At 54.9% G+C, this 139,986-nt stretch overlaps 2 protein-coding genes across 4 annotated transcripts in view; one reads left to right on the top strand and one right to left on the bottom strand.

Moving 5' to 3' along the window:
* Window positions 1-23,044: 23,044 nt before the first annotated feature.
* Window positions 23,045-129,903, top strand: HPCAL1 (hippocalcin like 1). Of its 3 annotated transcripts, XM_044262081.1 has the most exons (5): window positions 23,045-23,287; window positions 67,061-67,138; window positions 123,986-124,381; window positions 126,147-126,252; window positions 129,008-129,903. In XM_044262081.1, exons 3-5 carry the CDS (start codon window positions 124,004-124,006, stop codon window positions 129,103-129,105), a joined length of 582 nt encoding a protein of 193 aa, XP_044118016.1. In that variant the 5' UTR covers window positions 23,045-23,287; window positions 67,061-67,138; window positions 123,986-124,003; the 3' UTR covers window positions 129,106-129,903. The 3 variants fall into 3 exon arrangements, with proteins under 3 accessions (XP_044118016.1, XP_044118017.1, XP_044118018.1); XM_044262082.1 differs by lacking the exon at window positions 67,061-67,138; XM_044262083.1 differs by lacking the exons at window positions 23,045-23,287; window positions 67,061-67,138 and adding an exon at window positions 31,310-31,357.
* A 9,992-nt stretch (window positions 129,904-139,895) lies between these two features.
* Window positions 139,896-139,986, bottom strand: part of ODC1 (ornithine decarboxylase 1) — a 7,709-nt gene continuing 7,618 nt past the window's right edge. The window contains exon 12 of the mRNA XM_044262079.1: window positions 139,896-139,986. This exon is cut by the window's right edge and continues 386 nt beyond it. The gene's annotated coding sequence lies outside the window, so the exon portion shown is untranslated.

The following is a 139,986-nucleotide window of genomic DNA, read 5'->3' as shown; positions in this document are numbered from 1 at the left end:
GAGACCATGACCTGAGCCAAAAGTAGAGGCTTAACCCGCCGAGCCACGTAGGCACCCCCCCTCTTTTTTTTTCATTTCAAATGTTATTATGCTAGCATGGAATGGACCTATTTTAAAGCGAATCAATAAGAAGTATTGCTGAAATTGTTGTTTTAATTCCTAACCCAGTAACTATCAGTAAATATAACTCTGCTCCACAAAGCAGCTTTTGGGTCCTCGGTCATTTTTCAGAGCGCAGAGGGGGTCCTGAGACTGCTGGTCTAGAGCCGGCCCTAAAATGAGATCTATTAAGATGTAACATGGGGGCAGGAGAGATGACTCTGAACTTGAAGCAGGAGACAAGGGCTTGTGGGCTCTGCACACTTCATCTCTCTGCCCGTCCTTCTCCTCCTGTGCCCGGGATGGTAATTCCACTCCACACCCAGTGTGTGTGTGTGTGTGTGTGTGTGTGTGTGTCCCCCCATGGAGGGACTTGGCTTCAAGCTGAAATTCTGTGCAAATAATGACTTTACCACCTTTCCCGTTGTTCCTTGTGCTTCTCTGGGTATTGGGAGGGCATGTGGCCAACAAGAAGTCCAACTATGGAAGCCATGTAAGTGGCAGACAGGGAGTGGTTTCTTTCTTTCTGTTTTTTTCTCTCTCTCTCTCTCTCACTCTCTCACACACACACACGCGCGTGCGTGTGCGCACACCTGCTATGGGAGGTTGCTTAGGAACTGGCCTGTTTTGGGCAGGTGAGCCAGATCTTCTGGCTTTAAGAGCTGGGGAGAGCAGGCACGTTACCAGGAACAGCGCTGGCCACTAGGGTCACCTTGGGCATCTTTTTCTTCTGCCATAGCCTCAGTTGGCCAGCCGTGAAGTGAGAGGGTCAGAGTCTCCTCTGGGAGAGGGACTTCTCCAAGGGGAAGGTGCCCAGGGACCAAGCCCATAAGGGCTGCCTGGCTGCACCTGGCAGACGGGTCAAGGGCGTCAGCAGGGCCCTGGAGCCATGCCGGCTGGACTGCCTGGTGCCAATTCCCTTTCCTGGGCCAACACAGGAGCCTTATCAGGTGGCCCTGCCCAAGACACCCCATCTAGAGCTTGCAGACCTGGCGTCTCGAGCTGAATGGGCAGCGTGTGTGTTTGTGTGCGTGTGTGTGTATGAGAGAGTGTGTGCGTGTGTGTGTGTGTGTGTACGCACACGCACATGCTCATGTGCATGCTCTGCCTATTTACACCAGAAGGACATTTCTAATCGGCTCCTCCTTGATCTCAGGAAAACGCAGAGCCAGAGGTCTCCCCCCACATCAGCTCCTGCCCCAGAGGGATGGCTTGCCCCAGAGCCACTGCCTAGGGTGGAGGTAGGGAGGTGCTGTCTTAGACCCCTGTGTGCCAGGCAGGGGGTGCGGGCTACAGGGGTTGGGACCATGCTCCCCTACAAGAAAGAGGTTCTAAGGGACACCTGGGTGGCTCTGCCCATTAAGCCTCCAACTCGGGTCAGGTCATGATCTCAGGTTTGTCTGAGGGAGTCTGCTTGAAGATTTCTCCCTTGGACCCTCTCCTAACCTGTGCTCTCTCTCTCCCTCTCTCTCTCTCAAATACATAAATTTTTAAAGAAAAAAAAAAGGTTTTGAACCCAAAGAATACAAAAAACCCTAATTCAGAAGTGCCTGGGTGGCTCAGTTAGTTAAATGTTAGTTAAATGTCTGCCTTCAGCTCAGATCATGATCCCAGGGTCTTGGAATCAAGCCCCACATCAGGGTCCCTGGACAGTGGGGAGCCTGCTTCTTCCTCTCCCCCTGCCCACCCCCCACTCATGCACTCTCGCTCACTATCTCTCTCTCTCTCTCTCTCAAATAAATAAATAAACAAATAACCACACGAACTCAAAGGGACCCTGCAGCCCATGTTTATAGCAGTATTACCTACAATAGCCAAGACAGAGAAGCCGCCCCAGTGTCCCTCAACCGACGAGTGGATAAAGAAGACACGGTGTAGGCACACAATGGAATATTATTCAGCCGTTAAAAAGAGAACAGAAACTTGCTGTTCGCAACAACATGGACGGAGCTAGAAAATGCAAGGCCAAGTGAACCATCTGAGAAAGAGAAACAGCACCTGATTTCACTCGTGTGGGGTTTAAGAAACAAAAGGATAAGCAAAGGGAAAAACTGAGGGAGTCAAAGCAAGAAACAGACTTTTAATTATAGAGAACAATCTGAGGGTTACAGGAGGGGAGGGGCGTTGGGGCGAGGGGCGGGGGAGAGGGCGGGGAGGAAGGGAGGCCCTGGTCCCCATGAGTGCTGGGGGAAGTACAAAGGGTAGAATTACTATATTGTACGCCTGAAACTAATACCACATTCTATGTTAACTAAGTGGAATCAACATAAGAACTTGGGAAAAAAGAGGTTTCGAGCACACACCCTGCTGTGCACACCTTCGTTCAGCTTTGTATTATACACAAGTGTTCTGTACTGTGTTGCATAAATTACGAAACATTCCCCAAAGAGAAATTTTCAAGGGCGAATCCAATCCCATGGCGAGGCTTTATTTTGTCACTTGGGTTGTTCCGTACCCGCACCCCAGGTGGGTCTACCCCCCGACTTGGGGGACCTTTGGAGGGCTCCAGCCTTGGGGGACCCGAGCCTGTTCTACTCTGGCTGTGCCTCCCCCTGGCAGCATAACCCTTCCCAGGCCCAGATCCGGGCTGTCCCCCGAGGCTGGCATCGCGTCAGGAAGGCCCGGCCCCTGCAGGTGCACCCCGCCCGCCGTGCGTTCCCACCTGCTGCCTGAAGCCCGCCGTCGTGCCCACGGTCAGCCTCTGCCCGGCCCCACGTCAGAAGCACAGTGAGACCCTAAATGAGCAGAGGCGGAGCCAATCTGTAGGACTCTGAACCCATTCTCGGCATGTGTGTGCACTCTGTGCGTGTGTGTGCATGTGTGCGTGTGTGCGTGTGTGTGTGTGTGTGTGTGTGAGCTGTACCCTCCCTCTGCTTCCTGCCAGGGCTTCCGTTGCGAGGTGTAGCTTCTGAGACCGATCGCTTATAGCCCGCCTTTTCCTTCCCAGAGACTGGAGTCCAACTCCCGCAGCCAAGCTGGCAAGAGGAGAAAAACCGAAGTTTCTTTGGAAGGGTGACAGACACCGTCACGGGGCCGCACTCCCTACGCGCGGCCAGGCAGACCGCCTCCGGGGAGAGAGAGAGAGAGAGAGAGAGACACACACACACACACACACACACACACACACACACACACCCCTCCCTGCTTTACTCATTTTCCTTCAGACTATCTGGCCAATTCATATTTTCCTCAAGTCCTGGTGACCTCACCACGTCTTTATTGCTCCTGTGGTCGTGGCTGGGTTAAAATGTTTTTCCAACTTCCTTTTACTCTTTCCAGCTGATTTAACTTTCCACGCTCGAGGCCAAACTACGCACCGGCTACCCCCGTGAGCAGCGGCGGTACTGGTTCACGCCGTGGTACAAGGTGCCGGGTTCCGAGCGGGGAGCCCCCTCCCCACACGCTCTCCACACAGGTGGGAGGCAAAGTTCTGAGAAGGGAGAGGCAGGGCTGGGTGGAAGGGACCCAGGACCTGTTCTAAAACAAGGAGGGCTTCTCCTGCTTCAGCCCACGTTCCATGCTGATGGCTGAGACCCACCTCCCCCGCTGGTCACACAGACCACGTCTCCCCACCCCCACCCTCTGTCTGCTGGGAAAACTCCTACCCATCCGTCAGGACCCGGCTGGGGCAGTGCCGGCTTTGAAGCCCACTCAGATCTCCCGGGATGGACTTGATGCTCTTCCCTGCTGTGAGGGCTGAATTCTGTTCCCTCCAAATTCATACAGCGAAGCCCTAACCCCCCTCAGAACTCCGGTGCACCGGATACAGCCTTGAAAGAGGTAATTAGGGTAAAATGAGGTCACACGAGTGGGCTCTGATCCTAGGAGACTAGTGTCCTTATAAGAGGAGATTAGGACACAGAGAACACAGAGGGAGGGCCGTGTGCGGAACAGGGAGAGAAGGGCAGGCTGTGAGCCCAGGAGAGAGGCCTCAGGGAAACTAGCCCTGCAGACACCTTGACCTTGGACTTCCTGCCTCCAAGACTGTGAGAAAATAAATGTCTGTTGTTAAAGCAGCCCACCTCCCTCACCCCTGCTGTGGTATTTTGTTATGGAGGCCCCAGGCAAACTAACAGCCTCCCTTGGCTTCCCCTGGCTTCCCTCCGGGCTTCCCTCTGCCCCACCCCCGGGAGCACCTGCTGGAGACACTCTATGTGCCTCTGATCCCCTCACTGGCCGGCCACTTCGATGGAGAATTCGGTTCCTTCCGGGCCTGGATCTTCAACGGTTCAGGAAACGCCTTTTGGAGTGAACTAACCTTTTTTTTGGCCCCAGGATACCATACTTTGTACAGCTCCTAGGTTCACCGAAGACATCAAGCATGGACCCGGGTTCAGGTCTTTTCAGCCCTCTCAAGGGCTCCAGGGGCACCAGATGGCCCATCAGCCTCTGTTTCTCCATTTCTGACCCGGCACAGAGGATCTTCCGCTGTCCCTGGGGCGTCTGCGTCCCTGGGCAGCCGCAGCAAGAGGGACCTGATCACCTGTCAGTCCATTACGCTCCCAAATCCATTTATGTTCCTTACGCTTATTATTATAACGACATGGCGTAATTCAATACACATAAAATGATAAAGTAGGAATTCAAAGAGAGGGTTTCTCTACGAACGCTAAATTAAATGCTTTGAAAAAGATTCATTAAGGGTGAGCTGCTTTAAAACCATCGCTGTCGAATTAAGCTTGGTGGGACAGCCTGTGTCCACACTGGCCCCCCCAGGGCCGGTTGCCTCTTGGCGTTCACAGCTTCTCAGAGGCTCCCCCACATGGGGTCAACACTGCCCTGTGAGACCCCGAGAAAATGGTGTCCGTGACACCGTGTCTTCCGAGGAAAAAGTAAAAGGTGTTTCAGCCTCTGCCGGACCCCCCCCAGGTCGTGAGTTCTGGATGAAGCTGTCCACACCGTGAGGACACTCCAGCCTCTTTGGAGAGACCCACGTGGGGAGGAGCTGGGGCCTCCCACGGGAGGGCCCGCACCTGCCTACACTGTGGGGGTGAGCGGATCTGGAGGGCGACCCGATGGCCCCAAGCAATCCTTCTCTGGAGGGCAGGCCCGGGTGCCAGCTGGCCACAGCCTCAGAGGAAACCCTGGGACAACCTGTATGATTCACCACATACTGGAGTCACTTGTTATGTGGCCAGAGGTAACTCGCTCCCACAGGCAAGGCCTCTGTGACAGAATCACAGAAAAACAATAAAAATCTCAGTGGAGCCCGCACCTGGCCTGTCTCTCAAGTGTTTTTAAGCTCGATTTGGATTTCAAAGAAGTACTAAGCAGGGGTCAGGAGGTTGACTGGACAGAGGGACAAAGGATTTCAGTTAAAAATGAAAATTATAGAGGCACCTGGGTGGCTCAGTCAGTCAAGCATCCGACTCCCCGTTTCAGCTCAGGTCATGATCCCAGGGTCGTGAGGTCGAGCCCCGGGCCAGGCTCCACACTCAGCGAGGCGTCTGCTTGAGATTCTCTCTCCCTCCCCCTGCCCCTCCCAGGCTCACCTTCTTTCTCTCTCAAATAAGTATGTCTTTTAAAACAACGTAAAAAATAAAAATTTTAAGGTAGGTTTGAGTTTTAACAAATAATTTTCCACCTTGACCAACTTTTTGTTGAACTGAAGCGATACCAGCCCTGAGAGGTCGCAAGAGGGTTTCTGTGGGCTTCTTTCTGTTGATACACAGGGATGCCCCCTTGTGTGGTGACCTGAAAGGTTATGTGTCTATCAGACTGAGAATAATCGAGTTATACTTCAAACATCCAACTGGAGGCTTTACACAGAAAGGCGCGTAACAAATCCTTAAGCCTAATTTGAGTTCGGGCTGCAGGTCCTGGGGGGGAGGACCCCCACAGAGAGCTGTTTTCGGTGGGTGGGTGGGTGGCCCCTCCCGCCCTGAGCCACCGCCTGACTGAGTTCTTTCTTCCTCTGTGTTTTCACGAACCGAAAGAGGGTTGACAAAGGGCCTGGCAGCTCAGCCGGCCACTGGCTTTCTGCGTTGTGCTAGGTCTGCCCCACACGGCTCCTCCCCGTGCTTGGCCACTTCCTCCCACTGCCACCCCCCCCCTCCCATCATCCCTGCCCCAGGCTGTGGGCCGGCATCCTGCCCATGTCCCATGTCTTGCCGTGATCTTCTCTCCCTCACCCAAACCCTCACCCTCCTAGAGCCCTCTTCCAGCCCACGGTGCTGCCGTCCACCCCGCTCCTGAGCCAAGAGCCTGGGCCCTTCTCTCCCCTGCTCCCCTCCAGTCACCTCCCTTTCTGTTCTCACGGCCTGAAGACCCAAGAGTGGCTGTCTTGGGGCCAGGAGACCTGGGTCCCCAACCATGATATGCCAACCAAGAAGAGGGTCTCCTGCAAGGACAATCTACCGACACCGTGACCTCGGACTTCCCCGCCTCGGACTTCCCCTGTAAGAAATAGTAGCTTAAACCCCTCCCCACCCCCCAACCCCGTGACCCCAAGCTGACCGCCTCAGAGACCAACCCCAGGGAATCAAGCTCTTAAGAGGCTGTTCCAACAGGGAAGAAGTTTGGAGGTTGGCCATCCAGCGTGGGAATGATGGTGACTCTCTAGTGTCTGCCCTCCTGTGTGTCTCTCTCGCACACAGCACGGTGCTCCCTCCGGGCGCTGGGTCTGCAGGCCGGGGTCAGCGCATGCCTCAGCACCAGCCCTGCAGAAACGGCAGAAACGAGGCAAAGGTGAAAGAGCTGCTTCTTTCTTTGGAAAGCGAAAGCCCAGGGCTCAGGGGACGAGGACACACCAGAAGCAGGCTGGGAGAGGGGAGTGCCATGCCGTTAGGCAGAGCAGTGACCGTGCCTGTGCCCACGGCTGTTTCCCCAGGGTGGGCAGCCGGGAGACATAGCAGGTACTCAGGTTGAAGAGAGGGAAACACATCTGCACAGGCACACTCTCCCAGTTCCTCCGATCCCGGTCCCCCCACAGGGCGCTCCTGGGGCCCAGGGTGCATCCTCCGGGAAACAGGTGCAGGGTGCTTCGGCTAATTCCCAAGGTGAGGGTGCACCCTGCACGGATAGCTGCCAGGAAAGAAAGGGAAGCAGCAGGAGGCCCGGGAGCCTCGAGGGCCCAGGTGTTCTGGACTGAGTGTCCTCTGCTCAACTCCTATGTGACTCCAAGGGGAGTTTCTCCCAGGAGAAAGGGCCTTTACGGGGTAATCAGGGTTAAGTGAGATTATGAGGATGGAGCTCTCATTGGATAGGACTGGTGTCCTTAAAAGAAGAGCACCAGAGAACCCTTTCTCTCTTCTCCCTCCCTTAGCCTCAAGGACGCAGAGGGAAGGCTGACTTTCAAGCCCTGGAGAGCTTCCTCACCCAACAAATCTGCAACCAACTTGATCTTGGTCTTCTAGCCCCCAAATTGTGAGAAATAAGTGTCTGCTGTTTAAATTACCCAGTTTGTGGTATTTTGTTGTGGCAGCCTGTGATACTGTTTTTTTTTTTTAAGGATTTTATTTATTTATTTGAGAGAGCCAGCGAGCGAGTGATCCCAAGCAAGGAGGAGGGGTAGAGGGAGAAGCAGACCCCCTCTGAGCACGGAGCCTGATGCAGGCCTTGATCCCAGCACCCTGGGTTCATGACTTCAGTCGAAGGCAGACGCTTAACCAACTGAGCCACACGGGCATCCTGATATTGTGCTTTATAATAAGAAATACATATTTGGTCTTCATTTCTCCTGCCCCACCCCCACCCCCTACTTCCTGGCACAGGGCTCCCAAGCCCTTGGAATTTCCTAAGTGATAAGAGAGACTATGCTTCTTTGCAACCACACCTGAGTTCACCTTATTGAGGTGACTTTTGGTAAGCCCCTGAGGGTTGGGGCTGGTTACCAGGGAAACCAACCTGTGATTAGAGGCTTAGAACTTTCAGTCTCAACTCCTGACTCCTGCGCGGAGAGTGGGACTGGAGACCGAGCTCAGGAATGGCCTGTAACCTAACCAGTCTGGCCTCGCTAATGAAGCTTCCGTAAGAACCCCGAAGGCAGGGTTCAGAGTTCCAGATTGGGGAAGGTGTGGAGGCCCTGGGAGGGTGGTGTCCCTGGAGAGGGGGAGCTCCACCCCTTACCACATCCCTGGCCCCGGGGAAAACCCACATGTCTGGGACCCAGAGAATTCTGTGAGTGGACGGAACCGAGGAGTTTTTCCTAGACACAGTGGGTTTGGGACCAATGCTGTGAGCAAGGAGTCCAAGTCACCTCCGCTTTCTACACTGTCCCGGGCGGGGTGCCAGGCCCAAATCTGTCCCATGGAGGGGAGGGATGACCTGCGTCCCTGGTCACCTCTGACCGGGGTGGAGCGGTGGCGAGGAGCCCACCTGCGTGCAGGGAGGGCTCCATGGCCTTCTCCCTGTACCTTCTTACCCGGCTTGTCCCAGGGAGAGGGGGTCCTCGGGCCCTGAAACGGGTTTCGCAGAAGAGCTAGGAAAGGTAGGGAAAAGCAGGGGAATGTCCCAGCTGTGGCCTTGAAGCCAATGGAGCCTTGGGCTGTCCTCCGACGGCCACCACGTTACCTCTCTGCATCACACCCCTCCCCCACTACCTCAACGGTCATGAGGGGTCACCAAGCACCACCCAGCTCGGAGGCCTGTCCCCAGCCTGAGCCCGGTGGCCACGCAGCCCCGCTGGCCGGCTGGTGTTCCGGGCACTTCAGTTCCAGGCACGTAAGCGCCGGCCTGTGGGGAGAGGTTCGTCCTTCACACCCAGCCCCGGACCCCTACCTCAAGGCCACTCGCAGCCCAGCCCTCCCCCGACAAGAGCCCCTCATCCCCACTCACCCCTCCAGAATGGAGGGGCCCCTTCGGCCGGAGCAGCTCCCCGCCTGGGCGGCTACCCTCTGGCCCTCCCCCTTGTCTTCTTGATCTCTCCACCCTGAGGTCCTTCACATCAGATCCTGGGGGGCCTTGGTCCCCTCTCTGCTAAGGCCAGGATGGCTTAACTTCCAGACACTTTCTGGATATAAGGGGAAATATTTGCATTTTCTCCTGGGAGGTGAATTCAGCCCCGAAATGGGTTGGATCCTTCTTATGCAACAAAGAAAATGAATAGGGGAAAAAAAATCATAGTTTCCATATCAGACTAGGTTGTACCTTTATTTCCTGTTCCGTGTCTTTCAGCTTTCGTTGTTAGGGCCCTAAAAATAAGCTGGGGGCACGGAGGGGAGTAAGACCAGCTCCTGCCCCGGCTGCACTTGGCCAGAGCCCGGCGTCACAGCGTAGAGGTGATGCGGACTGAAAGGTGGCCCTGGGCCCCTGGGACTCTGGGGCAGAGGCTTCCGGCTCACCCAGCAGGGAAGGCAGGGAGGGCTCCCCTGGCCTGGCTTCAGGACCCAGGCCTCAAAGCACGGAAGCAGGAGGCACTCCAGCATTCCGGGGAGAAGGGCGAGCTTGAAGAGAGAAGATACCACCCCTGCTTTCCCCCTGGGAGGTCCTGGGACTCCCATGCCTCAGGAACTCTTGGAACCAGGGTGGGAGCTGGGCTGCACGGGGCGGGGGAGGGGGCGGCGCTCAGGGGTGCCCTGCCATGCTCCAGGCCTCTCTGCCATTAGGGTGCAGGGAGCTGAGGCCTGTGATGGGCTTGCCTTGTCGGGGCCTGGCACGGATGCCAGCTGGAGTACAAAGCCGCATTGTGCCCTCTGGCAGGCACTCACGGACCCCGCGCAGGGCCTGGCACCAGAATGTGGCTGCTCCCGCAGGCTCCATGTGCGGCCCAGCAGAAGCCCCTTCCCCCGGAGATCTGAGCATATCGCCCCACACAGCAGCCTCAGCACCCGGAATCTCCAGGACGAGCACCTCTCCCCACTGCCAGTCTGGGTGTCCCAATGCGGGGCTTGGAAACCACAACCACAGACGCTATGCCCACTCGTGGCCCCAAGACTTGGCCCCGAGACCCTGACCTTGGTGAACTATTCCGTCCCAGCGGCACTCACCTTTGCAGGCCTGCCCGTGACATAGAGCACTTCCCGAAGGGGAACTCGTTCGAGCCCAGCACACCCACAAGAGGGAAGGCCACGCGCCGTCAGAGCCGCCTCCTAAAGCTGGGCATGGGCAGGAGTGAGGGCTCTGCCTCGGGGCCCGTGGCAGAAGCAGAAATTTGTATTTGGGCTTGAATTCAGTCCGTGACCCACAGTCCATGCTTTTCCTTTGCCTCCAGTGGGCCACCCCTTGTGGAGAGAAACTTGGGGAGCACCTTCCCAGAGCAGGGAGGGAACAGACCTGCAGAGAGGCACCACGGGGTACCTAAGGGCTGTAAGGAGGGGCTGTGAGGTGCTGGGAGCCACATACCCTCCTGCAGGGACCCAGGTGCCGGGGGGAGGGTTCTTAGGGACCGAGGCAGGAGGGACTGCCTGGAGCGGCCACAGCAGGAGCTGCCGGGCAGAGGTAGGAGAGACCAAGGCACCTGTCCCTGAGTGCTTGGGGGCAAAGGTCACGGTTACTTAATTCCTGAATCACCTCTGGGAGGAACTCTGAGCCGCAATCCCTACTTCCCAGAAATAAGCAAACCCAGACTCAGAGAGGTTGTGCAACACGCCTAAGGCTACCCAGCTGTAAATGGTTTATAGAAAGCCCAAGTGTGACCCCTGGTCCAGGGCTGGCATCTCAGAAACACAGGCCCCAGGTCCTAGAAGGGACGCGAGCTCCCCGCTGGCTGGCTGGAGGAAGTGGCTGGGCTTTCAGCAGGAAGCCGGCCTCCCGGCCTCCGTGCTGAGTCACGCTGGCCCCTGGCTGGTATGGGGCACGAGGAAGGTGTGGGCCCAGCAGCCCCGTGGGTCCTGTCCAGCTGTGAACAAGCCAACCCACTCACCACTGGGGGCTGCTGCACGGGTCCGGGACGAGGGCTGCTGCGTGCGGCCCTCGGCATGGGGGGCCGGGGTACAGGCAGGGAACCAGGAAGCAGAGCTCAGCCGCAGTGCTCTGAGGACCACCCAGGAACTGCAAGCAAAGGCTGGAGCATCTGGGGGCCACTAGCGCTAGCAGCTGGAAAGGTGCTTAGGGACGTGACATTGAGCCTTGAGACAAGTTCTGAAGGGTGAAAGGTGCTTGATAAGTAGGTAATGTGGGGGCTGCTCTCTGGCCCGGAGCTGCAGGTAAGGCTGGTGAGTGCCAGGAGGAAAGAATTCCAGGGTGGGCCTGTGCAGACTGGCCTTCAGGGGAGCAAGAGAGAGAGGAGGCCCAGTTTCTGGCTCTGCAGGCCTTCCCGCCTGTGGTGGGTCCTGTGTTCTCAGCCGACTCCACTCTAACCAGCTTCTGGTGGGCTCTGAGCAGGGAAGACCGGTGTGGCTCCGGGAGGGATCCAGAGCTGGAAAAGTCTGCAATGCCCTCCTGTCTTTACTGAGCTTAGAAGACAGGTCTTGGGTGCCAATCCATTGGGAGGTTTCCTACCCATGTACAGGCTTCCCTGGATGTAGAGCTCTGACGGGGAGTCCTATCTGGAGAGCAGGCCTGCCGGGGCAGGGAGACGCTAGGCCTCTCCTGCCTCTGGTGTAGACAGCTGCTGGCCTTCCCTTGCCTGTGCTCTGGGCCAGGGCACTCGGGCCCCGGGGCCGCTCCCTCTGAGCTGGGGCATCCTCTGACAAACCAGGACGGCTGGGGTCTCCTGAGAAGGTGGTAGGAGAACCAGAACAGCCCCTGAATCTGAGCTAGCAGATCCCCCCCTCCCCCATCCACCCCGAGCAGACCCTGGCACCCTTCCAGCTGACCCAGCACACTGGTAGTCCGAAGCCCTGAAAAGAGAAACAACACAAGGGGCTTTACTGCCTGCAAATCTTTCGAGTTCCTTTTCTTGCTGGTGTCTTGCCTACCCCTCCTTGGAGACAGTGATGGGGAGAAAGCTTCTGCCCTGGGCTTTGGGGCAAAGGAAAAGAAGGAGGGGATAGCACAGAGTGAGGAGGACCCACTGTGGCTTGGGTGGGGCCAGAGCCCTGGTGTCTGAGCGGGAACTGTCGCTGGCTCCGAGAGGGACCTGGTTCCTCTCGCCCTCCTCCACCTGTAAGTGATGTGGGTAGAATATTCCAGGCCCAGACTCCCCGGAGCCACCTCCTGAGAGCCTCTAGACCATCTACCCAGGACTCAGCTGAGACATTCCTGATAGTATGTCAAAGCCGGGGGTTCTATCGGCACCCGGTCTGAATGCAGGGACTGTGGACCTAGAAGGGGCCGTCTTTTCCCCAAGCCCCAAACACAGTGCTGCTCAGCCAGCCCGGGTTAGGCCTGAAGATAAAAAGCCTGGCCCACCAAGCCTCTGAGGCTCCAAGCAGCTTTCCCAGGGAGATAAAAAGAACTTGGGTTACTTCTTTGTTTTGCTTTCCAGGAGGTGGGGCGGGCAGACACGGAGACCCATACTGCGCCCCTAGTTCATGAATTCAGCCACTTGGTGACAGCCTGCTTCCGTCCAGGCTGTCCAGGAATATATAAGAAAAGTCCTGCCCCCAGGGAACTCACAGTTTGGTGGCAGAGAGAGGCCGACAGGCCGATACTGAGTTTGTGACAGCTGTGGGACAGACTTCCAGAGAAGCAGGACAAGCAGACAGAAGGCTTCTGCGAAGCAATGATCAGGGCGAGGAGAGTGAGGCCCTCACCTTACCCATAAGATGTAAATGGGCACCAAAAACTCAGTCCTCAAGACAATTCAATTTTAATGTCATGTTTTTAGAACTCAAAATTGATGTAAAAAAATCCCTGATGAACAAAATATCGAAAACTAAACAGAGAGAGGCTGTTGTTTCTTGTACGAACCTGCATTATGGAGCAATGGGAACAAGTGTGTCCAATCTACCCAAGGTCACGGCCGATGGGGTCTTCTTGTGCCCTGGACAGATGTGACCGGGCCAAGGCCTGAGAACACACTGGGCGACTTGGGGTTTCCACGTAGAGTGGAGTGTAGAGCTCGCTTCCCACTTGGGTTCAGAAATGGGACGAATTGTGGTAAGTGTACAGAGGGCGCACACTTCCCTTCAGCCTGGGGCTGTGCTGTGGTTCAGGACTCCTGAGGCGCTTTTCAAGGCTAAATGTGTTTCTAGGTGGAGGAGGGGTGGGGAGAGCCTTGGGCAGAGAGCGTGGCATGTGCAAAGGCCTGGAGGCAGGAATGCTCTTCAGGTGACCACCAAGAAGATTCAGGAAAATGAAATCTTTTGTTGTTTTTGAAACAGCTTTATTGAGATATAATCCACATAGTATGCAGTTTACCCATTTAAGTGCACAACTCAATGGTTTCTGTATGTTCACAGAGCTGTGCAACCAACATCATGACCAATTTCAGAATTTGTTCGTCACCCCAAGAAGAAACCCATCCCCTTTAGCGGATAATCCTGCATTGTACTCATCTCTGACTCCAGCCCTAGGAAACCATGAGTTTACTAAGAAAATAAAGTGATTTACTAAGAAAAGTGATTTTTCCTTTGGATGTTTGATCTTTGCAGATCCTAAACCTGTCTCCGTGGTACAGATACAGATCTGTGAAGACATTTGGATCGTGCACCTTTGCCGGGACAGCCCCAAGACTTCCACATGGTCAGTTTTCTAGCTTGATCCTTTCCCTTTTAAGCATGGAAAAAAAAAAAGAAAAGAAAAGAAAAAAAGGGAAAAAAAATATCAATTAATAACTTCATCATAGAAAGCTAAGATATTTGAAAATCGGCCCCACAGTGGTTCTCTTCCTGTCCCTTAACAGCAGGATCCGCAATTTATTTGGAACTGCAAAGGCCCTTTAAGACCCCATTTATCTGGAGTGCAAAGGCCCCATTTCCAGCTTCCTTATTGAAAGGTGTGGCCATATGACTAAGTTCTGGCCAACGGAGATGTGAGCAGAAGCCCTGTGTGGCACTTGTCTTCTCTTTAGGAGGAGGGCATGGCCCTTTTCCCTTTCCTTCTTCCTTCTGCCTGGACAGGGATATAAATGCTGGAACTTCTGCAGTCATTCTGAGCCATGAGGTGCCCTTGAGACCAAAGATCATGGAAGGAGGAGAAACACAATAAAAGAAGACTATGTTCCTGTTATCTGGGACCATTTTTTTAAAAAATTTTATTTATTTGACAGAGAGAGAGATCACAAGTAGGCAGTGAGGCAGGCTGAGTGTGGAGGGGGGAAGCAGACTCCCTGTGGAGCAGAGAGGACAATGAGGGGCTCGATCCCAGGACCCTGAGGTCATGACCTGATCTGAAGACAGAAGGCCCAACCCACTGAGCCACCCAGGTACCCCTATCTGGGACCATTTTAATCCCAGGCTTCCTGTCTCTGGACTACTTAAAAAAATTTTTTTAAATCAACTTTATTGAGTTATAATTTACTTAAAATACACCCCTTTTAAGTATATCGTTCGTTGGGGCTTGACAAATGTATGCCTGTGCACCATCCCAATTAAGATGTAGGCTATTTCCATCACTCTCCACAGCATTCTGAAGCCCTCTGCTTTCCATCCCTGCTCCCACGACCCTCTGCGCAGCTACCTCAGGTACCGCCTTCCTGCGTTTTGTCCTGTAGAATAGTTCTGCTCTGGGCTGCTCTTCAATGAGAAAGAACTAAATACTTATCTCACTGAAGCCAATATTTTGGGGGCCTTTACGATTTGCAGCTGATTCTAATGCAGAAGTGACTATAGATATATTACACGCAGCCTCAAAGAGAGGTTCCTAAACACACTGTAATATTGTCTTGACTGCCGGTAGCCATCCCATATCTTCGATTGTTCCCTAGGAAACAGATCTGGAGATGAGATTTTCAAACCGGAGGTTTATTAGGAAGTGCCAGTGGACACGCACCTCTGCAGGAGGGAAGGGCCACAGGGCGAGGGCAGCTTCACCAGAACCTCAGCTGTCCCCACGGGGAGCTCTGAGGCCAAGGTGACCTTCAGAGATATCCTGGGCTATGTGCCCAAGTTACCAGTTATCTCATGGGGGCTGAACCTGGGGAACAGGGAAGGCAGCTCTTTTCACTCAAAGGCAATTTCCAGGGAGGAATCAGTCAAGAGTCAAGAGCAGCCACTCCCGGGAGTGGTGGGATGCGTGTCCCAGCTCCGACGGGGAACCTAGGAAGTATGCACAGCAGTGGTGACACCGTGTCCTCAGGGGTTCCATGGCTGTGTGGGAGCAGCCTGCACCTGCTTGGAAGATCTTGGAAGACCACTGATGGGGCAGATGCCCGGCTCTGTGGGTCCTGCCTTCCCCTCTGCACAGGGTCCCCTCCTGCCCAGGAAGCTGTGGCATCAGATGCTTTCTCTACCGGTCTCTCGAGCTAACGCTTGGTGGGCTATCTTTACACACGCTGACTTTGGCAATGCCTCCCTGTGTCCTGGCCCTTCCTTATTTTGAGCTTCACAGTGACGCCACCAGTGCTTCTCCAAAGATGCGAAATTTAACATCCTTCTGAGCTACGGGCATTTCTCTGCTCTGAGGATGGCTCGCTGGTTCCCATGTGTCTGCCTCATTTGACCAGCGAAGGCTGAATTCAGGACCTGGTCTGCCTAGCAACCTTCTCCGTGGCAAGAGCCGTTTCCTCCACTTGGTCTGAGTGCTGCGTTCCCAAAGGTTGGGGTTCCCGGCCTTCTGCCGTTTTACGAGCACTGGGCATGGCCATAAATGAGAATCCAAACTTCGTAACAGATGAAATGAGGAACGAGGGATACTGTTCATGTTACTTTTTTTTTTTTTTACGAGAAATATTGTAAAACACAGATAAATTTAGAGACACATATATATCAGACACATACATTTCTGCAAAAGAGTTGCTATCAGAACAGATTGGCTTCATATTTTTAGAAATAATGCCCGTCAGGTACAGCCGATTAGCACTGTACTCTCTTCCCCAACTCGCACTGTCCCAGAAGCAATCACTCAATCACTTACAGCAATCCCGGCGCTGTCTTTCAGCCCACGTTGATGCTTTTGCTATGTTTGCATACATTTACACAAATGTACATTGTATTGTTATAGCTGAACTTAACAGTAACATACCATTCTGTTTCCATTCTTTTTTTAAAAAATTCAATGATTTTTTTTAAAGATCTTCCCATGTTGATTTGGAACTATCTAGTTGATGGATTTTACTACCATTTATAGTAAACCGGCGTGTGAATATAAGGGGCTTTTTTCACTCAGTCCCGCGCTCAACGCCCCATGCAGGACACTGAGGCAGATTTTCTCTCCTGTATTGGGACGTGTTGTCTCCACATGGCTTTTCGGCTTATGTATGCACAGAGGTTTTCTCGGGGTGGGTAACTGGAGGGACAATCGCTGGGGTGGGGGTATCTGTCTCTCCAACTTTGCCAGATATCGGCAAACCGTTCTCCCGAGAGAGTGTTGCCATCTACACTCTCAGCTCAATGCCTGGGAATGTCTCCTTCCCCATGTCCCCTTCATTACTTTGTAGCAATTAGGAAGAGTGCTGCCATCAACATCCCGCCCAAGTTTTGGGGTGGATGTATATTGGAACAACTGCCAGACTGGCCTCCACAGCTAGCACACCATTTTGTACTACCACCGGCAAAGAACGTGGGTGGGTTCCAGCTTCTCCGGTCCCCACCCACACTTACTGTTCCTCTTTTTGATTATAAAAATGCTCGTGTGTGTCAAGGAATCTCATAGAGGTTTTTTTTGTATTTCCCTGATAACTAATAATGTTTTGGCCCTGTACACATATTGTCCTTAGACAGATGTCCACCCAGAACAAATCCCTTCCCATTTTTAAGTTGGGTCGTTCGTCTTTTTATTGTTGAGCTGTGAGAATTCAACTTATATGCCATAGAGACTCCTTATTAGATATACAGTTTGCAAATATTTTCTCCCTTTCTGGAGGTTGTCTTTTCATTTTCCTGATGGTGCCCTTTGAAGCCCCAGAGTTTTAAGCTTTGTCAACTTTTCCTTTGATTGCTTGTACGTTTGCTGTCATACCTATGGAGCCATCGTCCGATCCAAGGTCCCAAAGATTTACACTTGTGTTTTCTTCTAAGGCTTTATTGCTTTAGCTCTGACATTCAGGTCTTTGATCCATTTGGAGTTAAACTTTTGTATATGGTGTGAGATAGGGGCCCAACTTCATTCTTTTACAGGTGACTGTCTGTGCCCATCCTGTGGTTCCAACATCACTTGTTGGAAAGACTGTTCTTTCTCCCACTGAATTGTTTTGGCACCCTTGTCAAAAAGCAATCGGTTACAAATGGAAGGGCTTATTTCTGGATTTCGATTTTGCTCCGTTCATCTGTGTACACGTCCTTCTGCCAGAACCACACTCTCTTGATTACTGCAGCTTTGTTGTAACGATACAGCTTTGTCAGCTGTATATTCTAAAGCGCACTTCTGCTGTTTCAGAAGACTGCCTAGGCCAGTGGTTCTCCAAGTGTGGACTCCGGACCCGCAGCGTCATCATCACCTGGTAATTTGTTAGAAATGCAAATTCTCAGGCGAGACCCTAGACTTTGTGGATCATTAACTCTGGGGGTGGAGCTTAGCGATGTGTGTCCTTGCAAGCTCTTCAGGGGATTCCAACTTACTTGAAAGTGGGGATCCCTTGCATCTAAATGACAGCCGCCGGTCGCCTATGGCTATTAAGCTCTTGAATGGTGCTAGCCCGAACTGAGATGTGTGATAAATATAGAACACACACTGAATGTCAAAGACTTAATATGAAAAAAAAGAATGCAAAATATCTGATTCATAGGTTTTGGAGTGATTGCATGTTGAAGTAATAATATTTCCTCTATGTTGAATTAAAAAAATGTATCATTCAAATTAATTTTGCCTGTGTCTTTTTACACTTAAAAATGTGTCTGCGTATGTGGGTCACATTTCCTTTCTGCTGGGATGTGGACAGTTGGCTAGAAGGTGAAACGAGAGACAGGCAGCGCTGTGGGGGTGTTATTTCCATTCCACGTTAGCCGCCGAACTGTTCTGGGCAGAGAGTCACCTGCTATCCTGCTCAGAACATGTACCAAGTTCTCAGGCTGCAGGAGCTCCATTTCTCCAGAAGAGAACCCCTCCGGAGCTGAGCTGGAAAGGCAAGGGGCCTTTTCTGGTTCAGACTGGTTGGGAACAGCGGTCAGAGCCGCTGTTTGTGTTTGGCTTTGGGTTTCGTGCTTGAGCCGGAGTATGGTGCCGCCAAACAGACTCTTGGCTGCTTCCGTCATGGTTCACCAGCATGCAAAGGATGTCGGGCTGAGTGTGCGGCTTGCCGGGCTGGAGGCTTGGCTGGATATATGGGGGGCCTGGCAGGCTACTGCTGGGTGCGCCCTGCCTACCCCAGGTCATCGTGCGGGACACGGACACAGGCCCCCTTGAATCCAGCTGTGCCAACCAGCAAGGTACACCTGTCCCGGGGCTCCAGTCCTATGCACTGTGAGCACGCCTTGTGCAGCCGCGACTTCAAGATCGCCGCTCCAAGTCCTCAGCAGGTGCTTCGACAGGGTCTTGGGTCACTTTCCAAATCCTTGCTGCATCTGACCCTCTCCCCTGCCCTGGTCACCTGTGGGGAGCGCTGTCCTGAGGAAGAAAGCTCCCAGAGGTTAGGGGGTCTTGTTCAGGTGACACAGCTAGAATGTATCAGAACTGGGGCTAGAACCCGGGCCTCCCGAGATTCCCTGGGATGCTCTCCTATACATTTGTACTGAGTCGGTCAGCCTTTGATGAGCTGCTGATGATGCTGAAGGTAATGTCTTCTCAAGTATCTACCATGCCGCAGGCCCTTTTCATGCATTGCCTTTTTAAGTCCAAGGGAGACATGAATATCCACGTTTTATAAATTAGGAAATCGTAACCCTGGATTAGGGTTCAACTGGGATGGCTGAAGAGAATGTTCTGGACCTACTAAGGGGGAAGGAGGGAAGAGGGGGGAGGGAAGGAAGAAAGGAGTTATTACCAAGGTCCCCATGCCGGTGACAGCGGGATCCAGACCTGCCTGTAGGTCTGCCTGCCCCAGAACCCTGCTCACTCTCTCCTGCACCTCAGTGGGCATGCCTTAGGGGACTCCGAGAGACGGCCCAGCCCCTGAGCCCTCACCGGAGAGCCAGGCTCCCCTTCACACCCTTCCCCTGTTCCTCGGGAAGCAGGGGCAAGTGGGTGATGTACTGCTCAAAAAATAAAACAAGGTCCTGAGAGCCCCAGGTCCTGACGACCGGGTCCCAGGGCCCAGCTTTGAGACTCAAGGGGGACAGCTGGGCAGGTGGAGTGGGAAACAGAAAATGAGAAGATATGTTGGTCTGTCTTAGCTTGTGTGGCCATAACAATATCCTGAGACTGAGAGGCCTGACATTTCTCTCTCACAGCTCTGGAGGCTGGAAGTCCAAGACCAAGTTGTTAGCGGATTCAGAATCTGTTGAGGGCTCCTTCCCTGGCTTGCACTTGGCAGCCTTCTTGCCGTGTCCTCACATGGCCTCTACGGAGAGCCAGAGAGATCTCATTCCCTCTTCTTCTTCTTATAAGGCACCAATCCTCTTGGATGAGGAGCCCATCCTTATGACCTCATTAATCTTAATTACTTCCTAAAAGCCCCCTCTCCAAATACAGGCAGGTGTGCTGGGGCTTCAGTGTACGACTTCCACAGGGGCACAGCTCAGTCCATAGCAGGGGAGTCTCTCCGGATGAAGGGAGACTCTAGCTTATCTTGATACCTGGGCACTTGCAAGGGGGAAGGGAGACCCATGTGAATGTGCCTCTGAGCCACGCACCTTAGGTAAGCCACGGGTCACAGCATCTGCCTCAGGGTCCTTCATGAGCAGTGGTGGACCTCAGGGAGAGGCAAGGTGGCCTCGCCCTCCCATTTCCCCACCTGTGATCCATGCTGACCCCGGGCAGGATCCAGCCGTCCCAGCAAGGCTTGCTATTGGCACCGCCAGCAAGTTCTCCGACTGTGTCCTCCGGGTCGCACTTCTGGGGTCGGGCAGGGTGGGCAGTCAGAGGGCTGTATCTAGCCCAAGGGAGGGTCCACTCCATTCCCAGCAGCCACACTTCTCCCCTCTGCAGTAACAATGACACAGAGGACCAGAGTCAAAAGAGGACCTGGAGACGAGTGGGCCTTCACTTCTTCAAGCTTTCAGAAGCAGGGGTCTGTGGGCTAGAAGCCTGATTATTGGAAAGGACCTCCTTAGATAGGATTATCATTATTATTTTTAAATATTTTGTTTATTTATTTTGAGAGAGAGAGAGAGAGAGTGAGAGTGCATAAGCACGGGGAGCAGCAGGCAGAGGGAGAGGAGAAGCAGGATCCCCCATGGAGCAGGGAGCCCAATGAGGAACTTGATCCCAGGACCCTGGGATCATGACCTTCGAGGAAGGCAGATGCTTGACCGACTAAGCCACCCAGGTGCCCTAAGTCAGTTATTATTACGACTAATGAGGCTCATTCCTGACGTAAATTGTTTATAGCCATGGTATGGAAGACAAATTGTATATAGAGCAGGCCATCTCTTACATGTTGAATTGTTCCCCCATAAAGATGTTGAAGTCCTAATCTCTGGTACCTGTGAACATGACCCTGCTTGGAAACAGCGTCTTTGCCCATGGTCAAGCTCATTAGAACAGGCTCTAATTCAGTATGACTGGTGTTCTTCCACAAGGGGGGGAATTTGGACCCGGAGGCAGACACACACAGAGGAACGATGACAGGAAGACATAGGGAGAAGACGGCCATCTTAAGCCAAGAAGCCCCTGACGGAAATCAGGGGAGAAGCCTGGAACAGATTCCCCCTCAGGTCCCTCCGAAGGAACGAACCTTGCTGACACACGGATCTTGGACCTCCCAGCCTCCGGAACTCTGAGACAATAAACGTCTTGGTTTGAGCCAGCCAGCCTGGGGTACTTCCTTACGGCGGCCCAGGACACTCACAGGGCACCATATCCCGAGTTTGCTTGTTGCTTTGCTCTAGTTTATTAAGTTCAGAAGTACCTACTGAGTCACTACCGCGTGGCCCGCAAGAATGAAAGGGAGAGGTCAGCTTGTCTTTCACCTGAGGGAGACACTCCTCCTTTAGATTTTCTGAAACAGAGGTAGAGGCATGGCGACATGCTCACCCACTCCATGGTTTTCTCCCGGACCCGTGGCAGCCAGATAGCCCAGTGTGACTAATTATGGTCCCTGAATGTGGACCCATGTTATGTGTGCCTCCTCTAGGCCTAGCTCCCGATGACCCTGAAACCCCCCCTTTCCCCCAATACCACCCCCCACCCTGGCCACCAGCACCATCTCTTCCCTTGTTGCTGGCCGGAAGTCAAGGGGCAGCAGTTCCTTGGAAGCCCTGAAAGAAGAATCTCGAAATGGAAGAGATGTTGGCGGAATCTCGAGACAGAAGGGGCTGGAGTCCCTGATCGCCCGTGAGGAGCCTTCCCCGTGTCCCCCGACCTGGTGCCAAAGCACAGCCCGAGTGAGAAGTGGGTCTTACGTGTGACCACAGCAGAATATGACCTATGCCACTGAACCCAGTATCTGTGGTCACCCTGCTGACAGGCCTGGGCTTGACTTGGGGGTGGGGGCGTGGTGGTTCTCACCTACAGCCCTGCCCTCTGTGCCGACAGACAGAGGAAGGCTGCTCAGTGCCCCTGGCCCCTGGTCTGCGGAGGAGAGATGCTGCCCCTGGGTACCAGAGCCATTCCGTGTGACCTCACCACAGACCCACACAGCTGACTCTCATGTCTTATTGCATTTAATCCCCACAGCGGGGCTGCCTAGGAGACTAACTCCCGGTAGGGCTGGTTTTGCCATTTGCTTGCAGACCACCTGGCCTGCGGGCCCCTCTCTTCCCGCCCAGCCACCCACCAACATTCCTCTCTGCAGCCTCCCGTGGAGTGGGGCTTCACTCCCGGTGTTTTTGTGGAGGCGGCTTTGCAGGAGGATTTGAGTTTTCCCCTGGAGACGCCAGAAAGACAGTCTGTCTCAGCCTAACACTAATGCCCAGCTCCACACTCAGGGCTGTTTCTGTGGTTACCTTTCTTGGGGATGTTTGGGGTGGGCGGTGGTGGTAGTGGTGGGTGTGGGTATGTGTTTGCTTTTCCCAGGGCCCAGATTTTCCAGAGCTACTGGGGTGAGAGGCTCTGGGAAGCACAGTCCCTTATTCCTTCCCTCTGTGCAGGTGCCTTAGAAGGGGGACAGAGGAAGTCCGCAGGAAACACAGGTCTGTCTCTCTCCCTGACTCCCAGGCCGCCTGTCCCTGGGACCCAGATGTCCACCAAACCCCTTCCTCAGCAGAGACGGAAGACCCACAGCATGTCGGGGAGGGAAGGAACAGAAGAAGCCTGCTCCTCCTCCCGTCCATTTTAGTCCATTTTAGAGACGGGGAAACCAAGCCCTCCGGAGACTCGGGGACCCGCCCAAATCACCCAGAACCGACAAAGGCGACCAGAACTGGAACTCAGGTGTCCCCTCTCCGGGTCCTCAGCTCCTTCCCAGAAAGAGGCGCGGGAAGGCTGGTGGTAACAGCTCAGGGGCCTGGCGGCGAGGGTGCCAGAGGGCGCCGGGAGGCGGCCTGGGCCGAATCCGGCCTCTTCCCTTTCTGGGCCACACTTCCTGCAGAGGACCGAGGAGGCGGGGGAGTGGGCGCCGAGCTGGTCCCTCCCGGTGCCGCCTCCCCGCCTCTCCCACACCCGCAGGCCAGAGGCCAAGGGTTAGGGAGGCGGATCCGGTGCTCAGCTCCGCTCCTGCCCCGAAATCCACCAGGCCTGGGGCCGGGTCAGGGCCTAGCCTGGGCGGAGAGCGCGCTAAAGCGCAGGGACCGACCCGGCCGGGACCGCTCCGAGGCCCGGCACCCAGCAAGAGGCGTGGCTAGGGACAGGGGCGCGACCTGAGAGGGCTTGGTGGGCGGGGCCAAGTCTGGGGGGCGTGGCCGGGCGGGGGCGGGTCCGCAGGAAACTTGAGCGCCAGCCCCGGCCGCACGCCCCGCCCCCGGCCTCCGCCTCCGGGTCCCGCCTTCAAGTCCCTTCCTTCCCGGCGCTGGCGGGCGGGCCGCGGCGACTGCAGGCGGCGGACGGGCGGACCGGCGGACGGGCGGGCGTCTCCACCTCGCTCCCTCCCTCGCTGCCGGCTTCCTTTTGTTTTTCTGGGAGGAGATGAGCGCAGGGCCGGCGCGGAGGCTGCGGGCGCACGGAGGCCCGCGCTCCTAGCCACCCTCCCGGCCTCGGCGCGCTCGTCCCGGGCAGCGGCCCGCGCCCGCCCCAGCACCAGCTGCGCCGAACTTGGGCTCGGGAAGCCGGCGGACCGCGTCCTGCGCCGGAGCAGGTAGGGCAGCGGGGAGCTGCCGGCTGCGGGCAGTGCGGGCGTGTGCACCGGCGTGAGCTGCGATCGGGCTCTCTGCGTGTGTGTGTGTGTGTGTGTGTGTGTCCGCGCGTGTGTGTTGGGGGTGCCTATTTGCGTCGTGGAGTTGTGGGTGACCGCGGACGGTGGTGTATCCCTGGAATGGCGTGTCCTCGTGGGGATCCGTGTGTACAGTGGGTGTGCACATCTTGGGTTGCGTTTGTGGAATTGTGTGTCCGGGCGCAGTTGCTGGTGGGGACGGGTGCGGGGCGGGTGGCCGGTGTGAGCGGCTGCGCGTGGGGCGCGGGCAGCCGGGTGGGCGTGGGCAGTCCATCCCTGCGTGCGGAGCCCTCTGTCCCCCGCCGGCCGGCGCAGTGCGGAGCTCCAGGGGCCCCGGGGACAGCTGGCATCCGAAGGAGCTAGCGCGGGCCTTTGGGGCAGCGTGGGCTAGTCCCCTGGGGGGCCGGTCCGTGCGGCCCACGTGGGTGGCAGGTGCGCTCCGGCCAGGGGAGGGGACCGGCTCGGCGGCCGTCTGCTCCCTGCCCACTAGGCCGAGGGGCGACGGACAGAGCCGTGCTCGGGAGTTAGGAGCCCCGGCCTCGCCGTGACTCGCACTGCGACCTGGGCCAGACACCCCACCTTCTCCGGTAGAGGTTTGCTTCTCTAGCAAACGGGGACAGTTCCTCCCTCGGGGTCTGCCGTGACATTTCAGAGGAGAACGCACCAAAGATGGCTCTTGGCCCAGTGCTTGGCACATAGTAGGTGCTAAGTTAATTGAATTAGTGTCAATTAGTGCCTCTCTCTTTTTTTTTTTTAACCCTTTTTTTAATTCTTTATCGTGGGTGGGGCTATTGCATCCCCCACCCCCACCCATCACGCCCCTAACTTAACTGCGAAGCACCGAGGTTCGAGAAAGTTTAGGCTGCCGGCTGCGCTGCCTGCTCGCCGCACCTCCCTGGCGCCGCCGCCTCGGGCGTGCAGCAGGGAAGGCTCCCGCGCCCGAGCTGGGGGTCCCTCTCCTGGCCAACTGCGGCGGCTGCTGAATGAGTCGGGAGCCTTTTTGTTCAACAAGTGCCTAGTCCCCGGGGCTTGCGGCTCACAGAGTCAGGGCGTGAAAGTGGCGCTCCCTGCAGAGACGGACCTCGGGCTCCCAGGGCATCCTGGCCGGGCCTGGTCAAGCTGAACGCCATCCCCTTGACTCCCGGCCGATACCGAGTCCCCCTAGAGGAGGGTGTTTGCCAGGACCGTAAGTCCTGCCTGGGGCCTCCGCGTCGGACCCTCCTACCCTCCCCCCTTCCACCCAAGGGTCGTTCTGTTGATCAGCCTTAGGCAGGAGCCCAGGGATCTGGGGGATCCTTCCTCCTAGTCCTACACCTTAATTTTTAAAATATTTAGTTCGAAGCCTACTACTACGTAACACTGAACTGCAGTGAACGCGCACACCCTGGAACCGCGATTTGCTCTCAGGGAGAGTCCTGCCGACTGCAGCATCGCGCTTGCTAGACCCAGCGGGGCCAGGTGGCCCGGGCTGGCCTGCTGCCTTCTGCCAGAGCTGGTGATTCCTTCCCTCCATCGCTGTGGTTTCTTTTTTTCTCTCAGGACCCTTCCCAGTCGGAAAAACAAATAAGCTTTTGAGAAGGGAGTTGCGGAGGGCATGGTGCATGGTTTTCTCAAAATGGAGCATGGGCCTGGAAGGGGCATGGGGGCTTGGCGTGGGGCTGAGCAGCAGGCCTGTGTCTAGGGATGGGATCTGTCTCCCAGGGTCACCTGCGGGCCCCCCCCCCCCCCCCCCCCGTGGGTGTGCTCAGGAAAGCTGGAATCCTTTGCAGGATTTTATGACACAGGAACAGAAAGCTCTTGCTTGGTCTGTCTTCTGCCGGCCCCAAAAGCTGAGGTCTTGGCGGTGACGGCAGGCCGGGGGACCTGGAGGAGCCAAGTGTTCATCTGATTGGGTGTGAGGGGCACAGTTAGAATGCAACCTGCATTTTTTCTGTTGCAGAAAATGATTTTATAACCTAGAGGAGAAAAGGGCTTTTCATCTGAATCCTACTGTCTTCCCCATAATCAGATTGAGTAATAATGGGGAAAAAAAAATCAGGCTGGCTTTCTTAGCTCAGAAGACAGACCAAAAGCTGGGCTGTTTGTTGTTGGGGTTGTTGTTTTTGTATTTTCCTGCTTAAAACCAGCCCTTTGTCTCAAGCAAACCATTGCTTTGGCCCTAGATCTATTTCTGTTTCACTTTTGAGAGCGCCTCTAATTACTGAGCTCTTGAGGTTTTGTTGGATAATGTGCTGGAGGGAAGGCCCGGGGGCTCTGCCTCCTGCCTGCCTGCCTTGGGATGTGCTGACTTTTAGCCTTGCCTGCTCCCTTCGGGTCCCACTTGGATGCTTTCCGCAAGGTGAAAAATAAATGTCAACGTGTGATAATAATTTGGGACACCTGGCATTGGCCATCAGATGCCTGGAAGCTCAGACTTGTGGAGAAACAACAGGTCGGACCCCCAGAAGAACAGAGATTTGCCCAAACCTGAGCTGGTGATCCGTTCATTTCCAATAAGCCCTCTAGAGGGAAACTCTAAGAGATAGAAAGGAGCTCAGACTAATGCCTTCAGAATTTTATCTTAATGCCTTTTTCTGGCCTCTGGGCTGTGCAGAATTAGAAATACAAGCTGTTGAGGGACAAGGAGTGGCTTTGCCTTAGTGCATAGTCCCCAAGGGGGGGGGGCTCCTTCCTGAGCTCGGTCTCTACCTGGAGCTGCTCTGGAGTTTCATCCTGGTAAAGCAGTAGTGCTGTCTTTTGGGGAGGGGGGTCCTGGGGGGTGGGGGGCTTGGACCCACTGCCTTATTTGGCTCCATGTGCACACTTACTTGTAAGACTTGCTTTTTCCCGTAGAATACCCTACTGAGCGTTTGTGTATCAGGCAGTCTGTCTCCCCCTTAGGCCTGTGGTCCTTCCCCCTGTCCCAACTTACCCTGGGACCTTGTATGGCCACTTGTAAGTGACAAAGAGCCTAGGTCACTTGGGGACTGGTGTTAATCCGGGATACTATTAAGGAGCCCCACAGTTATTTGGCACTACGCGGGTAAGCTGTTCGGCAGCTGACATTTCATCTAGATGAGGATCAGGTTTGTGTTAGAACTGAGTGTGCCAGCAAGCCCTAAACCAAGCTTGTTTGTGAGGGGACAGTCTTTCCAGTTTGTGATTCGGCCAGCCTGGGATCAGTGGGGGATTAGGTGTGTTTTGCTAGTGTGTCAGTCCCGGATGTCATTGTGTTTGTGGAAGGAGGGCGCTTACCAACCTTAATTGTGCTCTGTCTACCTTGGGATTCACCATTCTCCTACAGTCTCATTGGATTTCTTTGGTGTTTTCCCCGCCCACACGTAAGGCTGTGCATCTCACTTGGCTCTTGTCCTCTTCCCTTTGGATGGAGTTCCTAATCAGGGGATGGCAGGTAGTGGTATATGGAGATAGCAGAACAGGCTTAGGGGCTGTCCGGTAACTCTTGCTCCATGAGGGTTGGGGGGAAATGTTTCTTTCAAATCACTTTCCACCCCCCCCCCCAAAAAAAAGGTTGGAATCTAGTGGCACGGGTTTTAATGTAACTTCAGGTAATCAGTATGGTTTGACAGTGAACGTTTCTTAGGCACTGATGAGCAAGGTGCAAGTCTAAAGAATTATTATTATTTTTTTTATCATCAGGAAAGCACAGTAAATCCTTTAAGAGAGCCCTGCCTCGGCCATGTCCTTTCAAGTATAATTGAATTTCAGAGGCAGAGCTTCATATCTCTGCATTTATGAGGCATGACTAACTAAAGACACTTACGGAGAGATCCCAGGCTCTTCCTGTCGCCCTCCTGGCATCAGGTGGGCAAAGATGTTTTCTTGGGGCTCTTTTCATCTACCTTTTTTTTTTTTTTTTTTAAAGATTTTATTTATTTATTTGAGAGTGAGAGCAAGTGAGTGAGAGGGAGCGCATGAGCAGGGGCGGAGAGCAGAGAGAGAGGAAGAGATAGACGCCCCCGCTGAAGCAGGGAGCCCGCTTCGGGGCTCCATCTCAGGACCCTGAGATCACGACCCCTGAGCTGAAGGCAGACGCTTCACTGACTGAGCTGCCTGGGCACCCTTTCATTTACCTTCATAAGCCAAAGGGCACCCCGCCCTCCCCTGCTAATCCAGCAGCCGTGTTTTCCAGATACCTGTTGCTTTGAGCTCTTGAGGTATCCCTCAGGTTGGCAGGAAGCCAGGAGATGGGTCGGGTGCTGGCATCAGTCCCACCTGCCTCACTCGACCAGAAGTTTCTGAGGAGCAAGGGATGGGTCGGTGACCTTTGCCTAAGAAGCACTCAGGCTAGTTAAGTTTGTATTCCCCGGGTAAGGCTGCTGTGATCTGCAGACAGGAGGAAGGCTTTGGGGGGTGTGCGGTTCCCTTGGGATGCTCCCTCGATTGCCTCAGGACCCTGATGCCCCAGCTGGAAGCTTCCTTTGCTCTGTGCCTCTTTCGGCCACGGAGGGGTCCCTTCGGCACCGTTCTACGTGCTCTCCTGTCACCTGGGCTCACGTCTGTGCGCTGGCAGGTGAGCAGACCTGAGCTCTCCCCACGCTCAGACCCAGCCCTGTGGTACATGCTCTGTGCTGCTCCACATCAAAGCAGAGCCCAGAACTTTCCTCCAAGTGGGTCCCTCTGCCTGTTGTAGTGATTGCCTCTTGCCTACTCGTTCATTACAGCTAGAAATCTCAGGAGTGTTTCTGGGCTCTTTCCCCTTTTCTTCGTCCAGGAATCCTGAGATGGTCAGTCCTCTGAGGCCCGAGCCCTCCTCTCTGACCCACGACTCCTGTCCCTACAGGGCTGAGCTTTCTCATCCCTTATCCTGGGGCCCTGCTTCCACCTGGGTCATTGCTGTCATCAGATCACTGTGGGAAACAGATTTTCTCATCTCACTCTACACTGTGGTCCCCGCCCCTCCAGTCCCCCACCCCCAGTTCATGCTCTTGCTCTGTAAGACACCTGCTGGGTGCCTTGCTTCAAGCCTAGACTCTGAAACCCAGACCCAGGCTTCCTCCCTGCCAGAGCCCAGCTTGGGCTGCGGGTGGGGGAGCCGGCCTGAGGAGCTCTCAGACCTTGACAAGAGCTCCAAGGAAGCACCTCCCCCTGGGCTGGGGGGCGGGAGGGGGTGAGGGGGGGTGCTGGCTCCCAGCTGTGCTGGAAGGGGTGCAGGTGTCTGGGGGGAGGTGGGACCAGGAGGGTGAGCCTGGCGGGGTTGCCACAGCACCTGCCTTTCTTCTCTCCCACCCAAACTTCTTTATTGGCTAAACTCCTGCTCATCCTTGGGGGAAAAAAAATCTTTTTAACTAACAGCTTTATTGAGATACAGTTTATATACCGTGAAGTGTACCCATTTCAAATGTACAATCCAGTACTTTTCAGTAAATTTACAGAATTGTGCAGCCGTCACCACAATCCAGTTTTAGAACCTTTGCATCACCCCAGAAAGCTCCCTCCTGCCCGTTTTTCTGTCACTCTCTGTCCCCGCCCCCATCCCCAGGCAACCGCCAATGGGCTTTCTGTCTCTACATCTGCCTTTTCTTCCTCCCTCTCAGTTATAGATTTGGCTGCAGAGCCTTCTCCTTGAGGCTTTCCTGGAGTTTTCCATTGAGAATTGGTTGCTCCCTCAGGCGGATCAAAGAGGCTCGGTGCTCGCCCGCAGGTGGGCCGGCCAGCTCTTTGACGCCCTGACTTGGTCCTTCTGGCCCCTATCCCTCCCCTAGCACAGCGCTGGGCCCCTGGTCTGCTCCCAGGGCCTGTTGTCTGCTCTGCGCTCAGGTGAAGTTGCTCCCCCCCATTTCTTTTGTGGGCTCCTGAGTATCCAGCAGGGGGGTTCGGATTTAAAGTACAGAGTGAGGCAAAAGGGGTCAAACCCATTATTTATTTATCTATCTATCTATAAGATTTTATTTTTTTATTTGACAGAGATCACAAGTAGGCATAGAGGCAGGCAGAGAGAGAGGGGGAAGCAGGCTCCCTGCTGAGCAGAAAGCCCGATGCGGGCCTCGATCCCAGGACCCTGAGATCATGACCTGAGCCGAAGGCAGAGGCTTAACCCACTGAGCCACCCAGGCACTCTAAACCCATTTTTTAAATGAGAAAATCTAGGATGCCTGGAGCACACCAACTCACCCAAAACCTTGGGCAAGGAGAAGAACCAAGAATGAAGTCAGGTCAAGTTCTCTCCCACCCCTGTTTGGTAGCCAGGATCTGCCCTTCTGGGGCTTTTTCCAGAGTGATGTTCAGTTTCTCTTGTCAGGGTCTCCAAGCCATGGAAGTTCCTTATAGGGCATGAGCGGTGCCTGGCGCTTCTCCATTTGCCCCAGTACTTGGCTCACAGCTGACGGGGTAGCAGTGATGTAAGCGTGCGTGGGCGCAGGGAGGTCTCCCGGGAGGTAGACAGACAGGGGCCCTAGTAGACAGACAGGGGCCCTGGGACGGGAGGGCACTTGCCTGGGTTGTGCATTTCAGAAGAACTTCCCTTCTTGGGTTATTTTTGTTCTTCAAGGAAAAGCAGAGGAGAAGACCCATTTTGCAGATTGCGAATTGAGTCACAGAAATGTACAGACAGGCAGATCTGGGTCGGGTGTGTAGGCCACTGGGTCCCAAATGGTCTCTCTTCACTGTTAACTAACAAAATTAAAAACAAAAACAAAAACAAAAGGAAAGCACTCCAGTAGGGATAACAAACAAAACTAAACAGAAAGCACAAATGGTGTCTCTCTCCCGCTGAGGCAGAGAACTTTCTCGGTAGACAGCAAGAGTGTCTTGTGTCTTTCGGAAGATGGCGGATGTTGGGGTCCGGCAGGCCTGGGTTTGAGTCAGGCTCTGTTCCGTCATTTATCTTCTGGGTGATGCTTTCTGAGCCTGTTCATGAAGGGATTCCGGGGCCATGTTAGACTGCACGTGGGACGTGGATGTAGAGTTGTTGTGGAGGAGTCATCAACTGGTCACGTACGTGTCTGTGGTTAAGTGGCGGCCATTATTGCTATTTAACGTTCCCGGAAGGCGTTCCTCCTCTGCCACTAAGGTTTTCTTCTCATATTTGGTTTATTGGGCACCTTTTGACCCAGGCTGTAGGAGCAAAGCATTTGTTGTGAGAGCCTGTGCGTGTGTGTGAAGGCCTCCAGAAGGGAGCTGGTGCGGGCCATGATTTGGAGGTCAGGGAGCTGCCATCTTGGATTGCCCGGCTCATGTCTTCTCAGAAGGCTTTCTGAGGGTCTCTGACACAGCCGTGGTGCACTCGGGGGGAGGGGGGAGCTGCCCAAAGCGATCTGGGCGAGGTCATTCTGCAGATCTAGGTAGGTTGTTCCTCAGACCCAGGGAGGCCCTGATCTCTTGATCCCCTGCCTCCAAGAGTGGTTGGAACCATTTTTTGGGTTGGCTTGCGAGCGTGCTAATGTGCTTGGAGACTCTTGGGAACACCGGCAGCGTTTCGATTCTCTGTGGCTGTGTGTCTGGATCACAGCACGTTTATTCCCCCTCCAGCAGCAAAATGCTCAAGTCCCTGCTTCCTTCCTGTGCATTTAACAGACGTTTCCAGAAAATAGAATTGACGACAGCTCCCCACCCTTCCCTGTCACTCCCATCCTTTCCCTTTGCCGTGCTGCAATCCATTTTTGGAGGGAAGCGAGAACCTCTCAAAATCAATCATCTGGGTTTAAAAACAGATCATTTCCAACATCGTACGGTTTTCTGTATTTACATGTGGGGCTGGGGAGTCACTCCTGCCAGAGTGAGTGTGGGATGTCTAGAAAAGCCTGTGCCCCAACCGTGGGCCCAAGGCAGGGCTGTGGGTGGGCAGGACTGGTGGCTCTCTCGCTCTCTCGCTCGCTCTCTCTCAGCCCTCTCAAAGCGTGGGGCGGCAGTCGCAGGAATAAGCCTTTATTAAAAATCCTCAGTCATGCAGTGCCAATCCCATGCTTGGTGACGCAGCCTGGACAGTCTGGCTCGGCTTCCAAGGGTGGGAGACGAAATCTGTTGGCTGCTTTGCCTTCTTTGGGTGTCTTTCTTGTAAGTACGGGAAGGTAGGAAGAGGCCTGGGACAGGTGTTGAGGCTCGGCTTTCGGCTTGGCTTTCGGCTTGGCTTTCGTTCACGCTGCACCTTTGGCCCTTAGGGCCTATTCTTATTTTCTGGGGTGTGTTTGTCCCTCCTCTTTATCTCTGAAGGTGGGATAAAGAATTGCCGCTTTTATTAGCTTATGTTCTTGGTGATACGCTATTATCTGCCCTCAAAACAAATGGCCTGGCTGATTGTTTTCAGAGCTGGCTGTGAGGAGAAAGCTCATGCATTTGGGAGTGATTTTTGCTGTCGTTGGAGGAAGTAGGGGGAGGGGGTTTGTAGCACAGGTGAGGAATTCCAGGTCCTCTCGGCCAGGGCCCCCCAAGCAGTGTGAAGATCTCACTGTGGCCCATTTCCCCTTCCCCTGTGCTTTGTCCCGGGCCACATGCTGGCTTCCCAGCATACCCGTGTTATCAGTCTCACCATCACTATCCCCCACTGCCATCACTGTCATCACTGTCATCACCATCCTCCTCCCCTTCTCCTCACCGTCATTACCACCATCACCGTCATCTTCCTCATCACCACCATCGCCCTCTCTACCACCATCACTATCCTCTTCCTTCTCACCATCACTACCACCATCGCCGCCATCATCCTCTTCTCATCACCATCATCACCATCATTACCATCACCTTCCTCCTCCTTCCCTCCTCCTCACCATCATCATCCTATCGTCATCACCACCATCACCTTCACCATCATCATTCTCTTCTTCCTCCTCATCACTGTCATCACCATTAGCACCACCATCACCATCATCATCACTGCCATCACCATCGTCACCATCATCACCACCATCACCATCATCATTCTTTTCCTCCTCATCGCTGCCATCACCACCATCACTATCATTACCATCACCTTCCTCCTCCTCATCACTACCATCATTACCACCATTACCGTCACCACCGTCGTCATTGCCATAACCATCATCCTCCTCCTCACCATAATCATCACTGTCACCGTTACCACCATCACTGTCATCATCAACATCGCTGTCGTCATCATCACCTTCGCCGCCGCCATCAACACCCCATCCAGTCTCCACATTCCTTCCTCATGTTTGGGTCACTGCTTCATAGAGCCCGTTTCTGTTGAGTGAGCTGTTCTTTGTCGACAGGTTGTGTGGGGACACCTACTGTTAGGAGGGTCATGAGGAGAGTTAGTACAAGATGGTGGTAGGCATAGAGAACCCAAATGGGTGGGTGATGGAATGTTACTCTAACAAAGGCTTCACAAGACTCATTGATCTGGAATATTCTTGGAAAAATCCCACCTGTGATGGTTAATTTTATGTGTCAGTTTGACTTGGCTAAGGGATGCCCAGATAACTGGTAAAACTGTATTTCTGGGTGTGTCTGTGAGGATGTTTCTGGTAGAGATAAGCATTTGTGGGACACCTGGGTGGCTCAGTGGGTTAAAGCCTCTGCCTTCGGCTCAGGTCATGATCCCAGCATCCCAGCAGGGAGCCTGCTTCTCCCTCTGCCGCCACTCTGTCTGCCTGTGCTCGCTTGCTCGCTCTCCCTCTCTCTCTGATTAAAAAAAAAAGAGATAATCATTTGAATTGGTAGATTGAATAAGGGAGACCCCCTTCCACAGTATGTGCAGGCATCATTCAATCCCCAAGGGCCTGAATACAACAAAAATGAGGGGGAAGGTGGAATTCGCTTTACTTGAGCTGGAGTGTCCGTCTTCCCTTGCCCTCGGAGATCAGAGCTCCTGGTTCTCTGGCCTTTGGACTCGGACTGACACTTAGACCATCAGCTCCTTTGATTTTCGGGCCTTTGGAGTTGGACTGAATAACACCAGCTTTCCTGGGTTTCTAGCTTGCAGTTGGGAGGTTGTGGGACTCTTAAGCCTCCAAAGTCTCATGAGCCAATTCCAGTTAAGTCTCCTTGACTGAGAAATCACCTGCCTGCAGGCCCAGGAGAGACCCAGTGGTTCCTAGTCTGTTGAGCTCCACATGGCCCTTCCAGGGAGGATAAATTTGGCCCCTGTTGTATTGTGTAGGCCCTTTGCTGGCCCTCTTCACCAGTGCTGGTTGGAATCTCACCTCCCTGGTTGTGCACTGTGCTTGTCTGCCTCTCCTAGGGCAGTGGGCCTCTTTGCATGTAGGACCTTGTGGATTTCTCTCCTCCCTGGCCCCCCATTCCTGGCACAGAACCTGGAACACAGTGGATGCCCAGATGTGTGCCTAAACCACGGCTCCCTTCCGTCAGCGGGAGGATGGTGGGGGAGTTGAAGTATTTAACCTCAATGCCTTTGCCAAAAGGGCCTGCTTTGCAGGCTGGATGTGTGATCGGCGGGGCAGCACTATTTTCTGTGCTCATCACTGATGGCAAGTGTTTTTCCCATTCGCTAAAATTGCAGCACCGCGGTGTAGAAGCCATCAGGGTTTTCTGGGCTGGCGGAACGAGCCCCATCTGATTGTCAATGTCTGGCTTTAACTTGGCATGAGTGGTTTTTCCTCTCTAGATCGCAGTTTCTTGGTTTGTCGAATGGAGCTTGGGACTAGGTAATCTCTGCATTCTCTATCAGCTCTACAGTTCAGGAAAAATGTTCAAAAATGTAAATTTGGGGGGCACCTGGCTGGCTCAGTCCACGGAACATGCAACTCTTGATCTCAGGGTTGTGAGTTCGAGCCCCACGTTGGGTGTGGAGATTACGTAAAAATAAAATCCTTTTTCTATCAAGGCTTTATTCACTTGAGGGGGAGAAAGATAGTACGAGCAGGGGGCAGTGGGAGAGGGAGAAGAAGACTCCCCACTGAGCAGGGAGCCCAGTGCTGGGCTCGATCTCAAGACCTAGAGATCATGGCCTGAGCTGAAGGTAGACGCTTAACCAACTGAGCCACTCAGGTGCCACTTAAAAATAAAATCTTAAAAAAAAATGTAAACTTGAGTTATGGGGCACACCCAACATAAGCATGGAGAGAATTTTCCTAGCTCAACTGACTGCAAAAAAAATGAACGTTCTAGAAAGCACAAACACCTTAGTAAGTGCTATTTCATGGGCTGGCACCTTGATTCAGAAGAAGCTGGTTCTGTAGAGGGACAAGCCTGTGGCACACAGATGAGAAGGAAGGGGAAGGGTCAGAGGATACTGAACTTGGGGAGGTGACCTCTGTATGTTTCATCTACCCCTCCGTCATTCAGCACGTTCCTGTAACTTCCTGTCCCAGGACCGGTGCTGTATATGAACGAAGAGGATGGGCTCATGGTACAAAGGTGGTGAGCGACGTTGGTGGGAGCACAGAAGTCTGGCGGTGGAGCCGCCAAGTTCTCAGGCCCTGGATCCGGTGCGTGATTCAGGAGCTCTTGACTATCCCTTTAAGAGGACACACCCAGGGAAAACCAGTGTCGAAGACAGAGCCCTCCTTTTTGTAATGGTGCAGCTCTCTTCTTGCTGGGAGGCCCTTACTGCTGATACCACCAAACTGGTAGACTCAACTTTCTGTTTTGATTAACCATGACTCAGGGAGAATTAGGGAGTATTGTAGAAGACAAGGAATTGTGTTATTCTTGGACAAAAGCGTACGATAACACAAACTCCTGAATTAACTGAGCTAATTTAATTATTGAGAATTCTTTGAGGGGCACCTGGGCGGCTCAGTGGGCTAAACAGCCAACTGTGGGTTTTGGCTCAGGTCCGTCAGGGTCATGAGATCGAGTTCTGTGTTGGGCTCTGTGTTCAGGCCAGAGTCTGTTCAAGAGTCTATTCTCTCTCTCCGCCCTTCTCCCTGTGCTCTTCCCAACCCCATAAATAAACAAACAAACAAATAAATAAAATTCAAAAAATAATTCTTTGAAATGAGCACATTTATGGTTATAGGCTGCTAGGTTTTTGCTAAAGGGGTTAAAAACAAGCAATTTAGGCATTTCAATATATACAGGGCTGGGGAGCAAGGTATAGAACTATATGGACGGTTTCATTCCAGTTATGTTTATGAGGGGGAAAAAAAAGAAAACACGAGAAGGGCATACACCGAACTTTCAGCAGTGGTTGAGGCTGATGGGATCATGAGTGGTTTCCCTTCCCTGCCTTTTCATATTCCTCTACACTCTGAATTTTCACCAATAGCTGTGTATTACTCTTGCAACTAGAAGGAAAAAAAGGTTTTAAAAGGAACCCCAAGGACACATTCCTCTGATAACCTTGTTTACCCTGTTATTTGCTTAGCAAACTTTCTTTTTATAGTCAGACTGTCTGGAACCCATGAATTCCATAGTTGTGATGATTTGAATTAATGGAAATTTATCGTGATGCATCATTAGAATTTGCTGATCTCATCTAAATTCGATGCGGAGTAACTTGATTAACTGGGTATGAAGAAGAATGTTGTGAGCCTTCTTAGAAACTCACCATTTCAACATGGCAACGGGTAGAGTTTGTTTAAGGTCGAGAATATGCTGCTGCTTTTTTACTTGTTCGAATTCGGGGGTTCCCTTTGTTTCTTGATCTGGAAGAGCCTCTGTGGCTCCCACAGGGTCTGTCCAGAGTGTTTGAATGAGGTGGTGGGTGTCCTCACCCCGCCCATGGCTGGGCTCGGCTCTTACTGGTTTGCCTTTGGTTTTCTCACCACCAGGTGTTCAGCACCGTGGCCGTCCTCCAGGGGGGATCTCCTTGCTGTTTGTCGGTTAGGCTGCTGTTCAGCTCCCTTTTTGAAAATAACTTCTTCTGTTCCCCATCCGTGACCTCCCTGGCTTCATGCCCGCCCGAGAGCAGAGCCGCTGGTCTTCATCCTCTTCCAGTTGGAGGCGAGTCTTCCCCACTGTCTGTGCTGCTCGGGCCTCGGACCTTGTGTTGACTGGGGTTGGTATTGGGTTGATGTTGGGTTGACCGTGTTTCCTTACTGGCTGGGGAGCAGGACCCCCGCAGCCCTTGTTAGGGCCTTGCCTGACTTTTGGTGGCATTGCTCCAGACGCTTCTTAGGCTGCTTTTTTTTTTTTTTCAGAGGTTCGATCTTCCCGAGTCCAGGATACTGAGTCAGCAGTGGGAGGTTATGAAGTTGAGGCCAGTCATCAGAGGACTTGGCCAACATGAGGGATAAATTTCAGGGTGAATGAGGGAGAGATCCTGGTGGCTGGCCATATAATGTGAAATACCAGATGTTGCCTCTGCTCCTAGCTCAGAGTCTGCCTATAGTTTAGTTCCCTGGATTTGAAATTTAAAAAAAAAAAAAAAAATCACAGCTTTATGGTCTGAGGTCCGTATTTCTGATCCTGAGCTAGAAAATAGTTGTCAGCAAAATTCCGTACACATCGGGTGGACTATGTCAGGATCTTAACCATAAGGAACCCATATTTTAAAAAAAAATTAGTCTGGCTACAGTGTTCAGAAATTATTATTTTTGAAAGCTGGGTCCTCAGTTTATTGTAGGATTCCACATGGAGGCAGGAAGGAAGCCCTCCAAATCACTGAAAACAGGTAGGTTACCATGGAGACTGGGCGTGTCCCTGTGGTTTCCCAGTTGTCCTGGAAAAGGAGCAAGCCTGACTTCTCTTTCTGAAATTATGTGAAGGGTCATACGTTTTGTGGACTTCGACTAGTGATTTCTGACATGATTTTGCCCTCTTTTCTGTTTGTCTAATTGTTAATGCTGTGTGCCCCTGCCTTACCTGCCAGAAACACTAAAAAACAAAAAACAAAAAACAAGGGAACGCCTACTGGAAACATCAACCAGAACAAAATCTTTATTAAAGCTAGGGATGCTCTCTTTAGCGCCAACGATGATTACTCTACAGTTCGGCAAATTAGTTCTACTCCTTTGTCTTGTACGCCGGGCTGGGCTCTGGGCCCTGGGGACCAACAGTGAGCACGATGTTGGGGGCCCGGCCCTTGCCAGGCTGGTGTTCTGGTTGTGACCCATAAGGAGACAGCGTGAAGCCAGGAGGGCCTCTGGGCCAATGGGCAGCAGCTTCCACCAGCAGCCACGGAGCCACAGACAGCCTTCCACAGCAGCAGCGGCTGCAGGCTTGTGGAGGGCCTCCCTGCCTCCCTCTCCCTCTCTCTCTCTCTCCTGCCGAATGCTTCCTTCCGCAGAGAAAGCATGTCCTCTTTGTCCTGCCTGCTGCACGTTTGTAGTAAGCAAGGACCTGTGCCGCCTCACCACTGGGTGGCCTGTTTTGCACAAGCTTGTTGACTGGCGGGGACCTCGAGTGGGCTTGTCACAGCCTACAGAGGCTGCCGGTAGGCACGGGGCAGAGCTGGTGGCCACACTGGGTGTCGGGGACGTCGAGGAAGCGGCAGACTCCAGCCTCTGCGCACCTTGTGCTTAGACCAGCGGTCATGCTGCAGAGGATGCTGTCGTCTGAATGAGAAAACCACCCTCAGGGTCCCGGGGCCCCGAGGAGGCTTCCTGCCTCATCAAGCTGCAGAGGGTGACCCTAGAGTAGAGCTGTCTCTTCTTGTTTTTTTTTTTTTTTTTTAAAGTAGGCTCTGCGCCCACCATGGATCCCAATCTGGGGCTTGAACTCATAACCCTGAGATCCAGACCTGAGCTGAAATCAAGAGTCGGGTGCTTAATGGACCGAGCCACCAGCGGTGGGGAGTGGCGCTAAAGATGTCTCTTCTTGACACTGGACTGACTTCTGTTCTAAGGGACAGTGAAGAGACTGTTCTTTTCCAAAGGAGAAAAGGCACCTGCGTGGACTAGGTCCCTATCTTGCTCCCCTTCCCAAGGTGTAAACAGCGCCTACTGTTGCTTCCCCAGGCAGGTCCCTTGGGTCTGCTGGAACACAGCCCCAGGAATCCCTTTCTTCATCTGATGTGGGAATTCTAAAACCCTCCCTCCCTGGATTGTTGTAAGAAATCGCCGTTAGAACTCTTGTAAACTGTAAAGTGCTATATTCGTGGAAAGGCTGTTCCCATCTTTGTCATCATTAATCTTTTTATATTCACATCCTGTAGCCCCTGACCCATGGTGGTCTCACTCGGCAGGTCTACCTTGCTGGGTCTTTATGCCCGCTCCCCTCCCCCGAAACCAAATTCTGAGTCTTCTGCCCTTTTTCTTCTCCCACTTGGGGTTCCCATTTCCCTCCTGCAAGGTGTCAGCCCGCAGCAGAGGCCCGGAGAACCTTATTGTCCGAGACTCACAAAACAAATGGAAATTTGTATCTGCTCACCGGTCCTCTGGGACTCTTGGATCTTCTCCATCTTTCTGAGTCTGCCAGGAGGGGGTCACTGGCTGAGTGTATGTCAGGCAGCCGGGAAACTTACTGGTCCGATTAAAAACACTTGTTCAAATACAGATAGTCAGGCTGGGCTCAGATCAGTGATGTGTTCAGCAAGCAGGGCGTTCCCCATCTGGGTTCTTGGTTCTTGGGTTATGGGGAAGGAGAACACTCACCTTGACTTTCATCCTTTGAAGAGAGGACGCCTCCCCCCACAACCTGGTGAGCCCCCACACGTCCTTCAAGAAGCTTCGAGAAGCTTTATGCCTTTTCACCTGCCTGCGCCCTGCGCGCCTGTATTTTACTGTCATTATCAGAGCATCTTTTAGAGGGAATGGCATGAAAAAGTAAGTCTTTCTTCCCAGCACGCAGAGTCCCCTGGGGAGTGGAGACCAAACGTGTTCCCGTCCATCTCTCTGTTCCCTGTTAGGCGGCGCGCTGGGGCTGTTAACTCCCCTCGCCACGGAGGTGGATGTTCAGTGACATTGGCGGGATGGGACTGGGGCAGCTCCAGATGAAGGCTCCCAGGTGAGCCCCTCACAGTTTCCCCCTTAATACTTATAGCCCTAGAAAGGCACCCCTGTCTCCAGACTCGAACCACACCTCGCTCAGGATGAAAATAGTAAAATCTCGAGTAACCAGCACCATCCCGAATGGCCCTTGATCGCGGGCCATGAGAATTAGCCCTCATTCATTCATTCGACACACAGTCACCCCCAGTGCCTGCTCTCTGGCTGGAGGGAAGTGTCCGTGGGGAGGAAGATACCTCTTGGAGCTCCTCTTGGAACTCACCTGTGCTTCCATTGTCACTGGTCCACACGCCTTGAACGGACACAGAAAGCATTCGAATCAGATTACCCTCTCAGTGTGATGCCAGGATAGTCTAAAGGATGAACTCCAACCTGGGGAAGGTCCTACTGTCTTCTCAGGAAAAAAATGGAGACTGAAGCAAAAACCTACTTCCAGAAAGTCAGCGAAGAATTTTTCCAAACATGAAAACGCTAAATTATTAGCTTTCTTCCGTGCTTTCTTCGGTCCGCCTAGGAAAAACTCCCTCGCTCTTGTTGTTATTAACAGGGCGAAGCCCAGAGGTTTAGTTATGTAAAAGCCAATTAAAATAAATTAAATGCAAATACTGTTTCATTGTAATGTAAATTTTGGGAACTGGATCAATCAAAGGTTGTGGAAATGCCAAAGTTGTTAAGACTTTGGTTGCCCTGACAACGGCTCTCTGTCGTGAGTGGTCGGTTCCTGGGGAATTCTTGGGGGGGGGCCTGGCTCTTGGGTGACTGCGTCTCAAGGGGCAGGGGTGGAACTCTCTGGAGGGAGGTCCCAGTCCAGCCAGGCCACCTGTGTCATGACCTTTTGGGGAAGCCAGAATAAAGAGTGCCCAGGGCAGGTGAAGGAGCTGCCCCTGGTCCCGCTTTGTCTGTCTGCCCTGCCCTTTGGTGAAGGTGCTGTTCTTTGTCATCTTGGACCTTACCTGCCCTGTCACTCCATTCTGGGTGGGGGTAGGGAGTGTCGGCGGGGGCGGGGGGTTTGTTCGGATGGAACCCACCCGCTGCCATCATTACACCTTCTCAGGGCTTTCAGTTCACAGACCAGGCTCTCCAGGCTTCATTTCATTTTGCTCTGGAGCCCCAGCCTCTGGGGCCATAGTTATTTTACAGGAGAGGGACTTAACAGATGTTGGGATTCAGAGCGCGACTTGCCCAAGGTCTCAGGGCCCTAAGATAGGCGTGCCAGGATTGCCGTGGGCTCCTGAGTGCTGGGCAGAGATGGCGCTGTGTCCCACAGAGGCCCTGGGGACCCACGCTTCGAGTCTTTCCCTGCACCTGCTTCCGCAGAAGCCTCCTCAGAGCTGGTCCCCTCTTCCTCCAGACTCCAGCTGACCCGGCCTCTTGGTTCCTAACGCTGGGCCCAGAGTCGCCATGATGTCTCTTTGGGGTGTCCCTGCAAAGAAGCTTCCTAACACGTACATGCTTTGAGGATGTCAAAGTCCCACAGCCGGTGCATATGAAGCCTCTGCTCTCTTAGCGGGAGGAGGGCCCGGAAGCATCTGCCATGCGGTCCGGGGCCTTGTGGATGAGACCCCACGGGCCTCTTTCCGCTCCATGGAGGGGCTGGCGATGGCTGGGAGATGCCGCTGCAGTTGGGGATCCTTAAACTCTGTAGGAACGAGGTTGTTGCCCTGGCGTTGTCACCTTCCACACACCAGGCCGTTCATACCCCAGAGAGAGCGACTGCCTGATCGGTCCGCTGAGGAGGAGGCCTGTGAGACCGAGGGCTGCAGGCGGGCTGTGGGCTGCCCCGTGTCCCCTCTCTGCTGTGGCCACGCTCCGTCTTGGCGTGCCCGCCCGCTGGTGCCCAATGAGCACATAGGGGTGGTCTAATTCCAGAAGGGAGCGGTTTGCGCTGGAGGACAGGTGCGCTCTCCCAGTCTGGCCTGGGGGGTGTAGAGTTTAATGAACTTAGCCACGTTTTCTTGGAGTTGCTTCTCAGAGTAAGCACAGGGGGTGTCCCTGCCTCATGGGGCCACGAGCAGATGCTGTGCAGGAGTCGCGGGGGGTGTGGGAGGTTGCCTTGAGTGTGTGTTGAAGGAGGCTGGTGTGTCAACTTCTCATCCTCAGACTCTTAAAGTGGGTGGTGGGAACCCTGTGGTTGGTCCTGCTTTGGACACCTTGACCTTTGACACTCTTATGCTTGACCTCCAAAACCTTGGCAGGCCACTCTTTGGGGGTGTGGGAGTTGGGGTCTGGTCGTGTTGGCTGGACCCCTGGGCCAGGAGTGAGTCGACCTGGGGCCTGCCTTCGCCTCCGCCCCCAGCCTCGGTGCCCTCGCCGGTGTGTTAGGCTCCGCCGGCTTTCTGTGACTCGAGGGGAGAGTGTGCAGGGCTGGCCTGAAGTCTGGGGTGTCCTGCGTGAGGGATTCTCCCGTCTCAGCGGCAGTGCTGACAAATACATGAGACGGGGCGTTTCTCCCTTTGGGGAGAACTGGGGCACTGTCACTTGACACATATTCTGTCTTTTAGAGAACGCTGCCCTCCCTTCCCCCTCCCATGCGCTTTGAAGTTGGCCGGTGCTTGCTAACAGATGCTCCGGGCTCTCAGCCTGGGCCGCGGGCCACCGTGTCCTCCCCCGGATCCACCCCGCGTTCCAGCTGGGCTGGACCGTCGCCACTCCGCAAACACATCAGCGTGTCCTTCTGGCCTCCAGCTCGTGGTCTTTGCTGTCCCTCCCTCACCCAGCTAGAGTGAGCTTTGTGTCCGGGTGGCCAGAGCACGTGGGGCTGCTCCCTGCTTTGACCTGTGGACCCCACATCTTAGAGGGACACAGCCCAGAGCCTCTCTGCTGCGGCGTCCCCAAGGAGGGGAGCCTGTGTGAGGCGCGCCCTGGGGCTCCTCTTCCCCGGGACCCCAGCCCCGAGGCAGCGTGTGCAAGGACTCCGGTCTCATGTCTACCCAGAGTCCAGCCTTGCCTTCCCATTACTCTGTGACTTGAGCCGTGGCTGAGAGTCGGAGAAATCCTTGCAAGTGTTCTAGATTGTGTTAGAATCTCAAAATGTGCATTTCGTGGCTGTTGGTTCTAGAACCCCAGAATGTATCAAGTTGCTCCCTGGGCGGCGGTGGCAGGCCTGCTGCTGGGGGGACCATGCCCGTTGCTTCTCCGGATCTCCCACGGCTCCGTTTCAAGGCCCTGTGAGCCCCACGCAAGTCACTCCGAGCCTCAGTGTCCACCGCGTTAACTGTCCTGGTCTGGTAAGGCTGGCGTGAGGATTCTCTGGGCTCGTTTGTATTAGAGCGCTGTGTTCGTGTTAGTTGATGAGTGTACTTTAAAGACGGAACAGGAACGCATTTGCCGGTCATCTGTGGGCGTGAGTACTCTTACCTTCAGCCACTCAGAACAAGCGCCTTGGCTTGTTCTGCCGGAGGATGGTGTTATTCAGAGCCCGGTTATATGGGACTGAATTCTCCGGGTGCCATTCTTTGCAGCTGGCGTTCGCGCTGATGACTTACTATATATGTACTCGCAAGTGGGTAATTTATGGTTCACACTCAACCCGTAACTTTTCATTTCCTGGCTGATGTATCAGAAGCTGCGTTTGTAGCGGCCTGTAAGTGTAGTAAGCAGAAAAGGACGTAAGCTGAGGCCATTTCTGTCCAAGCTGTGTGTGTGCTTCTAGAATCCTGGCCCCGTGAGGCTCGGAGGGGGTGGTACCTGGCTGTGTGTGGGCTCAGGTGTGTCCCCCAGCAGGCCGGTGGTAGCAAGGATCCCACTGCACAGTGGGCACGCTCGGGCCCAGAGAGGTTAAGCGACTTCTCCGAGGGTTTACAGCTCAGAGGTGACGATGTGCCTGGAGGTCCGGTGTGTCCCACTCCGGCCTGGGACAGTGCCTCGCTTGGAGCAGGTGCTCAGTCAGGTTTTGTCCAAGATCTGGTCGACTTGCCCACCTGAATATTCTGTACCCTAGATACTCAGGCCCCTTGGGGTGTGGAGGTTGTTGAGGAAGATGATTAAAATGCAGCTTCCTGGCCCCAGACCACCTCGTCGGCATTGGGGAAAATAGGGGTGAGCCTCAATGCCTTTGAGCCATTGCGGGGGTCTCTGAACCCACAAGTTAGAAACCACTGCTCCAGCTTTGTGGAATCCATCTCCTTCACAGTCACATGGCACGCAGGATGGTGGCCTCCCCCACTTCCCCCACCTCCCTGGACGGGGGTCCACATCCCTGATCCTAGTAAGGTAGCCAAGTCAACCTTCCATGGCAAAGGGCTTGGCAGTGCAATTAAAATTGGGGATCTTGGCTCAGGGACCATGTCCCAAACTCTCCAGGTGGATCCACGGCCTCGAGAGGGAGGGGCCTCCCGCAGCTGCAGTCCGTCTGACGCGATGTGACTGAGAACGGGCTGGGAGATGCCGGCCAGCGCTGCAGCTGGCTTGGCGGAGGAGGACGGGGCCACCAGCCAAGAGATGTGGGCGTCCGTTCGAGGCTGGGAAGGGCAGGGAAGCAGAGTCCCCCTGGGAGCCTCCATGCAGCCCTGCGGCCCCTCTGTCCCAGCGAGGCCAGTCTCTTCCTCGTCACTTCCTGCTCTCCCTCCAGAGCGTCCCCCCTTCCCACCCCTCTGCCCCCTCGGCCCCACCCCTGCCCGTGCCCAGAGTCCAGGACTTGGGGGGGGGGCCTTGGGCCAGTGTGGTTCCCAGCCGCGGGAACTCAGAGTTCAGGATCCCGTGGTTTGTGCACATTTAAGTGGTGCTGGGCCTGTCTTGTTGCATTTTTCCTGCATGACGTGGGCTAACCGTCAGAGGGCTTGTAGGCCGTGACCGTGACCGGTGGTGCCGGGCTCCAGGACCCCGGCTGCTTCTCGGCTGCTTCTCTGTAGCTTGCTCCCTTCTTCCACCTGCACCCTTGGCCTGCAGGGTCTGCAGCCCTCAGAACACTTCCTGTTATTTAAATGTTGGTCCTTTTGATTTTTTTTTTTTTCCTTTCAAACTAGAGACTTGACTTTGTACAGTTTTGTGGTGAGCCAGACGCATTTTCTTTTTCCGAGCGGCCTGGTGATCTCTGAGTGTGTGAGGAGGGCCTTGTAACGGGGTCTGTGAGGCCCCCTTGGTGCCCCCCCTGTAGACACCTCTGATGAGGAGGAGAGATGATCTCTTGAACTTTCGGGGGGACCTTTACCAGGCATAGAATGTTCTCATAGGAAATGGTTTTAGTCCTTTAAGGAGAGTGGTTTTTTAGTCCTTTAAGGAGAGTGGTTTTTAGGAACATTTTCTTTGGAGAGGCCTAGGGGACTTGGGTCCTATGCCTCCCTGCCCCTTACTGCTAAGTTCCTTAACTGGGCTTCTCTCCTTGGCTTGTGGACAACTGCCTCCTGACTGTGTCCTCACAGGGTCGTCTCTGTGTGTGTGTCTGTGTCCTGATTTCCTCTTCAGATAAGAGCACGCGCCAGATGGGACTCGGTCATTCCAGTCACTTCTGTAAAGAACCTGTCTCCAAGTCTGGTCACATTCTGAGGTCCTAGGGTTGGGGCGTCAACGTATAAATGTGGGGGAAACGTCTACCTCAGCCCACAGCTGAGTTCCCATTCATATGGGAACTACAGTGCTTGCCAGAATCAGGTTGGTGAGGGATTAATTTGAATGCTGATGTATTTAAGTGCTTGGCACACTCAAGAGGTGGCAGCCAGCACTAGCTGTGGAAAATTTGGAGGGATTTTTCTCGAGTGCCTCTTGCATGCCAGGTCTAGGTTCTTCTTGCTAGACATTAACTTGCTTCACGCGCCGGCGGTTGCTGTCCGTGTTGTGTTTCTGGAAATGTGGATCCTATCCACATCTATCCAAGACCGTAGGTACCTGGACCCCACACCAGGTTGAGAGTCAGACACACACGGCTGGGCAAGGGCCTGGGAATTGCATTTTAAGTAAGTATTCCCAAGCACACGAACCGCAATGCGAGACCCAAGCTCCCGTCCACGGCCCTCATCGTTATCTTGGTCCATGCTTGCCCCTCTCCTGTGGACTGGGCTGTCCCCCCTTCCCTGGGTGGCTGGTTCCCTTTTCACCTCATGTGTCCGTCTGTCCTACCGCCTGCAAGAGTGACTTCTTTGAGCCACATGGCCTCCTCCTGCTCTATGCTCCGAGGCCTTGCCAGCAATCTGCAGAAGGCAGCTAGCTCAGGGGACTGCCTGGCGTCCAAGTGGGTCCTGCCTGGCCTCCTGCCCACTTCTCTGCCACACTCCCGGTGTCCCTGGTCCCAGGCTTAGAGAGCCGTGTGCCATCTGCTGAGCAAGGCACCCCTCCTGCCTCCTCAGCTTTGCACGTGTTCCACCCGCTACTGGAGGACCCTCCCTGGCACCCCTTCTCCTGTATTTCCTCCCGCCTGTGTTCTCAAGCACAGGCTCCTTCGTGTCCTCTGTGGCTCTGAGCACCGTTTCCGAACCCGGAGACACTCAGGAAACGTCTGTCGGCCGAGTGGATGTAAGAAGTGATTTTCCAAGGTAAGAAATGAGCTCCCAGTAGCTTTCTTGAGGCCACGTGATGGCCAGCGGCCAAGCCGAGCTGGTCATCCTGTCTACTGGGCGTGCTCCTCGGGCGAGGCCATGCTTGTCTTTCGCCGAACACCCCCACGCTATGGTGAGTTCTCGGGTTTTCTACGGTTTCGGTCTCCTTTGTTCATGGCTCTTCTGGTGTCTCCAGCCGCTTCTTCCTCCCCGTCTGTTCCTCTGGGGACCTGGAAAGGATCCTGGCGTCACCTGTTGTCATTTCACCAGGGAGCTCAATGTCACCTGTTGTCAGCTCACTGGGGAGGTCTGTGTCACCTGTGTCATCTCAGGAGGCAGCCCTGTGACACCTGTCCTCATTTCACGCCCTTGGCTCCTGGCTGTGTGGTAACCTGCCGCATACCTGGGCTGCCGGCCCTGAGCCTCAGTGTGAGTCCGCCCTGGGCGGGCGTGGGGTCTGGTTGAACTGGAGAGCAAGGGGCCAGCAGCCCTACCTGCCTTCCTATCTCAGTCCCCCACCCCACTCCCCATGGGTGCATTTTAGTGAGGTTCTGGGAGAAGTTCCTTCTTTAAATCCTTAGCCAAAGTGTCTGAAAACACGAACCCAGGCAATCTCTAAGACCATTCCCCTGCCAACCTTCTTTGGCTTCTAGAACAAATCCTTCATAACCATCAGGGGATTTGCTGGAGGTCAGTGAGGTCAGGTTGGCCTGTCCCGGCTGTCGTGGTCATCCAGAAATGGCAGGTGAGCCTGGCTGAGAGGGAAGGCAGCGTGGGGTGTGGTGGTGGGGGGCTGGCATCTGCCTGACTTTGGGTGTCTGTGGCATCCCCCCGCCGGTCGCCGGGTAGAGCGAGGTGTCAGGCAGGGAGCTTGCTCCGGGGGTACAGCAGAGCCTGGGGCCGTGGCCTGGAGGAACCACAGCTTTGGGGAGCAGGGTGATGGGGGGGTCCACGCCCCAGCTAACGGGTGGAGGCTGAGCACCCTGGGCTGTTGTGGTTGGTCAGCAAGGGCACCTGGTCATCCTGACGGCCAAGCCCGAGAGAGAGATCACAGCCTGCCGGTGAGCTTTGATGCGTTCCCTAGAAGTATTTCAGGTCTCAGCCCGTTGAACTCCAAAGTTTATTTCTGAGTGTTGATTTGCCCGGTGGTGTGTGGAGGCAGGCTGCTGTATGTGGACTTCCCATGTCACGCCGTGAGTATCCTGAGTGTGTCCCTTCTCCCAGGGCAGACGTGTGTCCCTCTTACCAAACAGACAGACCTACGGACAGGAGAGAAGAATGGCTCGTTTTGCTGGGACAGTGGTTCCTTATCTCACATCCTCTTCCTTCCTACTTCCATGGAAGATGCCAGAGAGCGATTCTGGGGGAAGTGACTTGCCTGAGGTCACACAGAGTTGAGGTCACACTGGGACCCGAGCCCTGTCCTGTCACCACTTTCCCCCACGCCTCCCCCAGCCAACCGCCTTTTTCCTTCTCTCTCCTTTCCCGGGTCTCCTCCGAGTTCCCGTTCACTCCATACGAGGCCTCACAGCGGCACGACAGTCACCATGTTCTCTGACCTTTTCCCAGCTGTGTGTTTAAGGCCCATCGGCCTGGCCCGCCCGCCCAGTGTCTTGGGAACTGTCTCTCTGACTCCCATTCCTTTCTGGGCAGGTGGCGGGGTGGGGGTCGTGTGCAGGGAGGGGCCCGGAGCTCCCCGGCCAGGCTGCTGGCTGTCAAGGAAGGAACCATCCCACGCATGGTAAGCGGCGAGGGATCTAGACTCAGGAGCAGGCAGGGGGTGGGCCTCTGTGGCCACAGAAGGGAGAGCACGGGCGGGTGAGCGGGGATGGAGCCAGTAGGGCTGGGGGAGGGCAGTCAGCAGACAGTCCGTCGCTCATCGGGACCTCCAGGGTTGGAGGAATCTTTTGGGCCTCGTTGCTCAAGACAGGCCAAGGGTTAATAACACATCCAAGGTCAGGGATGAGGAACGGGGTTAGGGCTGCTGGTGGTCAGATGTGGAGGGTGGGGGACTCTGACTGACCTGGCCGAGCGGGGCGGGTGGCAGCAGCCAGGAGGGACTCTGGGGGGCGGGGCGGCCCGAGCTCGGTCTTTCATCAGCCTCTTGGGGATTGTGGACCTGTGCAAGTAGAGATATTTTCCTTTAAAGTCACTTGTTGGGGCGCTTGGGAGGCTTGGTAGGTTGGAGCCTCTGCCTTTGGCTCAGGTCATGATCCCTGGGGTTCTGGGATCAAGTCCCACATCAGGCTCTTTGCTCAGCAGGGAGCCTGCTTCCTGCTTCCCTTCCTCTTTCTCTGCCTGCCGCTCTGCCTACTTGGGATTTCTGTCTGTCAAATAAACAAATACAATCTTAAAATAAAATAAAATAAAGTCACTTGTTCCCCTGTGATGAAAGTAATGTGTTCTCACTGTAGACTTAGGAAGCAGAGAAGGCATCAGTCAGGTGGTCATAACTTTTGTACCCGTGGAACCTGTTGGAGTTGGCTTGATCCCCGCTAATCTGTGAGCCCTCGGGGGCCCGGAGTGGGGTGCCCGGGAGCTTGCACGCTGCTATCCCCAGCTTCTTCCCTTCAACACCGGCAGCAGAAAGCCCTTCCCTGCAGGGATGGGAGCCAGGCTGCTGCCTCCCACACAGCTCCCCGGGGTCCTGACGACAGGTGCCACTTGCCCGGGCCATCCCTGGGGCAGGCTGCTGCCTAGGATGAGCTTCCAGGGGCCCCGTGTCTTCCGAAGATGCAGGTGTTTCCCCCCAAACTTTACCCTGTAAACTGAAATTCCTTTATGCTCTCAAAACTCATGTGCTCCAGTATCAACTGTGGCCATTTTACTGTTGTGTTGACTTAATCTTTGGAGAAATTTTTCATTTTCCTGCACAAAATTCTGCATCACTTTGTAAGATAGGCAAACACAGAAAAACAAAGGGAAAAAAATCCTTTATAAAATTGTAAGCACTCACCCCCCCTCATGTAACCCTTGTTAGGTTTCCATTGTGTACCCCTTGAGTTTCATTTCTGTCTACAAAACGGTATCCATGATGTCTGGAAATGTAGGCAGATAGATACGAGGTCATCTTTAAATCTGTAAAAGAATTAAAGAGTGTCCTCTGTGTCCAGACTTTGTAGATCATAGTTTCATTTCATTTTGGCTTACTGTTCTATAAAGACCCATAAACGTGACAGGCCCGCCAATGCCAAACCTCTCCTCTCTGTCCGCCCCTTCCCCAGGGCGCCCCTCTGCTGAGGGACTGGAGCTGTGTCCATCCATGTTTTGGGTTCTTGCCACAGGCGTGGTAAGAGCTTTTTTTTTTTTTTTTAAAGATTTTATTTATTTATTTGAGAGAGAGAGACAGTGAGAGAGAGCATGAGCGAGGAGAAGGTCAGAGAGCGAAGCAGACTCCCCATGGAGCTGGGAGCCTGATGTGGGACTCGATCCTGGGACTCCAGGATCACGCCCTGAGCCGAAGGCAGTCGTCCAACCAACTGAGCCACCCAGGCGTCCTGTGGTAAGAGCTTTAAACAAACATTAGTTTCTATGTGTTAGAAATACTCCTAAATCTACTTATTATTCACATCTTTTTAAAAAAGATTTTATTTATTTATTTGTCAGAGGACCGAGCACAAGCAGGGGGAGGGGCAGAGGGAGAGGGAGAAACAGGCTGCCGGCTGAGCAAGAAGCCCCATGCGGGGCTCCATCCCAGGACCCCAGGATCATGACCTGAGTCAAAGGCAGATGCTTAACCCACTGAGCTACCCAGGTGCCCTCTTCATGTTGTTTTGTAGTTTGGCCTTTGACGATATATCTAACACTGTCTTTGAGGTCAGTCGCAGTGATATGGAGATATGGTCCATGGTCATCTTTTCCCTCTTTTTGTTAACTGCTGGAGAGCGTTCCCTTGTCTCAATAAACCACATTTCCCAAGTTGTGTCCAGTTTTTTCTTCCCGTTACAGAGAGTGCTGTAGCAAGCGCTGTGCTTTTCTTGAGTGCCCCAGAAGGCAGCGTTGGACACGGTGCCCGCTGATCCCGGCATCCTGTGTGATTCCCTGCCCTTGGGTGTGGACCGGACTTACTGATTTGATTCCAAGATGGAAAACAGCAGAGTGTTGTGATGTCCCCTTATTAGGTTATAAAAGGACTGCGGTAGCCAACTCAGGCGCTCTCTCTTGCCCTCTCTTGGGTCCCTTGCGCTGCATCAAGCCAGGTGCCACATGGTGAGGGCACCCTGTGGGGCGGCTGTCAACACTCATGGGAGTGAGCCCAGAGCAGTGCTCCACCCCCACCCTCCACCACTGCCTAGCAGCCCTGGACGGAAACCGAGCTGGAACCCCATGACTGACCTTGAACCAGAGCCCTCCCACCCTCACCACCTCAGCTAAGGTGCAGCCAGATTCCTACCTGAAGGACCTGTGATATAGGAGTGTTTATTTTATGCTGCAAAGTTGGGGGGATCCTGTGTTACACAGCAGTGACTAGCATGGGCATACCATGAGAGTTCCTGGAGCCGTACAGAGTATTTACCAGGGGAGCTGCTTGGTCCTCTGCTCACATTCTCGTTACTGCTTCTTAAACCATCTTCATGGCATTTGCGGTGGCTTATTGTCCCCACTATGAGGGTAAGAGGTTCCTTTCCCCACACCTCTCCAGCACTGGTCTTCTCCAACGTTAGCGTGTTAACCCGTGGATCTCATGCATTAAAACAGTATCTCACGGGCTTTTAATTTGCACGTTCCTGAGTTCTAGTGAGGTTGAACACCTTTTCAGCATATTTGCTGTCTCCTCCACTGTGGCTGGCATGTTCCTTTCCTTCGTCCAGTTTCTTTTTGGGGGTATGTTGTTTTTTCCTATTGATTTATAGATATTTTTATATTTTGGACAATAATCCTTGGTCAGTAATACTATTTCATACTCTGTTTTTTTAAGTTAATATCATATTGAGAACGTATTTGTATGCAGACAAACAGTTTTTTAGCTCTGAACTAACTGCACATTTGATTGACCTCATATTGTAGAGATACATATAGATACACACACATATCTAGTTACACGTACTTATGTATAAATATAAGTTGTATACAACACACATGTAACACATAGAAACATTGTATATATCTTATAACATATAGTGTGTTATTTGTTAGTACGTATTCTGTTATTTAGCTGGTTGTTGATGTTGCTTGCCGTTCTGCGTTAGTAGGACTGTGGCTGCGTATCAGTCAGCTAGGTTATGCTCTGGTAACAGATGACCCCTTAAATCTTCTGGTTTGCAGCAATGTACGTTTTCTCTCACTCAAGTTACATGACTGTTGGCTATGGCTCCGCTTTCCACCCTTGTCCCCCTGGGGCCCAGGCTGACAGAGCAGCCCTGGTGAGACATTGCTGGTTTCGTGCTGGAGAGAGAAAAGTTGGTGGAACAACAGGAAGGTTAAGCTTTCTCTCAGAAGTGGAAATTGCCTGTCCCCCTCTTTTCTTCCTTCCTCCCACCCTCCCTCTCCTCTCCCTCCTCCTTCCTATCTACCTACCTCTTTTTCTTTCTCTCTTCTTTCTTCTTTCAGGTAAATTTTAGGTAGTTAACATACAGTGCCCTACTGGTTTCTGGCTTGTCTCTCTCTCTCCTTTTTTCTTTTCCCCCTTCCCATATGTTCATCTGTTTTCTTTCTTAAATTCTGCATACGAGGGAGATTGTATGGATTTGTCTTTCTCTGACTAACTTGTTTTGCTCAGCATAATACCCTCTAGTTCCATCCATGTTGTTGCAGATGGCAAGATTGCATTTTTTTTTTTTTTTTTGGATGGCTGAGTAGTATGTACACCTTTATCATTCAGCAGGTGATGGACATCTGGGCTCTCCACAGTTTGGCTATTGTAGATAATGCTGCTCTACACCGGTATCCCTTCGAATCTATATTTTTGTATCCTTTACGTAAATCCCTAGTAGTGCAGTTGCTGGATCGTAAGGCCGTTCTCTTCCCCCTCACGTTGCAGGGGCTAAAGCAAACCATATGGTGAGGCCTGATGTTAGTGGGGTGAGAAGTATCGTTCCCCCCATGGGAAAGGTCAATGACGATTTTTTTTTTTTAAGATTTTATTTCTTTATTTGCCAGAGAGAGAGAGAGAGAGAGCAAGCGCACAGGTAGGCAGAGTGGCAGCAGAGGCAGAGGGAGTGGCAGGCTCCCTGCCTGAGCAAGGAGCCTGATGTGGGACTCGATCCCAGGATGCCGGGATCATGACCTGAGCTGAAGGCAGCTGCTTAACCAACTGAGCCACCCAGGCGTCCCCGTCAATGATGATTTTGAGCAATAAAATTTTCCATGTGCTGTGATGAACGTTTCTAAACCCCTTGCCCTCACCACTTCGTGTCATTAGGCCTCAGGATTCTTAGAAGTAGAATTGCTAGGTTAGGAACATGCACGTTTGTAAAGCTTTTGCTCTTTATTATGTTAGGTTTTAACTGTTACTGAATTCCTGCTGTGAAATTATAAATAATTATTAGTCCCGATGACTCATTTTCAAAGGAAAAAAATACTATTGCGTGGAAATACTCCCCTGCAAACCCCTCCCCCCACCATGACTATAACAACTTTATTTACTTCTTGTAGCTGCTTTGTGAGGTTTGGTGGTGCGGATGTTCTCGCTCTTTCCTAAGCGAGAAGCCCGAGGCTCAGAGAGGTTGAGAAATTTGCCCGGGATTGCACAGCAAGTAATGAGGAGAGACCCTGACTCCTTCTCTGCCCCTCTGGCTTTTGGAGTCTGTGACGAAAAGTCCCCCAACCCCTTTGGTCCCCCCTGCCCAGCCCCTGCTCCGTTTGCTGACGTGCCCTGTGGCTGGCCGTATGGCCCTCCGAGAGGTGCCTGGCCCAGGCCCTGCGCTGAGGAAGCCCATCAGAGCCTGCCCTCCGAGGATGAGCCGGCCTTGGCGACACTGGCTTAATCGGCATTAAGGTATCGCTGACCATCTTTGGACCCGGGGAGGGGATTTACTATTTTTAGAAAACATAAGGGAACGTTATAAATCCTGTTAGCCCCCAGAACTGAAGACAGATGCTTGTTTATCGAGGAGGAAGCCTCTTTCCCGGAGGTGGCACATTTTGGACCCGGGGACTGGGGCGTGTGATGGGTACATGTTGCAATTGAAGTAAACCTCACAGGGGGGCCCAATGAAATGCCACATTCCTTCCTCTGCCCCTCGTTGAACCTCATGCCTCTGCTTGGGCTCCAGACCAGGGGAGGGAGCTGAGCTAGGAATGGATTGCTTTGAGATTGAGGTGACGTTTGTGTCACGTTATTCATGGTGTTTGGGCCTGCCGTTGACTCATCTGTCAAATGTAAAATTTGGGGCACCTGGGTGGCTTGGAGGGTTAAGCGTCTGCCTTTGGCTCAGCGTGATCTCTGGGTTCTGGGATTGAGCCCAGTGGGTTCCCGGCCCAGCAGGGAGTCTGCTTCTCCCTTTGTCTCCCCCTCCATCTCTGCTCATTCTTTCTCTCTCTTTCTCTCTCACTCAAATGAGTAAATAAAATCTTAAAAAAAAAAAAAAAATTCTTTCCTGCCTCCTTTCCATGTTGACTGTGGGAGCCCGTGAGATCTCCCAGAGGTGCGGAGTGAGCTGTGGAGGCCTAGACCATAAAGGGGTCACCTGCTAGGAGGGCCAGAACCCAAAAGACGGACAGTAACAAGTGTTGGTGACGAAGGGGAAAAATTAGAACTCTCACGGGCAGTGGGGATGTACACTGGGGCAGCCACGTTGGAAAACAATCGAGCAGTGTTCCTCAAACAATTAGTATATAGAGTTACTGTGTGACCCGTAGCTCTGTTTGCAGGTTTGTGCCCAAGAAAACACACGTCCGCACAGACCTGCACACGAATGTTCACAGCAGTGGTGTTCTGAAGGACCAGGAGTGGAGACAACCCACGTGTCCCTGAGCTGGTGCACGGATAAACTGAGTGTGGTCTATCCATGCGATGGAATGTTAGTGAGCTGGAAACAGGGCAAGGTGCTGACTCTCGCTTTGGCGTGAATGAGGCTAGAAGACGGGGAGCTTGCGCAGAAGACACCAGACGCAAAGGGCCCTATATCTTGTAAGATTTCACTGATACGAAACAGCCAGGATGGGCGAGTCTGAAGAGACAGTGGATCAGTGGTTGCCCGGGCCGGAGGTGAGGGGGGATGGGGGTGTCTTTGGGGGAGGCGAGAACGCTCTGAATTAGGCAGTGGTGATGCCCGCACAACCTTGTGGATATGCCAGGAACCACAGAAGTGTGTCTTCTCAAACAAAGCAGAGGGAATGATAATGAACAATATTTTGATAAGTGATTAGGGGCAACACAAGGGGACAGGGTGCGAACTTCGAAATCGGACAGGTCTAGTTGTCATGTGATTTTCATCCTTTTGAGCCTCAGGCTCCCTGTTGGTAAAGCGGGGGAGTTGCCACTCTGAGGGCAGGACGGACTCGGCAAGGTGATATCACGTTTGCATCGGCCGGCATGAGCAGGCGCTCGCGGAGCTGTAGCGCTGAGGGTTAGGCCACCTTCTCTGGGCCCCGCCCTGTGTGGGCAGCGGGCTATGGAGATGGTAAGGCCCAGTCATGACCTGTGACTCGGCAAGACCCCGTGACACCGTGTTTTTGGAGGGCACTGTCCAGAGAGCCCACCCCGTGCCGATCATCCTCTGCTGATGGTGAGGAGATGTCCCCGATCAACCCAGTGCAAGTCGCCAGTGCAGTTAACACACCGGACCTGTCCGACGGTGTCGCTTCTTGCCGGGCTGCCTTCAACACGCTCCAAACGCTTCCGTCAGCTGACAGCTGGCAAAGTCTTCTCACCGAAGCCCGTGTTGAAACCGAGGGTGGAGCATCTCCTGTAGTTCATTGAACACTGTCCTGAACGTGAGAAACAGAACGGCTCTGGGGACGCAGCGTGGCTGTCCGTGTCTCAGCTGCTCGCCCCTGTGATTGCGGCGGCCCGGGAGCCGCGGCTGCCGCCGAGCACCGTGTTGCCAGCCCCGGAAAGACCCAAATTCAGACTCAGAGTCCAGATTCTGCGGAATGCTGGCTTCTGCACACCGTCAGGTCAGAAAGTGTTGGTGGCGCCATCATCCGTCTGGGACTGGCTGTGTCTTAGAGCTCTGAAGTGTCCCTGCGAGGTGGACCAGGCAGGTGACAGTGGCCCCGTCCATAGACAGAACAGCCATGCGTGGTGGTGGTGGCGGAGGCCGCCTGGAGTGTGGCTGTGGTGGCGTCATGCTGGCTCACTTAATCAGAGCAAGGAAGGGGGGATGGGGGGTGACGGGGTGGAGAGATGGGGGCTGTGGGGGAGGGCATGGGGGGCTGGGCAGGGAATGTGCCCGAGAGAGGACAAGAGGCACCGTGTGCTGGCCTCTGACGCTAGGTCACGGGTACCTGGCACTCACGGTACTAGTCCTCTCTCTTTTCTGTATATTGGCAGTTTTTTTATGAGAAAAAGTTTTAAACACCGACATGGTGAGGCAGGACGCTGTTCTCTTCGTTGTGCAGAAGGGGAGGTCGAAGTACAGAGCATGCGAGGTTAGGGAGCTTGCCGCCCTCTTCTGATGGTGAGGCTTAGGCACCAGGCTGGCGGGGCGGGTCCCCTGGGTCAGGGGTCCTCTTGGGGTACTTGCGACCAGTACTTCCTCCTGCCAGAACCCTTGAGGAGTCGGGGTTCCTGTGTCCCCAGCCATGGCTGATACGCTCCCCTCTTTGCCTATCGCAAGAGCTCTGGCCTTGAGAGATGAGGGGGTGGGTGGGGCGGGGAGTCAAAAGGCCACAACTTGGGGATTCTTGGTGCTTCTGGCCTTTGTGATGCCAAGGGTTCATTCACCAGATTCTGTCAGTCTCGTAGAGTCTGTGGGCGCGCATGGCGTCACTTGGTTTCTCATCCTGTGACTTTTCAAAAATGTGAGAATCAAGTAGGGGGTGGGTGCCTGCCTTGCTTTCTGGCCCACCCTCCCCTTCCCTGCGGAGCAAAAGTCCCACATACCTCACTCTGACGTTTCGTCCCTCCCTGGCTGCATGGCTTTGCAGGTGTTGTCTAACCTCTCTGAGCCCAGTTTCCTCCCTTGAACGGAAAGGATATTAACGCCTCCTTTCCTTATTCCCGGAGCTCCTCAGTGTGGGCGTCCAGAGTGTTCTGACCATGTAAAGAAATGGTGTTACATGGTAGGGCCTGTTGCTAGAAACTGCACGATCTCGGTAAAGGGTGATGTTTTCCGGAGGCTGGTGGAGAGATGTTCTGGTTATTAGTGTGTCTTTCCGATTGGATAACTCAGAATAACCGCTTATGGTAGAACGGGGGTAAATTTGAGAGACCAGCTGTAGGGGGGTGTGGCACACCCCCTGCGGGTGTGGCACCCCATTTGTAACCCCCTGTTGCAGGCTCAGAGGGGGCTGAGCTTGCTAGGCCCATGCTGTTACTGCCCAAAGCTTTGCTTTTAGGCTGTCACTCCGGATGTCAGGGGATGCTCCTCTGGGGCTTGGTTGTCCTGCAAAGCCCTGTAAATTTCCTCCTGGCCCTGTCCCCCAGCCAGCCCAAGTGCCTGTAGCCCCTTTCCTCTGCGGTATCTGGCTATCTGCATGCCTGTCCTGTTTATTGTCTTCTGGGTAAGAAAGCGTTTCTAGAATCATGATGATTTTACTTAATTAACCCTCAGACTTCTGTTCTCAGGGCTAAATCATTCCTCCCCACCCCCAAACACACCCCAAACATCTGTTACAAATTCTAGATGCTATATTGGATCTGTCTTAAGCTCCAAATGAATTCCATGTGATGGCCCGCTACACTAATGCATCTCGAGACAGGATCTCAGGAAGGTTATGCTTTCAATGGGCTGTCCTGGGCAGTTTTTCTGACAGCCTGGGTTGTCGACTACCCAGGGATCTGGATTCGTAATGGAAATCCTGGCAGAGACCGAACTGTATTCACGCCATCAGTCCCTCTCTGTCAGGTTTGGTGGCGACCCTAGGGTGAGGGCTTGTGGGGTCTGGGGTCTTTTTTTTAAAAAAAAAAAGATTTTATTTATTTATTTGAAAGAGAGAGATCACAAATAGGCAGAGACGCAGGTAGAGAGAGAGGAGGAAGCAGGCTCCCTGCGAAGCAGAGAGCCCGATGTGGGGCTCGATCCCAGGACTCTGGGATCATGACCTGAGCTGAAGGCACTGAGCCACCCAGGCGCCCGGGGTCTGGGGTCTTTAAACAGGAACTCTTCCTGATAGGCTGGCAGCCGCCCAGAGACCCAGAAACCTGAATGAGAGACCTTGGCTTTGTTAAAATCGGAAGTGATTCTGGGGCTGCTCTGTCTGTTATAACCTCCGAGGGAGGGTGGGGCCAGCAGCCAGAGCAGGGGCTGGCGGGTGGGGGGCGCAGGGGGAGTCCTTGCGGACGGTGCCACTGTCTTAGGGGCAGCTCCCTCCGATTACCCTGGAGAAAATGCAAATATTTTGCAGAGATCCCCAAATCTGAACTTAAAGGAAGGGGTCCTTCCTTTCACAGCAGTGCTGTCAGTGTCATTTAGGTGGGATTCGGTGTGAATTAGGATGGAATTTCATGGCTGGTGAGGACTCTGTGACTCCACACTGAGCAAGTGTGGGCTGTGTTCCTTCTCCCCCGGGGTGGAAGTACAGCGGGGGGCTCACCGTATTCTCTCCAAGGCCACAGCCCAGCATCCCCTGTGCCAGGCCAGATAGTTCTGGGTCCTGGCCTCGGGTGATAAAGACTCCAGCCCAATCAGGGAGAAGGTACACAAATAATACCGCTCACGGGGACAAGTGCCCAGAGAGCTCCAGGAGGAATGAATTAGCCCAGCCTGGGCAGGGTTAGGGAGGCCTCCCAGGGAGGTGCGCTCGCCTGGGCTTCTAAGGATGCTAGATGTTTGGCATGGGAAGAAGTTGGGGTGGGCGCATTCCAGGCATAAGGAACAGCATATGCTAAGGTGTCTGGGCTGTGAGGAGCCAGATATGTTGAAGCCTCTTGATAAGCTTCCTTCTGTGGTTCTTTCTTTCTTTCTCTAGCTGAGTTTTGTTTTGTCACTGGTCAAGGACCAGTTTGTTCCCAGGCTGGGCTGTCTGCCTTCCCGGGGCTGGGCCAGAACGTTCTGGCCTGGCCTCTGAGGATTCTCTGTGTCTGTCCTGTGGCCTGAATCCAAGGCTGTGGCTTGTAGTGGCCATTTTGTTTCTCCTGTCAACGGCCTCCATCCCCCCTTATGGGCAGGTAGACCCTTAAGCCGGGGCGTGGCCTAGCCACGCAGCAGAAACACCACGGGCTGTGGTGATGGTCCGCTCTGGTCAGGGTCCCATGTGGGACGGGAGGGAGAAGGGAAGGAGGAGCTATTTCCTTCCCCCTACCTAAGGTCAGGGTTGAGAATTACGGAGTTTTAGGACAAGAGAAATATTTGTTCCTTTTTATTCCTCTTTGCACTGCTTCCCCTAGTGTGTCCCTCTTGCTAGAGACTGTTCCTTCGTAAGGTGCACATTCCAGCAGCCTGTGGAGGCCTGTCCCACTTCCTAAAACACAGCACACTTGTTACTTACCCACCCCCCTTTCCCTCCACTAAGGCCCATCCTCAGAGAGTGGCGTTCTGGAGCAAGAGGAGTGAAACCCGCTGGTAATTCTCACTAGGGTGGGAAGGACTGACTACACCTGATCGCCCCCAGGACTCTTGGCAGAGGGTGGTGGGCCACCAGGCAGGGGAGTAAGCCCAGTGTCTGCCCCCTGACTTCGCGTAAGCCAGTCCTGCTGTTCCCAGGGTTCTTTCTTCTGGTTCTGGATTTGGAGGTTTCTGGAAGGCTAGCATTTTCAGGGTGAGGAGTGGCTTTGGGTAAAGGATCTGAGGGACAGGTTGGCAAGCTGCAGGTACCTTTGGCTGTAGACCCTGGACTGAGCGAGGCCCCTGCTGTCTCAGCGTGATCCAGCTGGAAGTGACTAAAGCCAAAGGCCAGAAACAAACGCATCCTCACGGAGGGACGTTCAGATCAGCCGCAGTGGTATATGAAGTCTTTCTGCTGTTCTCCTGTTAGGAGGTGGGTCAGGGGTGAGGGGCGTGGGAGGACCAGAGAAGAGAGAGAAAGAGTCCGTCTTGGGTCTCTCTGGTGCAGGCTGGACAAATGGCCTGGGGCTGTACTCTTCCTAGGCAAGTAATTTGAGAGCCAACCTGCGGCTCAGGAAGACCCGCGCGGCTCTCTGGGTTATTGAGAACATCAGGGCACCCGTTCTTTGAAGTCACAGGCAGCCCAGCCTGAGCCCGGCTCACGCCTCCGTGGAAAGCCCTGGCCTGTTGTGTTTTTAACTAGGTTATTAAGCTGTCGAAGGAGCAGGGATGAAGGGTCTCTTATTAAAAACTAAAACAAGAAACAAAAAAGGCAGGACAAGCCGAGCAGAAGAGGGAGTGCTACGGTGAACTCATCAACCCCGCGGCTTTGATCTTGGAGGCCAAGGAAGATGTGGTCTTTGATGTCCGCTCCCCCCACGGCCGTCCCCGCGCCAGCCGGCCGAGTGCTGCGCCTCTGAGCCGGGATTAATTATGTAAGAGAGCTCCGATCTCCGATCTCCGGGGCCGGCTGCGCGGGAAGGGGCCCCGGCAGGCTCTGCCCGAGTGCCCCCGGCGTCTTGGGATTAGCCTAAGGCCCGCTGATCTGGGAAGCGTGAACAGTCTGGGAAGCGGGGGCACCGCACGGCGTTTCTTCAGTTTTCCCTTTATTGTCTTCATGGAACTCCAGAACAGCTGCTTGGATATCAGTCTTCAGGTCCCTGAAATGGAGCCCTGTGCGGAGAAATGAAGAAAAGTATCTGGGCATCCGCAGCCGCTGTTAGACCATCTGGTGGCTCAGAAATATTTTATAATCAAATGAGTAAGACGGGCAGGCGTCTGGCTCGCTGCGTAAGAGGCTCCCCTTCTTCCCTCTCCTCCTGTTTGTGCTCCCTGCTGCCTTCGGGAAACACCAGAGAAGACTTTTCCCAGGTGTGAGGACACCCCTTGGCCAGCTTTGACCTTGGGCTGGCCGGGCGACCTTGGGCTGCTCTGTGGGCCCGCTCGTCCTTGCTCCGTTCCCGTGTAACACAGAGGCCCTTGTGCTCAGTGCTGCGAAGGGAATCGAGGCGAGGTTAATAGTGGGTCCTGTGCACCAAGGGGCGCCTGGGTGGCTCAGTCGGTTAAGCTTCTGCCTTTGGCTCGGGTCATGATTCTGGGGTCCTTGGATCGAGCCCTGCATGGGGCTCTCTGTTCATTGGGAGTCTGACTCTCCCTCTGTGCTCTTCTTCTCTCAAATCAATAAATAAAATCTTTAAGAAGATTGTGCACTTGAACTTTTTCTGAACAGAAATGTGATATATGCATATTCACAGTAGAATATTTAAAAAATTAAAGTAGGAAATGAATTCATATTGTACAATACCCCCTCCCTCCAAAGGGGTGACCACTGAGAATTTGGCGATGTTTGGGAAGGTTTCTGCCATGGCTTGCGCACACACACGCACACATAGAGGTGATCTGTCTGCGTAAAGCCCGAGGAGTAATTGTGGACACAGATGGAAGTGTGAGTCTGAGTGTGTCTGATGTGTGCACAGGTGGGGCCCTCAGAGCTCTCCAGGTCAGGGCGAGGCCCTGGCACATTTCTGTTTGTGCCTTTCTTTCAGAGGAAGTGAGGGTGCAGGTGCTGCCGGGGTACGTGGTTGGGGGGCAAGGTTGGCCTCCCCTGCTGTCCTGTAGGAACGTGCGTCCCGGGATGGCCAGGAGGTAGGAGGAGACAGACGTACAAATGCCCGTGTGTCTCGTTCAGGACCAGCGTTTGGAGGTGCTCCCTCCGTCCCCAGCACTAACTCAGTCTGCCTGCCCCCCTTCCCCACCGGGCACCGCCCCTTGTGACTTCTTGTTTTTTGTCGGGAGGCTGATCTGTCTTCTTGAGACTGTTAACACAAAACAAACCTCCTTACACCCTTTGAGGGAGCCTAAGTCCTGAGCCAGTTGGAGTAAATGAGCCCTGCAGAGTGTCCCCCGCACTGGGGTAACGGGCAGCCGAGCTGAGAACCAGAGACCCCAGATGGCTGATGATTTGCGCTGATGAGGTATGGGGAGGGCTTCATCTGGTGTGGAGCGAAGCAGAAATACTGTGTTTCTGCAAAAACACTCTGAATTCTGGTCTTCTCCCAGGAAACTGAGATTTGCCTGGTGTGGGGTTACTTGAACCTTCTTCTGAAAGCAAGCCTGCCTTTCAGCAGGTGAACTGAAGAACTCCGAGGAGGGGCCTTTCTCAGCCCCAGCCAAACCAAGGGAGTCGATTGCAGTGTTAATTAACTGCAAAGAAAAGAGCAATGCGCTTGAGCCAGAGAATCCTGATTAGTTTGGTGTTCTGTATTGTTCCTTTTCTGTATTTCTTATTGACCTTCGTAACGTTGGGGTGCTTCACTGGCTCCAGAAGCAGTGCTGGCCAGGACAGGGTGGCACTTCTGGATTCCTTCCCATTGTTAGCAGGAAGTAATAGAATCTGGGTCTTAAAAAAAAAAAAAAGTATTTTATTACACATTTTCTCTGCTGTAAAAGCAATGCATACTCACTGGAATGTTTTGAAAAAGCCAAATGGTAAAAGGGACATAGAAAAAAAGTGACATCTTGTCACACCTGCCCAGGTAACCGCCATTATATTTGTGTCCCAGAAGAAGCCCTCTTCCAGGGCCATCGGCCCTGGCAGTGAGTTGCTTGATTGAAAAAGATCAGTAAAGAGGGGATCAAAAAATGATGCAGACATACCTGAACGTCTTATTTTAACATAAAACATGCACTTGTTCCACTTGTCCCCTGATTTAAGACCAATGCCTCTCTTGTATTATGGGTCTACTGGACCTTTTTTGTAGTACCTTTTAATGCCCCGTCTACTTTCTTTGATTCTCAGTTTCTGTTTCTATCAAGTGAAATAGGGAACACCCTCCCAATATCAAACAGTGATTTTTGTCCATGCCTAATTTAGCAGTGATCGTCCCCAAATATCCAACATTTGTTTCATAAAAACAATTCCCTTTTAATTCCTATCCCAATGGTTTACATAAAATTTTAATTGTTATGTAATTACTTAAGTGCAACCTGTGTAGACAGGTTTGAGGACAAGCACGGCTGAGTCGTGGTGAATTTGGAGACCAGCACCCACCCCAAGCACCCGGCAGGCCCTGTTACTCACAGGGAATGCTGAACATCCCATAGTCCAAGGGCAGTTCAGGGAGGCATCTGTGCTCATCTTACATATAGAACATTTTACATGATTCCTTAAGAATCTCTTAACTACTCAAGAGAAGTCTTACAAAGTTATCAATTCCAGGCTGAAATTTATAAATTAAATTAAACACATAACAGCTAATGTCATACTTAATGATGAAATACTAAAAGCTTTCTCTCTAAGATCAGGAATTGAGACAAGGATGGCCGCAATTGCCACTTATTGTACTGAAGTTCTAGTCAAAGAGAGCAAGCAGTTAGGCAGACAAACAGACAAAAAAACCACAGGCAACCAAACAAAAAACATAAAACCCCATAAATGAATGAAAGACATCTAGGTTGGGAAGTAAGAATTAAAACTATTTGTAGGCAAGATGATTTTGCATATAGAAGAGCCTAAGGAATCCACTAAAAACACTCAGAGCTTAGAAACAATTTTGGTAAGCTTGTTGGATACAAGACCAATATAAAAAATGAATTGCATTTCTGTGCACTGCAGTGAAGAACCTGAAAATTAAATGAAAAAAATAAATCCATTTGGAGTAGTATCAAAAAGAATAGAATATTTGGGCATAAATTTAACAAAATAAGTGCAAGACTTACTCTGAAACTGACAATGTACTTTGAAAGAAATTAACAACCTCAATAAATGGAAAGACATCCCATGTTCATGGATCAGAAGGCTTAATATTATGAAGAGTGCACCATTCCCAAATTATAGATTCTGCACAACTCCCTATGAAAATTCCAGCAGAATTCTTTGTAGAAATTGACAAGTTGATCCTAAAATTCATACGGAAATTCAAGGAACCCAGAATAGCCAAAACAGTCTTGAAAAAGAAAAACCCAGTAGGAGGGCTTATACTTCCTGATTTCAAAGCTTATTACAAAGCAATAGTAATCTATACAGTGTGGTACTGGCACAAAGGGAGACGTAGATTAGTGGAATAGAGTTCAAACTCCAGAAATAAGCTCTCATATTTACAGTCAATTGATTTTCAAAGGTAGCAAATAATTATCTATAGAGAATAGGCTTTTCTTTCTTTTTTTTTTTATTTTTAAGATTTTTTTATTTTATTTTATTTATTTGAGAGAGAGAGACAGTGAGAGAGAGCACGAGCGAGGAGAAGGTCAGAGAGCAAAGCAGACTCCCCATGGAGCTGGGAACCTGATGTGGGACTCGATCCCGGGACTCTAGGATCACGCCCTGAGCCGAAGGCAGTCGTCCAACCAACTGCGCCACCCAGGCGTTCCAGCATTTAAAATTCTTGATGAGAATAGGCTTTTCAACAAATGGTACTGGTACAAATCAATAGTCCCATGTAAAAGAATGAGGCTGGACCCATACCTCACACCATTTATAAATATTAATGGATCAAAGACCTAAATGTAAGAGCTAAAACCATAAAACTCTTAGGAGAAAAATAGGTGTAAATCTTCTGGACCTTGAATTAGGCAGTTGTTTCTTGAATATAATAACAAAAGGATAAATGACCAAAGGATGAAATAGGCAAATAGAACTTCATCAAAATTAAAAACTTCTGTGCTACTTAGGACACTATCAAAAAAGTGAAAAGACAGCCCACAAAATGGAACACAGTATTTGCAAGTCACATGTATTCTATACTTGTACCTAGAATAAAGAACTTAGAACTTAGTATTAAAAAAATAATAATCCATTGAAAGTAGGGCAAAGATCTTGAACAGGCATTTTCCATGGTACAAGCCCATGGAAAGACGCTCGACATCATTAGTCATCAGGGAGATGCACATCAAAACCACAAGATACCACTTCACACCCACTGAGATTTCTAGAGTCGACAAGCCTGATAAATGCAAGTGGTGGCGAGGACTCAGAGAAGTTGGAACACTTCAGCACTGCTGGTAGGAATGTAACTGGTGCAGCTATTTTGGAAAATAACCTGGCAGTTCTTCACAAGTTTAGACAGAGAGTTCCCACATGACACAGCAGTTCCCCTCCCAGGTGTACACCCCAAGGAGAGGAAAACTCACATCCCCGTGAAACATGCTCGTACGTGTGGAGACAAGCCAGGTGTCCATCCGCTGATGAATGTGTAAACAAAATGTGTTAGATCCACAGAGTGGAATATTATTTGGCAATGAAAAGGAAATCCCATTCACATGCTATACAACAGAAGAAGCTGGAAAACAATATGCTGAGTGAATGGAGTAAGTCATGAAAGACCACAGATTATGTGATTTCACCTATGTGCAACGTCCAGAATGGCAAATCTGTAGAGACAGGAAGTAGATTAGGGTTGCCCAGAGCTGGGACCGGGGGAGTGACTCTTAATAGGTGTGGGTGTCTTTTGAGGGAGACGAAAATGTCCTGAAGTTGGTTGTGGTGATGGTTGCACAACTCTGTGCGATTACTGAGTTGCATACCTGAGATCTGTGAGTTGTGTGCTTTGTGAATCGTATCTCAAGAAAGCTACTATTTTTCTTAAAGGTTTTATTTATCTATTTTACAGAGATCACAAGTAGGCAGAGAGGCAGGCAGAGAGAGAGGGGGTGAAGCAGACTCCCCGAACAGAGAGCCTGATGCAGGGCTCGATCCTCGGACCTGGGATCATGACCTGAGCCGAAGGCAGAGGCTTTAACCCACCGAGCCACCCAGGTGCCCCAAGAAAGCTACTATTTTAAAAACAAAACCCCAGGAGCCCTGCTGCCTATCCACTACACTACACCCTCCACCTCTCCTCTCCGACCCCTTCCCTTTTCCCCATCTCCGATTTCCAGTAGAGGGAGGTTCTGCATGGAGGTCCCCTTGCAGTGTTTGGGACTTTGTTCCTTCCCTAATCCCCTAAGCCCCTCAGGATATAGAATATACCTTGATTCCTGCCCACATATTGCTGAAACTTCCCCATTCTGGTCTTGAGTCTCTTTGTTAATGGACTGATTTCCCAGTAGGTTTGTGTCTGATTCTAAATTAATTATCCTGGAAACAATTGACTTCATCCCCTGTCGGCAGCTGGTTCCACTGGCACAGGTCATGCGTGCTGGGGCAAGACCCAGGCATGTCCCTTCCTCTCTGTCTTCTGGGGAACTGGTTTCAATATTGAGGGGTCCTGAGAGCTCAGGCCTCCACAGAGAGGTGTGGAAGGAGCTTAAGGCCTGGCGCTCCCAGTAGGAGCACTGTTGGAGTCTCCCTGATCTGCCAGACCTTCTGGAATGTTCCAGATGTGGAAGGTTCCAGCTCTCTGCACTCTCTGGAGCAGAAAGAAAAAGAATCTTCTAGTCTTTCTGACCAGCCAGTAAGTTCTTTAAAGACGGGTACCATTCTTGACATTAAAAAAAAAAAAAATTGTGGGACGCCTGGGTGGCTCAGTTGGTTAAGCAGCTGCCTTCGGCTCAGGTCATGATCCCAGCGTCCTGGGATCCAGTCCCACATCAGGCTCCTTGCTCGGCGGGGAGCCTGCTTCTCCCTCTGCCTCTGCCTGCCATTCTGTCCACCTGTGCTCGCTCTCTCCCTCTCTCTCTGACAAATAAATAAAATCTTAAAAAAAAAAAAATTGGGACCAGGTTAGACACTTAATTTTTTATTTGAACCGGTCACTGAAAATGCAGACTAAGCGAAGATGATGCTCTATCAGTCCTGCTGTCAGAGGGTGGTTAGAGGTGTGGTGGGCCAGGTTAACATGAAGGCAGAGAGATTCCGCACTGCCTGGGGCTGGTAGCTGTCAGTGGAGACACCCTTCTCGCCTGCGGTTGGTTTGCTGGAGGAACGTGGACGGGTCATTTGGCCTTTCTGTACCTCAGTTTTCTGTCTTGCTAGCCTCGAAGGTTCGTTTGAGAACCAACAAAGGCCTGTGCACATGCCTTGAGCATGGGACCATGAGGTCAGGGTGGCATCCCATGGCAAGGCAGGTCCCCTGCACCCCTTTGCCTCTGCTGGGGGCACCCTGGGGCTGCAGCCATCCTCGGGGGTAGCAGAGGACCTGGGGGCATCACACAGGTGCTTCATGTGGGAGATTGGGTCTTGGAGGGGTGAGGCTGGGGCGTGAAGAGAAGCCTGAGGGAAAGTTCATTTTTAGGACCCAAAGAGGGGGTAGGAGCTCCCAGACTTTAGGATTTGAACTGGCAAAAACAAACAAACAAAAAAATTAATTAATAAATCAGGGCCCATATAGGGTTACTACCTTTAACTTTTGTCACATCAGGGCATAAAACATTGTCATCTAAATTATTCTTTGTGATAGAAGGGACATTTTTGTAGCAACAATTGTTAAGGGAAAGTGTGATTGCAGAAGAAAAGAGCGTCCTCTGAAAAGGCACCTCAGCTTGTAGAGAAACCTCTGACATGGTCATCTTTCCTCTCTCTGCTGTGTCTGGTCAGTGCTGGCAGTGGGGGGCCCTGGTGGGGGCCACTGGTTCAGGGCCCCGTGGCTTGTGGTGGTTTAGAGACGGCAGGACTGGGTCAGCTTTCTATGTGGGTCTGGATTCTGGGAAGCCTTCTTTTTCTTTTCTTTCTTCTCTTTAAATTTTTTTATGACAGAAAATTTCAAACATAGGCAAATGCAGCAAGAATAGTAAAATAAATGGTAAAAGGTCAAAGAAATTGAGGCGTGGGGTGCCTAGGATGATTTAAATTGGGCCTGAGGGCAAAGCAGTATGTATTATCTGCTGGACCCTGGGGGGTTGGGGAGCCAACATTACCAGTTGCCCACAGCTTCACTTGACGAGATCATCCCTCTAGAACTAGGGGCCCAGGGCCTAATCTGGCCCCCTGCTTGTTTTTGCAAATAAAGTTTTATTGGCACAGCCACGTTCATTTGTCATTTATGTCATTATCTTCGGCAACTGTTGCTCAGTAGGCAAAGTTGAAGAGTTGGGGCAGAGACCCATAACGTGTAAAGCAGAAAATATTTACTCTGGCCATTTACAGAGGTTTGCTGACCCCTGGCCTAGCATGTAGAATGCCGGAAGTCAGGTGGAAAGGGACTGAGAGAGTTTTTATTCTAAGCACCCACGCAATGCTTGGGTTTTTTAGCTGTACTATAGTTCTGTGAAGTGATCTTTCATCTGCTCTGGGCTTGTATTCTTCCAGCGACGGGGAGCTCACCCACCAGCTGCAGTGCGTTCCAACATCATGCGGTTCTTTCCTAATTGTCTCTCAACTCACTCTCCCAGGTCTCCCAGGTCTTTGTTTGCAGCCTCACAGGCCCAGCAGGGTTTTGTTTCCCCCTCCCTACGCACAGTCCTTCAGCTGTGGGCTCATTCTCATTGTCGTCCATTCCCTCCTTCATCCCACAGGTGTTTTCTGAGTGCCTTCTACTGCCAGGCGGTTACAGACCTCTTGGGAGCCTCAGTGTCTTCCTTCTCCCCTGCACTGTAAGTGGTCCCTCCCCTCCACAGCTCCCGCAAACAGATCTCAGAAATTCGGGGTGCAAACCGAGGCTGACTTTGCCAAGTTAATGCTGGGTCAGATAACAGTTAATGCTCTTACCTCCTCCTGGCACCTTACAGGTTCCCTTGCCAAGGGGGCTTGGAGGCATCAGTGTCATCCTTGCACGGAGGAGTAAACTGAGGCTGCTGGCTCGCCAGGCGACACCAGCCTCACACTCTGAGGCCCCGCACTGTCAAGGCGGGGATGGGCTTCTGACTACTCAGACCTTCTTTCTGCCTCTCTCTGGGTGCTTGCATAGCTCTGGGGTGGGGAGCAGGGATGGGGGCTTATCGTACAAGTGACCTAGACTTCCGAGGGCTTCTGATCCTAAATGTGCAGCCCTGTGCAAGGGCCTAGTGTGAAACTTGTGACGTGACCTTAGTTTTGCAAACTGCTCTTCTCTCCTCCAGCTCCTTCACCTGTCAAGCCCTCTGAACCTCCTCCATGAACCAGGCCTATCTGGAGAGGTGCTCTGGAGCTCACGGTGGGGAAGGCGGTGTCGTTGTGCCCCTGTAGCTCACTGGCTCGTGGGAGGTCAGAAGATAGATGGGCCCTGCACTGGCCTTCTGAAAGCCGGGGGGGAGCAGTGGTGGGACACCTTCTTGAGGCGGGCGGTAGCAGCCAAGAGGGAGGGCATTTTGATTGGGCATTGAAGGGTGCATAGGAGTTTGCGGGAGAGTCACAGCATTAACTGGTCACTGAAAAGGAAGTGGAGAGCAACACTGAGTGTTTTGTCCTGACAGCTCTTCCTGGAGACTGTCTGCAACTGTGTAAATTTGTGGAGAAACACCCGACGGCTGGCTGGGAAAATCGATAAGGGCTTGACCTCCTTTGTTATCTGCTTCCCGCCCAGGGAGATGGAGAAGCTAGTCTTGCAAAGGCCTGGGAGCATTAAACTCCGCATTACATGTACGCATTTTTTCTAAGTAGATAAATAATGACCTTACGCAAATTTCCTTTGGCTCCATGTGTGTGGCGGGGAGGGGGGGCGGCCACAGGGCCTTGCTCTGAGGGTCCAGGAAATCGGTACCTGTTTTCTCTTATTTGGCAAGAGGAGCTCCTGGCTGAGGTGCGGCACTGTCTCGGAGAGTGCGCTCTCTTCCCCAGGAACATTAGTCACAAACCAGTAATTTACCTCAGCAACTGCACGGAGTGGGATGATGGCGATTTGTTGGCCTTTCGGCAAAACATGCTTGTTTATAACTGGCGAGAGAAGCAGCCCAAAGGCGTTCTGCGTGACCCCCAACTGCACGGTCACAGCGGAGGACCTGCGCTGCTCTCCACTGAACGGGGGGAGAGAGGGGGAGGAAGGGATGCGGGGCTGGGGTGCGGGAGATGCAGAGACAGACAGCGAGAAAGCAGGTGAGGGGCGAACAGGAGGAGGGAGAGGGAGGCTGGGCCCTGCCCTGAGTCCACCCGCACCTGGCCTTTCTCTCCCCTCCGGAAGCACCCTTCGGGGTCAGGCCCCCTGGCTTGGGATCCTCAGAGCCCCTGCCTCACATCTGGGAAGGCACAGCGTCTCCCAGGTGCAGGGCTGGGCTCTCCTCTCTGAGGAGCCGGGTCACCCTCCACCGCCCTCCCTCCTGCGGGGGCCTCCCCCGGCCAGATGGAGACACCAGCTCCAACGTTCCCGCCTTCCTCGGGCTTGGGAAATCCGCTTTCCACTCCCCGGCAGGGGCAGTGACAACACGCGTGCATGGAGATCCGCCTGCCCCCCCACCGCCATCTGCGTCACAGAGCGTCCATCCTGCCCCAAATGCTGTGAAAGGAGAACATGCCTTGTGCCTGTCCTTGACATGGGCCCAGGTCTGTGTTCCCCAGCCCTCGAGGGGCTCAGTCCTGATGTCGCTGACGCCTGCCACATGCTCGCTCTGCGCCAGGCCCTTTCCTCTCCTTATTTGCTTATTCCTTCCTTCATTTGCTCTTCTGATTCCAGCAGTGACCTTCTGAGGCAGGTCTTACTGTCTTTGTTTCATTATACATAAATTGACGCCCAGCAAGGTTAGGTAACTTTCCTAAAGACACACAGCGCCTAAGTTCATCGTGGGATACCCCTTCTAGCTTGGGAGGACCTGATGGGGGGGCTTGAATTAGGCCTCAAAGGACAGCCGAGAAGTTTGAGGCAGGGAGGGGCAGGCCAGGACAGTGGGGGGCAGCAGCAGCGCTGCTCTGTGCCAGGTGCCCGATGTGGCATCACCCTCACAGTCCCCTTCCTCCTGCAGGCAGCCGGAAAGGCTAAGTGGCTGGGCCGAGCTGTAAAGGTAGGACCGGGACCCCAGCTCTGTCTGGTGCCATAGTCGGTCTGTGCCCTCTATCCACACCACCCTGGGGCATGGTCATCAGGAAAGGGCACCCCAGGGTTGTTGGTACAAAGTGAGCGGTGGGTATATGGTAAAACCCTCACCTTTGTTCAGGGCTCTCCCATGGGGTCCTGGGCCCCGTGGCCCCGGCTTTCCCCCAGGTCTCAGCCGCCCACCTCCCCTAGGTCCAGCTCCTGCCCTGCTCTGCCCTGCCCCTGTGCAGGCCTCTCCCTGAGCACTCCTCCGGCCTGACCACGTTCAGGGGTTTGCACCGGCCCTGCTCCCATCCCACAAACCCTCACATAACCTCCTTTGAAAGCTGTTTAAAATAGTGATCTCTCGACTCTTGGGTGAGCACCTGCTCTGGTGTTCCCAGGCCGTCTGTTCAGGGACCTGCGTCCAGAGGACCAGGGAGGGGGCCAGAGGTGGTGTGTTGGGAGCACAGGAGTCCGGGCAGCCGGGGGTGGGGGGTGGAGGAGGAGACGAGGGAGAGCTTTGGCAGGTGAGGGTCAGGGGATGGAATTCATGACTCCTGGTCTCGCCCAGGCTCCTACTCGGACGTGCATTTTCCTTACTATGTGGCAGCGCTAGCTTGTCTTACTTCTTCCTTGGGGGCGTGAGCTGTGCCAGGAGGCCGAGTCTCGCACCTTCTGCGGGGCTGCCGTGGCCAGGAAGCTGCCACAGGTGCAGCGGACGCCCGCGGGTATCCGGATGCGGGAAGGAGGCTCCGCGCTGCGCAGTTCTGCCCTGATCGGTTTCACGCCGTCGCTGGCGATGCGTTTCCTCCAAGGAGTGTGCTAGGAAGAGCGCAGGTGCCTCTTGCCTCTTTATTGGATCACTCTAGATGGGGACCCGCCTCCGAACCAGCAGGTTCTTTTAAACGTCGTGACCTTCCCTCCCCGAGTGGTGTCTGCAGAACAGTGATATTTCCTCCTGTCATTTGCCCGCCTGCAGTGGAGAGAAGAAAACCAAGAAACGGTGTTTTTCTCCTCCACGCAGTCCCATCCCCACCGGTGATAACGACAGAGCTGTCTTCCTGCAGGAAACGGTGCCCTCGTCTTTAGGCAGAGAAAGCGTGGGGTTGTGTTTGCCGGGAGCGAGACAGCGGAAGGTGGCGGAAGGGGGCATGGCTATGCCTCCCCAGGTCTGCACCCCCCAGAGCTTCTGCCCCTCGGGGGGAAACATGGCTGTGATTTGGGGCCATAGCTCCTGCCCGTTCTCTTCCCCTGAGCCTGCTTCCTTTCACGTTTCAAACGCGGCTTTGCTGTGGGCAGCTCTGATGAGCACAGCCTTTCTCTGGGGCCCCGGGGATTTGCTGTAAGAAAGAAGAGGGTTTGGCTCCAGTTTCTGGCTACATGTGTCCCTGATCGCAATGCTTCTGGTCCCACTTTATAAATGGGGGACAGATGTGATGTCTGGGTGTCGGGATTGCTGGGTTGAGCACCCCCCCCTTTTAAAGATTTTATCCATTTATCTGTCAGAGAAAGAGAGAGGCAGGCAGAGGGAGAAGCAGGCTCCCCGCTGAGCAAGGAGCCCGATGTGGGACTCGATCCCAGGACTCTGATATCATGACCTGAGCTGAAGGCAGATGCCCAACCGACTGAGCCACCCAGGCGTCCCGAGCCCCATTTTATTAAGTAGAAAGTATGAAGAGAAAAGCAGGGGTGAAGCGTGGCCATAACCATCTAGAGAGCCTTTGGAAATACGGTCTCTGGAAATGCCAGGTGACCCAGATGACGACCGGTTAGCAGCAGGGTTGCGGACGGGCCAGCGAGGGACTCCAGGCAGCCCTCAGGATGGAAGCAAGGTGTTGTAGAGCCGTGGCTGAGAGAAACGGAAACCAGGAGGCTTGGTTGCCGTCTCTCCTTTCTGCCATCCTGATGGCCTGCGTGGCAGCAGCAAGTCCTCGAGTGGGCACGGGGGACTTTTCTGCTCTCTGCTTCTTGGGGAGCCACCAAGCCACGGGGCCTTGTCTCTCAGGCCCTCTGCCCAGGTAGATAGAGCCTCCCACCTATAGCCCTGCGGCCGTGGAAGGAAGGTTCTAGACCATGAGCCCCAACCCCCACCTTCCAGGCCCTTTTGGGTGGCTGGGGCCTCACCCTCCAACCCCAGAGAAACCACAGCCCTTGATTCCCCGCCTCCCGTGATCCTGACCCTGACCCTCACGCCACTGCCTGGTGGGCGGATGGTCAAGCCAGCTCCTCTCCACTCTGAGTAAGGTGCCCCCTTTCCTGGAGGCCAGTACCCCCAGCAGTGGTGGGCAGTTTTAGCTCCATATGTACTGATGCATTAATGGACACTTCAGAGAAGGCTGGGTTAACTCTGCCATCTTCACCAGGCCCGGGAGCCCCTAAGCTTGCCTCTTACCCACTTCCTTATCACCTGTGAGTTTGCCTCCTGGGCCGATCAGTGCCTCCTTCAATTTCTCCATCTGTCCGTTCATCCGTCACCTGACAGTCCACAGGTCTCGTGCTGCGGAGTGTGGGATACTGGCAAGGGCCCCCAGTCTTGAGAGAGCGGTCATACCCCTAAAAGACACGTTGATGGGGGAGAAGCCCTGACTCCCTGTGGTGGGTTAGAGGGTATGGGGGGGCATGTCCCTGGAAGGGGCTGCAGGGAGCTGCTGCCCTAGGAGCCCCTGGGGTGAGGGTGCCAAACAGGGAGGGCATTCGGGCTTAGGAAGCCTCCCCCAGGAGACTGAGTTCCCCAGACACCCAGCATGTGTGAGCCGGACCCGTGAGCCAAGGGCTTTGGCGTCCCATTACACGAGAGACTTTCACATAGTCTCAGCTATGAACAACGGACAGTGGAGAGCAAAACCCAAAATACAACAATCCTTTCACTAGACTTCCTTTGGAAAACAAATCCTATGTGACGGGAGACCAGCCATCTTCGCAGTACGAGAGTGGAGGCCTGTGCACATTCCAGAAGAATTCTTGGGGTTCTTGCCTTCCTCTCTCCATTGTCCCTCTCCTGCCTTCTCCCTCTCCTCTTCCCTCCTTCCTTCCTCCCTTCTCTCTCTCTCTCTCTGTCCTTTTGAACTTTCTTTGTTGTTGTTGTTGTTAAGATTTTTCTTTCTTTATTCAACAGACAGGGATCACAAGTAGGCAGAGAGGCAGGCAGAGAGAGGGGGAAGCCGGCTCCCCGCTGAGCAGAGAGCCCGACGCGGGACTCGATCCCAGGACCCTGGGATCACGACCCGAGCTGAAGGCAGAGACTTTAACCCACTGAGCCACCCAGGTGCCCCCCCTTTTGAACTTTCTTAATTGCATTTTCATCCCTTGTCCCTCAGCCTCCCTCAGTAGAGATGTCAGGGCTCCTGGCATGTGCCCCGCATTTGCGGAGCTCTGACGACACACGGGAGCGAGGTGGCTGGATGTGGGCCCCGCTCTCATGGAGCTCCCCGTCCAGCCTGTTGGTCAGGGGGCCCTATTTCTAGAACACTACCTGAGGATGGGTGAGCCCGCTGTGTAGGGTCACCCCAGGACACTGTCATGGCTCTCTGAAATTTGAATCAGTTACCCTACTTGGCTTCAAATTATCAGAAGACAGAATCTCTAACCAAAGTCCTTGACCAGTCCCGGCTCCCTGGACGTTTGTCGTGCCTCCTCGTCGGTGCTGTGAAACCATCGTGTTTGGGAACCTGAGATGAATGATTTGCTGGTTATTTTAAACTGATTTCCTAAGCTGTGCACACCGTGCTTACCATTGTGTTTAAAGCTCTCAATTTTGCAGCGATTACTTTGGTACATGGGAAGGTTAGAGTCTCTTATGGTAATGATGTCTTTTCATAATAACATTGGTAACATTTCTGTAGCCCTTGAAAGCTTGCCAATTGCTTTCCTATACTTTAGGTAATTTGAGTCTCGTGGTATCAGCTGGAGTTACCCTCTCAACCGTAACAGGGACACAGAAGCTCAGAGAGGGTAAGGAAGGTACTCAGGGTCACACAGCTAGCGAGTGCTGGAGAAGGGGCCTAGGGCTGCTTCCACTTGACTCTGCCCAACTGAATCTGAGTTGCTCAACCAATGAGTCTTTTTTGAGCGCCTACTGTATGCTAGCATTATGGAGGTGAGCAGGTACACATGCGGGATTGGCGGGAGCAGGTGGTGCTCTAGTGGCAGTGGGGACAGAGAGGGTGGCAGCTGTGGGCTGGGACCCAGGCAGGTGGGAGGAGCCCTTGGCTGGTGTGTGGCGGGCAGGTCGGCCGTCAAGTGAGGAAGCGAGGGGGGCATCCTAGGGAGGGTGGCATGTCAGCAGGCCGAGCTCCGGATGGCTCTGGGTCCTGCTTCCCAGAGAGGTCAGGCTGGAGTTCTCAGGGGTTAACGTCTGTGGAGGGGCATTCCGGGGCGTGTGAGGGACGGAGCATCCAGCAGTGGGGAGAACTGGGGAGGACCCTTTCTGCTTGTCTCGGTTTCCTTCTTTAGATGATCTTTGTTCCTTCAGGAAAGAGAGGTGGGCCGTGGGGATGGAGGGCGGCTGCGGCCTTCACCGTGACCTGATGTAAGGTTCTGCCAGTTGGCAGCCCGACGAGGGACTCGGCAGCCCCGGGCGCTTATCTGCAGAACGGGATCCCGTGTCTGCGGCGGTGGGAGAGGAGGGAGGCAGTCCTGGAGGCTGTGCGGACGGCACAGAGGGCCTCTCACGGGCAAAGCTGCAACCCCTCGTGGTCCTGTGCCAGAGAGAAGTGCCCAGCACCGGGACTGGTTTCAGTGGTGGCTTTTGCACCTGCATTAGAAAAGATGCGGTCATATTATTCTGGAACAGGGACTCCCAGGCTCAGAGGGGGAAAGCGGATTTCCTGGAGTGACACCGCCCCAGTCTCCATCTGTCCCAACCTGTGTCTAACTTTATTTCTTTTTCTGAAGTTGACTGGAAGATGAGAAGATTTTTAAATTTTTTATAAAGGCAGTGCTGAGCAGAGCCACGGAGAAACAGATTTCTCCTAAAGCTGGTCTTCTGAGGTCACTGCGACACCGTGGCAGGGAGCATTTCTGACTCTGGAGAATTCTGCGGTGTGAAGCAAGCCGTGCGCCCTCGCGGGGTGGGGGGCTGGAGGTTTGTGCTCCAGCAGCCCCGTTCCTGTTCCCCTGAGCCTTGGATGGTGCTGGAGAGATACGTGGGACTTTTTTTGGCTGTTTGTAGAAGCTGCTATAAGGGACCTTTTAGGATGTGCTGGCACATTGTCAGGTGTCTGAGCTCTCCTTATGGCATTCCACTTCAGTGACAGGTGTGGGGCGTCTTTATGTTTCTGAATGGTGTGGCCTGCCCTCTGTCGGACCCACCAGGCAGCTGGCGGGCTGGGGTGTAGACTCCTGGGTTCCTCCCAGTCCTACTGATCAGGATCTCCAGGGCTGGACGAGGCAGCTGCGTGTTAAGTGGGCCCCGATGTCACCCCTGGTGTGAACTCCTCGGCCTGGAGCCCGGATCTGGAGCCAGCGTCCGTGGGCTGCCTGACCTCCAGGGAGCTGCTTGCCACCCCCGAGCCTTGGGTTTCTTCTGGTCTGAAAGGTGGATCTGCCACACCTACCATTTTAGGTCTGGTCACCTAACGTGGAGAAAGTGTTCCGTGCCCAGCGAGCAGTGGCCTTTACTGGCCTTTACTGCGTCTGGCAAGCAGTTTGGGGAGGGCAGGTGGGATTTAGGGCGTGGGGTGGGGTGGAGGCCCCTGGGCTGGGGGACGTCCCTGCTGCAGGAAGCTTCCTGGCCGGGATTGACAGGGGCCTCCTGGAGGAGCGGGGGCCTCTGGGAGTGGGGAAGAGGCCGCAGTTTGGGAAGAGCCTACAGTGATACTGGGTAATGGTGTCCTTTTTGCCTTTGCCGCAGGGCTCAGGCTCCAGGGGTACCCAGAGGGAGGATCCTGCTTGGGGTAGCCCTGCTTGCTGTTTTTCAACCCGGGCTCCCCTCCCATGGCGGTTTTCCCCGAGAGATGAGGAGGGCCCAGCGAGCCGGACACAGCCGTGGGGGACTTGCTCAGCTACCTGGGTGTGGCTGTGGATGCAGGGAGAAGGGGCCGGGACCTGGACTGGGGTTTCCAGGGAGACAGAAGCTGGGAGGATGTGTGTGTAAGGGGCGGGGGCAGGGGACCCTGGGGAGACAGAGCCCATAAGTCCCATGGGAGGCACCCTCCCGGCTGTCCACGGATTATCAGAAGGAAATGTTCCCTTTCCTGTTGGCTGGTTTTCGAGAAACTTCCCTTCCCTTCCTTGACTTCTTGCCAAGGAGTCTCCTCCTGCCTGGAATGTTCTGAACTCTCTCCTCTCGCTGCTGTCCCTCCAGCAGGGGCAGCTCCCCCTTAAAGGAGGGCCTGTTTGAAGGAGACGGTCCCCTTCCCCTCCCTCATGAGTTCCACTGCTTGTCCTTTCACAGCTGGGGCCTGGGCCCATGAAAGCTGGCCATACCCTGAACCGGAAGCTCCTATGTGAGGTCAACCCGGTGTCACTGGGCGGGTGTGTCCTGTCCCCTCTGACCACCAGCCTGGAAATACCGCGAGTCCCGGGGAGCTGGATGCAAGGGATCCGTGCCTGCACGTGTGCAGACCCAGCCCCCAGAGGCAGTCGTGGGCAGGGCTGTCCCCCGTGCTCCGGAACTTGGTCATTGACATGGTTTATAGGAGAGGAAACGGATGTCTTGGAGCTAGAACTCAGGTTCCCTGTCCCTGCTGTTGCCCCTCTCCTGTGATGTTCTAGAACTGTGGGCTCCTGGCTGTCTCTGCGGGCGACCCCACCTTCTGTGCACCTGCCCCAGGCCCGTGCATGTGTGCGTGTGTGTGTGTGTGTGTGCGCGCGCATCTGGGGTCGGGGGGCTGTTTGCCACCGACTGAGCCCTGACTCTGGGGATGTGCTTGGAAATCAGTGCACCGTCCAGCCCCGAGGTGCACGGGTGGGGCGTCTGCCCAGAGTCCATGCAGGAGGCGGGGCAGCTGATGCCGGCCTGGGGAGGGACAGGCAGGTCTTCCTCAGAGATGACCATTTTGGGGGCTTGCAGCTGGGAGCCATTGCTTCTCTTCCCACCCGATCTGGATGGTTCATCTACCTGGCCCCATAGTCTTTACCTCCCTCCCCAGCTGCAGAGAGTGTCGTAAGGACAGCTGACAGACACCAGGCTTTACAGGTCACCCCATCGTCCCTCAGGCTCCCACTCATCCAAGTGGCCTCTGGTCCTCTCCTCATGAACGGGCTCCCAGAAGGCAGAGAATGCGAGTCCTGAGCTGCTGGTTTGGACCAGCCCCAGGTCTTCTGGTTTCCAGAATAGCATCGTTCCTGTGGAAGGACCTCCTCGGCTGGACGTGCGTCCCCACCCTGTGTCCCAGAGGCCCTCCCCCTGAACTCAAGCAGACTGAATGTGGACCGGAGAGGGACGCTTTGTGTACCTGAGGAGCTCGCCGCTCGGCTCCCACAAATAGCACAGTCTCCCTGTTCGCTTTCAGGGCTGGTTTCCCGAGAGCACTTCCCTGGTCCAGGACCGGGGGTGGGTGGGTGGGGGGGGGGAAGCACCCGTGCTGAACTCGTGGCTTTGGCCCGTCCTGGTGTGCCCCTCCCCAGCCTACCCGCAGTCCCGTTCTGTCACCTCAGGGCTTGGGTGTCACTTCTGGAAGCTTCCGATGCCTGCCTTGCCTGCCATGGGCTCCCCCACGGGCTGCTGTCCTGATTTCCACCCCCTGATGTGGACACCACCGTGAGGATCTCGGCTCCCAGCAGTGGCACAGGGAGAACTCCGCACCCCGAGACTGCACTGCCGTTCGGCTGTCAGATGGACTATGTTGGGGGGTGCCCAGGGCCCCCAAGTGTATCTCATACAGTGCCCTTGTTTTCGGGGCTGCACCAGCCTGGGACTTTGCAGTGGGGGCAGCCAGTGGCAGGGCAGACACTGGCTCCCCCCGTGTGTGAGGAGGGGTGTTCGGCCCAGCAAGGGGAGCCGGGAGCCCCACGGAGGGTGCCGACCCCGCCTGTGCTGAGAGGCCCCCGCGGCGCCATGGGGCGTCCGAAGGAGAGGGGTCTGTCTAGGGACTTCTGGTCGTTCCTCTCGTTCATAGTCATCTGCCAAGGACTTAAGGAGAAGCTGGTCCCTGCGTGTGCGGCACGTGTTGTGTGAGATACTTAATCTAGGCAGGGCGGGCGGAGACAGATGCGGTTCTCAGGGGGCACTTTGTTGTCGTGATTTGAACAAAAATTTTAATATCTCTCTTATTGAAAATTCATAAACTTCAGAAAGAAACCAGTAAAGCAGAAGAGTAGTTTTGCCGGTTCTCATGTCCATTTTCAGCTTCCCAGCATAAATGTGTCAAAGTGCCAGCAGACGCTCTCTCCTGTTCCGCAGCCCCCGCCTGAAGCTCCGGGTGGATCCGTGCTGGGTGGGGGTGTGGACGCGCCCCGGAGCCGGGGCAGCCCTCTGCCCCTCATGCTGGAGCTGGTGCCATGTGGGATCCCTGCGCCTCATCTGGTCCTTGCCCTCTCTACTGTGGGACTGTGTGCACATGTGTTCATGTGGGCATCTCTGTGCACAGGTGTGTGTGTGTGTGCACACATGGTGTCTCTGTTGCCAGCGGGCATATATGCATGTTGGCGTACATGTTCGTGTGCATGCTCATGTGTGTCTGAGTGCCAGCATGCATGTCAGCACGTGTGCTCATGTGTGGGATGTGCACCTGTGTCTGCATGTCCACACGCATGTCTGTATGCTCCTGTGGGTCATGTGTGTATGTGTGTGTGCATGTGAGTTCATGTGTCTTCATGCCACATGTGTGTGCCACTGTGCATATGTGCCTGTGTACTTGGGGGCATGCACTTATGTGCACATGCTTGTGTGTGCATATGTGCTCATATGTCTGTGTCTCTCTCATGCATGCCGGTGTGTACATATGTGCCCATGCACGTGCGGTGTGTGTGTATGTGTGCATGTGTCTGTGTGTCACACGTGTGTGTTTGCCCACGTATGCAGGGGCATGCAGACGTGTGTATGTGCACTTGTGCCTGTATCTCCAACAGGCATGTCACTGTGCATATGCGTATGTCCCTGTATATGGGGGCGCACATCTATGCGTGTGCATGTAAATGAGTGTGCATGTGTGTCTGTGCACACATCCGTGTCAGTGTGTGCGTGTGCATGCATGACCAATGTGTCTCCACATTTATTGGGCCAGAGCCCCCAAGGGCGGGTCCCCTCCTATCAGCTGGTCAGTGGAGCTTTGGGGACAGCTGTGGTGTGGCTGGAGAGCCCCCTGACTCCCCCGGGTGTGCTGAGCCCCCTTTCCTTACGCTCAGTGTGGGTCCTCAGTGTCTCTCCAGCGGGACACCTCCTGCGGCATCGTGAGCACTTCTTTGCGGCTTTGTCTCCTCCCCGGGACCACTGTTCCTTAGGTCCTGCTGGCTCTGGCTTCCTTGGGAGCCGGCCTCCCACGCAGCACCGGGCACCAGGGCTCAAGGTCGGCGTGTGTGTTTGGGCTTGAACGGTGGTGTGTTTACTGGGCTGCTCTGCCACCCGCACCAGCAGCTCCAAATGACATTTCAGGAATTGAATTACATTTCAGTACTTGCAGAATCCAGGAATAGATCATTTGATTGTATCTGTTGGAAGTCATTGCCACAACTGGCTTCATTTTCTTAGCCAACATCTATCCTGAGTCGGGAGACATGGCAGAGGGATGCCGTCATGACCAGATTTTCCCAAAAGCACGTCCCCCGAGCTGGCGGTGGCCCATGCTTCCCACCAGACTGGGGGACGGCTGGCACTGGACACCGCCACCGCCTGATCAGTGCACTTGGTGCCTGATCCAGTGGCAGAATCTGCCCAAAGCATGGCCAGCCCAGTCTCGCCGAAGATGCCCCTTTGGGGTGGCCGCAGTGAGGGAGCTCTTCCCGGCTCTGTGGGGCCGGAGGGAGGGAGCCGTTTCTTCTGCCCAGGAAAGTCATGGAATGCCTGTGCCGGATCGCCATGCCCCATCTGGCCTTTTAGGGGTATGTTTCCTCGGGGGCTCACTTCGCTCTTCTCTCAAGCCCCTGGGAAATTCTCTTGGGGTTTTCCCAGGCTCACGGTATCTCAGATGCCCTTCCCGGCGTTGGTGAGCACCTGCCTTCCTGCTGTCCAGGTGCTGGGTGGTTGCAGGACCAGGAGGCTGGGGGCCGGGTGAGGGCAGCCACTTACCCTGTGCTCGCATTTGGGTTTTCTTTGGAGCCGGGCCCCGGGCCGGGTTGTGAGTCTGGAGCTGCCTGCTGCTACAGAGAGGTGGGAACAGTCAGCAGGAAGCGGGTGCACCTCCTACCCAGTGCACCTCCTACCCCTGCTACTTCCGGAGAGCAGGGAGCTTTCCTAACGAACTCCCGAGGGGAGAGCCTGTCTTCCAGAAAGCCAGTTGGCAGCCGTCTCTTGCTGCTCCCGCCCCCTTCCCAAGCCCCAGAGTGGTCGTTCTCTCCACCCCACCTTTGCTGTTGACTTGAGGGAGTCAGCCTGGCCTGTCTTGCTCTGGGGTGATTTATGCTTCAGGTCAAACTTGGAGAGATCCAGGCTGATGGCCGGGCCTCTGATTTTGTCTCCCGCTATGGTTCCCACCTGGTGTTGGGCACAGGGCTGTGTGAGTACAAGTGGCCTCACCCTAGGAAATGAGAATCAGGTCTCTGACAAAAGTCAGAGAGTTCATAAAAACATGCTTTTGTGTGTGGTGATTTTAACAGGTGAATGCATGTGCCCGTGGATGGTTCTAGATGCATCTGCTCATGGATATTTCTAGATGCACGTGCCCGTGGATGGCTCTAGATGCACATGCCTGTGGATGGTTCTAGATGCATCTGCCCATAAATGGCTCTAGATGCGCGTGCCCATGGGTGGTTCTGGTTGCGTGTGCCTGTGGGTGGTTCTGGTTGCGTGTGCCCGTGGGTGGTTCTAGATGCGCGTGCCCGTGGGCGGCTCTAGATGTGCGTGCCCTTGGGTGGTTCTAGATGCGTGTGCCCATGGGTGGTTCTGGTTGCGTGTACCTGTTCATGGTTCTCGATGCGCGTGCCCGTGGGTGGTTCTAGATGCGTGTACCTGTTCATGGTTCTTGATGCGCGTGCCCGTGGGCGGCTCTAGATGCGCGTGCCCGTGGGTGGTTCTGGTTGCGTGTACCTGTTCATGGTTCTCCATGCGCGTGCCCGTGGGTGGTTCTAGATGCGCGTGCCCGTGGGTGGTTCTGGTTGCGTGTACCTGTTCATGGTTCTCGATGCGCATGCCTGTGGGCCTCCTGGTCACTTTATATTTCAGCTCTACCTGACAGGCATCAATAAGCACCGTCTGGTGTGGGAGCAAGTTCCAGAACTGCAGGCCCTTACCCTGCCCTGGGGCGGGTGGGGGTGGGTGGCCCACAGCAGGTGGGGGATGGAGATAGGGCCCTGATGTGGCGGGAACCCTCGGAGGGGTCCCTCAGGCCTTGTTGGAGGAGGTGGTGGCTAAGCAAGCCAATTTTGTCTCTTGAAAACTGTTCCCTATTAATCAAATAATAACGAATGTGCTGTGTTTGGATCCACCAGGGAAAGCGCCGTGAGCTAAAAGGCAATGTGAGCTCAGGCAGGCCAGATTTACTTGGACTTCAAGAAGTTCAGCTTATGGTTTTGGAAAAGGAAAAGGCTCTGGCCTCATTAGGCCACCCCCCATGTGTCCTTGAAACCTTTTCCCTTCTTGAAATGTGCTTAACATTCTGGAAAAAACAACTTTGTCCTTCTATATATGGACCTTATCTGGACGCGCAGACGCATACCTGGTCCTCTTATCTTCAGCAAACGATGGGGTTGGGCCCTGGGGAGGTGGTGGGAGGGGTGGTAGGTACACAGATACTGGATTTGGCGTTGTGCCCAGCCAGGTAGGGCGAAACACTGGTGTGGGGGCCCTTGCTGGAGATTGCTAGGAGCTCTTTGCGGCTTGCCTTCATGAATTTCTTCTTTTGCCCTGGAGGTGACGACTAACCTGGTGCCCGGTGGGGCGTGTGGCAAAGGAGAGAGGGGCAGCATGTGTGCATGTTCCTGTGCATCCCCAGGGACATGCATGGAATTGGGGGTGGGGTGGGGGTTGGGATTTCGGCCTGGTGGGTGTCCGGCCTGTTCCACGCATTCGTGTGCACCTGTGGGCTCTCTAGGGCCTCGTGCAGAACTGGACCGTCTCTGTGAGGAGCGGTTAGTTCAGTGTTGACAGGAAGAGGCTCCAAGGAGTGTCAGAGGTGCTGGCCTCGGGGTGGGTTGTTGTGTCTGACCCCAGGCATGGTCCCCCATGGAGGGCAGAGAGGTGACAGTGAGCGGGCCCTCAGACAGGCTGTCCTGGGATGCCTGGACACGGGGGTTGGGCTCCAGACACGAGGCGACCACTGGCACTGGCCCCTTGCAGACCACAGGAGCCTGCCCAGGGCGGTGACCCACAAAGACACCACCAGAGCCCCCTCGGCGAGAGAGGAAGGGTGCTTTCCTCTGTCAAGTGACACCCTGCTCCTGGGTCAGAACGGGCTTGCAGGGGGCGACCCTGTCAAGGGAGGGTCAGGTTCTAATCCTGACCCCCAGCAAGCTTCTGCCCTCCCTCTCTGTTGTCCTCAGTCTCCCCATCTGTATGGCAAAGGGCTTATCTGAGGCTGTTAGTGAATTGGACATGTTATGGGGTGCAGGCCTGACCCACAGCCTTCAGCCCCAGGGTCCCCAGCAGGGAGAGAGGACCTTGGAGGGACTGCATTTTCTTCCCATGGCCCGTGGACACTAGCCTTTGTTTCCGGGTGGCCTGCTTGGCCTCCTCGCCCCCTGCTCCACACTTTCCCCGCAGGGCTGCTCCATTCACCTAGAGAGCCCCCCCAGGTGGCCAGGTGAGGCACCCAGGAAGTCCCCCTTGCTGAGCCTGGGCCGTCTCAGCCACGGATGGCAGTGTGCCGTGGAGGACAGGGACCTGGCTTCCAGCCTTGGTCCTTTGCTGCCCTTGTGGCGCCGTGCCCGGGTTTGGTCCTGGTCCTGGTCACGAAACTTCCATACAGCTACTCATGGGTGATGACACAGAGACCTCGGGGAACAGGCCAGCCGCCCCCTCCTCGTGTCACAACTGGGTCTTGGGACCTTTCTCTCTCCTTCAGAGGCCCGTTCGTCTGGCCCCGAGCTTCAGAGATAATGGATACCCCGTGGGGGTCTTCCTCTTACATTAAAGCACAGCAGCACGCTGCTGGAACGCGGGGGTACAGCGGACGGTCCCCGTCTAGTGTCACCAGAGGTCCCGATTTCACGTCTGCTTTATCTCTGCTTCTGTTCATCCCCCTGTGGGGCTGAGGAGCAGAAACGCTGCGTTTCCTTGGTGTGAGCCACACTGGAGGGCCGTGGGCCACGCCGCCTAAGGACGGGGGAGACCTTGCGTGAGAGGCACTTCCTTTGGGCGCCGTTGGGAATCCACTCAAGTGTATGGAGCGTCCACTCCATGTCCTCCGTCCGTGACCGAGCGCCTGTTGTGTTCAGTCACTGTTCCTTGGAGGGGATGCGGGATCGGGGAGGCTGGCTGCCTGTGAGCCCCCAGTGCGGCTGCCGGGGCCCCACAGCTCCCTGGCCTGGAAGCCAAGGCTGGTCCTGGAGAAGGTGGCGAGCTTGAGGGTTTCTCCTGCCCCTGGCCTCTGGAAGACCCCTGGGTTCCCCCTCCCTGTCCTTCACCCCCTCGGTGCCCTCCCTGGAGAGCAGAGCGGTGCTCCAGGGCCCCAAGAAAGGGAGCACTGCCTTGCTGCCCTGCACGTTGACCTGACCTTCCAGTAAGAACGCTGAACAGGTTCCTCCCCAGAGCAACAGCCACGGGCCGGGCCTGTGAGGACAGCGGCCCTGAGTGGCTGAGGACAATGGCCTGTGGGCCTGTGGGCCTGTGGGCCATGCGCCCGGGGTAAGGGACAGGGGTGCCAGATTCCCTGACTGGAAGGGGAGGCAGGAGAGGAAACGGAGGCGGCAGTCGGAGGGGCTTGTCCAGGAGGGGGCAGTACGGGGTCTCCCAGCAAGTTCTCTCGGCCCCACGCTGAGGCGCTTCTCCATGAATAAGACATGTGGTGGGTGGAGGCTGGAAGTATCATCCTTATCCTCTGACTGATAATAGAAAAATTAAAATTTAAAGTGATCTAAAGTGACAAGTGACAGGAGCGTTCCTAGAAACCGGAGATTGGGTGTGGGAGCGGATTGTGGGAGCGGATCTCAGCGTAGACGATACCATCACAAAACCCCCTGCTGTCGGTGGGGTTTTAATGTTTCAGAGTTTTGTCAGCCCAGGAAATAAATAAGGTCTCTCGGTTTGGGAGATGGTGGGAGTTCCTTCGTTTTCGCCACCTCGTGTCCCAGCTCAGGACTCAGAGTCACACCACAGTGTGGCTTCTTGTGGGAAGTCCTGGGACTTCATCCCAGGGACTCGAGGACCTTGGAGTTGGCACCTAGGACCTGAGGCCCCTTCCTGCCTAGATTCCTCACTGGCCTTGAGAAGCCAGCCCTCTCCCCCGCCCGCCCTCAGCCTTCTGGAGCCCGAAAAGCCTCCCAGATTGGGTATGTCTGGGCCCTTGGGCAAGCTAGAAGCCCTGGCTGGCCCGGCCACTTCCCCAGAGATCTGTGGTGTCCTTACTCTGTATCACCTGGCCTTGTGCTTGGGGTCTCTCTCCTTTGTCCCAGTCTGGGTCAAACCTTCGGAACTCAACAGTCCAGACTCACCTTAGCTCCCGCTCACCTGGGCTCCTGCAGAATGGACTTTGTGTACATTTTAGCTTCTAGGTCAGTGTTTTCCCCCTTGGGCCTCTAGCAAACACAGCCTGGATAGGTCCTCAAGTCCCCAAGTCTCCTGACCGGCTCTTCCAGGAGCTTGAGGCAACCTGGCTGGGAAGGCAAGGCCGCCTCCTTCCCTCCCTCCCTCCCTCCCTCCTTCAGGGTGTCCTAGATCATCTTCCTCACTCACTGGGTCCTGTCTTCGAGGTCAGTGGGGCAGAACACGGGAGCCCAGGAGACACTGGACTGCCTAAAAGCCGTACTTTAATTAGAAAAGTTATGTAATGCAATACATAACACGCATCAGGAAGTTGGCGAGATATAGGACAAAAAAAGTCACCCATCGTGGCCTTCCAACACGGATGGTCCCCGCGCCCCACCCCCAGCCCTGCTCCCAGTTTCCCTTCTGGCCTTGTTTGTCTTCATACACACCCCTGCCTCGGGGGTTGCCTGTTGACCCCTGACCTCACCATTCTCGGGAGCTTTAGGGTCGTAACAGGGAGCACCTGCTTCTCGTATGTGTATGAAGGCCAGGCTGCAGGGTCAGAAGTCTGCCCTGCCCTCCGGGAGCTGCCCATGCAGACGGCAGGCCTGCGCTGGCTCTGAGGGAGGTACGGCTTCAAAGCAGCCGTGCCCCCTCAGAGCGCACGGGGAGGCAGGCAGAGGTGTCCGATCCAAAGACGACGCACGGGACAAGAGTTGAGGTAGAGGCAGGAGCACAGCGTTGAGTGCTGGATGGAAAGGGAAAGAATGCTTTGGACTGGGTACATCCGAGAAGGCTTCTTGGAAGAGCCTCTTGGGAGGGCCTGGGAACTGAGCTGAGGGTCCACAGTGGGAGGAGCTGTGCAGAGGGGAGACGGGCAGAGCCTTGTGCCCGAGGGCAGAGAGGAGGCGTCCTGACCCCACCGCCCCCACCAGAGTGGCAGCTCCATGGGACAGGACCTTGGTGGTCTGCTCACCACCCAGAACAGGTTGCCTTGAAGTGTTGAGTGGAAGGGTGGGCAGACAGGCAGGTGTCCGTGTCCGTGCCTGGCCACACAGGAGTGGTCTTTGGGAGATCTGGGCCTAGAGGGTCTTTGGAAGGATCTGGAGGGATCTGGGCCCAGAGATCTTTGGCGGGGGAATAGGGGGGATCTTCCCTAGTCAGCTGTCTTTAGGGAAGGAAATCCTACAAGAACAAAAGGTGGGGGCAGGGGGTAGAGAAGTCCTACCCATCATCCCAGAATAAGAGACCACATTCTGGTACCTGTCCTACCCCAGGAGAACAACCCTGCAGCCACATAGCCCTATAGATGGCATTTCGCACATGAGATCATTCCTTAGGTACTGTGTGAAAACCTCTTTTTTTCATTCAGCAGCACTTTGTTCTCTGTAGAATTCTCTAGTCCCTGCCTGGACATTCGGCTGCTCGTCCTGGGGCTGGGGGGTTTTGGGGGCTTTGCTTGTCCCCAGAGCTGTGTGTCAGAGGCGTCTGGGTGAAGAAGGGAGAACGCAGGCAAACCGGGCAGAGGGCATGGGATCCACAGCCCCCCTATTTCATAGCGTGCAGGAAACTCAAGGCAAGCCTGTCTCACCAGATGCAGAAGGAACAGGGATTGCAGCTGCCCCGTTGTCGTTCACAGTTTTGACAGTGACCCCATTGTTGTTTGCTGGGATGAACGTGACTTCCGAAGTCAGAATCTACCTGATGGAGGGAAGCCTCAGCCTCTTCATAGCCCTGTGACCTTGGGTGGGGGGTTCACTCTCTGACTGTGGTTTCCTCTCTTGTGCCCTGGACGCAGCACCTCCCTCAGAGGGTTCCGGGAGAAAATGAGACCCAGGAAGGTGTCTCGGTGCCAGTGCCTGATGCGTACCAGGCGCTCAGCAAACGTTGGTTTCCTTTCTGCCCTTCTTTTGTATCTGGGGAGAGAAAGAAGAACCAGCTGCAAAACCACCAATTACTGAAATAATTAGGAGAGTAGTGGGAGAGAAGATAAATATTTCTATTAGCTGTGACTGCTTATTAATATATAATTTTCAAAAATCCTGTTCTTATGCTGAAAATGTTATGTCGGGGATCATACAACTGTGTGCATTTGTCAAAACTCACTGAACTGTGTACCTAAAAGGGGTGAATTTTAGTATATGTAAATTATACCTTAAAGAACTTGTCTTTACAAAAGAAGATCCATTCTTAATGCTGATAAAGCATCTGAAAGTACCCAGGTCTCGTGTTAAGGGGAAATGTGCCTGATCTAGACAAAGAAGAAAAAACCCCGACATTTAAATTTTTTTTGACATTTAAATATTTTGCTATTGTTATTTCTTCTCTTGTTATAGAAGATAGACACGTGAATTCAACAGGTGCCTATTGAATGCCTGCTATGTGCCAGGCACTGTTTCCGGCTCTGAGGATACTCCTGAAACATAAAGTAACAAAGCTCCTGCCTCGAGGACGGGGGTAGGAGGGGACCAACGTGATAATCATAATCGAGCAAATTCCATCACGTTGGGAAGGAGCTGAACAGGGTAATGGGGGAGTGGGGGCGTTGGAGGGAGGGGCTTACAAGTTGAGATAAGTCAGTGGTGGCAGACCTCATTAAGAAGGTGATATTTGAGGGGTGCCTGGGTGGTCTGGTTGGTTGAGCATCTGACTCTTGGTTTTGGCTCAGGTCATGATCTCGGGGTTGTGGGTCGAGGCTGCATCAGGTTCCACGCTCAGTGGGGACTCTGCTTATCCCCCACATTCTGCCCCTCACCTCACTCATGCTCTCTGTCTCAAATAAATAAATAAAATCTTAATTAAAAAAAAAAAAAAGGAAAAGGAAGAGATATTTGACCAAGTATGGGGACCGTCACCAGGGAGGATGGTCTAGGCAGAGCCGGTGCCAGATCCAAGGTGGGAGTGGGCCTGGCGGGCTTATGGGAGGGGGGAGGGGGGAGGGTGTTGGTGGGGGGGGGGAGCAATTTTGGAAGCAACGGCACCTAGCCTGGCAGGGTAGCCCCGGATCACACTGCCTTATAGTTTCTAGTCTCATGAATGTCAGAAAATACGTGTCTCATTAAAGTTCACTATAATGAGACTATTTTTTACATACTGCGTCGGAACCTGTTTAACATAACTTATTGAAAACATCCTTCCATTTTATTAAAACCATCCTTCGTGGACCGATTTTGCAGGCTTTGGTCGTGTTTCATTCCTGGGCGCACACTGCCTATTTCACAGACACCCCGCTGTTCAGCGCTAGGTCCTCCTAGAAGGCACCGTGGAGAGGTGGGGTGAGCTGGATGGCGTAGGCTGCACCCGCCCACAGTGGGTGGTTGGTGGGAGGGGGCCGAGCAGAAGCACAGCTCAGACATGGTACCTGTATGTCCAGACCCGCTGGGCACTTGGGATTCATTCTGGTTTTTTCCGCTGCTTGAGCACTTACCCGGAGAGGTTAATGGATAGGACTTGAGAATGTCACTGGCCTCCTGCTTGCAGGTGAGTCTGGACTCTGACACCCACGTGCCCGGCCGTTCTGGTCCTGTCTTGTGTACTTCGCTCCTCCTGGCCCACATCCAAGCCCACCTTCTGGAAGGTTCTGTCTGTCTCGGCTCACCTCATGCCGTCACCTCCCTGAATGTTGTGCTTGGAGGGTATCTGGCAGATGAGCAACTTCGGGGTGGAGCCAAGGCCAAGTTACTCACTGTAACACACAAACGGGGGCCGGCTCGCCATTCCCCCTTCCGTTCGGCCCAAGGGCTGTGTTTGGCACTGAAATACAAAAATGGTTATTAGGGAGTCCTGCTCCGAGGAACCGTCAGCCTAGCATTGAAGGTAAACTGATACACACAGAAGAACATCCAAAGTCCTCCAGGGCACAGCAGGCTGTCCTCTGAGTGGGGACAGGGGGACACGCAGAAGAAAGCTTGGCTGAGCAGTGTGCAGAGAGGGGCTGCTGGAGAAAAACCACCTCACTTGGGGCCGAAGGCCTTCCTTGAGCCTAGTGGGCATTTCCAGGCTGTGGCCTCCTGTTGGCCTGGATGCTGGAGGCCAGGATGATGCTGGCACTTTGGGGTAATTTGCCTGGTTTCAGGGCTCTTAATGGGATTTGTGACTTTGTGGGATCCTGAGTGTGGATTCAGCTGCCTGTGTGTCTGGGCATTTTCCAGATCCGCTCTGCACCTGCCTTGCCCACGGCAAAGTGCAGGGAGATATAATTTCAAGTTGGTATTGTTTTTTTTTTTGTTTTTTTTTTAAAGGCTCCTTTGAAGGGAGGTGTGGGACTTATCTGTGCAAATAATCAACATTTCCAAGGTGCTCAGGGCTGGGGAAATTTGGTTGCAGCCGTGTTTTACCCCCGTCTCCAAAGTAGGGCACTGCCCAGTGCAGGGCCCAGCCTCTGGGGTGAGGCTACGGTCTGCTGGGCACCTGGGCTGGAGAAGCATGTCCTTCAGAGTATTTTGGGTCTGGTTATGTATGTTTGGTGCTCATTGTAAAGAAGGTGAAAAATGCAAAAAAAAAAAAAAAAGCAGATCTAAGCCCCTGTTCTGCGATTCAGAGAAATCACAGCTAACGCGGGCCGTTTCTTCTAGTTGGTATGTATTTATATACAGGACAGTGAGTGGACACAGTGGCCATACCGCAAATTCATTCCATATCCCACCTTTCCAGTGAGCGTCATCGCCCATTCCCCCGGGTGGTCCACAAGCATTTATAAACTTAACTTTTTTTTTTTTTTTTTTTAAGATTTTATTTATTTATTTATCAGAGAGAGAGAGGGAGAGCGAGCACAGGCAGACAGAATGGCAGGCAGAGGCAGAGGGAGAAGCAGGCTCCCTGCCGAGCAAGGAGCCCGATGTGGGACTCGATCCCAGGACGCCGGGATCATGACCTGAGCCGAAGGCAGCTGCTTAACCAACTGAGCCACCCAGGCGTCCCTATAAACTTAACTTTTGATGGCAAATCACGGAAGGTTCTAGACATGGACCTGCTTCGGTCCAGCCTCTCGTTTCACAGGAGGCCGGCCTTGCCCTCCTGGGGATGTCGGGGCGGAGGGTGGGGAGCGGGGTGTGGGCCTGGAGCCACCGTTGTGAACGCCGCACCCGCCCGCCTGCCCCCTCCTGCCAGGAGCACGGTCAAGTCTCCAGCACCCAGGCCTGGGCTGTCCGCCTGCGCCAAGTCCGCGATTCCGGAGACCGGATCTGAAGTTCGGCCCCGCTGCTTCCCCCAGACTCGGTCTCCTTCTTTCTGTTTGTAAAATATCCTTCACGGCGTGTTTCTAGAAAAACTGTGGAGGTGGGCGAGGTGTTAGTTGTGGGGGTGACTGTGATGGGGCATGGCCCCGGGAGCAGGTCTGAGGGCGGCTGCTGGTGAGGACGCCACAAACCTTTTTCTGGGGCGGCTGGGCTGTGTCTTTGCTCTTGGACTTCCTCGGGCTGCTGGAGGCTCTGGCGGTGGGGGCTGAGCCGTGGTGGCCTGGGGCCCAGGGACAGCGGCCTGACCCTCCCCGCAGGCCTCAAGCAGTGGGGCCACAGCGACCCTGGGCGGCTTGTGACAGCTGCCGTGGGCTTGGCCCTGACTGCCTCTGCATCTTGGCCCGCCCCCGCTGTGTATGACCTTATACCGATGTCACCGTGGATAAAACCCTGGCGGGTGGTGGGGAGCGCGGAATCCCAGAAGCTCTGTGAGGTGGAAGGGATGAGCTGAAAATGAGCTGAAACGTAGAGAGTTAATGGCGGGCTTTGCACTTTGGTTCAAGTGCAGATGCGTTCATTCACTAGCGCACAGGTGTGAGGAAGACCTGAGAAGCCGTGCGAGGCCGCGGCTGCTCCCCATCAGTCGAACAGGACACGTCGCAGCCCCTGCCCTGGAATCCAGAATCAGGAGTGGGCCCAGCGGCCCGTGTCCTCTGGGCGAAGTGTCTTGTAAGGGAAGGTAGACTCCCCACCCCGGGGCCACCTGGGGGTCCAGGCAGGAGCCGTCATCCCTGCAGACGAGCTTGGCACAATTTTAACTGCGTCAGAGCCCACGCCCTGAAGGGGCCACAGTAAACTTGAAATTAAAAGAAGAATCCAGTTCTCAGGAATTGTGCAAGCTTGCTTGGGCCTGGAGATCCCAGGCTCCCTCGCCCTGGGGCCGCCAGAAAGGTGTGTGGGCAGGTGCATGGTGGCAGAGCCCCGGATCTCAGGCTGCCCCACTTGTGGGCACAGCGGCCCGTGAGAACTGGCGAGGATCTGGGCAGGGGTGCTGCTGTGGGCAGGGCGTGGGTGGAGGAGTGTTTGCTCGTTGCTCGAGTAACCCAGCCCCTAGGCTTTTTCCAGCCAGGCCAGCGACGGAGGAACAAGCCTGCGGCCACCTGGCTGCCAGCCTCCCTGACTGTGACCCACACAGGTGCCTTGCATGTGGGAGCCAGGGGCACTGACCGCAGCAGCCCACTGACTGTGGTCTGTCCCTAGAGTGCCTGGGCCCCGAGGGCCTGCCTTGCCCTGCCTGGAAGGAGCTTCTTGGGAAGTCCCTGGCAAGGTTGTTCCCTGCAGTCCTCCCCTCTCTGTTTCCTCTCTCTCTGCATGACCAACTCATATTCATCCTTTAGGTCTCTGGATGTCACCTCCTCTAAGAAGCCTTCCCAGATCCTTAGGTAGGGCTGTAGGCCTGTCCCAGCACCCCGCACTCAGCTCTTCACGGCGCTTGTCACCCTACCCTGGAATCTTCTGGCAGGGGGCCTGCTGCCATCTCCTGGAGGCATCTGGTTGCCCCGGAAGCAGGCGCCACCAGGGAGCTCCATCTAACTGTGAAACACCCGGTAGGCCCTTGACCCAAGCAAGAAGCCACCTGTGCTCCTTCAAGATTAAATGTGGTGCTTTGAGCAACAGGGCAGGCCTGAGTCACTGAGCCCCAGGACAAGTCTTGCCCAGGGACCTCAGATCCCCCTTCCTGCTCAGACCTCTGCCGGCCTCCCACCTTCTCCGGCCCGGGGTGCCAGGTCCAGAGGGTTGAGGGACAACGTGGATGCCGTGGGGTGGGCGGTGGGAGCATTCACCTGAGGCCGAACAAAGGAGACAGATGTTTACTGAGCACAGTGCGGCGGAGTGTGGACAGGACCTCCACGAAGAGGCAGTGGGTGGGGCCTGCTTTTAAACGGGGAAGATGAGGAGATGCGGCAAAATCTGGAATTCTCCCTTTTTTGGTAACTGTGCCTGGTTGTAAGTAGTCCACGGGTCAGTTGGGGCCTGTGGGTTTTGGGGGGGGGAGCGGTGCAGTGAGAAGGAGGGAGAGAACCTTCAGCAGACTCCACGCCCAGCGCAGAGCCCGGTGTGGGGCTCGATCTCACGGCCCTGAGAGCATGACCCGAGCTGAAATCGAGAGTCTGATGTTTAGCTGACGGGGCGGACCAGGCACCCATGGATATTTTGAGGTGAGTCACCTGAAGGGCCTGTCAGTAGTCAGCCAGGGGGTCGCCGCCGTGGGACCTGCTACCTTCCATTGCTCAAGCTGTTCGCCTCCAAGCGGCCTCTCTGGAAGGAACTGCACTTGTCAGGCTCCCTCTCCCCTGAAGAACTTGGCGGGGGGGGGGGGGCACGTTGCTGATACCTAATGTGTAAATTCCCCACCCGGGTCCCCTGTGCCACCAGAACCTCCCGTCTGTAGAGCTTTCTGATGGAACGTTTGAGACTTTGGCCTGCAGAAAGACCCCCTCTTGTGGGATCTTAAAAAAACTTGGGGAGGGGGGTGCGCCTGGGTGGCTCAGTCAGTTAAGCCCAGGGTCCTGGGATCAAGCCCCATGTCGACCTCCCTGCTCCGCAGGGAGCCTGCTTCTCCCTCTCCCTCTGCCCCTCCCCACGCTTGCTCCCCCCTCCCTCTCCTTCTCTCTCTCAGATAAAAACACAAAATCTTTAAAAAAAAAAAAAAAAAAAAGGGCTCAGAAGGAAATGGCCACATGCCAAGTCCCGCAGGAAGGGCTGTGGCCGAGCTTCCCAGCCCACGTCAGCCAGAGCAGAGGCCCCAGGCTGCACCCTGGCCCGCGTGGGAGGAGTGTGAAGTGCGTGTGCCTGCCGTCCCGGCCGAGTGTGGTCTATGCAGACCAGCCGCAGGGGCTGCGCGTCTTCCTGCCCCGCCCAGCCACACGACCATTGAAACTTGGCTGCCGAGAGCCCCTCCCTGCTGGAGAGAAGCGTGGGGAGCGTGGGCTTGCTTGTGCAAGACGTTCTCGAGCCGTGGGGTGGGGAGGGGCTCTGTGCCCTGCAGGACCATTGGTCCTTTATTTGGGACGGAGGGACCTGCTTCCATCAGGGAAGTCCTCAGGGCGAGGATCTGTCACCAGATGGGGGCAAGCAAAGGCACAGGGGAACGTATCCACATCAGGGCCTCTTGCCCTCTGCACAGCTGGGAGTCCGGCTTCATCATTCTGTGTGGGGGTGTGGAGGGCTCCGGTTCCCTGGAGAAGGTTCACGGGCGTCCTTGGCCTCCACCTGCTAGATGCCAGGAGGGACCTCATGCCCCAGTTGTAGTAACCAAAAATGTCTGCAGTCACTTCCAAATGTCCCAGGGGAGCAAAATTGCCCGCAGAGGAGAACCACTAAATTGTGTGTGTGTGCGCGCGTGCATGCGTGTGTGTGTGACAGCGTGTACACACACACATGCACACACACTCCTTTCTGCAGATGGCTGCGGGTGGGCAAGCTTGCTCTCTGGCCAGAGTCTGCTTCCTGTTACTTGCCCCTACTTGTAAAAACAAATTTCCCTTTCGTACACAGACAGCCGAGCAACTGTTGACCTCCGCCCTCGGGTTGGGGGAGGGTGGCCGCGTGGAGAAGGTGAGGGCCCCAGGCTGAAAGGTCAGTCATTTCTTCAGTCGGGTCAGAAAGCCTCTTCGTCCCCAGGAGCCCAGGCAGGGCCTGAAACCCCGCAGGCCAGGGTTGTTCTTGTGCAGACCAGTCATGGAGGGGTGGGGACAGAGGGACGAGGCCTGTCTGCTCACGTCACATGGCACGACTAGCTTCTGCAAAGAGAAAGTGGTTAGTTTTCACTCCCCCCAATGCTATGGCTCTGGGCCAGGCAGTGTGCTAGGCCCCCAGGTAAGACCTTGTTCTTCAGGGTGCCTGGGTGGCTCAGTTGTTAAGTGTCTGCCTTCGGCTCGGGGTCGGGATCGAGCCCCGCATCAAGGTCCTTGCTCAGCGGGAAGCCCGCTTTTCCCTCTCCCACTCCCCCTGCTTGTGTTCCCTCTCGAGAGAAACATTTCTCTGTCAAATAAATAAATAAAATCTAAAAAACAAAATAACCTCAGTCCTTGGTCTGTCCCTCTGCTTGTGGGACTCCAGACGCTGGTCAGCAAGTTGCAGCAAAGTGAGCTATAGAAGGGAGTGCCCGGCGGGGTGGGGGGCCCTGAGAGCTGGGGTCCAAAGGAAGGAGGGGTTCTCTGGGCACTCAGGGGGTGTGCTAAACAAGCATGTAGTTCGTTGGTGGGCCAGAGCTTGGCAGTCAGAGAAACCTCCAGGTTCTCCTTCCCAACTGTGACCCGAGCTGAGCAGATGTGAATCAAAGATACAAAATTGGAGATGTGAGGCTCTGCCAAGACCCCGCTGTGAGCGGCCTCCGCTGAGCACCGGTGCGTGCAAGGGCTTTGCAGATGTTCTTTCTTGCCATCCCCCAAGAGCCCACCAGGGCACCTGGGGCCACAGAGGCGAGAACCTGTCCCGGGTTGCCCAGTGGTGCGAGGCTAGCTGTGTTGTGATCGATCCAGGTGATTCCTCCTGGTGGGCCTAGCTGGAAAGTGCAGTGTCTGCCCCCCTCAGATTCCCCTCCTCCCTGGGCTGAATCCTGAAGGTGTCCGGGCCCAGAAATCCGCATGCTAGCCAGCAGGCCAACTCCGGGCTCGTGTCCCTGGCCCAGACGGTCGACCCCGTGGCCCCTGGGGAGAGCGGTCAGGGTCTGGAGGCGGTGGGTAAAAGGCCAGTCCTTCAGTGTAGACGCGCTCTGCACAGAAGCCCCACGTCTCCCAGGCCAGGCGGGGCTGGGCTGTGATTTTCCATTTGATGCTGGGCTGATGTCACTCGTGGCTGCAGGGTGGAAAGCCGTGTGGGCAGGTCTCGGGCGACAGCCATCTACATGGGGTGATGGCGGAATCCGGTGTCTGCTCCGCAGAGCAGTGTCGCTAATAGGATTCACTGAGCCTTTGGGGTGTTTGTGGTGCCGCGGCTATTGCAAGAACTGAGGGGCTGCTCATTTGTGGGGAATGAATAATTTATTTGTGTTTTCGGATGACTTACTCCTTCATCACAGATACGGCGGCCGAGCTCAGCATGCTATGTTGGCTACTGAGTAAATGGCTTGAGCAAGAGAACTGGCCTTCATCCCCGCGGCCCTGGGTGCCCGTTTCCTGGCTCTTGGTTGAAGGCTGCGTCTTGGGGGAACCAGATCTGCATGGGACCACCAGCGCCTTCAGTGGGGGCAAGAGGCCGGCACCTGGAGCCTGGCCTGAGGGGACCGCTCTGCAGGCAGCCTGGCCCAGAGACCCTCTGTCCACCAAGCCTTCTCGCCCCTACACAGACCCCACCTCAGCCCTCCCCTTTGCACTGCCTTCCTCTTCCCGACTTCCTGGTGCTGCCCTCCTTGCTCTTTCGTCGATCCCTGAGGGCAGAGTTGGGTCTTTGGCGTCCCTGTGGCTGGTGGGGGACACGTGGCCTACAGGCCAGCTAGTCTCAGTGGGCACAGTTCCGCCTGCCTATGTGGCCTTGAGAATGTGGCTTCCTGTCTCTGAGCTGGGTTTCCCCACCCATCTTGGGGCAGTGACCCCAAGAGTGGGACGAGGTGTGGATGGGCCCAGAGGTCCTGAGTCAGAGCTTTCACCGCTGCTGTTAGATCCCGGGGTCGGGCGTCAGAGCTGCATGAGCGTCCTTGGGATTCACTGCTTCCCGGGGTCCTCGAAGCTGCTTCCGGGCGCCCAAAAGCAGGAGGGAGAAGCAGCCCCAGAAGGACAGGTGACTTGCCCAGGGCCACGCAGCAGTAAGTCAGAGTCCAGATCTGACGCGCTCTGGGCCACATGCCTGGGAAGGGGAGCTTGGTACCCCTCTGCCCCCTGCTCCCGGCAATCTGAGTACCTGCTGTCCCAGAGGCCTCCAGGCAGGGAATAGGTTTCCTGTCTTCTGCCACCTGGCCAGCCCCGTAGTTATGAGAGGAGGGGACTTTGGGATGGCAGGTGCAGTAAGGGTACCCTCACGCCCCCTCTCTCCAGCTGGGTCTGCATCTGCAGAGCATAGAGCCGGGCTGTCCCCATGCTGCAAGGTTTGGCCCCCGCACCCCGGTGACACCTTCCTCAGATCCTGCTTCAAATGCCAGGCAGAGTGGCAGGGGGACCGGCCAGAGGCCACTCCCACAAGTCTGGGACCAGCCTCCTCCCTGGGAGGAGCAGCCGCCTTGACCCTTGATGGAGGACCCGGGGCAGCCTCCTCCGGGCAGGACAGTGCCTCAGCCCACTTCCCTGAGTCGGAGTCCGGAGCCCACGTTCCCCTCCTCTTCCTGGCTCTGGGGCTCCAGGCAAGACCCTGAGCTTGTCTGGGCCTCGGTGTCCTGGTGCATGAAGCGGGGGGAGACTGATTTGCTGTGCCCACCCTGGGCTGTCCTGGAGGCCGGCTGGTGTCACGCGTGTGGACCCGTGGCGGCCGTTTACCCGACGCGGAATGCCCACGCTCTCCTGTGCCACGGGCTGTCGCGGAAAAGGGCAGTCTTGACAGCCCGTCCCAAAGCTTTTCTCTTGCTCCTCCGACCTCATTATTAACAAAACTTCGCAGGGCGTTGAAGGGAGAGGCCTGTGGCCTGGCCCATGGGCTGTGTGACAGAGCCTGAGCACCGGGAGTCTGCGTGTGCCCGGCAAACCCAGGTGCCTGCGTGCCCCCCACCCCGAGTTTGGGGCCCCACTTACGTTTCCCCTGCGGCCGCCTCATTGTTGGGATGTTGGCAGAGGCTCGATTTTTCTTGGTCCGACCGAGCAGGACGCGCCTCCGACACGGCCGGAGAGGAGCACCAGAGCGGCGATCCTGCAGCCTCTGGTCCAGGCTCAGGGGCATCGGGGAGCTGCGGGGCTGGGGGCGCAGCGACTGGGATGCGGGAGGTTCCAAGGATTCTGTTCGTGGGCATTAAGCCATTTTATTTGCTTTCCTGGAGAGTCAAGAGTGAACAAACTTGAATTTTATGCCTCCAGAAAATGTACTTTGTGGAGAGAGACCTCAGTTCCTTCTGCCCCTCAGGCCAGGGGCTCTTGGAGGCCCTTCTCCAGGGCCTGGTATTTTGGTAGTATTCTCTCGTTTTCAAAATTCTTCTGCCACAGCGGTGCTTAAAGTAAAACTTTTTTTTTTTAAACCAAAAGGCTCAGGTGGGAAAATCAAAGGACCCCTAAAGGCTAAGCAGTTTGGAATAGAAGAAATCTGGACTTCAGCTGGATCATTTTCTGAAATGCATTTCATGTCCTCTTGTCCCGTGGTTACTCCATGAAAGTAAGATTTCCGCAGCCAAACCCACGGGGGGAGTCAGGCATGTCACTCTGCCCCCTCAAAGTTGAGTACATAAATCTGAGTCACAAAGATTGAAGGTAAATAAACCGGACAGGGATGCCTGAGCGGCTCAGTCGGTTAAGCGTCTGGCTTTGGCTCAGGTCATGATCCTAGGGTCGTGGGATCGAGCCCTGCGTTGGGGTTCCCTGTTCAGAGAAGCAGAGCCTGCTTCTCCCTCTGCCTCTGCTCCTCCTGCTTGTGCTCTCTCTGTCTCTCACAAATAAATAAATAACATCTTTAGAAACAAACAAACCAGTCATATGTTAGAGGGTCTGAGAAGTCCTGCAGTAAAGAAACCAATTTAACTCTGTGGCAGGAAGTAATTTGCACATGTCCGTGACCAGGAGCCTTTCTTACCTTTCACATTCTGTGAGTGCAACTAAGGTCTTTAGTGGAACAGTGGAGCCCCGAGGAGGATGAGACGCGGTCGTATTCTCCTTCAGAAGAGTATAAGGCATCTCGCGTCAGTTCGGACTCTGTTGAAAGGGATAGAAAAAACGGTCTCAAAGTGGGTTAAAGCAAACAAGGTTAATTCAATACCTCACAACACGCAGGGGTCCTGGCTGCCCTGGGTGGGGACATGGCCGGGCTCCCGGATCTCTGCTGCTGTGCTGCCCCTGTTCTCCGCGCCCCCGTGTGCCCCCTGCTGGCCCACCCTCTGTGGCTGAGGGTGGCGGGACGTCCGGTCATTCGTGGTGAGGGACAGAGCCCGACTGTGCTGGGAAGGCGAGGGCGTCCCCTTCGGGTCTGATGCGTTGGGAATGCAGGCAGTGTGGACCCTTGAGAGGCACCGAGGATTATTGCTGGAAGAGGGAATGGATGCTGGGGGCGGCGGGGGGGCACACAATCCAAGTGCCATTTCCCTGGTTCCTCTTTCTGTTGTCCTGGCGAGGCTGGCGGTGGGGAGGGGGACGGTCTTAGAACACGCGCTAAAGATCTGGGTGCTGACCTGAGAGAGCGAGACAGGAGGAGTGGGGGGTGTTGACCGGGTGCCCCTGTTCCGCTGGGCAGACTGGAGAGAGACCCATCATCGGTGGGGGGAAAGGAAGGCAGAGGCTCTTAGCTGGACGAGCACCTGTGGCTGCTGAACTCTGGGTGGCCCTGGGAGTTCCACTAGCACCAGCGCCCCGAGGGCTACCCCAGCCCCTCGCTTTGCCGGTCCTCCTTTTTCCGGATCTCTGAGAATCTCTGTCTTTCCCAGTGATCACACACAACCCCTGGCCGCTGTGGCTTGGTTCTGAGACGCTCCTTATGGCTGGCGCTCGCTGACAGAGGACATCAATTATTATCTATCGTGAAGAGGGGAGACCCTTCCCTTGCAAGGTGAGGTGGCGGTCAGAGTGATTTCCCTTCTCCCCACCCGTGACCAGCTGGCGGTCCTTTATGGGCGTTCTAGTGCAATCTCTGTGTGTTTATTTTTTTATTTTTTGCCTTTTGACCCCTTTCACTCACTTTTCCTGCCCCATTCCCATTTGTGTCTTGGAAAGTCAGCCCTTTCAAGGCAGACTGCTTGACAAAACTCAGGAATCCCCAGTGCCTGGCACAGAGTAATTTCTTATAAATTTCAGCCTAGTAAGTGGTTGGCTAGTGTTGTGGGGAATGTAGGCTGGCCGCTCCTAACACAGGGCCGTTGCTTCATGGACATTCATGTCCCTGGGAGCCTCTCTGGACAGATGTGACAGCCACGCTCAGGTGAGGAAGGTGGGGTACAGAGAGGCTAGCCAGCCTGGGGAGGAGGTCATGGCTGAGCTGGCTTGCTGTCTTCCTACCGTTTCACAGGTGACAGGTGACGAGAAGACACCCCTAGCCTATGGCCTCAGCCAGGCTGGGGAGTGCTGGGAATCCTTCAGCCCTGCCTGGGGTGGGCCAGGGGGGATGCAGGGATGAGAGGGGGTGCTTTGCCCTCTTTGCTTGGCTTTTTGGTGAGGTTTCACTTGTGTGCATTTAAGTACGCATTTTCCCAAGAGGAGACAGCGCCCAGAAGCCCCCTCATGACTTTCTAATCCTTACCCTGCCAGGCATAGCCAGTCTCTATTTCCATCACTGTGCATTTGTTTTCCTTGCGTTCATTCTTCTCGTAAATGGAACCCTAGAGCATGGAGTATTGTGTGTCCGGCGCTTTGTTCAGTGCCCTGCTTGGAGATGTGTCCAGGTCGCGCCGCTGAGGTTCATTCTGATGCTTTGTGTTCTCCCGTCGGTACGAACACCCCACAGTTCATTCACTGGTCTGTTGCAGACGGACTTGGGCATTTCCAGCGGGGCCCGTGACACATCTTGTGTTTTGGTGGACGTGTGCCAATCCTGCCGCTGGGAATAGAGCAAGAAGTTCAGCTCCTAGTGTATGCGGTGTGTGCGGGCACCTTGGTCAATAACTCAACAGTTTCTCAGAGCGGTCGGAGAGAGGCTCCTTCGGTTTTTGTGGCAGGATCGCAAACTCCTGGTGACGGGAGCGGCCTCGGGGGCTACTGCCAAACAGCGGGCACACTCATTGGAAGTCGGAGAGGCCCTTGGCCACCATGCGGTGGCCCAGGTGACCAGGGGGCTGGTGCCAGGCCACTTCCCCTGGTTGTCCTTTCCAGCCCTGCTCCCCTTTCTGAGACTTGTGGCCTGGGTGGGGTCCCCTCTGGAGGGCACGCAGCCCCTTGCCGTCCTTGAACCGAGCTGTGGAGGAAAATGCCTCTCGAGGAAAATGCCTCTCGCAAGCGGCTGTTGTGCGAAACGTCTGCGCACGAGCATTCTGCGAGCGTCCTGCCTCACACCTGGGGACCGTGTTGGAATTAGTCGTTCCTAAGACTCCTGTGTCCCCTCAGACATAGTCATAATCCAAAACCCATCCATCTGGACTCCAGACCCCACTCTATTTTCCTCCCTCGGGGACTTCGCTCTCTAATGAAGTTAGAGTTCAGGATATATTAAAATAATTTGTCAGCTCTTGAGCACACATCCGCCCCTGGTGTGAACGGCTGGACAGGCCGTTGGGTTCTCTGCGGGTCCCAGGTGGGGTGGGAAGTCTAGGTCCGGGTGTGAGGAAGCGTCAGGCACTGAAGGAAGATGCTTTCTAGCTGTTTCCTCAGGACTGGCCAGCAAGGTCAGTGGGCACTGCATCCCTCCTTGTGTGGGTCCAGGAACTGGGCCCAGAAAGGCCCCCAGAACTGTAACTCCTTACGTGGGGCAGGGAGAGGGGCTGCCTGGGCCATTTCGGGAGCCGAACTGAGCGTTCAATGCCATGTCCCTCCCTGAGTGTGTATCCGAAGAGACTGCCCCTGCCTCCTTCTGTGCACTGGGTGACGCTCTTGACTGCAGAGTGATTGCATGAGCTTGTGTCCGGGCCCACCCTGGACATGGGGCGCACATCTGAGCCTACCCAGCTGGCCGTGGGCTCAGAAGTGGAGCTGTTGTCCCTGCGTCTCACACACACATCGGGCACACACGCAGCTTGTGTGTGGAGTACATGCTGTGTCTGGCGGGGGGTCTCCGAGGCAGGGCTGCAGCTCAGCCTGCGACGTGTGCCTAGGGGACACGTCCCGGGGTTCGAGGCCACCAGGCTCTGGTGGGTAGCCCTGCGGTTTGCCTACCTGCTCCTGTGAGCCTGCTCTTTGCCCTTCTGTCCGAAGACCTTGACCTAGAGTCCTTGCCCCCACCCCAAACAGCTTTGTTGAAACGTAACTCACATGCCATATAATTCACCCATTTAAAGTACACGATGCACAAATAAATAAATCAAAATAAAGTACACAATGCGATGGGTTTTAGTACATTTACACGTATGTGCAACCATCCCTACAGTCAATTTTAGAATATTTCCATCATGCTGAAAGGAACCTCCCATACCCTTTGGCTGTCCCCTTCTACCTCCCCATCCCCCAGCCCCAAGAAACTGTGAATTCCTGTCTCTATAGATTTCTTATCTGGACACTTTATGTAAGGGGATCATGTCATATTTATCCTTCTGTGTCTGATTTTTTTCACTTGGCATAATCTTTTCAGGATTCAGCTGTATTGTAATGTGTGTCAATTTCATTTCTTTTTATGGCTGAATAATATTTCACCATATGAATATACCCCGTTCTGTTCTCATTCATCTGTTGATGGACATCTGGGTTGTTTCCACCTTTTGGTTATTATGCACAATGCTGCTGCGAACATTGTGTATGAGTCTTTGTGTGGCTCTGTGTTTTCCTATCTCTTGGGTATACGCCCAGGAGCCAAGTTTCTGGGTTACATGGTGACTATATGTTTAATCATTTGAGGAACTGCCAGACTGTTTTCCAAAGCAGCTGCACCATTAAATTCTTAATAGCAATGTATGAGGGTTCTGATTTTTCCAAATCCTTGCAGTGCTTTTATATATCTGACTTTTTAATTTCTAGAAATCTTAGCAGGTGTGAAGTGGCATCTCATTGTGCTTCTGATTTGTGTCTCTCTAATAATAAATGTTGAGAATCTTTTCATGTGTTTTATTGGTCTTTGTATGTCTTCTTAGAAGACTGTCTATTTGCAACCTTTGTCCATACTTGAATTGGTTTATAAGTCTTTCTATTGAATTATAAGTGTTCTTTATATATTCTAGATACAAATCCTTTATCAGTTATATGGTTTGCAAATATGTCCACCCCTTTTGTGGGTTGTCTTTTCATTTTCTTGTCTATGTCCTCTAAAGCACAAATCTTAAATTTTGATGAATTCCAATTTATTTATCTTACGTGGTTTTTTTGGCCTTTGGTGTTCTATCTAAGAATCCTTTGCCAAATCCAAGATTATGAAGATTTAACCTTATGGTTTTTTCTTAGAGTTTTATTATTTGGGTTCTTGCATTAAGTTCTCTGACCCATTTTGAGTTAATTTTCTATATGATGTGAGGTAAGGGTCCCGCTTCATTCTTCTGCATGTGGCTGTGCGGTCGTCCGATCACCATTTGTCTATAAGATACTCTTTCCCTATCGGCTCGTCGAGGCACACTGGTTCCAAATCAGTTGACCAAAGATGTGTGGGTTTATTTTTGGATCCTTAATTCTGTTTCATTGATTCTGATTCATGGGCCAATACCATACTATCTTGGTTATTATTGCTTTGCAGTAAGTTTTGAAATTGAGAGGTGTGACTCCTATGTTGTTCTCGTTCTTTAGGATTGTTCTGACTGTCCTGGGTCCCTTGCAATTCCATATGAAATTTAGAATCAGCTTGTCAGTTTCTGCAAAGAAGCAAGCTGGGATTCTGATGGGGGATTGTATGGAATCTATAGATTAGTTTGGGGAGTATTGCCATCTTAATAATGTTAAGTCCTTCTGATTCATGAACATAGGATGTTTTCCCAATTATTTAGATCTTCTTCCCTCCCCCAATAATATTTTATATGTTTTCAAAGTATAAATTTTGCACTTCTTTTGTTGTATTTGTTCCTATTCTATTCTTTTTGATGCTATTACTTATGGAATTATTTTCTCAATTTCATTTTTGGGTTTTCCATTGCAACTATATGGAAATGCAGTTGATTTTTTTTTCAAGGTTTTTGTTTATTTATTTGACAGAGAGAGACACACATGGGAGAGGGGAATGCAAGCAGGGAGAGTGGGAGAGGGAGAAGCAGGCTTCCCGTTGAGCAGGGAGCGAGATGCGGGGCTCCATTCCAGGACTCTGAGATCATGACCTGAGTCAAAGGTAGATGCCTAATGACTGAGGCACACAGGTGCCCTATGACTGATCTTTGTATACTGATCGTATATCCAGCAACCTTGCTGAAGTGTTGGGCTTTTTTTTTTTTTTTTAGTGGAATCTTTAGGATTTTCTATATACAAGATAATGTCATCTGCAGATAGAGATCATTTTACTTCTTTTCTAATCCTGTACTTCATTTTCTTGCCTTATTAGCCTGGTTAGAACCTCTAGGATATTGTTGAACAGAAGTGGTGAGAGCGGGCAGCCTGGTCTCAGTGCTCATCTGAGGTGGAGAGATTTCATCTTTCACCATTAAGTAGGATGCTGGCCTCGTCAGGTTGAAGAAATTCCCTTCTATTCCTAGACTATTTAGTGTTTTTATTATGAAAGTGTTGGATTTTGTCAAGTACTTTTTCTGCATCAATTAAGCGTGTGATTTTTGCTTTTTATTTTTATTGATAAGCTATACTTCACGAATTGATTTTCAGATGGTAAACCAACCTTCCTGAGATAAATCCCACTTGGTCATGGTGTAAAAGTCTTTCTATTCTTCAGGTCACTGGTTTTGGTACGCTAGTGCTTTGTTGATTTTTGTTTGTTTTTTGCATCTGTGTGCATTAGAGACCCGGTCTGTATCTTCTCTGCTGAAGTCTGTCTGGTTTTGATATCAGGTAATACTGGCCTTATAGGACAAGTTGGGAAGTGTTCCCTCTTATTCTATTTTTTGGGAAGAATTTGTGAAAATTGGTATTGATTCTTTCGATGTTTTTGGAATTCAGCAGTGAAGCCCTTTGGGTCTGGGCTTTTTTGTGTGTGAGTCGTACTTTGCTTGCCGATTCCATCCATGCCTCGTCCGTCATAGGCATTTCGGAGGGTCTCCTTTGTTCCAGCTTGTCTGTTCTTCTCGGGGAAGGGGTGGTGTCTGGGTCTCTCCACCGGCTCTGGGTCCTAGAAGCACATTCCTTCTGCTCTTTCGGTCACTGTTCTCATTCACTGACTCTTCTGTGTGCCAAACACGTTTCTGTGCATTAGCTCGTTTAGTTTTTACAAGAACTGGATGCACCAGGTGGGGGCGATTATCATCTCCCTTTTACTTACCTAGAAACTGAGGCAGAGAGAAGTTAAACAGTGGGTCAGGGTCACACCGCCAGGCAACAGAAGAGCTAGGATTCGAGCCAGGCGGTCCGGCCACACAGCCCTCTCCGGTGTCCTTCTCCCTGCTCTCCTGAGGCCCTGTTTTCTGCTAGGAGCTGGGAGTACAAAAGTAGGTCAGACCTGATCATTGCCCAAGTGACACCCCAGGAGCCCCAAACCTGAGAGAAGGCGGTATCTTATGTCTAACATGAGCAAGGGGCTGGGGAAGGTGGGGTGTCAGGAAGGAGCCCATGGGGCAAGTGATGTGGGAAGCGAGCTTCGAAGGACGGTCCAGTTCAGGGGTGCTTGTGGCTTTTGTCCAGGCCTTTGTCTTTAGTATCTCGTCTCTCCCAGGTTCTCAGCAGAAGGGCCTCACAGAGAACCTTACCCTGGGATGCTGATGGCCTCTCCCCGCCCGTGGGAGTCTGGAGCAGTGGGACTGTGCCCGTGTGTCTGTTTGAATCACCCAGGCCTCTGCACTTAGCTCTTCTGGAGAGGAAGAGGCCGAGCATTTGCAAGACAATTGCTAGACAGAAATCAGGAGCCGCCAGACATAACTCAACATAATTATTTCTGCATAATGACTTCTGCTACTTGATTCAGTCTTGAGCAACGACTGTAATCTTTATCTGTCACGGAAAGCTGGTGGCTCGGGAGCCCCTGTGGCTCAGCGATAGAGCCCGGAGGAAATTTGCAATTTGAGTTAATGGAGTGTTCCCAGGCAGCTGGGGAGACAGAGCCTTCAAGGCCTCCAGAATGATGGACCCTCCTCTGGTGAGGAAGCCTGATGGCAGTGCCAGCCGGCCTCTGAGGGGACACAGCCCACAGGCTTTGTCGCAGATGGGGAAACAGAATGGCAGAGATGACAGGGTGTGCCCAGGTCACAAGGCCACTTAGCGGCAGAGGCACACCCGGAAACAGAGCTTCTCCTCCTCTGCTCTATTGCCACACAGTACTTTCCCGAACGAGCTGATGTGTGCCTCTGGGACCGGAAGAGCTTCGATAGAAGGGCAGGGTCTCCCTGAGAGGGCTAAGGGCTGGGGGAGCCCTTGCTCTGGCTCCAGGCTCCCTGACCCACAGGGGCGCCTTCTCACTGCATTCCCACAGTCTCCTAGAAGCTCCTGTAATTAATGGAGAGAGCAGGCTTGGGTTTAGGAATTTGCATTTTGGGCATCCCATTTAGCCACATCTGACCATGGCAAATGTCCCCAAGTAGGTTTGCCCCTCTGTGAACTGGGGGTTAGAATGGGCTCTCCCTGCAAGGACTGCTAAAAGGGTGGAACTCAAGGCTTCTAGCACATTCTGCGGCTGGCTCTGTTACTGGGTTTTGCAAAGGTGACCTTGGGGAGGGCCCTTGACCCCGTCTGGACCTGATTTTCCCTGAGTGTCAAAGCAGGGTTTATAGAGCCACAAGATGGCGTAGCTAAGATCATGGACTTGAAAGTGCCTTTAAAAAATATGGGACAAGGGGGAGCACAGAGGACTTTTGGGGAAGCAGAACTTCTCTGTATGATACTGTCATGTGGACATATGTCATCACACACCCGTCTAGACGCCCAGAAGGAACGCCAGCGAGAGTGGGTGCCACCTATGGATTTGGGGTGACGTGTGTCGACCTGATGACCTAGTCATCAGCTGTCAGAAGCGTGCCGCCATATGGGCGCGCCGATCCTGGGGAAGGCTGCTCACGTTTGCCGTGAAACATTAAACTGCTCTAAAAATAAAGTCTATTAAAAAAATACATTATATAATGGAATAAAATATATACATAAATATTTGAAATACCGTATACACATATATGTGTGTCTGTATACGTGTGTGTGTGTGTGTGTCAGTGGTTCTGTCTAAAAGCTCAGTGACCTTCCCGTGGGAATTTCTGGTGGGAAGATGTATGACTTTTCTACACGAGGCCTCAGAGCCCAGCGGGGAGTTTAAATAACGGACTTGGCTTAGAAGTTCTGTATTGGTGACTTGGGATAGGATTTTAACCCTGAGGCAACTGCGCTCTGCTTCCGGGAACGTCTGTGTGATGCCTCTGGGGGCCCTCATTTGTCAAATGTTGATTACTTATTGAGTGCCACTGTATACCCGCCGCCAGAAGCAGAGGCAGCCCCTTCCGGCCCTCCCGCCTCTCCGAGCCGGTTGGCGGAGACGCAGCCCCTCCTTCTGCAGGAGCAAAGGCACAAGGGGTGCCCCGCTCGCACCTGTACCGTCCAGGGGCCGTATTTTCTGGGCCAAATGAGCTGCTTGGCTCCCTTCCTCAGGCCCACTCCCGTGAGTGTGTATAAACCGTGGTCACTGGAGGAGACAACCACGGGTTAGAGGAAAAGAGCTGGGAAGTGTGCTTAGATTAGGAAGAAGAATGGGGTCTCAGGCGAAGAGACGCATGACAGGGGACTGGGGCTGGAGAAGGAGCCAGCCAGAGGGGAAGGCGGCTGCGAGAGCCCAGGACGGTCTGGGCTCCATTCTGGCTCTGCCGCTTGGAAGATACATGCCCTTGAGCGAGTAGTTAGCTTCTCTGAGCCTCAGCTTCCCCACCTGGAAAATGGGGACAGTCGTTAGACCTACCTCATAGGGCCGTTGGGAGGATCGAACTGGCCAGTGCAAATAAGTGCCCAGAAAGTTCCTAGTGCGGACCCGGCAACTGGTGACCATGGGAACATTGTATTTACACGCCCCGTCCAGGGTGCAGCCCCTTCACAGGAAGGGGTGAAGGAGGAGGTCAGCTCTCTGTCGGCCACGCAGGCAGGGTGTGTGGAATGTGCTATTGGTGTGATGATTGGAGGGGGTGGGGGAGTGGTTTGGGCCACCCAGGACGCCCACGGTGCCTGGGCGTCTCTTCTCACAGTGACCCTGGGACTCCGAGTGGTTGGCTCTTGGCTCAAGGTCGCTCGAGGTCGCTCAAGGTTGGCGACGCCCTTGGGCCGTTTCTGCATGCCGGGGCGGGAGCTTGTCTGCGGGAGCCCCTTTGAGCCTGCTCTGTGCCAGGCGGTGGTGTGCACGATCCCGGGGCCCTGATGGTGACCCAGTGGGTCAGATTGTTGGGACAGGCCCAGTGACTCAGTGACGCTGCCAGCACCCCAGCCCCAGGCGGGCGGACCGCAGAGGCCGGCCTGGCTTTTGCTCCGACTTGTGGCAGCTGGTGCCCTCACCCACAGCGTGGCCCGCATCTCCCCCGGAGACTGCTCCCAACAGGACCGCAGCAGGGCAGCAGGGACATAGGCTCGTGGCCCTTGCCCTCGATGGCTGGACCTTCCTGTGTTCTGTGTGGGGCTCACAAAAGCTGTAGTCCCCCCGATAGGCACACAGAAGCCACCAGAAAGGCAGTGGGCTCCGGGCCGGGGCTGTACGCACCCTAAATCACCCGTTGTTCCCCTCTCCTGGGTCATGGTCTCCAGCCCAGACAAGGCTGTGGAACGCGCCCCTGCAGCTTCCTGTCCCGACTGTCTCCACCCCCACTTGGCCTTGGGTGTCACTTTGGGAGGCCAGAGGGGCCTGGAAGCAGGGAGGACCCGTCGCTAGGGTAGGGTGAGGTCCTGCCTGTCGCTGCCGTGTGAGGACTTCACCCAGCTCAGTGGGAAGAGACCAGGAGTCGGGGGACAGCTGCCCGGCCACCCTGACGAGGGGGTCAGGTCACAGACTCTGGGATGTGAAGAGCCCACCCAGGTCCCATGACCATTTTGGTTCTCGCCTGAAGCCAGGTCTTTCTAGTAGGTCGTTTGATCTGCAATGCTTTGATCTGGGAATTAGAACATTCCTGAAGCTTCTATCTCCCAAGCCTTGCCCACCTTCTACCTCCACAGAGGGGGATGAGCTGCCTTCCCAGGGCCCCAGGGCTGAGCCCCCCTCCCCGACCACCTCCTTTCTCCCCCAGGCCTCACTGGGGTCTCTGAAACCTTGGGTTCAGATGTCCCCTTCTCTGGTCCCACCCCTGACCTCCCAGACTTTTCTTTGGCTTCCCAGATTCCTCCCAGCCCCTCCACTTTGCTGTCCTTCCTGCCGCCCCAAGGGCCTGACCAGCCTTTCTCACTCACAGCCCCACGCCCCTCCTGCCCTCCAGTAGCACAGCAAGCCCTTGCCAGGCCCGGCCCCCAAACCTGGAGCCCAGCTGCTGTCCTCTCAGACAAGGGGTCAGGTCCACAGTAATTCGCATGACCTACAAGCCCTTGGTCTGTTTGAACCCACCACCCTCTGGGCCCCATCTCAGACCACTGCCTGCTTCGGGTTCTTGTGAGGGCAGAGGGCCTGTAATGTTGAACATGCTGTCCAGCCCGCAGGCCTTTGCTCACTGGCAGCCTCTGCGTAGACCACCGTCCCCTTTCTTGGCCTGGCTCACTCCTGTCCATCCTGTACAGAGGTTTCACTTTTTTCCAAAGCCTTCCTGGCCCCCGGGGCTGAGCCTACTGCCTGTCCTCTGTCCTCTAGAGGCCCTCCCTAGGGCTCCCTTGCCATCAGATGGTGTCCCCAACAGGAAGTGCTGGCTGTGCACTGAACAAGCCCCCCTGGGGGCCCAGGACCCCACCGCCTCTGCTGTGCTGTCGCTGCCGCTGGGCTCAGGGTTCGGTTCTGTTCCCAGGTGAGGAGGTAGGTGGTAAGTGTGAGAAGGGGCTCTGCCCTTGGGTTTGTGCCCTCGGATCCGTTGGGCTCACTTCACAGCCTCCCTGCCTCATCTGTAAGAGGGTCAGTCACGCCTCCCCCTTGGGGTGGTTGCAAGAGTAGAGGCGTGGGGAGGCCTCAGCTGCCCCACAGCCCTGCTTCCTTTTCCTCCGCCTGCTTCTGGTAATTAGGACAGTGGCTGTCATTAGTCACCGGCCCTGCCCGGCTCAGCCTGACCCACTCCAGGACTGTGAGCCCCAGCCGAGGCCCAGGATGTGGGGTCTGTGGCCGAAGACCAACCGACCAAGGGGCAGGGGGCAGTGTGGGGGAGGGGCCGCTGGGGGCTCAGCCCTGCGGGGCCAGGACCAGCCCAGGAGAGCCTACCCAGAGCCCTCGCAGAAAGTCTGGACTTTTCTAGGCCCTCCAAGGAATCACCTTTATGGCTCAGCTGTGAGGCTACCATTTGCGCCAAAAACCTACCTCAATTTCCATCTTAATAAACCACCCTGAGGTGGCTGGGTGCCGGGCACTCTAGCCCTGAGGGCGTCTGAGGGGGCAGAGGCCTGGCTGCTGGTTCCCTGTAAGTCCCCCCAATGGCTGTGTGTGGCAGGTGGGTCAGACCAGCAGGCTCCCAGCAGCCCCCAGATAGCAGAGCTCGCCTCCCTGCTCCCGCCAGGAAGCCTGCATCTCTCGGGCATAGGGGTCCCCCCATCTCTTGTTTGGGTGTCCTTCATTCTCTCATCTGTCCTCCTCACCTTTGTGAAATGCTCCCGTGGTAGCCTCTGCCTCAGGGGAGAGAGGAGCCGGGAAGGTAACAGCTTTCAGTCATTCCATCTCTTTCCGCCAGCCCTGTGGGAGCTGGGAAACAGGAGAAAGTGGGGCTCTGTGTCCCCCCAGACCTTGTCTGTGTCCAGGCACACCTCAGAGACGCTGCGGCCTCCGTTCCAGACCACAGCCACGAGGCAAATGTCCCAGTAAAGGGAGTCAATGACTGTTTCCGTTTCCCAGGTTTTGTGCACAAAACCTGTGTTTATACTATACTGTAGTCTGTTAGGTATGAAAAAGCATTATGTCTAAAAAAACCAATGCTCCTACCTTCCTTGAAAAATACTCTATCGCTAAAAATGCTAATCGTCATCTGAGCTTACTGTGAGTAGCCACTGCTATCGGAGAAATCACCGATTAGAATAGAATAGAATCATAATGCAGTCATTTGAAATATGGCAAGAATTACCAAAATGTGACACAGAGACGTGAAGTCAGCAAATGCTCTTGGGCAATGCCACTGATAGACTAACTTGATGCATGGTTGCGACAAACCTTGAATTTGTAAAAAATGTATTATCCGCGGGGCGCCTGGGTGGCTCAGTCAGTTAGGCCTCTGACTTCAGTTCAGGTCATGGTCCCGGGATCCTGGGATCGAGCCCCATGTGGGGCTCCCTGCTCAGTGGGGAGTCTGCCTCTCCCTCTGCCCCCCACCTCCACTTGTGGCCCCTCTATCTCTCTGCGAATAAATAAATAAAATCTTCAGAAAAAAATGCATTATCCATGAGGTACGAGAAAGCACAAGCCCGGTAAAACTGAGGTGTGCCTGTACACGTGTCCCAGCTAGAGGCTCAGGGGTTGGCACAGGTGCATGGGTTGGGGTTCGGGGAGGCTTCTGGCCAGGTCAGGTCCTGCTGAGGCTAGTAGCTAGATGTCAGGAGCAGGGACAGGGGCCCAAGGGGCAGTCAGGGAGTGTTTCTTCCCAGCCCAGGGCCCCAATGCCCACAGCAGAGACCCACTAACCCCTGCTCCCACCCCCACTGCTACCACCAAAAGAGATGAGGAACTCGGGGAGTCCAGTGGTATTTCTCGCACTTCAGTATCCTTGGCCGTGGATGTCCTAGTCAGGTGAGAGCAAATGGGAGGACCCCTTCTTTTTACTCCCAGGCACTGGAGGAGAAGCACGTGTGTGTGAGGCCGTGGGTTCCAGGCCTCCCCCCAGCAACCCTGCGTTCATTTACTTAATGGGTAGTTATTGATCACACACTCTGCACCAGGAAGCGTCTAGGTTCTGGGCTTCCGATAGAGAACAAGCCAGAATAAAGCCTGGCCCGGGGGAACTTGCCTTCTGGTTCTTGGGGGGAGAGAGACAATGAACTCAATAAAATACGGAGGGAAAAATCAAATAGGACAGGAGAATAAAGAATGTGTGGTGGGGTTTTGGCTTTGATAGAAGACTAGGGAAGGCCTCGCTGGGGAGCATGTTGAGGAAAGACCCGAAGGAGAGGAGGAAGCTGTTTTATATCTGAGGAACAAGCCAGTGCAAAGGGCTTGTGGCAGAAGACAGCCAGGTCATTAAGGAGCAGCAAGAGGATTGGTGTCACTGCTGGGAGATGAACAGGTGCAGGGACGGATGGACCAGGCAGTGGGATGGGAGTGGGCGGAGGTCATACACGGGGGCAGGACACCTGCAGCGCTAAACCCGACGAGGAACACGGGGAATAACGCGCCATCTCAGCGCTGCCAAAATCAAACCATGCAGGAGACCTCCTTGGTCCTTTCCATAGTGACCCCCTCCTCAAAAATTTCCTAACTATTGCTCACAGAGATCTGTGTGGCCACGGCTCTGCTGGCAGATGTTAGGTGAACGGGGGCAGGAGACTTGGGTTCTGCATAACACTGGGCTGACCTCTCCTCTGGGTAGTGGCCTTGTGGCCCCTGCGGGAGTGTTGCTGGTCTGCGGGTCCCAGGGGGCAGAGGGTTGTCCCCTTGCCGCTCTGAAGTGGCCTGCAAAGTAGAAACGGCTCCAGTTTTGAGGCAGGGCGCCGGGAGAGGGGAACCCTTCCCGTGTTGCAAGTTGAAGGTTATTTTTATAGTGACGGGGGATGATTTTGCAATATTGCTTCCTGTGGGCATCTCCTTCAAGCCTCAACCCAGGGGGCGGGTCCTGCATGGCGGGCACGGTGGGCAGCCTGCAGTGCGGGCGCCTGTGTGTGTGCAAGCACAGACACGCACAGACACACACGTGCGCACGGACCATGGGCACGTGCGAGTTGGCTTGGCGTTCTCATCCGGTGGGGAATCCACCGAGGGAGTGTTGTTCCCGCCCAAAACAGGACTGCCAGCCCCGGGCCAGGGAATCACTGCCTTGGGTCTCCCTGAGCTTCTGCTCAGGGTAGGATTCTGCATAGTGTTGGGGAGATGAAAGGCAGAGATAAAAGGAGGGGTGCTTTACCTGCCGATCACCCTTTGCTCCAAGCCGAAAGGGCGGGACACAGAGGGAGCCTCCACATCCAATGAATGAATGAATGAATGCAAGCGATGACCCCAAGATCTTGCAGCTTGTTGGCTCCTGGGCCAGGGCCCCCTGCCAGGTCTGCGCCCGCACAGGCCCTTCCTCTTAGTTCGGCGACACCGATCCTTCTCGCTTCCCAAAGCCCTGATTTCCGGGTCAGCCCACATTTCACGTTTTCTGTCCTGTAGACCCCTTGACTCTTCTTGGACCTGTCAGACTGTATGTGTGGGTTTGTGGCTGAAAGTCCTCCCTGGGAACATACTTCACAAAGGTTTGCTCTGGTGGATGCGCCGGAGACCCCGGAGACGGGCTCCTTTTCTGAAGTTGAAGACTGTCTGGGTTGGGAAATTCAGAGCGCAGGGAAGGTGGGCTCCACGGGGCCAGGCCGAGTTCCCCATGCAAGGGCTGGGCCCGCAGAGGAGCTGGGGGTCGTCAAGCCCACCTTTTCTCCCTGTGTCCCTGACTTCCTTCTTCTCACCGAGTGCCAAGTACTGCAACTTTCCCATGTTTCAGGCACTGTGCTAATTGGTTACAGGCTTCCTCCCAGCTGTGCTCTGGGTGAACGGAGCTCAGCTATGTCCTTGGGGAAGAGGGTCAGGAAAGGACGTGGGCCCCAGCCTTAAAGCTAGAGTCTGTCGGTTCCTCCTGGAACACCACCTTCCTTTGCCCCCCTTAATGCCACCAGCCCTGGGGCTCGGTGCCCGGCCAGCAGAGGTGCCCACTCGGCATAGAGAAGAAGGAAGGGCATGCCTTGCCTTCCCAACTGCACCGCAAGCAGTCTGAGAGCCCCCGTCCTCCTGTGTGTGCCCAGCACGCTGCACGCTGGTTTTCACTTGGTATGTGCTCAGTTAACGTGTGCCGATCGACATTGTCCGTGCGCGAGTTTGCGCATCGGTCTCCGCTCTCCCTGCAGATCCGTGCCTTCCGGTGTTGTGATTTAAAGAATGAAAGTGGCAAAGGGCAGCTTTTATGAGCCTTCTGCACTCCTGATCGGAAACACGCTCCTAATGACAAAGTGAAGCCCGCGCCAGCTGTGGTCGCCCGAGGGCAGCCCGCACGTCCCCGTTTGGGGGCCTGGCCTGGTGTTTTAGCCAGGCTGATGCCGTTTTTGTTGCGAATGACTTAGTGTTTTTATTTCTTCCCAAAGACATTAAACATGAATCAAATAGCATATGAGATGATTCACTGGAAGTTTCCTTCCAAGTTTAAAAAAAAAAAAGAAAGAAAGAAAAAAAATTCCGGACTAGGGAGCTGCGCCATGAACAAGCTACCGACCGGCCCCTGGTGGCAGCCAGGGAGCTCTGCTGTGGCAGCACCTCGTGCAGTGCACTTTCCTGGGGACGGAGCCACTTGTCGGTGCCCACAAACCTCCAGGGGGCTCTGCGTGTCTTGAAAACATCTTTGAAATCCGGTATCTGTAATGACATTTCTTTTCTTTCTTTCTTTCTTTTTTTTTTGTAATTACATTTCTTAGTTTCTACCCTTGGTGTCTTAGGATGTGGCCAGACCTCATTCACTGGGGGCACGTGAATTCAGAGTTTGGAAGCGGTTCATTTGGGGCGTGTGTGTTGTGGATTGAGCTGTCACTCAAGCAGGAGCCTGGTGGAAATTTAGCTTTCCACCCGCGACGGGGATCCCGGTGGGCAGACCCATTCATCTCCGTCTACCCTTGCGGCAACACGGGTCACAGCGGCAGGCGAGGGCTGTTATTCCCGTTTACAGTTCAGGAAACTGAGGCCCAGAGAAGTTCTGAGACAGCCGAGACCATAAGGCGCAGCAGGGGAGCCTGGGAAGAGCACGGGCTGCCCATTTTCCATGCACCCGCTGCCCCATGTGGCCCCTTCCGTGCACAGCCACCACCGAGCGGGCGTTCTGGTCCCACGACGGAGGAGTGAGCAGATGCTGGCCTGAGGCACCGAACCTGGGACCCACCGCACCCCAGAGCCTGGCTCGGGGCAACCCCCACCTGCCAGGAGGTGCCCCGCTGGCCAGGGTATGTAGGCACCGCCTATGGGTTTCCCTCCCAAGGCGGGTGGGAGGACGGGGTTCCGCATGCTGGCCGGGAGCATCAGTGCAGAATCCGGGGCTCGCTTGGTCACATGCCGTGCGGATCTGTCCCACACAGGCAGGGCGCTGGAGTCCTGGAGGCATTTGTGCCGACGTGTGCGGGCTGGTGTCCCAGATCTCCACACCTGAGAAGCACAGCTGAGCCGGGTGGGCACCCCGCCCCCCAGCTCTGTGCCCCCAGGGCTGACTGAAGTGGGGTCAGAGGGGGCCAGAGGGGGGCAGTGGGAACCCTGGCTGAGGGCCACCTAGCTGGGGTGTGTTCACAGACGGAGAGAGGGGATGGCACGGGTTTGGTGATTGGACCTGGGGTCTGACATGCCCTAGGCAGGCCCTCTGCTCAGCTATGGCTGTTCCGTGCCAATAAATGGAACTTTCCAAAATACCAAGTCTGGATTACAGAATGTCTCTCTTGGAGCTTCAGATCTGGGCAAGAGAGTGCTTTAACGTCCTGACCTGTGATGTGCCTTCCTGGGTCCCCTGATACTGGGGAAGTCACAAAATATTGGGGCGAGAGGGTCCTAGAAGAAACCCATTTACTCATTCATCAGCTCCTCCATTCAGGCACTGTGCTAGGCCCTCGGAACCCACAACCCTTACTGCAGATGGATTTACCGAGCACCAAGCCCTGTTCTGGGCAACGTGGGGATACAGAGGAACGAGAGGAGACAGTCAGTAAATGTGTCAGTGTGGTGCCAAGGAGTAGGGAATGCTAGGACAAGGGGGCAGGGTGAGGGACCAGAGCGTGAGAGCCGATGCTCTTTGAGATGGGTTCCTTGGAAGAGGCACCCCCAAGAAGACTCGAGCAAAGACGTGAGCGTTGAGGGAAGGCACCTTGAGACCAGGTGGAGGGAGCAGCACACGGCAATGGCCTTGTGGCTGGACAGTGCTTCAGCATGAATGAGGTATTCTCTTTCCACAATAAGCTCACACCAGTGAGGGAAAGACACAAGTCAACGGTGTTATAAAGGCTGAGGTCATAATAGAAATGGGTTAAAAATTGGTATTGGGATACAAAAGAAAGAATAATTGTTGGGGGCTGGGACGCACAGCCCCGAATAGGGAACTTGTGAGGTGGGCTTTGGAGGTTGAGTAGAAGTTCGCTGGGCAGCTGAGGCGAGCAGTCACATGGACAAACCAGTGTTGTCAGAGGCACGAGATGTGTGGGGAAAGCCACCCACAGTTTCTGCTGCATTGGCAGCTTCTGCGGGGGGAAAGAACGGTCTCTTGGGAGTTTCTCTCTCCTCTTCTCCACCTTTTCCTTTCTCTGAGCTCATTTAGGGCATTTCAGCCTGCGCTGAGTGGAAAGGAAGGCTCCAGACAGGGAGGGGAGTTCTAGGTCTCAGCCAAATCCCTCCTCCCTCCCTCCTTTCTTTTATTATTATATTTTTTTTATAGCTTTTGGGGAGTCATGAGGATTTAAGCTTCGGGGGATGGGTGCAGAAGTCCAGAGGGTTTTCAGCGGGATTTCTCAACCAGAGCTCACTGGCCTGGTAAGCTGGATGCAGCAGATTTCCAGGAAGCCCTCTAAAAATGGGCTCCTGGAGGTCAGAGGGCTAAGTTTGGACCTGGGTGCACCCTGTAACTGAGCTCCCAAGGGGTCTGCCACCGCTGATCTCATTCAGGGGCTTCCTGAGAGAACACTGTCTACCGCTTCTGATCCTCTGCTGTATAAGGACCTGGACCATCACTGTAGCTGGGCTCTAGGAAGGTTCTCAAAAATGCTGTAACAGAACTTGTGACTGATTGGGAAATGGAAATGCCACGATCTTTCATTCGTGGGTACCTGCCCGAGCTGGGTGGCAGTTAGTAATGGGCCGGTCAGCAGGGTGGTCATGAGCTTCAGGAGTCCCTGTGTGGTGGCCCCCAGATCTGCAGGGCCCCAAGGGTCTTCCCAGGGCTGAGCAGCCAGTAGGAATGGAACATCGGCCACCGTCATGTGTCATTTTTCTAGTAGCCACGTTAGGAAGGTAAAATGAAACAGAGGAGATGAAGGTTATCAACATGATTCGTTTAACCCACGATATCGCAGACGGTGTCACTTAACACTCCACATGTCATCAGGATAGCAAAATCATGATGAGCTAGTTTACATTATTTTTATGTGGGAAGTCCTCAAAGGCCAGTGTGTGCCTTACTCTGTGGGCACATCTGCGAATTTAGACGGGCCCCATTTTCCGTGCTCAATAGTCACATGAGGCTGGTGATTACTGAACTGAGCAAATCTAGGTTATAAACAGAGAAACTGAGGCACCAGCGATGTGGAGGAGGTGGGAATGGGGGGATGGGCGGGGGAGGCAGGGTCTCCAGTCTGGTCCGGAGGAGTCCGCCTGCCTGCACGCACCAGGGTCCGCCCAGCCCCGTTGCAGCCTGAGCTGCCCCAAGGGTGCTGTTCCTGCTGGGGGCGATCCGGCAATGGTTACAGACCCTTTGGGACAGGACTGGCCCCCTCCTCAGACCAGCTGCACTAGAAGCCAAGGCTGCCTGCAGCTTGCCTCTCACCCGCTTCCTTGGAGAAGAGAAGGGCCAATTCTCAGCATTTGTCCATTTGTTAATGAGTCACCAGAGCAAACTGCCCATTTTCTGCGGGTCCCTTCAGCCCTGACTTTCCTGTTCGACCCCAGGCAAAACAAGCTCTCATCCCCAGAAGAGCCCAAGGGTTGCTTGAAGTTCAGATTCACCACGGATCCCACCCCTTCCCCCTGCCCCCAGCCTCATCCTGAGCTTTGGCCTTTCATAAGGACTTGCTTCCTCCTGTCCTCCCCAAGTGCTTGTAAGTCCGCTTGGCCCAGCGAGCTCTGGAGATCTAACCTGATGAAAGCATTTTATTTTACCTTTTTTTTTTTTTTTAAAGATTTTTAATTCATTTGACAGAGAGAGAGATCACAAGTAGGCAGAGAGGCAGGCAGAGAGAGAGAGAGGGTAGGAAGCAGGCTCCCTGCGGAGCAGAGAGCGGAGGCCCGATGCGGGGCTCGATCCCAGGACCCTGAGATCATGACCTGAGCTGAAGGCAGAGGCTTTAACCCACCGAGCCACCCAGGCGTCCGAAAGCATTTTAAAGCGATGGCTGCAGTGTCGACCCACGCCGTCAGCCGGTGTGGAGCTGTGGATTAATGCACACGCTCGGAACTTGGTTCCCCCGAGCCTCACCAAGCATTTGGAAGAACTACGCCATTAAAAAGGCTTTAATTTGCAGGCGATACCTACTTTGGGTTAAATATTTTCACAGGGCTCCCCAGCTACATGTTTGCGATTTTTTTTTTTTTCTCTTGGAACAATTTAGCACATTAAGAACGATAGATAGAGTAACCGAGAGCCAGAGAGATGGACGGATGTAAGTGCTACATTAACCGTCTCCCCATTCTTCCATTACTGGGAATGAAAATGCGGTCTTTGATGCATTCAGAAGGCTGTTGGCTGTCTGAGCCGAGCCCCGCTTGATCACGAAGCTTTTCAAGCCGAGTGAGACGGTGGCTCTGATCCCGAATTGATCACCCTTCCTGGCACACCCATTCTTCACCCCATCCGTCAGCGGAGATGAGGGATTTTCTGGTCTGCAGATGAAGGATGGTGTGTGCCTGAGCACCAGGGCTGTGGGGCCATTTCTGCTGAGAAAGGGGGTGGTTGCTTTGTCTCTGCAGAAAGGCTGGCTTGTTAGCATCCATCTTCCCAGCCATCCAGTCATCAATAACCGTTCCTTGGCGTGATTAGTAAAAGAGGGGTCAGTGTTCACGCAGCGTTCCCCCCGTCCTGGGTCCCTGGGAGGCTGCGTGCTCTGGGCTGAGCGCCTCCGGGACAGAGCTAACACGAGGCTCTCGGGGTTAACTGTTGCGTCTGAGTCTTCAGGAAGCACGTGGGAGCTGGCCCAGTGAGGGGCCAGCGTGAGGGACCCCATTTCACCTTCATGGGCGCCACTTCATGGTGGGGGAACTATCCGCCGGGAGCGCCGTGGCGGCCTCCATCACTGCCTGCGGGCCCTGGGCAAGGAAGGGACCCCAGGGAAGGTCACAGATGAGTTCGTGCTTCATGGAAACCTCACTTGTGTCTAAGATGGAGATAACATTGCCCCTTCCCAGCCTGGCCAAGGTGGCCCCCGCCTTCCCAGCACCTGGACTTTGCCTAGAGGTAGCCTATGGGCGTCGACCTCCAGTGGCTTTTTGGTTTGGTTTTATTTGTTGTAGTAGGTTCCATGCCCAGTGTGGAGCCCAGTGTGGGGCTTGAACTCACAGCCCTGAGATCAAGACCTGAGCAGAAATCACGTGTTGGGCATGTGACCAAGGAGCTACCCAGGCTCCCTGACCTCCAGGGGCTTTTAAAGTCCTCCTTATAGGGGTACCTGGGTGGCTCAGTGGGTTAAGCCTCTGCCTTTGGCTCAGGTCATGATCCCAGGGTCCTGGGATCGAGCCCCGCATCAGGCTCTCTGCTCAGCGGGAAGCCTGCTTCCTCCTCTCTCTGTGCCTGCCTCTCTGCCTACTTGTGATCTCTGTCCAATAAATAAATAAAATCTTTAAAAAAAAAAAAGACCTCCTTATAGTTGGGGTCCGTTATCAAAGGAGCAAGACTGGTACAAAGCGAAGGTTAAGCAAAGCTTTATTTGTGCCAAGCATCAAGAATCGACTGACCGGTCAGGGCCGCCCCGAAAGAGAGCGACCCCTCCCAACCTCACAGGCTACCTTTTACTGGGTAAAACCGCAACCCATATCTTGTTATTTTAACCTACTGGGTTTGTGTGTCTTTTCACTCTGGCCATAATTGGCGCCCAAGTTTGGCGGCCAAAAGGCGGGGTTTACATTCTTTGGTGGTTAGGGAGGTTGCATATGTGCTTTTTACTGATTAGATGTTTTCATCTGGCCTGACTTGTCCTTGTATTCTGGGTTCTGTTATCAGGGACTAGCCAACTACACTTTACTGGTTTCCTGGACTTGCTTTTAAGTAAGTTCTTCTCGGGGGGAGGAGGGGAGGTTAATTTAAGTTTACCGCACAAACAACAAAACAGCTGTTTAACCAAGATGGAGTCGCTCTGGCTAAGTAGGCCCTTACACTTCTCTTTCGGTTTTGATTACGCATGCTGTCTTCCTAGGCAGACTGCCTAGTCCCCCGTCCCTGTGGGAATGTAATTGTTGGTCCCAGGAGCACCACCCCCCCCACCCCTACCCCGTCCATAGGCACCTGTGTGGTAACCGCCCGAGCACATTGAGAACAATAAGGTGCATCCCTGGCCATTCGGAGGGCCCGATGGGCTCCAGGAGACTGCACCTCCTGTGTGCCCAGCCTGGCGCCAGGCCCCGAAAACATGCTGATGGCCCCCACTTCTGGGCTTGGGTTTTTGGGGTACAGAGCTCCGGCTTGGGGACATGTGTGGGCAAGCATCCCCACAATTAAATGGCTCAGGACCCAGTGCAGGGTGAGGTGAGGCACACCAACATGTAGACCTCACATTTCCAGAATCTTCCAGGGAATGCTGTATTCCCTTCCCAGTCTCCTTTGCCTTTCTTGGGAGGGGTCACCGCTTGTGGTGAGAGACTCCCCCACCTGGACCTCCAGACCCGGGGATCTTAGACTGTCAGACCAGGAAGAAACCCTAGTTTGGGAAGGAGGCCCTCTCCCCGCACGCAGCCTCTCAGGAACACCCTCCACCCCCCATTTGGAAGCACTGTGAGAGGGGGGCTGGGGGGGGCCCTTGCAGTCTTGTGGGTCAGTTCGGGGACATGCGTGGGAGGGAGCTGGCAAGGTGTGAGGCCACCCCCCGGGCGCACCGCTGAGCTCTCTCTGCTGTGACCTTCCAGCTTTGGGTTGACGGTACTGGTCCCTCTCCCTAATCTGGTACCTTCCTTTCCGTAAACACGTGTTGTCTCAGGCAGAGCAAGTGTTGGGGGTTTGGCGTTTCTGTCAAATCTGAAAGAACATAAATCACAGACACATCCTGGGGCAGACCAACAGCGTCGTTCTGAGTGTGGATTTGGTCTTCAGGAGCTGAGTGGACTCTGAAGGGACCAATCCTGAGCCCGCGGAGCCTAGAACTTGACTGAAGGCCGCTTGTTTCTGTGGTGAAAGAGACAGGATGCTAATCAGGGTAAAGGATGAGCCATTAACGATCCAACGCTGCCCAGTGAAGGTGCTGTCCATGGCCACGTGGCCCTCGCGTGGACCCTCCTGTGGCCACGTGGCCCTCGCGTGGACCCTCCCGTGGCCGCCTGGCCCTCCCATGGACCCTCCTGTGGCCACGTGGCCCTCCCGTGGCTGCCCGCTGCAGGGTGCGGGGCAGGGGCCGGGCAGCCTGGGCCGAGTGCTGGCTTTGCCTCTGGAACCTGCTGGCAGGGTGGGAGGGAGGCCGTGGGAGCCTCCCGGTGCCTGGCCCCACAGACACTAATGGCATCTGCTGACTCAGTCCGTGGCCAGGGGCAGCCGAGCTAGCATCCCGGGGCTGTCATAACCAAGTAACACAGACCGGGCAGCTTCAGAAACATTATTTTCTGACAGTCCCGGAGGCCAGAAGTCTGAGACCAAGGGGTCACGGGTTTGGTCCCTTCTGAGGTCTCTCCTGGGCTTGCAGACAGCTGTCTTCTTGCTGTGACCTCGCCTGGCATTCCGTCTGTGTCTGTTTTCTTTTTAAAGATCCAATTTTATTTATTTGAGAGAGAGAGCACGAGAGAGAGCATGAGCAGAGAAAGAGACTCCCCGCTGAGCAGGGAGCCTGATGTGGGGCTCGGTCCCACGACCCTGAATGACCTGAGCTGAAGGCAGACACGTAACCAGCTGAGCCACCCAGACGCCCTTCCTTCTGTGTCTCCTAAGGGCCCCAGTCACATTGGGTCAGGACCCACCCCAATGACTTCATTTGACCTTAATTACCTCTAAAAGACCCCGTTTCCAAATGCATTCGCATTCCAAGGTGAATTTGGGGGTTCCGTCCAGAACGGCGGCCGGCCCGCCCTGCTCACGCTGGTCCTCTCCTGCTGCGCCTTGTGTGGTATGATGCGCCCCCTTTGGGGACACGGGGACACACGCTGCTGCTGGCGGGAACAGTGCCGGGTCTGGCAGACGGAGTGAAGAACGGGGACGCGCCGGTGCGGAAGGAACCCTCCGAGGCCCAGGCCCACCGTGTGCGGGGCTCTGCGGCCGCGGAAGCTGCAGATGGGAGGCCCCACGGGGAGACCCCGGACAACTGTTGGGGTGCCCACCCGGGTTGCTGGCTGAGACATGCCACAACTGGAGGAGAGCGTGCCGTATCGGGGCTTCGAGAGCAGCTGAACTGATGAAAGGGCTGGAAGTGAACCCGTTTCAAGCCCACGTGCCTCTGACCTGGAAGTGCTCAAAGCCCTCAGGGTGTCCCAGGTGGCGTCTGGGAGCCCCGGGGTGAGGGGAGTGCTGCTCAGTGGTCCCAGGACACAGAGAGGTGAGGCTGCTGGCAGGAAGCCACGCGGCGGGTCACCCTGTGTGGGGGGCTCTCGGGCCACCCGCCGGGCCAGCTGGGCTCCAGGTTTTGCCGTCCCAAATTTGCCATGCAGAAGTCCTAAGTGACAGGAGGAGGCCAGGAGGCTGTTTAAACAGAGCGGACAAAGCAGGGGTGCGGCTGGCAGGTTAATAAAGGACTCTCACAGGAGCAGAGAAAGCACGTGGGAGCTGGGCTGGAGAAGGGTGCCCTGGGGACAGAGAGAGCAGAGGGTGTCCGTAGCCCTGAGCTCTGAGGGCTCTCCCTGCGGCCTGGCCTGCCCGCTCAGTGGCTTCTGTGGGGTCACCTTTGGGGGGTCCCTATGCTGCACCAGGGGCCTCCCGGACTCCGAGCCTCCCCTCCGTGTGTGTAGACATGTGTGCTCGAGAACACACCCCCAGGAGGCTGGCGTGGGCAGGGGGTGCCTCAGCGAGGGGACCAGCCTCGGGGCAAGTCTCAGGGTCACACCCAAGGCTGCTTGGATCTGATCCCCACCTTGGAGTGCGGGCAGGAGAGCCTGTGGGTGGACAGATGCACAGGCAGAGAAGGATGGGCACCTGGCCTAAGGCCCTGACAACACCCACGTGGCTTCTCCCTGTGCCCTCAGCTCCGGTCCTTGGGTTTGGCAGGCAAGGCCATCCCAGTGCCCTGCCATCAGGCCACCAAGGGGACACCCGGAAGGGCCGGGGAGCTGGTCCGGTGGGGCCCCAAGAGCATGACAGAAAACGCAGAGTCAAGAGGCAGCCGCAGCCCCAAACCTGGCCTGAAGGTTTCCCAGTGGACCGAGATCCGACCTGTTTCTTGGTTGGTTTTCCTTCTCCCGTGAGACATCTTGATTTCCACATTCATCTTTATTTTCCCCGTAGGAATCACAGTGGTCATTACCAAAAAAAAAAAAAAGAAAAAGAAAAAGAAAATCCTATTAATTAACTGAGTTTCCGAAGGGACCAGAAGCAGAATCAGCGACCTGTGAACGCCAGGACTTTTGGGGGCCTTCCAGACTGTGCTGCTGCACGTCCTGGGGTAGGTCAGAGAGCTGGCTGGTGAAGGCGTGGGGTTCCCTGACCTTGAGACCTTGACTTCCTGTGACCTCTCAGCTCCTGTGGAATGAAGGTCATGTGTGCCCTTGTCCTAGGACACGCTGCACTTGGCGAGGTGGCCTCGCAGGTTCTGCGTGGACTGGAGTGAGGCAAGGATGGTTCCCCCAGGGCGGGGGCTGCCCTGACAACTGGCTTCCTCAAACATTTGCTCACTTCCGCTTTTTTGGGATCAGCCTATAGGTCAGGGCAGAAAGCCGAGATTGTAAACCCTGACGTTGTAAAAATGGTGGTTCTCGGAACAGAAGCTGATAAAGAAAAGGGGAGATCAGTAACTTGATCTTATGGAGAAAGAACCAAGAGGGAAGTTTCTCAATGAAGAAATAGAGGTCGGGCTACTTTTATTTTTGTTATTTAATTTTAGAGATGTTATTTATTTATTTATTTGAGAGAGCGTGAGTGTGCCCATGAGCAGGGGGAACAACAGCAGGAGGGAGAAGCAGCTCCCCACGGAGCAGGAAGCCGAGGCAGGACTGATCCCAGAACCCTGAGATCATGACCCGAGCCGAAGACAGAGGCTTAACCAACAGAGCCCCGCAGGTGCTCCTTGTGTGAAGATACATGCACAGAGGTCAGCATTTTAAAATTGCAAAAGGATTTACAATAAAAACTCCCCATTCCAACCTTGTCCATCAGCCGTCTCTCTCTAGGCAATGCCACATCCTAACGGGTCCTTGCAGACACGGAAACACACATGTGTACATGGTTTTCTGTCTTTTTCACAAAGGGCCGCAAACTCTGTGCTGGTGCGCACTTTCTCTTTTCACTTAAAAACACGTCTTGGTCACCGCTTCTCAGTACGCGGTGACGGACGCCTGGGTTGTTACAGAAATCGGGGCAGCAAGCCCAGCACAGGTACGCTGTTTGCCCGGCTGGAGTATCTGTAGCTACTCCTCCGAATGGAAGGGCTGGGCATTTGCAGCTTTGGAAAGACATGGCCAGGCTGCCCTCCATAGAAGTTAGGAAAGGAACTTGAACTATGTCATTTAAAGTCATAAAGGGGCACCTGGGTGGCTCGGTCAGTCAAGCGTCTGGCTCTCGCTCTCAGCTCAGGTCACGATCTCAGGATCGCAAGATCGAGCCCTGTGTCGGGGAGCGGTGGCCCGGGGGGGTCTGCCTGAGATCCTCTCTCCTTCTGCCCCTCCCCCTGATCGCACCTGCTTGCTTTCTCCCCCCAAATGAATAAATAAAATCTTTTTAAAAAGATAAAGCTGTATAGATAAGTAAAAACAGAGATATGTATCATAAAGCTAATAAAACCCAGGAGGGAGCCAGGAGGACATGCCGGGGAAGAGATGAGCTCCGACTGTCCTCTTACTGGATGGGGGTGCGGTGCACACTGTTTAGGGTTCATAAATACACAAGCAGTTCCAAGCGGGCGTCTCCGGGAAGGGGGTGGGAGGCATTTCAATTTGATGGTCTCGTCTTCTGTATGTTTGAAAAACGATGGCTGTTCGTGTTACCGTCAGGGCCGGACCACGAAATGAGCTGAGGAGGTGACAGTGGGTCAGCGTGTGGCCGCCGTGTCACTGCGGATCCGTCCTCCGCCTGGGCCGCGCGGGGAGCTGCATGGGGGCACATCCCGCGCTCCGCGGCGCCCGATTTGCTACTGGTCGCATTCGGGAAACGTCGTGGGCTGCTCCGCTCTCATTCTAGAGCCACCTCACCCCGCGCCCTGCCCCGGGGAGCTTCTCCGAGACAAAACAGAGAGGGGACACCTTCAGAGTTTCTGGACTCCTGTTCCAGAAGCAGGACGTGGTGCCGAAGAGAGGAGAGAGCCGGTCAGATCCCAGGGTCAGGGGTGCGCTGGGCCGGCAGCGGGAGCACCTCCTTCCACTGATTTCGGTTGCTTCCCGCCCCTCCCCACCATGAACACGTTCCCGGACACAGGATGTGCCCACGAGTGGTCCCCCTCCCCGCAGGGCGTTCGTGCACGGTGGGGGCCTCTCCACGCAGCACCCCCCTCCCCGGGGACCCGCCCCTGCTGACACCGCCCCCCCCCCCGTCTTGCAGGGGTGACCCGCCACCGCCATGGGCAAGCAGAACAGCAAGCTGCGGCCCGAGGTGCTGCAGGACCTGCGCGAGAACACGGAGTTCACCGACCACGAGCTGCAGGAGTGGTACAAGGGCTTCCTGAAGGACTGCCCCACCGGCCACCTGACCGTGGACGAGTTCAAGAAGATCTACGCCAACTTCTTCCCCTACGGCGACGCCTCCAAGTTCGCCGAGCACGTCTTCCGCACCTTCGACACCAACGGGGACGGCACCATCGACTTCCGGGAGTTCATCATCGCGCTGAGCGTCACGTCCCGGGGCAAGCTGGAGCAGAAGCTCAAGTGGGCCTTCAGCATGTACGACCTGGACGGCAACGGCTACATCAGCCGGAGCGAGATGCTGGAGATCGTGCAGGTAGGGCCCCGCCCCTGCCCGCCCCGGGTCCCTCGAACGCCCCCTGCCCCCTGCCCCAGCCTGGACTCCCTGTCACCTGGCCAGGGAGGTCACTGCCGTAGGGATGATAAGACCCAGTATTTCTGGAGCAGGCCTGGGCTAAGGGCAGGGTGGGGGGTCCTTCTCCGCATTTCATGAAGCCCGAAGCTCAGAGAGGGCATGTCCTAAGAATTAGCAGAGCTGAAAATCCTAAAGGAGAGGTCCCTTGCTCCCTGCTAAGCCCTTCTTGAGTCTCCGTATTCGAGACGGCGACACGCAGTTTGCCACGTCCCCAGGAGCGTGCTGCAGAAAAGGAAAACTGGAATATTAGTGGTCCCGGAGTAACAGGCTCTGACTCAGAAGGAACATCTCTCCCTGTGAGGCCTTTTTCCCCCTTCATGCCTTCATGCCTGTCAGCGGCAGGTGAGGCCATTTTCCAGAAAGAAATCCCGTTCGGTTCCCTTCACCGGCTGCCTGGGTTTATGGGAGGAGAGAGCCGGAAGCTACCGCTCCCTGGGGCCCCTGGAGCCGGGGAGATTCGGTTCTAGAATTCCCGAGAAGAGGCCTTCTCTGCATGTAAGGAACTCTGTGGCCCAGGAGCTAAGTCTTGAGCAAAGAGCGTCAACCCCATGAGCTCCCGCGCCAGCCGCACGTGGCCTGAAGGGGTGACCACCCCGCTGCCCCCCGTAGCTTGTTCTCATGCAGAGTAAGTCAGCACAGGTGGGGCCTGTGTGGCTCAGTTGTCCCTTCTGGTCCTTCACCGTAAGAGGCGGTGGGAGTGAGAATTCTTTCTCCCTGGAATCCTAGCCTACCTATCACCCCTTTTGCAAACGGGCATGCCCATCGCTGGCTGAGCAGACCGGCCTGGCCAAAACTGAGACACGCCAGTGGGATTGTTCAAACAGCGAGTACGGGGTAGGGATGGGCGCCACGCCTGTGCGAATGGGATCTGGCTGCTGGGTGCCCCCACCACGTTCCCAAACCCCGAGACCCTTCCCCGTGGCCTCTCAGCCTACCGGTGGGATACTGACCTCCTGTACCCTTCTCAGCACGGACTGGAGTTTTTAGTACTTTGGAAGCCGACCAAGACCTTGGAGCGGCTTGGTGCTGCTTTTGGCTCTGCCCTTGGGCGTGCTGCGTGGCCCAGTCCCGTGAGGATGTCCTGTCCCGGGGAGGTGTGCGCCTGTGCATTCTCCCTCCTTCTGGAGAGACCTGTGCAGTCCTGCCGCCGGTCCTTTCTGGGGGTCATGATGTGGTTCTCCCTATGGATGTCGGGGGTGAAATCTTGCTTGTTTTAAGCGGAGGTCTAACAGTCACAGAGTGAAACGCGCACAGCTGTGTGCTGGGGCACGGGGGTCGTGCACATATGCCCCTAAGACCACCACCCTTGGTGAGTTACAGACATTCGCAGTCCCCCAGAAGCGTCCCTCAAGTGTCATCCCGAGCACTCTCCCCCTGCAACCCAGACAGCCCCCAGTCTCCGGCTGTCAGTGTGCTGTGGTTTCTGCTGCTCTTGAACGTCACATAAATTGGCCTGGCTTCCTTTGCCCTGTGTGCCGTCTGTGATCGTCCCCGTGGAACATTCTGGAAATGTTCCTCTAGAAAGCTGAGGAAGGGTCCTGAAGGCTGCTTGCATCCCGACCTCTCCATGTCTTTCTGTGGCCTGGGAAGAAGTTCACACCTGCCCCCACCTGCCCAGGAATGTTCCAGAATCTCGGAGCACATGATTCTACGTGTCTCTTTGCAGGCTATCTACAAAATGGTGTCCTCTGTGATGAAAATGCCCGAGGATGAGTCCACTCCGGAGAAACGAACGGACAAGATCTTCAGGCAGATGGACACCAACAACGATGGTAAGAAGTGGGCGTGTGGGCGTATGTGTGAGTGTGTGTGTGTGTGTGTGTGTGCGTGCGCATGTGCAGGGCTACTGAGAGCAGAGGTATGTTTAGAGCACTTCCCTCTCCCTCGGCAGCTCCTCAGGCCTCCCCCAGCTCCCCATGGCCTGAGGGAAGAGGCAGGATTCAGTCAGGGAGACCCGGGTCTGTGTCCTCTGTCCTCTGTGCCCCCTGTCTCCGCTGAGCCCTAGTGTCGTTTTAAAGTGCTTTTAAAATAGGAGAGACTGTCAGCCCCTTGGATGTGTCCCAGGGACCGGGAGGCAGGGGCACTGATGGCACCTGGGCCCTTCTTGGGTTTGGGGGAAGGGTGCAGATCAAGGTCCCTGAATGGTGGGACCCTTGCTGTCCTCCTAAGATGGCAGGCTCCCCAGCGGCCCCCAGGGGCTCTGTTGGGGAACCGTGGCAGTGGGACTCTGCAGGATCCACGTAAGAGCAGGCAGCTACGACCCGATAGGTCCAGGCCTCCTGCCGGCTTTGTCAAGTGCAGTCTGAGAGTCAGGTTGGATTTGCTTTTGAGCAATAAAGAAATGGGACATTTAGAGTAGAAAAGGCAACACCCCCTGGGCTGAGCTGGAGATGAAAAACAAGCTAATGCATTAGGAAATGCTCTGTAAGGTGTGCAGCGCTTCTGGCAAACGGGTTTAAGGACCGAGCTGGCCCAGGGACAGGCTTACTGTGTGAGCACCGCGGCAGAAGGTACGCCGGACGCAGCAGACAGCGTGGCGACGGTTCCCTAGTCATGGTCACGAGTGAAACAAGACAGCCTTGTGCCTGGCATTGCCCTTGGGCAGATTTAAAGCCTGGCTTCACCCTCCAGGGTAGTAAGACGCAGGCTTCGGACTCCGATGGACCTGCACCGAGTCTTGGCTCTCCTGAGCCTTGGTTTCCTCCTCTGTGAAATGGGCATGATAAACGCAGGCTCATGTGGTTGTGAGGATTCAGGGAGACGATACCCAGAGTGCTGTGAGCACAGAGCCCTGGGCATGGCGCTCTCGACCCCTCTCCCCTGCCTGGCTTCCCAGCCTGAGCTCCTCCCGCCGCTCCTCCAGAAGGCCAACTGGGCCCACATCTTACCAGCTTGTTTGGGACCCCGAGTCTGTGCGCTGCGGTGCAGGGCACCTCTGCGAGCCCCGGTGTCCATCTGTCCCAGGCCTTGGTGCGGGAAAGGAGAGTGCTGTGGAGAGATGAAGGTGAAGTCAGCGGTGCTCAGGGGCACCCCTTCTAGAGTGGACAGGGCCCTGCACGTTGTCTTACCTTCCCTGCCATCCTCTCCAGGGGTCGGGGGCGCCTGGCGGGTTTCCCCCAGCACAGCGCCCTCCCGTCCACACCCATCCCGGCCGTCAGTGTGAATGGAGACTGGCTGAGCGCCAGGAACACGCCGACTGCTGCCAGGCAGACCCAGACTGTGCTCAGGAACCCCCAGAGCCCCTCGGGTCCCCCATCAGCCCCTCACCTGTCCTGCTGTCTACCAGGAGGAGGGGCTATGCTCTCAGAAGCTTCTCACTGTGAGTGACGGAGTTGGGGGAGTGGTGGGTAAAAGTCCCCACCAAGCACAGGAAAGCACCAGAGCCCAGCAGCCCCTCTGTGCAGGCACAGGGTCCCGGAGAACTTCTCCATCGAGGGGGTGCTTCCCAGCCCATCCTTGAGCCTGGATGTTGTATTGTCGCCCCTGGGGCCAGCCTGCCTGCCTCCTGCTGGGGGCTGGGAGGAGGGGTTGTTCCTCTCCGGCAGTGGGCTTGCAGGAGGTCTCTGCCTGGAAGCTTCTGGATGCCTCTTCTGGCTCCCTGGCCCCAGCTCACTGAGCACATCTTCCAGACCAGGTCAGGGCTAAAGATCTTGAGACGTGGAAACATTGGTATCTTGCCTGTGGTGGCATGGCGCGGGCCACAGGCCTCTCCGTTCCTTTATTGCCGATCTGCGGGGTCACTGTCACTACGGCCTCACAGCCCCGGACTCCCCCAAGGCATAAGTTACTGGAACAGGGCCAGCTTCAGACGTAGGTCCTTCCGCTTTGAGGGTGGGAGTCCTGGGAGAGGGACCACCGACGGGGGCCCGTGGGTGTCCCAACATTGGCTTCCCCCCAGAACTCATATCAGTTTTCAAATCTACTTCGTACTCCCTGTCCTAGCAGTAATGGGGTCGGTGGTATGGGAGGGGCAGAGGATGCCCTAGGGTGTCACTGGCCGGACCCAGAGCAAGGCCAGCCCGCTCTAGGCCCCACCCTGGTGGGCAAGAGTCCCTCAGCAGAGAGCGATCCCGCCCGCGAGCCGCGAGCCATGCTGCCACCAGGGGAGATCAGGCACTGGGCAGTGATTGGGGGGGGGGGCCCGGCTGCCCCCCGACCCCCAGCCATGGTCCCCTCAGCTCCAAATCAGTTACAGGTGACTTTCTTTCCGGACAAGTCCCACCTTACGTAAAGCCTGGGGTGGCTTCCAAAAGGATTGACGTTGTCCCATAAGCCACAGCGCCTGTCCTACTCAGGGTGTGTCCTTTAAGGTGCCTGATGCTTTGCCCTGGGCGGTGAAAGCAGAAAGGGATTTTCCAGAAAGGTGTGCAGAGTTAGCGGAGTCCCACTTTGGCCCAGCTTTGGAAGGTGCGAGACTTAGACCAAAGGGGGCGTCCCCTGGTGTGGGAGCGGTGGCCGGGACCTCGGGACGCATGAAGAGTGCGGAGCCCTGGCTGACCCCCATTTCTCCTCTCTCCTGCACCACAGGCAAACTGTCCCTGGAAGAATTCATTAAAGGTGCCAAGAGCGACCCCTCCATCGTCCGGTTGTTGCAGTGCGACCCCAGTAGTGCCAGTCAGTTCTGAGGGGCCGGGCGTCCGGACGGTGGCGGAGGAACCCAGGCTCGCCTCGCCGTCTAAGCTTTGCTTGCACAAGTGGATGCCTCCTCCACCTTGCCTGCTCGCCGGGGCCCAGGCGACCTGCCCGGCCTGGTGGCTGGGCCTCCCCCCTTCCACCTGGCCTCCTCCTGTCCCCCTGCCCGGCCCCCCGCCAGGGACGCCCCCCACCACCCCCCGGGGAGGTGTTGACACGCAGGGCTCACAGTTCTGGCTCCCGGGGCATCTCCCCGCCCCAGGGAGCCCGGAGAACACCGCCGAGGACACGGTTGGGACTTCTGAGATCGAGACCGGGCCAGCTGCTGTGTGTGGTGATGGCAGGTGGCCGTGGGAAAGGTGGGGACGAGAGCAGAGGGAGAGAAGACGGGCGAGCCCTCCCCGTGCATGGCCCTGCCTCGCTCGTGCGTTTCCTCTGACCAAAGCTGCTTGCACGTACGGATACTGTGGCCTCCTTCCTTTTCGTGTATAAATTATGCCCCTGGTGAAGTGACGTGTGCCGTGTAGGTCCCGTATTTCACGCCTCCGTTGCCTGTGATGCGTGGTCCCCCCCGCCCCAGTGGCCCGTGATCCGCCCCCGAATCTGATTATTTTGTGGTATTTATGCACTCTCTCGATCTGCCCGTTTCCAAGGAAATGCATGCGTGCCCAGTGCCGTGGCGACTGTCCGTCCACGTAGTAAACACAGGCATCTGTGTATGGTCTGTCCTCCCTGTTGATTGGTCTGGCATTTCCTGTATTAAAAATGATCAAATAAATGGAATTCTCGGAGTTTCGTGTTGGCCCCGGAGAGCCTCCGGGCTGCTCCAGACCCTCTGGTCAAGGCAGGTTCAGCGGGCTGCTGTCGGTCGGCTCGGCCCGGGTCCTGTCCCTGTGTCTGTTAAATCTTCGCAGCCTTTTCTTCAGTATCTGCCCCGTTTGTGCCAAGAAATGCTCATGGAAATAAAAGGTAACCATCGCTGGTAGGTCTGACTCTCAGGCCCCGTGAGGACAGAGCGGGGACCTGAGCCAGTGGCACGGGCCTGGAGGGAGACCTGGTTTCTCAGCCAGGGGCTGGAGGGACACCTCTGGTCCCAGCAGCACAAAACCGTGCAGAAGGTGATTGTACTGTAAGACGTTTGTCTCACACGTCAAGTTCAAAGGCAGCGTGCTGTAGGCTTGGCTAAGCCAGCTTCTGGAGAGAGCATATCCCTGCAGCCCCTAGGTACCCTCCACCCCTGCCTACCACACCACAACCCGATCTCTCATTTAGCTTTTGTCCTCACACTTGTCTCCTTGGGGTCCCCGCAATCCAGCTGACACAGCATTCCAGAGGCAGGATAAGAAGCAACCCTGTCTTCTCTTCTTCCTGGAGAGGGAGAACTTTCCGGAATTCCCCCACCAGCTTCCCCTCTCCTTGGCTGAAACCTAGGTCAGTGCCTTGGCTGGGGGGTGTGAGGTGACTGTGACTGGCCAGTCAAGAGGCACCCTTGGCTGAGGAGGGCCCACCTTCCCAGGAGGGCATGGCAGCGGGAAGGGCTGATCAGGACTGGAGTTGTATTTTCAAGACGGCGCCAGCCGTGTCTGTCACACCTGCCTTGGGCTGCGGGGCCTTTCAGAGCCCCAGTGTCCTCTCCGGCGGAAGGGCTGAAACGGAGAGGTAAGTGGGCAGAGCTTGAACTCGGAGCCTGCCTCCCAGGTGGACAGGGGCGGTGGCTGTCCCTTTAATGAACTCGAGCTGTCCCCGAGTGCCTGGCGAGTGCCTGGTGAGTCAGTGGCACTGCCAGCGGCTTGTTCCCGGCGCGCCCCCAACTGTGGGCCTCGGCGGGCAGCACTCTCGGTGCTAGAAGTGACAAGGTGGTGTCTTGACAACTCTGTCCGGGGGTGGGGGGGTGCTCCCCAGGGCTCCCCGGGGCTCCCCTCCCATGAGGGACTTGAATTTTACAGAAGACATTAATCAGTACTGCCTGTTGGGGGCGCTTCGGGGCCAGGAATGGGGGTGGGGCATGGATGGGAATGACTGCTGTCGCAGGACGCAGGACCCTCCAGGGAAGCAGACCCAGTCGGAGATCTAACTAAACACACACACACACACACACACACACACACACACGCTTATTATAAGGCATTGGCCCCCATGATTCTGGAAGCTGGACAATCCCAATATCTGTGAGCTGGAGCTCCACCCGGGAGAACCAATGGCGTCATTCCAGAAAGGGTCTGAAGGCAAGAGATCGGCATCCCAGTTCAAGACCCTCAGAGCAGAATTGCCCTTGACTGAGTCCTGCTCTGTTCAGCCCTTCAGCGGATTGGCTGCGGCCCACCCACGTTGGGAAGGGCCATCAGATATCTGCTCTACTCAGGTGACTAACTGAAATGTCAATTTCATCCAGAAATACCTGCATAGACACACCCAGAATAATGTTTGACCAGGTATCTGGGCCCCCATGACTCAGTTAAAATGGCACATAAAGCTATCAGGGGCGTGTGGGTAGCACAGTTGGTTAAGCGTCTGACTCTTGTTTTTGGCTCAGGTTGGGATCTCACGGTCATGAGATCGAGCCCTGACTCGGGCTCTGCTCTCAGCACATAGTCTGATCAAGTTCCTCTCTTCTGCTCTCCCCTACCACCGCCCCCACCGTGTGTGCTCTCAAATAAATCTAAAAAATATATATAACCCCAAAGCTATCAGAAGTGCTTCTGCCCAGATGTGGAAGATGTGAGTCTGGGGGTCCTCTTCGACCCTGCCCCAGCAGGAGCTCACGAAAGTGGGTGTGGCTCACCACCCCGTCCGGCATGGACCTACAACAATAGGAACCACTCCTGAAGCAGGGACGTTGTTTCAGATCTCAGGAAGGAGGCCTGAGATGTGGAGGGGAGAGTGGGAAGGCCGGGCTCGATGTCTAAGGTATTCATCTGGACAGCTCAGGATCAAGCCCTGGGATGGCAGGGCTGTACCCCCTCATTCTCAACCCTGGCTTTTCATTAATGCAGCCTGAGGCTTTCTCTGGGTAAGCTGGCCTCCTCTGTGGGAACTGGCATTAAGCCAGCAAGATGCGAGCCCCCATGTGCTGAGGGCTTCCTAGGACGGATACTGCTGAATGCGCTGCTGTAAACCTCCCATCAGCCTGCAAGGGAGCCGTGACTACCCACGTGGTCCAGATGGCGGGCCTGGGGCATAGAGAAGTTGTTTGCTCCAGAAAGGGGTTGCAGATACGGGCCTGCAGCCCAGGATAAGCTCCCGAGGACCCAAGTTGGGACGACTCCTAATCACAGAGTGGTCTTCAGGTAGCTGAAGCCACTTTTGGGGACCCATGTGTCTGGGGAAATGCAGGGGCTTGTCCCTGGGTCCCTAAGTAGGGCTCAGCGTGGGGCCCCCGGGCCTAATCTCCATCCCTGGCCGAGGCACTGCGCGGGGCACCGCTGGGGGCCGGGAGTGGGGGGCCATCTGCTGTGCTCCCTACTCTGGTCTGGACCTCGTAGACCAGGCGGCCCCCCGCTGGACCGCCGGCACTGGCGTCCAGTCTCATCACGGCCGCCTGAGGAGGGGACGTCAGACTTCTGATGGGGAGGCCAGACGCCTGCAGAAGGTTTTCCAGAGGGAGGAGAGTTTGTGCAAAAGTCCGTCCTGTCCCTGACCTTTCCCGGAGCTGCCCTGCCCTGGGTTACAGGCCAGCAGCGAGTGCATAGTCTGCTTCGAGGAGCCTAGGGGCCAGAGGGGAGACTTGGGCATCCAGAAGAAGGGCCCCAGCTCAGAACTGGGCCTGGCCGCCTCTAAGGGGACGAGGGGGTATGCGCCACTGAGCGGGGCAGTGGGCACAGGGCTCGGCCTATGGGGCCCAAGTCGACTTCCCACCAGCCACCAGCCTTGGGCCATCCTGAGTCCGCTGAGCTGAGCTGGTGCCAGGCGCGGACTCCTTGTTGGCCATTCCGTCGGGTGTGGGGGGTGGCGCCCAGCGCGAGGCCGGTGGAGGCGGGCTCCAGGGCCCCTGGGTGTCGCAGGCAGCGGGGGGCCTGGCGCCTCTGCCGGTTTCCCTCAGCCTGGGGACCCTGGGGGTCCTCAGGGAGTCAGAGCCCTGTAGCGTGGCCTTCTGCTGGGCTTGGGGGACATCCAGAAGACCTCTGAGAGGACAGGGGTGAGAGGAGAGGAGAGTGGGAGACGCAGTGGTGCAGGAGCCCGGTGAGCCTGGGCCTGGACGGAGGCGTGTTTATGCGGGAGCTGCTCCGGAGGGAGGGCTTGGGACATGACCACGTGGGACGCCACCCAGAGTCAGGGCCCAGAAGAGCCATGGGGTGAGTGCCGCCTGGCTAGTGCAGGGACCTGGCGAGGGAAGGCAGCTGCCTGCGGAGGGCAAACTTCCCCTCCGTCCCCTACAGGACTCTTTCCAGAAGCTTCTGAGACTGCCCTGGGGTGGCGGGGGCACCTCTGGGCTCAGACCCAAAGGGAAGCCATCTCTGAGGAACTGCCAGGCCACCTGACTCCTGCAGTTTACGAGAGGGCGCACTTGGGCCCGTCCTGGCTGGTCTCCCCCCCTGTGGGCTGCGTGTGTCCCCATCTCCCACCTGTGCGCCACACGCACACCCTCCCCGTCCCTGTTCTCCGGGCCCCTGCGGCTCTGTTTCCAAGGGTCTCTGTGGTGCACGCGCTCCACCTGGTGGCGAGCAGAGAGGAGACTGGGGAGGGGAGGGGAGGGGACGGGTCCCAGGGACACGCCTCCGGCTCCCAGGGCTCGGGGAGCCATCAGCCAGGCCCCTCAGGCTCGCTCAGGTCCCAGAAGTCATTAGCAGAATGAGAACTAGCTGCATCACGGCCCCCAGACCATGCGCCTTGCCCTGGATGTGTGTCTGTGTGTGTCTGTGTATCTGTGGACCAGTGGTGTGTTTGGTTCCAGAGTCTCCGCAGATGGGAGCCCGGCCGGTCCAGGCTGGAGCGTGTGTCCGTCCGGTGTGGAGGGGTCACAGACACACAGTCAGGCATGTCCCACGCAGATGTGGCGTCCAGGGTCCACTGCACCTGGCCTGGGCCTATGTGGGCAAGTGGCTGGCTCCAGAAAACAGGGGTGAGGCTATGTTGAGTGGTAGCCCCGGCTGCCCATCCTAGTGTGGGGGGCGGAAACCCCTGTGCCCTCAGCCCGGCCCGGCTTGGCCGCTGGGGCTCCTGTCCCCAGTTTCGACGACAGCGGCCTTCCTGCCTCGTCCTCCCTGAACCACATGCTTACCCACACTCCGGGCCCTTTTCAAGATTACATGCAAATATCCCTTCCTCCAGGAAGCCATCCCCGACTCCTCCCAGATGGCTTATAGCCCCCCAGGCTCCCCTCAGTCACAGCACCGCTTCCCTCATACTGACCTCGGATTGTCCAACCAGCTCCTCCCTTTGTCCTTGGATCCAGAGCCTGGCCCAGCATGGGGTTAGCCACGGGGAATGATGACTGAGATTCAGCACGTGGCCCGTCCCTATTCCCTGGAGCTGCAGGGAAGCCACGGCCACCCCAGACACCGGGGCAGAGGAACGAATCTCATCTTGGACATTGAGGAGCCCCGTGACCCTGGACAAGGCCCTCCTTGACCTCTCCTGTAAGACGGTGACATTGACCCTGCACATCGGCTGCCAAAGGGAAGGGCTGCAGGGCCTTGGGGGAGGGGGAAGCTACTGCCTGAGTCAACACCTGCCCTGCAGACTCCCCAGCTCAGAGGGAGGGCTGCCAAGTGGCTCCTCAATCCCCCGGATGTTGGACCCCTGCCCCCCCCCCCCCACTGCCATGGAGGCAGCTCTGGTGTGGGAAGAACCTGGGCCTGGGACCATGCACAAAGACAGGGAGGGGGCAAGCCTGGTAGCCTTAGGTACCGAAGCATGGAGGTGGGTGGGGACCTGGACCCAGGAGAGCGCAGTGGGTGGGGATCCCATGAGAGCAGCGCCCCTCTGCCTCCCCCACCCCACACTGCAGCAGGGAGGCCGAGCCTCAATGTCACCGTCTTATAGGAGAGGACAGGGAGGGCTGTGTCCAGGGCAAGAGGGCTAGTGGGCAGAGTCACCAGGTCACCTCAGGATGTGGCTAGGGGTGTTACCCACTCTGGACAGGCGTGGGCGGCAAGGCTGTTAAAAGGCTGGTGCAGCGGGTGTGAGGCAGGAGGGGCGATGGCTGGGCTGGGGGATGTGCTTCACCTATGGGGGCTCAGGATGAGTTGTGTGGGGCAGTGGCCTGGTTGGGGCCAAGGCTGCCTGGAGCCCCTTTCTCAAAGCCCCAGATCCACTACTGTGACTGGCCCTGGATCTCCTTCTGAGCCAGAGCACGCTCCTCTTCCCACAGACCTCCTGGCACAGACAGGGCTCTCCAGGGGCCTTGGTCTCGTGTTTGCCAAGTGACTGTGGAACCTGACAGTTGGGTCACGCTCCCAGCTGGGCAGAGGAGCCTGGAGTGTGAGGTGCTGCTGCCCCCTGGTGGCTGTGGCTGGGAATGTGGTTTCAGGCTTGGGGGTGCTGATCCCCAAGGCCTCCCCACCCGGTTTCAGAGCCTCTTGGACATGCTTCATGTAGCTTGCTTTCTTCCTTCCTTTCTTTCTTTCTTTCTTTTTTTAAGATTTTATTTATTTATTTGACAGACAGAGATTACAAGTAGGCAGAGAGGCAGGCAGAGAGAGGAGGAAGCAGGCTCCTTGCCGAGCAGAGAGCCCGACGTGGGGCTTGATCCCAGGACCCCGGGATCATGACCCGAGCTGAAGGCAGAGGCTTTAACCCACTGAGCCACCCAGGCGCCCCTTCATGTAGCTTTCTGTCCCTGTTCCACTTGGCAGATGAGACTGAGGCTCTGAGGAGTGCCTTTCGTTTTTTTTTTTCTTTTTTTTTTTCAGTGTAACAGTATTCATTGTTTTTGCACCACACCCAGTGCTCCATGCAATCCGTGCCCTCTCCAATACCCACTACCTGGTTCCCCCAAACCCCCACCCCTGCCCCTTCAAACCCCTCAGATTGTTTTTCAGAGTCCATAGTCTCTCAGGGTTCACCTCCCCTTCCATTTCCCCCCAACTCCCTTCTCCTCTCCATCTCCCCATGTCCTCCATGCTATTTGTTATGCTCCACAAGTAAGTGAAACCATATGATAATTGACTCTCTCGGCTTGACTTATTTCACTCAGCATAATCTCTTCCAGTCCCGTCCATGTTGCTACAAAAGCTGGGTATTCGTCCTTTCTGATGGAGGCATCATACTCCATAGTGCATATGGACCACATCTTCCTTATCCATTCGTCCGTTGAAGGGCATCTTGGTTCTTTCCACAGTTTGGCGACCGTGGCCATTGCTGCTATGAACATTGAGGAGCGCCTTTCTGTGGGCCACACCGCACATGCAGGCGGAGGCTGGGCTCCTGATACCCAGAACTCCCAGGCCTTTTTGATAGTATTACACAGTTCAATTTCAATTTCAGACAAGAGATACGTGTCCCATGCAGTTTTCTTTAATTTTTACTTGCTGAGTCTCGCAACTCTACTTCTCAAGCAGGGAGCTGAGTGTGCGCGGCCCCCGGGGCGGGTCAGAAGCTGCGGTCAGCCCACCCCGGGCCCGTCTGCTCAGGAACCCCCCCCCCCACTCCCCCGGTCCTCCAGTCAGCCCCGGGGATGGAACCAGCCCCAGGAACAGCAGCGAGACTCCTCAGGCGTTTTTCACTCGGGGGCCTACATTTGGGGCTTCACTGACCCTCCCTCGTAACAACCGCCAGTGTGGGACTGGAAAGCTTCTGGCTTCTAGTTCAGCGACGCATTTGTGGGCGGGACTGGAAAGCTTCTGGCTTCAAGTTCAGCGACGCATTTGTGGGCTAGGAGAGGCGCCAAGTGGACGTGGGAGTCACAGGGCCTGCCTCTGGCCTCCGCCGTGGGACGGGACTCGACCAATTGGCTTCTGAGCCTCTTCCTCCTTTGGGAGGCTCGAGATTGAAGATGAGTCTTGCGGACCCATGTCCAGGGCTGTGTGGTCTCCTCGGGCCCCAGTCTCCCCCCAGCCCTCTGTCTGCTCTTCCAGAAAGGCTCTGTGCACAGGCGGAATGTGTGCACACGCACGCACACACACTCACACGCACACACGCGCGGCCTGCTGGGTGTTTGCTCTCCCCACACTCTTTGTGCTCACTCGGGCTGGCACGTGGGCCCCGTCAGCTCTGGCGGCTTCGAGCGGCCACGGGCCCCCGTTCCACCGAATGCCTTGCCTGTCCGTAGCCGACGGTTATGGGGGGGGGTCTCCAACGTGTGGTCACAGTGCAGTGAAGAGCCTGCAAAGGGGTTTCTGTCAGCAAATCCTTAGAATTGCTGGGTCAGAAAGGATTATTTGCGATGTGGCCCGACGGCCTGCAGAGAGGGCTCCCGCCATCGCCTTTCCCGGCAACCAGGGTGAGCACCCCTGCTTAGCCGGCTCCGAGGGAAACCCCTTCATCTGCTCCCCCCCGCCCCCCGCCAACACAGGACCGTCCGTGTTCGTGCACATTTGAGTCTGGAAATCTCAGACTTCTGTGAGTCCATGTTGTGTCTCAGCTGCTATCATATTGTTCTGTTTAGTGACCAGAGCCCGGCTAATATGAAAAAAGGCAGCTCAGTTCACACAGTTCTCTTACCTTTTTGACTGCAAGTGTTTTGTGTCTGCTCATTAAAACGCTCACCCCGAATGTATGACACGAGGAGCTGGGGAAGCCCTTCTTGCTCTTCCCAGGCGGTGACCCCCCATCCCCACCACCCCACCTCCGGAGTGCGGGACGGGCCCCGCAACCTGCACTCGGAAGATGGTTCCCAAGTGAACCGAACGCGGAGCCCGATGGGCTGAGACCCGCCTTCATCCAGGACCAACATCCTGGACCCCCAGGTCCCTTCCCCTGGGGAGCCTATCCACAGTCTCCGGCGCTCTCAGGAGGAAAATCCCCCCGGCTGCCTGGTGCAGACCCAGAGCCACAGTCACTTCACACTCTATTAAGTCTTAGAGAGTCAGTTTTCTGTGAATGGGCTGTTTGTTTGTTTTGAGAGCAAGGGCACCCCAGAGCATGGGGTGGAGCAGAGGGAGAGGGAGAAGCAGACTCCGTGCTGAGCCCAACATTGGGCTCAATCTCACAGCCAAGATCATGACCTGAGCCAAGATCAAGGGTCAGACGTTGAACCAACCAGCCCCCAGGTGCCCCTAGACAGCGTCATCTTTCTTCACCTCCTGGCGTAGGTAACTACACGCAGCAACTGAGGACTTGCGGGGTCTTGGGGTGGACACACACCCAGCATGAGATCTCCTCTTTGGCCAAACTCATCTGCCCACTCTCAGGTCTAAGGACCAGAGAAGGCCATTCCGCCCAGGCCAGGCCATACTATCCTCCAGACCCGAACATGGCCTTGGCAAATCCCAGAAGCCCTGTCAACTGACAAGTGGTTTAAGCAGGGGTTCGGGAGCGAGGCTGAGGCTGTCGTGTGGGTGGGAACAGGACGACCTGGGGTGGCTTCCATCCCACTGGCGCTGCCCAGCTGGATGGACTGGCTGAGAGCAAAGCACTTTCCAGATCCTTGGCGTATGAGTGGGAAGTACACACTCCCCTTTCTCTCTTCCGTCTAAGCTCACTGCTGCCACTAGATCTCACTCCCTTCCTGTTCAACACGTTGAAGTCCTTGTTTACCAAGATCCCAGGCTGGGGGACTTGCTCCCATTTCTCAACACCAATTCCTCTATTTTGAACGTTCTGAGGAATCAGGAAAGTTTGTGCTCACAGAAGTGGGAGTCGGAGAGGTCCCCCCCCCACCCCTTGGACCCTAGTCAGAACTACTGTGTTTGTAGCTTCTGATGTATGTTCGTATGTACAACAACCGTGTCCTCAGGTCTAGGGACAGCAGAGCTGGTGACACGCCCAGTCTGGGCCTGGCTGAGCAGTGGGAAGAGAAACTTCGGCCACCACAGCGATGCAGTGCCCATGGGGAACCCAGGTCTCGGGCAGGAAGGTGGTTTTTAGGAAACGGGTTGTTCCCCCGGAATCCACTCTACAGCACTCCCTGCCATCTGGACTCTGGTCTTGCTGCACCTCCCCGGTAGGTGAGACAATACTGCTCTGTGACAGCGGGGCCCAGGGGCTTACTAGGGCCCCGTCTGGCTTTTGCACACCTTCCTTCCCCGCATATGGCTACTGCAGAATTGGACATGATCTTCTTGAGGGGGTCCACAGTAGGAGAACCTGATGTCCTTTGGAGGCAGGAGGGGTACGAGTCGAGTAAGGGAATATAAAAGGCCAGCGGTCAAAGTCAAAGAGAGGAAAGACCTACAACACAGGGTAACTGCAGAAGTTATTACAATGAGCTGACCGCCCGATGTCATACCACATTCCTAACCTGCCGCTCTGCAACTTGTTCCTGGAGAGAAGATAAACAGGAAGGGAACATCTGTCCTGCGGCAGCGCTCAGGGGCTCCACGGGTCCTCCCCTGGCACAGCCCTGACACCCGCAGGTAACAAAGAGCACTGGGTGCTCCCGCACAGCCACGTCTGGGGACATTCAGGGCCTGTGTCACCCACGCTTTTCCCTCCACCTATGTGTGGGCCAAACCCTCTGTTCTGTGTGAGAATCCACAGCGAACTTCATACAAGACTCCCAGACTCGAAATGGACGTGCTGAGCAGGAAGACAGCATTTCGATGCATTTTCAAAACACTGAAAACCACCAACTTCTAAGTTCTCTGGGACAACCTTCTCAGCTACTGGGACAAATTCCCACTTATAACACATTCGAGGCACACCACCGGGAATGGACACGCTGCAAAAACTCTCCAATGCCCAATTATTTCAAGATATTTTATTTTTAAAACAGGTCACAACACTAAGCTTTTGGCCCGTTCTGCCAAAGTACAAGCTACAAACGCTTGCTCAGC

Source organism: Neovison vison, chromosome 8 (assembly GCF_020171115.1).
Source record: "Neovison vison isolate M4711 chromosome 8, ASM_NN_V1, whole genome shotgun sequence".
Taxonomy (NCBI): Eukaryota; Metazoa; Chordata; class Mammalia; order Carnivora; family Mustelidae; genus Neogale; species Neogale vison.
Note: the sequence above shows the minus strand (reverse complement) of the source record. Positions and strands in the feature narration are given on the sequence as shown.

Bases quoted from the DNA above. Each gene is read 5' to 3' on its own strand.
- HPCAL1 (XM_044262082.1), top strand. From the start codon at position 124,004: ATGGGCAAGCAGAACAGCAAGCTGCGGCCCGAGGTGCTGCAGGACCTG. The intron at 124,382-126,146 runs GTAGGGCCCCGC...GTCTCTTTGCAG, and splicing joins AGATGCTGGAGATCGTGCAG to GCTATCTACAAAATGGTGTC. The intron at 126,253-129,007 runs GTAAGAAGTGGG...CCTGCACCACAG, and splicing joins GATGGACACCAACAACGATG to GCAAACTGTCCCTGGAAGAA.